Source organism: Erythrolamprus reginae, chromosome Z (genome assembly GCF_031021105.1).
Source record: "Erythrolamprus reginae isolate rEryReg1 chromosome Z, rEryReg1.hap1, whole genome shotgun sequence".
Lineage (NCBI taxonomy): Eukaryota > Metazoa > Chordata > Lepidosauria > Squamata > Dipsadidae > Erythrolamprus > Erythrolamprus reginae.
Window position 1 is genome coordinate 141,237,132 of NC_091963.1, and position 144,179 is coordinate 141,381,310.

Genomic DNA, 144,179 nt, shown 5'->3' on the forward strand with positions numbered 1-144,179 from the left:
AAAAAATTAAGGTAATGTTCACAAGTCATTTTGAGAAAAGAGTCACCGTATGCCTGTAATTCCAAAAGAACTTTCTGAGCATTGAAATAGTAAATAAAAATAAAATTAAAAAAATCACTATGGTTTGATATTTGTACCAAAACTACCTGGTTAAACATGGCAGGCCATATTATCTTCTCTGTAGAAATAGTAAGAAGATTTTTGGGGAAAGTCACAGGAGCTATATTTCCAATTTTGATTCGGTGAAATGATTGGTTGGGGAAGGTGACCCAGTTGATAACATCAAATCCAGTTGCTAACTCTCCTCTTTCATCAAAGGAAATCATTTTTCCAGCACTGTTGTTAAATGAAACAGTTTTCAGATACCAATGGAACTAAATGGAAATCATTAAAAGAAATTTATGACAATTGCAAGTAATGAGCAAGTATGAATGAAGGATCTTTCATAAATTAAGTGTTATCCTTGTAATGCAGACCAATAAGATATATAAAGTGAGGAATATTTTTGTTATGGGATATGATAACAGAAACTTGAATACATGTAGGAATTTTCTTCTAAGGCAGAATTAGTCTCTCTCCCACTCACTCTTTCTTTCTGGGACTAAATTATCATTTATTTTGTGTTAACTGTCCTTCTAATGGCTTTTGCATCCTTTCTAAAAAACATTTAGGTATTTTGAATTCCTTTAGTATTCCCATGCATATTGGAAGCAAAATTATAATCTATGTCAGTTGGTCCAATCCTGGCATCCTGGTTATTTGCTGTTGCTCACAAGCTTTGGTGTCCTTAAAACATTATGAGTATTTGAACTATGAAAAACCAAATAAAAATTGTAGTGATCTGCCTATTAATCTGTTCAATGCCTTTCTTTCTTTCTTTCTTTCTTTCTTTCTTTCTTTCTTTCTTTCTTTCTTTCTTTCTTTCTCTTTCTCTCTCTCTCTCTTTCTTTCTTTCTTTCTTTCTCCCACAATGCTGTAGTACAATCCACGAGCAGGAACTTCAGATCAGGAACAAATGACAAACCACCCAGATAATCAGCCACAGTTTGCCTTGGCCCCGTTCCCTTTTTATGCTGTTTAGCTCTCATTAAGGGAACCACACCCAGCCCAGGTGTGTTTATCCTACTTCTTAAAGCGACCCCTTCTTTGTAAGGCCCTACGGCTGCGTAAATTGATGTATTGTCCTGCAGACGAGCTGAGAGAAGATAAATTGTCTGACGAATTGCCAGCCCCTTCCCCTGAACTGTCTGCCAATTTGTCCTGGCTCTCTGCCCCATCTTCCTGACTGCTGGCTACATCTTCCTGGCTGTCAGCTGCATCATCCTGGCTGTCAGCCAGGCTTTCACAGTCACTGTGTGCCACGTCTCCCCCATCTGTGGGGGCAACAGCTGGCCCAGGCCCAAACACAACATGTATAAAGGGGTATTTTGATTCATGTCATTTTTACCTGCCAGGACTGTTGACTGAGTGTCTGGATTTCCCAAGCATTTCTTCTTTTTCTGCTCTTTGATGAAAGGATGGCTTGCAGAGAATGGGCCACTGCATAGACAGCATTATAAATGCTATAACTCTGTCCAGTTATACTAGATTCAATGACAGATTCAGGAAGGGTCTCTAGTGACTCCTCACCAGTGCATTGATTATCACTGTCTACATCTAACCCAGCATTTGGGAAAGAGCATTCAAATGCATATTCCCAAAACACTCTTGTCAAACTGTCCTCTTCTGAAGAAGAAGGCTTTCTCATCTGAATATATTTCTTGAACCCTAATATCTCCTTTGAGGAAACTGCCAATGATAGTGCACCATGGATGAAATCCAGGCCCCTGTCTCTTTGAAATGGGACTGATGTGAATTCCATTTGTGCTGGCATTACCCAAACTTTGTCTTTCCTCTTCATTGGCATGTCTTCGTATTCTGAGATAAATGGTAACATTCTGAAAATTGTCATGTCTTCATTCTCACAATATATGATCACAACATTGGCAGTACTTCTCATAATAGCCTTATACAGCAAAACATAACCATTAAGTTGAACTTCAACATCATTGCTAACAGATTCCTTTGGCATTTCTTCCATGAAGTCAAAACAGATGCCTTTCTCAGAAAATATATCAAGCCTATTCTGTATAAACCTCTTTCCTTTTTCAGGGTTTTGGACAATAAGACCAATCCATCTCCACTGGAAGTGAAGCAACAATTGGACTATCCCCATAATTTGAAGATCTTCATTTGGAAATAATTGATTGAAGAAAGCAGCTTGAACATTGTCATCTATCTCTGCAGTTGAACCATATATCAGCTTTAAAAAGGAATTAGATTATTTATTTTATTTATTTATTTATTTATTTATTTATTTATTAGATTTGTATGCCGCCCCTTTCCGTGGACTCGGGGTGGCTCACAACACAATAAAACAATTCATAACAAATCTAATAATATACAATTTAAAATTTAAAATAGTTTAAAAAAACCCATTTTTAAGCAGACATACCTACAAACATACCATACATAAATTATATAGGCCCGGGGGAGATGTTTCAATTCCCCCACACCTGACAACAAAGGTGGGTCTTGAGAAGTCTACAAAAGGCAAGGAGGGTAGGGGCAGTTCTAATCTCTGGGGGGAGCTGGTTCCAGAGAGTTGGGGCCACCACAGAGAAGGCTCTTCCCCTGGGGCCTGCCAACCAACATTGTTTAGTTGACAGGACCCGGAGAAGGCCGACTCTGTGGGACCTAATCGGTCACTGGGATTCGTGCAGCAGAAGGCGGTCTCGGAGATATTCTGGTCTGATGCCATGAAGGGCTTTATAGGTCATAACCAACACTTTGAATTGTGCCCGGAAATTGATCGGCAACCAATGCAGACTGCGGAGTGGTGGTGTGACATGGGCATATTTGGGAAAGCCCATGATTGCTCTCGCAGCTGCATTCTGCACGATCTGAAGTTTCCAAACATTTTTCAAAGGTAGCCCCATGTAGAGAGCGTTACAGTACTCGAGCCTCGAGGTGATGAGGGCATGAATGACTGTGAGCAGTGAGTCCCGGTCCAAATAGGGTTGCAACTGGTGCACCAGGCGAACCTGGGCAAACGCGTCCCCCCCCTTATATACTTCCAAAAGACTTATGTCTATTTCAAGGATCTTATTTAAATGTTAATGTTTTCAAAACAAGGGCAGAGATGATTACTATTTGGGTATTCAATGACATAAATTACATGTACATTAGATATAAGCCACCCTGAGACTATGGAGAGGGGCGGCATACGAATCGAATCGAATCGAATCGAATCAAATCAAATCAAATCAAATCAAATCAAATCATTCTACCATTTTGAATAATTCCCTTCTGTTCCATCCTGGATGAAATAAATTTTTGATTTTGTAATTTTAACTATATGAGGCAATGTTGGATATCCCTTTGTTTTGAATGTTTCTGACACTAATAGATTCATAAAGATAAAATTTGGAATAAAAATTAAACTAAATGAAGAAATGCTGTATTTACAGTTGATTTCTTTCTTTATGGGCTCTTACCTGTGGGATCTTATATATACTCAGAATGTTTGACATGAACTGACCAATGTAAGCATTATGTCCTCCAATCACAGATATTAGATTGTCCTTAAGGTCACACTTATAGTTTGGGATGAATCTTCCCTTTGTAGAGAGAAGCTCCAAGGTAGCCAGATAGATCCATCTTGCCAGGACATAGCTATTGGATATATGGATACCGAGGGTAATGTTTGGCAAGATCCTGGAATTCTCATTGATTTCTTTGACTGCAAATTCCAAAGCCAAGATGTGCTGGTAGTTTTGCATGTGAAAGCTGAAATGAATTTTACAACATCTGTAATATGTTGCTTATATTGTGCAGGCCACAAGTACAGCTTGTATCCACTGATATAGGTGGATGCACTAGTATCAAACAAACTATTTGTTTAAAAGATTCAAGGAGGAGGTCAATTTTGAATATTCAAGATATTTCATTGAATGGGAAAAATATGGAGTATTAACTATAAATTAACATTAAAAACCTCTTAAAAAGAAAACCAGTACAAAATGTTTTATCGGTGGCATTTGCCACCAGCACAACTTTCTAAAATCTTTCCTAGTAGGTCACCTATATGTTGGGAATGCAAAAAAACCCCAAAACCCAGAAATATATTATCATATGTGGTGGACTTGTATGCAAAAAAAAAAATTGGCAAATAATTAGAAAATAGATAGAACAAATAATCACTCAAACAAACCATCTAAAACCAGAATTATTTTTATTTTGTTTTAACAGACAGCATCTTAAAAAAGAAGATAAATACTTAATTCTTCATTTAATAACGGCAGCAAGAATTATTTATGCCCAAATCTGGAAGAAAGAAACAGTTTCTACAACTTTAAATTTTATAGTTAAAGTTTGGAATGTGCAGAAATGATAAAAATGACTATGGAACTTAATGACAAAGATGAGTCAGATTTATGATTAAGCAGTAATGCATAATCATAAAGAATTACTTGGGAAAATATATACAATGATAAAATATGCATTAAGATAAAGAAAGGTATAGCTAGTTTAGTTTTGCTTGTAGTTGTTTTAATAATGTTAATTTGTTTATTATTTTTACTTTTAAAAAATACTTCAAAGTATGTAATAAATAAAATCTAGACTTTACAATGGGGGGGGGGGACAATATAGCCTGCATGATAAATCATTGAAGCATATATGAAATTAATTTGTTAATGAAAAAAGCGTGTACTAATTTATATACTTGAGACAAATATAGTCTGGTGTATAATTAATATAAATATAGTTACTTTAATGCTAATATAATGCTAATATATGTATATACTACTATTAATTTAATTTTCTTTGATTTTCATCTTACTATTGTTTTTTCTTTTTTAAAAGTGGAAAATTAATAAAAAATATTTAAAAAGATAAGAAAAGAAAGAGGTCAATGCAATATAACAATCTATATGCATCCAGGGAGCCTAATTGCAAAATGCAATAAACCTCAATAATTAATTGGGTTGGGGTTTTTTTCTGAATTTGAAGGTCTAGATTTTATTTTACGTCCTACCCTAATATCTACTTTACTTATTCAATACAGTGGAAATTTCTGAGGAATATTTGATACAATATTTGCATGTAGGACTAAATTGCTCTCAGGCACACCTTAACATATCACTGGTATGAAGCAATGCTTTGCAGGCATTTATTTGATTCAGCAAGTTATAGTCGTATGAACAAATGTATTAAAATTAAACTGATACCCACTAAGATGGTAGCAAAAAGGGTATTGGAAGCCACAGAAATAAAAGAGCAAAAGAAAATAAATTAAGTAACATAGAAATTGAAGCAATATTTTTAAGAAGAAAATGATAGTGTAGGATAGGCAATTTAACTTTCATCCTCCATCCTAATTCAATCATGTCACAGACTTTAACTGTTTTCTATATTTGCATTACTTGAAAACAGGAATTACATACAAGAAATCATCAACCAGTTCATTTGATGGATTTCTTCTGAATGTTATTTTTTCAGACATCATGTAAATTTGAGATGAAATGCCCGCAATGACCAAATCTTCTGAATGATATAGCTTGTGTTTAATAAAAGGCTGTTTTCCTCTAGAACATTTAGAAAGGGTTGTAATAGCTTCTACATAGAAGAACAATATTGCTACATGTGCAAATAATAATAGCATTTTGCAGGCCAATTTATCTCTCAGCCGTCTGTTCACTCCATTAGAATTAGGTACTTGAAATAGGACAACCTGAGAGACAGTATTCCATGAGTCTGCTTTAAAGTAGAGATTCATTTCTTTAAAAATCAAAATGACAGGACTTTGTCCTCTAGCTCTACTCTTAGAGAAAAAAGAATATTACAATTTTGCTTCTGTTGAAATACATTACTTTTAATATTTTCTGTAACTCCTTAGAGATTGAAAATAAGAATGCGTAATTGATATTGTCATATTGTCATTGTACAAATGTAGACATGCTCAGGTGCACAGACTAACTTGTGATATACAGAGTATTGTAACCTGGAATTAAGGACAAAATAATTGTGGTGGGAGACAGAAAGAACTAAATGAGAAATGTGAAAAGTTTTGTTCTCCAGTATCTATAATTGACTTTCAACTGAGAAAATAGTTGAATTCAAATGGAAATGTCAGTCATAATTAACAGCAATGTAAATTAAATGAAATTGCATTAAAAGAAATTTTGAGTTCACTGTTAGGAAGCATCTTTCTCTTCAGATATTTAAAAACAATACAATTAATAAAAGTACTGGTATTGTTGTCCACAAAACTGTGCTCTTGCTTGGTGTCAAAGTCGATTAGTCACCAGGCATACAATGTGGTACAGAATTATACTTTTATTTTGGTACAAGCAATAAGGAGCCTGCTTCGAAAGATAACCAAGGGCACATATTAGAACCTTACAGCAATTTTTATATTCAAGGGATGGTCGCATTCAAACCTTTGTCCTTTCACTAATTATGCATGCATAACAGATAATATTGATTGGTTATTTGGATTTCAGCCCCCTAAACCTTTACGCTTGTTATGATAAATAGCTAATGTCATGCCCAATGTTCCCTCTAATTTTTTTTCAGTGTGGGCGGAAAAGTATAGTATCTGAGCAGCAGTCCCTTTGGGACTGGGCGGCATAGAAAAACAAACAAACAAACAAACAAACAAATAAATAAGAAAAAATCCCTTCTTTTTTATTAAAAGAAATTAATAATAAAACAAAATCAAAATCTATTATTATTAAAACTAAAACAACCAACAAAAACAAAAACATAACTATTAATAAAAACAGGCGAGGGCTGGGTTTTTTTCTCTCTGTTATTTTTTAAGTGCTTTTACCATATGCTTTAAATCAAGTGTCTTCCTCTCTCTCACTCTCTTCCTTCCTCTCTCCTTTCTTGTTCTCTCTCACTTTATCTCCTGTCCTCTCTTCTCTCTCTCTTGCTTTCTTTCTCTCTCTTTCTCTCTCTCCCCCTCTTGCTCTCTCTCTCTCTTTCTCACTTTCTCTCTCCCTCTCTCCTTTCTATCTCACTTTGTTGCTCTCTCTCTCTCTCTTGTTCTCTTTCTCTCTCTTTTCCTTCTCTCTTTCTTTCTCTCTCACACTCTTTCTCTCTTGTTTTCTTTCTCTCTCTTGTTTTTTTTTCTCTCTCTTGCTTTCTCTCTCTCACTCTTTCTCTCTTGTTTTTTTCTCTCTCTCTCTCTTGTTTTCTTTCTCATTGTCAGGTCCATTCCATCCACACTTGGATCCTATCTCCACATGTGACTGTTCCTCTGATTCTCAGGGCCTCATCTGTACCTACATTCCATCATCTGATATTTCAGTATTGTCTGTCAGGCATATTTGTTTGATATGCCTGGTCACCAATGTTTTTATTTGTGTCACCAATGTTTTTATTTGTATCGCCCTTATAATGTTATTAGCATTACCACTGCATGCATAATTCTTCAATGCAAGTTTTCCCTTTTGGGGAAATCAGTAACAGAAGTAGAATGAGTTCTACTTTTTCACACATTTTGGGCATTTTCCCCCTCTTTTTCATGATTGAAGCCCAATTTCCTCTTCTTTTAGGTCCTTCTTTTTTTTCCTTCCTTCCTCTCTCCCTCCCTTCCTCCCTCCCCTCCTTCTTTTCCTCCCTCCTTCCTCTTTTTTCTTTCTTTCTTTCTTCCTTCCTTTCTTTTGTCCTTCCTTCACACACCCATACCCACACTCACAGGCCCATACAGATTATGTGTATATACATACACATCAGTATCAATATAAATGTGCTATACATACACAGATCTTTTCCAGACCTTTCTGTTTCAATAAAAGAGAATATTTGTAGCTAAGAGTTGAGTTATTGAGACCTTAGCGCTCTCTGAACCTGATTGTTTTCTTGCAGATTTTTCATTGCATTAGTAGTTGTGTATGACCTCTTTGACAACTTGCTAGCTAATATACAAATCTCAAGACATAACAGCATTAATCAAAACTACAAAGGAGTGAAGTTTCTCTCATTGTATATAATAGTGACTGGCCTTTCAGAGTCATCTTCTTGGTTCGCTGATTAGGCTGTTGTTAGCTTGTTGTTAGTAGTTTCTTGATTGGACTTATTTACTTGATTGTTGGTCTAGTATTAATCTTTCTGTTGATTACTGGTGTGGAGGTATTTTGAACTTTTTTTCTTTTTGGCTTTTTGGTTGTCTCTTTTGAATGATATTGTTGTTACTTCTGTATGCATTTTTGGACTTGCTTGGTTTCTGATTCTCAGTTGAAACTATGATTTCCCAGTTAAAAATATGGTTCAGTCATTCCATGTGTTCTGATATAGAAATTAGCATGGAAATTAATCTTGTCTTCTGATGATTATTGCTAATTAGTGTTCATTGTTGTGTTCCAGTAGTGGACATGAAATCTACCAGGTTCTGAGTAGTTCAGAGTACCAGTCAATACAACTTTTGTCTGGCCCCAGAATGGGGTGGGAATAGATTTTTTTCAGTATCCTTCCCCTGGAGTGGAGTAGGAAAGCATGGTGCTTCTTGCACATCCAGAGAACCTTCTACAGATCTGTGAAGATGTCCATGCAGGTGGGCATAGCCTCCCACTTCTGCTGCTACTGAGCCATATCAGTAGCAACCCACCACTGCTTTACACTATTTGTTGTATACACTATATGTGGTACTTCTACTCCAGGATTGCTGGGTCTTTTGATTTACTTTGGATGCTCTGGAGGACTTTAATTGTCTTATATACTACAGTAAATCCATGTGGTTTATACCTTGCTGTATATTATTTACTCTTGTAAGTAATTGTAATTTGTGTTCATTATTTGTGTTATGAAATTTGCATTGACCAGCAGATAATGTTATGGAGATGCCAAGACTGCTGAAAGATTTCAATCCCTAATCCAAGAAGTACTTACACATATATCATCTTTTTAATTTTACAATTTTGTTTTATAAGTTTACCTATTGCCAAAGGATGTATCATCATTTAAATGAGTTATATCTTTTTTCTCTTTTCTTCTGTTTTTGGATTAACAGTATTTAATGGTAATTGTCCTTTCCCTTCATTTTTTCATTAGATTTTATCTTCTGGTTTTTCCTATGGGTCTCTCGTTTCTATGACAAACTTAAACAATTCTTAAGCAGCTACATTACATTTGTCCATTTCTCAGAAAAGCCCCCAATCTGATGTGTAAGGACTATATTCTATACTGCACATTTGTTTCCAATCAATTATACAAGATGGATACCAATTTTGTAATGAGACAATTGAGATTTTTATCACAATTTGGAGACTTTATAACATGCTGGATCAAAAGAGTCAGTTTTATTTCTTTACCAACTGTTCCTTTTTGTTCAGATTAGGCTTCAGAATAATAATGTAGCATTTTGGGGCAAAAATGCAACCCAGTAAACCAGCTGCAGAAGCCAAAATAGAGAAGATCTCCACAGCCACCATGTATTTCCCCTTGGTGCTGAGATAGGTGGGAACAAATGATATCCAGACACTGCAAAAGACCAACATGCTGAAGGTGATAAATTTGGCTTCATTGAAACTATCAGGTAGCTTCCTAGCAAAGAAAGCCATTGTAAAGCTGATAGTCGTCAAGAAACCCATAAAACCAAGGACAGTATAAAACATGAAATTAGATCCTTCATTGCATTCTAGGACAATTTCTTCAGCCATAGAATGCATGTCTGAATCTGGAAATGGAGGAGAAATTGCCAGCCATATACTACTGATGGTGACTTGCACTAGGGAGCAAGAAAGAATGATAACATTGGCCAGCCTTTTCCCTACCCATTTCCTCATTTTGGAGCCTGGCTTAGTGGCCATGAAAGCAAGAACCACTATGATTGTTTTAGCCAATATGCAAGAAAGAGCTACAGAAAAGATTATGCCAAAAGTAGTCTGTCGCATGAGACATTTTACTTGATCAGGTTGCCCAATGAAAAGCAAAGTGCAAAGGAAGGAGAATAGGAGAGCAATGAGAAGAATGTAGGTGAGGTTCCTATTGTTGGCTTTGACAATGGGAGTTTCTCTGTGTTTAATGAAGATATGCAGCACCAAAACTGAGATGAAAGAAAAGAAGACAACAGCAGTTGTCAGGCTAACTCCCAGAGTTTCTTCATAAGACAAAAATATGATGCGTTTTGGAATGCAAAAATTGTAAGCTTTGTTTGGATATTGATCTTCTGAACATGGGAAGCAGTCATCTGCATCTGAAAAAGAAATTATACACTCATATTTATAGATTTTTGATAATATGGGAGAAAAGATAATTAATCAAACTTGCCTGTCATCAGCATTTGTATGATAAAAAAAAGAGAAGGGCAACAAAGATTATAATGCTAAAACATGTAAAAAACAATTGCTGGAATCAGGTCTGTCTAGTTTAGGGAAAAGAAGGACTAAGGGCAATATGTTAACATGCCCAAAAATCTAAGGTGCTTCCACAAAAAAGAGGGAGTCAACCTATTGTCCAAAGCTCCCAAAGGTAGGACAAGAAGCTAGCTAATCAAGGAGAGACGCAACCTAGAACTAAGAATAAATTTCCCGACAGAATAATTAATCAATGGAACAACTTGCCTCCAGAAGTTGTGAATGGTCCAACTTTTTTAGAAGAGATTGGACAACCATTTGTCTAAAATAGAATAGGGTTGTCAACCTCAAGGCCCACTGGCTAAATCTGGCCTGTGAGGTATTTAAATTTGCCCTGCAGGGCTGGTCTGCAAATATTAAATGGCCAGTCCACAATGCCTCTACCAGCCAAAACACACAGTGTGAGGGGCAGCCTCCATGCACCCCATTTTTGCCCTCCCTGGCCTCTATCAACACTTTGCCAGCCAAACATGGGCTGCATGGATTCCCCATGGATTCATTTTGACTGGCAGAGTGCTGCAGGAGGCCAGGGAAGCCAAAAATGGGCTGGGGGGGCATACATGGCATCTGAGGGGCCCATTTTGGATTGCAGAGAGCTACAGGAGAACTGGATTGGACTGGATTATAATTATGTGGCCTCAAGTAATTGCCTGATGTGGATAAAAAATAAGCAATGTTTAATGCTGGATTTAACATAATGTAAATCCATTTAATCTACAATCAACAATCTATAATTGACAGCCATTTCTCTTTATTATCCTGGAAATTTACTTCTGTTGTTAAATTTTGTATTATCATGTTATTTATGCTATTTTATTTTTATTATTATCTGCCTGGAAAAGCAATTTACTATTAATCAATAAGATATAAATTTAGAAATAAAAAGTTTAGTGGAGTATGAAGAATAAATAATAAATGTTTGTCAGTAATATCTGGTAGAAGAGAAAGGAATTATGGAATGAAAGAAGAGACGGGGGAAAATACTGTACATCTTGTGTCAAACACCCAACATGGCCACCCTGACCATTCCCACTCTGACCACCCTCACCCTCCAGCCACCCATAGAGAGAAAGAGAGAGAGAGAGAGAGAGAGAGAGAGAAATCATGGGTGGGTTCCAGATTCTGTTACTGCTGGTTCACTCAGGGACATGCTGCACAAGCACATGCACAGTATTAAAAAAAAACCAAGATGGCCTATTGCGCTACTGAGAGAACCGGCTTGGGGGTAGTCAGGCCATTAAGTTACTAATGGTTCTATAGAACCAATCAGAACTGATGGGAATCCCCTCTCTCTTTCTCCCTCTCCCTCTCCCTCACTCTCTCTCTCTCCCACACACACATAGAGGTTCTCTGAGATAACACACAACCCTGATGTGGCCCTCGATGAAATTGACTTTGACATCCTGGTATAGGACTTCCTGCCTGAGCAGGGGGTTTGACTAGAATACTTCCAATTCTGTTATTCTGTTATGGCAATGTATAAAGCAAAAAACAAAAAAGAAATTCCAATTGCTTTAATGTAGAAAATGTCTATTGGCCTGTATGCTAGAGAATTCTAGAACAAAAGATTTCTGCTCTATAAAGAAGAGGAACATATATGCTACCCATTCTGATACCTATTCCAAGAAACCACACAGCACCACTTACAATCAACATATAGATTTTTTAAAAATCTATATTACATAACTGAATTAGAATTTTTTTGTCCATTTTATTTATTTATTTATTTATTTATTTGTTTGTTTGTTTGTTTATTTATTGGTTTATTTATTTATTTATTTATTGGTTTATTGGTTTATTTATTTATGTATTTATGTATTTGTTTATTGGTTTATTTGTTTATTTGTTTATTTGTTTATTGGTTTATTAGCTTTCTATCATTAGAAAACCACTACTTAATATCTTCTAATGATCCTTTAAGAATTCTCTTTCCTTAGAGTAAACATGTAATAAAAACTGTCTTGAGACATATCAATGTTTGAATTCCTCTGGGCTTCCAAGAATATATTGTGAGAAGAGGAAATTTGGAATTTGCATAATAGGTCTCAGAAGAATAATAGGCCTTAAATGTTATATGAACAAAGTTTTAGTTAGAAAGATTGAAAAGTGTATCAGAACTATTTAAATTTTTTCTGTGTTGTGAAATGTGATTTTGACAACTATGTAGGGATCTGAAAGTAGACAATAGATAGAGATTTGAGATGTACATGTGTATATGCGGAGACTGTCACTAAGACAGAACAAAGAAATAAGTTGTGAAATGCATGAAGAAAAGTATAAAAAGAATATTTTGGCGTGAGTTCAGGGAGTCTGGCCATAGCTAATCCTTGCTGGATTCAGCTACATCAGTGGGCTTCATTGTAATGGGTTGTTAATGGAAGTTGTTAATGTAATGTATGATGGATTTTTCTCATGTTCTCAATTGCTCATGAATTTCAAAGTAAGATCTATTTTTTGTGTTTTGTCTGTGTTTCTTTTTTTAGTGGAATATTTTTTATAACAGATGGTTAAGGGCATAACTGGTTCTACAAAGACCCTCCTGACTATGACTGCCACCTGTTCTTCAAGAGGAGTCAAAAATCCAAGAAAAAAATCCCAGATTATGCACAGGATCTGTTTGGGATACCGCCATCCCATCTAAGACAAAACGTGGTAATTCTCCCTGAAGCCACTTGGTTTTGCCAGGATTTAGTTTCAGACTGTTGCTCCCGAATCAGCCCTTAAGAGCCTCCATGCACTGTCAGAAGGAGGGTACACTTTAACTCTCCATGGGCTTTTTTGCTTCCCAAAATCCACTGTCAATAAATTATGCTTGCTGAACTAACTCAGGCCTCACCTTTACCATTTATTTCAAATCTTTCTGAAAATCATAGCAGGTTCATTCCACCAACTCTTGAAATCTCTTTACCTTCATAGAAACCATAAATGAAAAGATTTATTTTTATGGCCTGGTTTATATTTCCCCTAAAAAAGATAACATGATATTTGAGTAGATGTCTAATCAATATTTTTTTTGTATTATGGACAAATGAATTATGATGAATTATGGACAAATGTGTAAAGAGATGGTAAACTACTATTTATAATTAGTCATATAAGGCATTGCACAGAATACATAGCAATGAAATCTCTGCTTTTGATCTCTTACCTGTCTTGTTTGAAATTTTTCCTTCAGGACATTTAAGGCAATCAAAGCAGCAAAAGGGTTTGCCTTCTATTTTTATTTTGCTGTAGCCTGATAAGCATGGAGGATTGCACAGAGAAAATGGCTGGACCTTTCGGACATTAAGAAGGAAAATTGACAAATTATTACTTAACAGTTCAAAAATTCTTGCATTAAATATTTGACTAGTATTTAAGGCATATGCAGTGGTACTTTTGGACCCATCTGCTTTGAAACTCATTGAATTCATCATTTGTTTGATACAATGAAGAAACTAACATATACTCAATGAAGAAGCTAACATATATTGTTGATGTCAGCTACCTTGTTGATATTAGCTACCTTGTGACTCCTACCTTTATTCCTTATGAGAACAATTTGTTTGGTTCACATCCTTTTTGGTACTCATCATGCCTCCCAGAACCAATTGACAATGACTATCGAGGTACCACTGTACTAAATAAATATTGTCAACAGGACAGAAACACACATTGGGAGAAGCAAGCAGCCTTACTCATCTTACAAACAAAGCTCAAAATATGGGAAATATCTGCAGTCCTATCTAAGCATAGTACACAAAAATTCCTGTTGCAACATCTAGAGCAACACTGGAGAGCCAGTAAATCTGAGTCTGACCGAACATTGTTAAGAGCCTTCATTAGGACTTATCTAGTGGTGATACAGACTGCAAAATGTTTGCATTTTTCTGCTCTTATTGTATCCGTGGATTCTCACACTGCCCCTTTTAGGGTGATCCAGTCTCTTCTCAAAGTAGAAGCGGAGGAATTCGTTCAGTTTCTGACAGATAAAGTCATTCAGATTCAATACCAATGAAGAAGAAAAATAATAGGTCACAAAAGAAACCAGCATGGCTGCATAAAGAGCTCTCTGACAAATTGAAAGACAAAAAGGATAACTTGGGTGTCCTAGGTCCCTGAGAGCCAGGAGCTCATTGCACCAATAATGTACCCAAGACTTCTGTCCAGCAGACAGATAGTCATAAATGTGACACTCAATGCAAAACACTGGGAAGCTCTCCTCCCCCTGCCGCTATCTACCTCCATTTCTTATTAATATGTGTTTACTGTTATTAGTATTCAAATTACTATTTTTTTAAAAAAAAGATATTTGATTTCATTTTCTAAATATTGATACTTTTTATGTTTTTCATAAGGTTAATAATTTTATTCCCTTACTCACTTCCATTGAGTAGCTTTGTAGGCTTTGGTTTGTAGGCTTTGGTTCCTAACAGTGACCCTTTTTCTGCTCTGCTAGAGAGTCGTGGGGGCCCTGGGATTACCCTGGGATTACCCAGGAACCTGGCTGCGGTTGGTGCAGGGAAGGGGGCCCAGACATTGTGTGCCATTGGGTGGTTTGGGCCAAGACCTGTATGTTATTTTTTACTCTTGTTACAAGCCTTTGTTCATTGTGAGCTTTAGCTTTCCTCACTTCATCTTTACAGGCTCAGGCTATTTGCTGGTATTTGCCTTAGTTTGTTCCCCTTCTTTCCACATTTTATACTTGTCCTGGTGGGAGGGAGGCTTCTTGTAATGGTTGATTAGATTGTTAGAAACATCGAGAGATGGGTTTGTAATGGAAGTGTTGACCACAAAGGTTATGGACATCATGAGGCATCTAGAGAGGCTGATAGATAGTGCTGGGGTGGAGCCAGCTGTCATGGTACATGGCAGTACTAATGACATTGGGAAGGCTAAGCAAAAAGTTCTAGAAGCCAAATTTAGGTTGCTAGGTAGAAGATTAAAGCCCAGGACCTCCAAGATTGCATTCTTAGAAATGCTGCCTGTTTCATGTACAGGGCCAGCTAGACAGGCAGAACTCAGGAGCTTCAATGGGTGGATGAGGCAGTGATGTTGAGAGGAAGGGTTTAGATTCATTAGGAACTGGGAAACATTTTAGGACAAGTCACACTTGTTCAAAAGGGACAGTTTACACTTGAACCATAATGGAACCAGACTGCTGGTGATTAATATTTAAATAGTTAATATTAAAAAAGCTTTTAAACTGATCCCTAGGGGCAAGTTGACAGGAGCTGGGCAGCTTCCAGTTTGAGAAGGTGCACTGCCAAATACAGAGGGTGGAAGTTATGCACACATTGATGAGTCAACAAGAAAACTACACTGTAATAGTCAAGCAGAAGGACATGGTAGGCCATCTACAAATTCTACAGTCAATTTCTACAGTCAAAGTAGAAACTGCACCAGAATATTACATATAAATGTTTGTACACAAATGCTAGAAGCCTTTGAGCAAAAAGAGGGGAATTGGAATGCTTGGCAAAAGAAAATAATATTGATATTATTGGCATAACAGAAACCTGATTGATGGATGAAAACCAATGGGACACAATGATTCCAGGTTACAAACTTTACAGAATGGACAGGAGAATGAGAAATAGTGGCAGAAATTTCAAACTCACCCACAGAAACATTGTGGATAAAAATCCCAAGACAGAAAACTAATCTGACATTAGGGATCTGCTATCGCCCTCCCAACCAAACTCCAGAAGCAGATTGCTATTTGAAAAATGCATTTAAGGAGGCCTCAAAAAGAAATACAGTAGTCATAATGAGGGACTTCAACTTTCCCCAAACAGATTGGGTAAATTCATGTTTTACACCTGAAAGAGAGACAACATTCCTCGACACGTGTAGCTGATTATTCCCTTGAGCAGATGGTCATGGAACCAACCAGGCAAAAGGGGATCCTGGACTTGATTCTAACTAATACACATGATCTGGTTCGTGATGTCTTTGTAACCAAGTCCATAGAAACCAGCAATTACAACATAGTAACCTTCAACTTAAGCATGGATAGCAAATTGTCAGTGAAATAAACTAGAACAGGAAGAGGAGCATTTGCAAACTCAGACATGAGCCAGACATGTGCCAAACATTTTATTTATTTATTTATTATTTGGTATTGTATGCCGCCCCTCTCCGAAGACTCGGGGCGGCTCACAACAAGTGAAAACAAATCATAAATAATCCAATTAATTAAAATATTTAAAGATTTAAAAAACCCCATATCCTAACAGACACACACACAAGCATACCATGTATAAATTAAACGTGCCAGGGGGAGATGTTTAATTCCCCCATGCCTGACGGCAAAGGTGGGTTTTGAGGAGTTTACGGAAGGCAGGAAGAGTAGGGGCAGTTCTGATCTCCGGGGGGAGTTGGTTCCAGAGAGCCGGTGCCGCCACAGAGAAGGCTCTTCCTCTGGGGCCCGCCAACCGACATAGTTTAGTTGACGGGACCCGGAGGAGGCCCACTCTGTGGGACCTAATCGGTCGCTGGGATTCATGGGGCAGAAGGCGGTCTTGGAGATATTCTGGTCCGATGCCATGAAGGGCTTTAAAGGTCATAACCAACACTTTGAATTGTGACCGGAAACTGATCGTCAGCCAATGCAGACTGCGGAGTGATGGTGAAACATGGGCATACCTAGGTAAGCCCATGACTGCTCTCGCAGCTGCATTCTGCACGATCTGAAGTTTCCGAACACTTTTCAAAGGTAGCCCCATGTAGAGAGTGTTACAGTAGTCGAACCTCGAGGTGATGATGGCATGAGTGACTGTGAGCAATGAGTCACGGTCCAGATAGGGCCGCAACTGGTGCACCAGGCAAACCTGGGCAAACGCCCCCCTTGCCACAGCTGAGAGATGGTTTTCTAATGTGAGCTGTGGATTGAGGAGGACGCCCAAGTTGCGGACCCTCTCTGAGGGGGTCAGTAATTCCCCCCCCCAGGGTAATGGACGGACAGATGGAATTGTCCTTGGGAGGCAAAACCCACAGCCACTCCATCTTATCCTCCAACCGGTGCAGAAGGATACCATGGTCGATGGTATCAAAAGCCGCTGAGAGATCGAGGAGCACCAGGACAGAGGATAAACCCCTGTCATGGGCCCGCCAGAGATCATCCATCAACGCGACCAAAGCGGTTTCCATGCTGTAACCGGGCCTGAAACCTGACTGCTGGGGACCTAGATAATCGGCTTCTTCCAAGGACCGCTGGAGCTGGAGTGCCACCACTTTCTCGACAACCTTCCCCATAAAGGGAAGGTTGGAGACTGGACGATAGTTGTTAAGTACGGCTGGGTCCAGGGAGGGCTTCTTGAGGAGGGGGCACACGAGCGCTTCTTGATAGAGTGTTGGAAAAACTCCCCTCCCCAAGGAAGCATTGGTAATCTCCTGGGCCCAGCTCCGTGTCACCTCCCTGCTGGCCGAGACCAACCAGGAGGGACACGGATCCAGTAGACAGGTGGCGGAACTCACAGCTCCAATGGCCTTGTCCACTTCATCAGGTGTCACCAGATCAAACTCCTCCCAGGCAGGTGGACAAGTATGTGCCCCAGTCATCTCAACTGACTCATTGTCAGTCGACTCTGACAATTGGAGTCGAGGTCGGCCCGGATCTGAGTGACTTTATCAGTGAAAAATGTGTTAAACTCCTCGGCGCTACTCTGCAAGGGCTCCCCAACTCCCCCCTGGTTAAGAAGGGAGTGGGTCACCCTAAACAGAGCGGCCGGGCGGGATTCCGCTGATGCAATCAAGGTGGCATGGTACGCGCATCTTGCCGCCTTGAGCGCCACTTTGTAAGTCTTAATAAAAGCTCTTACAAGTGTTCGATCAGATTCAGACCTACTCTTCCTCCATCGCTTCTCTAGATGTCTCTTTTGGCATTTCAACTCCTGGAGCTCCTCGTTGAACCATGGGGCTGTACGGGGTCTAGCGCCACGGAGAGGTCGCAAAGGCGCAATCCGGTCGAGAGCCTCCGCAGCAGCCGTATTCCAGGCCTCCGCAAGAGACTCCGCCGAACTGTGGATGAGTGCCTCTGGAATAACCCCAAGCGCCGTCTGAAAGCCCTCTGGGTCCATCAGGCATCTGGGGCGGAACATCTTCATTGGTTCCGCCTCCCTGCGGGGAAGGATTGGAGCCAGGAAGTCAAGCCGTAGTAGAAAATTGTCTGACCATGACAAAGGCAATGCTTCTAAGCCCCTTAGTCTCAGACCATTTCTCAATTGCTCAGAAAGGAATACCATGTCAGGTGCGTGCCCTCCCTTGTGAGTCGGACCCTGTACTACTTGAGTCAGGTCCATGGCTGTCATGGTGGCCATGAACTCCTGTGCCAACCCAGAGGTTTCGCTGAGTGATGGCAGGTTGAAGTCCCCCAGGACAATCAGTCCGGGGAACTCCACCGCCAACCCGGCTACCTCCTCGAGTAGCACAGGCAGGGCTTTTGACATGCAGCTGGGAGGCAGGTACGTGAGAAATAAGCCCACCTGGACCCCTAAGTCCAACCCCTAAGTCCAACTTCAACAAGAGAGACTCGCAACCCGCAATTTCCGGAGCAATGAGTCTATGCAGGTAAAGGCTCTCCCTGGCTATAATAGCCACTCCTCCCCCCCTTCCCTGGGGTCGAGGTTGATGCCATATCTGAAACCCGGCTGGGCAAATTTCAGAGAGAGGAACACCTCCCTCCGGGCCCAGCCAGGTTTCAGTAATACACGCCAGGTCGGCCTCCTCATCCAGGATCAGATCCCGGATGAGGAGAGCTTTATTTACCACCGACCTGGCGTTAAGCAGCAGCAACCTGAGTCCAGGGCCAGAGTTACACTCATCACCAGTACCCAAGATTGGGCTTACAGAGCCAGAACAAGGGACCGTTATTAAGCAACGGTCCCTTGTTCCCCTGGAATGGCTAGCTCTGTGGCCCCTGCCATATCTGCCTCTCCCCAGCAACACAGGGATATTCCGACCCTCTGCCACCCCAGAGATCGGTGCCCCTTCCTCTCCTGTCTCCCTCTCCTATCTCCCGAGCAACTGAACCGAAGCCTCAAAGTCAGGAGCTCAAGCTATCCACACCAGTCTCAGCCTCCACACGCTGGATTACAGGCCCATGCTACCCAAGTCTGGCTTCGATGTTCAATTACTGCAACACTCTCTACATGGGGCTACTCATGTAGAAACTTCAGATCATGCAGAATGCGGCCGCGGGAGCTATCATGGGCCTCCATATGTACGCCCATGTCTTGTCAAAACTCGGTGGCTTGCATTGGCTGCCAATCAGTGTCTGGTCACAATTCAAAGTGTTGGTAATGACATATAAAGCCCTACATGGCATCGGACCAGAATACCTATGGGACCACCTTCCGCTACACGAATCCCAGTGGCCGATTAGGTCCCACAGAGTTGGCTTTCTCTGCGTCCCATCGACTAAACAATGTCATCTGGCAGGACCTAGGGGAAGAGCCTTCTCTGTGGCAGCCCCAGCCCTCTGGAATCAACTGCCCCCTGAGATTCGAATTGCCCCCACCCTCCTTGCCTTCCATAAGATGTTGAAGACCCATCTATACTGCCAAGCATGGGGGGATTAATTTCTTCCCTTACCTTTCCTGACTCAACATATGAGATTGGTATGATTGTTTAGAATTGTTAGTTTTTTATAATAATAGGGTTTTTAATATAGTTTATATTGGATTTGTATTTTATTGTATCTATTGTTGTTGTGAGCCACTCCGAGTCCTTGGAGAGGGGCAGCATACAAATCTAATTAATAATCCTAATCACAATCACAATCACAATCACAATCATAATCATAATAAACACACAGACCTTAAACTTTCACAGAGGGAATTTCACCAATATGAGGAAAATAGTAAAGAAGAAACTAAAAAGAATAGTAAAAAAAGTCAAATCCCTATAAATGCTTGGAAATTGTTTAAAATATGTTACAATAGGCTCAACTAAAATGCATTCCAAAAAGAAGAAAGAGGACTGGAAAGTCCAAGAGTTTCTGCTACACCAGTCTAGCATACCAACAAGGTAAAGGAGGTTATTGGAAAGAAGAAAAGCTCATTTAAGAAGTGGAAGACTTTTCCTACTGAAGAGAATAGGAAGGATCACAAACTCTGGCAGACTAAATGTAAGGCAATAGTCAGGAATGCCGAGAGATTTTGAGTAGCATATACCAAAAAAATATTTAAAATAATAACAAAAACTTTTTAAAGGAAATTTGAGAGCAGCACAAAGACCCAGCCAGTTTTCTGTCATTTCCCCTTTAATCCTGGCCATTTCGGGCTTTTCTGGGTTGCCAGAGGAGCCTTTCGGTGGTGCTTAAGGAGGCTTTGGCAATCCAGAGCGAACAAAGTATTTTCCTTTCTCTGGGTGCTTGGAGTGGGAATAAACCACTGCCAGCACCCAGAGAAAAGAAATGCTCCCTTCGCTCTGGGCAGCCCAGAGCAAACGGAGCATTTTCCTTTTTCTGGGCGCTTGGAGAGGGAATAAATCACCTCACTGTGGTAATTCCCTCACGCTGCCTCCCATACACCCGACGTGAGTAAGGCAAAAGGGGACGCTTCACCCCAGCCAAATCTACTCAGCTTCAGCCAACCACAGTGAAGGAAAGGTGCCAGTTACAAAGTGAGTGAGTGAGAGGAGATGGGAGCCTTTCAGCATGTGAAGGAAGAGGAAACAGGTAGCAGCCGCCGCCTTTCAGTCAAAGGAGTGGGAGGTTCCTCCCTCTTGCTCACCTGAGGTTCTTTTTCTGATGCAGGGTATGGGAGGCAGCCTCGTGCCGGATGTATGGGAGGTGCGTACTCCTCCTCGCCACCTCAGAGTCCATCCTTTTATTTTAAGCCTTAAAAGTTTGGATTTTTTTTATTCCCCTCACCTCACCTTCTTCCTTCGGCAGTGACTGTCCTCCTCCTCTTCTTCCTCTTTCTCCTCCCACCAAAATTCTGAGCTTTTATTTCTTTCCTATTGGGTTTTCATGCATTATTTGCTTTTACATTGATTTCTATGGGAAAAATTGCTTCTACTTTTCTACTCCTTAACCTGGTCACGGAACAAAGTTCTTAAGTAGAGGTACCAATGTATATCTTTATTCCCTGTTTCTCTAATTCTTGGGTAGATTTCAATTCTCCTTTATCTGTTAAAATATCTTTATATTGGGCAATATTCCCTCAATTAAATCTAATCAGTTACATTGGTGCTTCTATTGTTAATAACCCACATAATTTTTTCATACAGCATTTTTCTTTTTTCTTTTCCCACACTCTATACAAAGTGTTCCTTATATAAGGTATCAGGAAATAGCTGTGTATTTTACTTCTTCCATACCATAAAATTTGTACCATCTTATCTTTAAGTCATATCCCTCCCAAACCAAAAATCCTCTGCTTCTTAGTAAAATATATTCTCTCATCCATATCAATACTGCAGCACATCATAATATAACTCCCAATTTGGAAGTCCAAATCCACCTTTTAATCTTACATCTTGTAACCTTTTTGTATTATATTATATTTATATTTTTACATGTATACCTTTTTTCCTGTTGCCATACATGATTATATTTACTTCTTTAAAAAAGTTTTTCTCTAATCTTATTGGTGTTCAAAAAATTCTTCAATTATCACTGATGTGAAGAATCTCACTACTTAAGATAAACATATTGCCACAATTCCTGGGTAGGAAAATTGTTAATGTACTTATATCTGTTACACAGGGGATGTCCCAGATTGCAAGTTGTAGGAAGCTGTGTGTTACTAAAGTGTGCCACTTTACATAGTGTTGCTATTTGAGGTTGTGATTCTAAAACCCGAATGTTCCCAGAAATCATGTAAATTCTGGTACAGAGTTTTCCCTTATATTTTGTAAATTCCCCTTTATAGAAATCTCCCTTCTAATCATTGTAAATTTTTTGTGTTGGTTTCCATCATGTTCACAAGTCACTTTGAGAAAAGAGTCACTAAACATTGAAGTAGGAAATAAAAATAAAATTGGTGCCAAAATTACCTGGTTAAATAGAGTAGGCCAGATTATTTCCTCTGCAGAAATAATAAGAAGATTTTTTTGGGAAGTCACTGGAGCTATATTTCCAATTTTGATTCGATGAAATGATTGGTTGGGGAAGGTGACCCAGTTGATAACATCAAATCCAGTTGCTAGCTCTCCTTTTTCATCAAAGAAAACCATTTCTCCAGCATTGTTGTTAAATGAAACAGCTTTCAGATAACAATAAAACTAAATAGAAATAATTAAAATGATGTTTTACCAATTAAAAGTAATGAGCAAGTATGAATGAAAGATCTTTTATAAGCTATATGTTATACTTTAAAGGAAATCCAATCAACAAATATAATATGAGGAATGTTTATTGTTATAACAGAAACTTTAAAACCTGCTAGAGTTTTTTCTAAAAAAACATTTAGGTATTTAGAATTTTTTTAGTATTCCCATGCATGTTGGAAGTAATATTATAATCCATATTAGTTGGACCAATATTGTTGACCTTTAATGGCATCCTGGTTATTTGCTGTTGCTCACAAGCTATGGTGTCCTTAGAACATTTTGAACATTTGATCTATGAAAAACTAAATAAAAATCATTTGTGGTCTGCCTATTGGTCTCTGTTCAATGCTTCCTTCTTTCCTTAAATAATTACATAATTACATAATTGCTCTCAATCCAGCTCTTCTGTTATTTAAAAGGAACAATGATTTTAGTTAGAAGAAACATTTGTTTCATAAGACTAAGTGATTTCTAGGCAATGAAGGGCTACCAAAATTTTTAGTACCACAGTGCGGGCATGGCTTGTGCATTTTATTTCAACATCTTTCAGTGCAAATTGGGTGCTCTGGGGTGGACCTCCATTTTTGCTACCACACTGCACTCCCCTATCCGTCCAGGCAGTAGCCCACCCCTGTTTCTAGGGTAATGTTTTGATAGAGCAATCACAAACTTCTGTGGCCTACAAGGACACATTCCTTATATTCTAACAATCCCATTCATTTGGAAACTGATTTATTTCACACCGCCCTTATGTTCCTTCTAAAACTGAATTAACATTTGACATTGCCTCCTTCCCAGTATTGTTGCAACCTACAGTATGTATAGAATAGAATAGAATAGAATAGAATAGAATAGAATAGAATTCTTTATTTGCCAAGTGTGATTGGACAGAAAAGGAATTTGTCTTTGGTGTATATGCTTCATAAAGAAAAAAGACTAAATATATTTGTCAAGAATCATAAGGTACAATATTTAATGATAGTCATAGGGTACATAGGTTTAACGTTATCCTGACCTATTAAGGCAAAAGCTATGTACCTTTGAAGTTATGACCTAGGAGGTAGTTTAGTTTCAGAATTCTCTTATTAGCTATAGATATTGCAAGGCAGCCATGCGGGCTGTCATGGTATATCCATATAACACCTATGCTCTGGCTACTGATTAGTCTCTGGTCACAATTCAAGGTGTTGGTTATTACCTATAAAGCCCTACATGGCTTAGGGTCAGATTATTTACGGGACCATCTCCTACCATATACCTCCCAGATCACAGAGGGTTGGCCTTCTCCTGGTACTGCCAACTTAGCAATGCAGATTGGCGGAGCTCTGAGGGAAGGCCTTCTCTGTGTCCACCCCATCTCTATGGAACCAACTCCACCCAAATGTCTGTACTTCTTCCATACTGTTAATCTTCTGAAAGGCTATGAAGACCTGGCTTTGCATGCAGGCCAGGGGGCCACGAATTTACACCTTTCATGCCCAAATTGTATTGAATGTTATGTTGTGTTGATTGGGGTAGATTCCACTTACCTTCGCCACTGGTTCGAATCATAATGTTTTGCACATATGTGATCATTACGCTCATATGCATGCATGCATCCCTTCATGCAATTCTCCTTCTGCACATGCTCAGAGGCAAAAGGCCCTTTTTCAAGCAGCAGCAGAGGAAAAAATTTCCAACCAATAAAAATATTCAGGAATCCCCCCCCCCAAAAAAAAAAGATGGTGGCACGCAAAGACTGGCACCAACTGAACCAGATCTGTGACACTATCGAGATGCCAACCCACCACTGTTTATTAGTTATAGGGTGATGGTTTTCCCAGTTGCAATCTATGGCTGTGAAACTTGACCATAAGGATGGCTGAGCACCAAAGAATTGAGGCCTTTGAACTATGGTGATGGAGAATCCTTGGGGAGGGTCAACATCAATGTTACCTCTAAGCTGCGTGAGTGTGCGCCCGCACAACCATCAGGACACCCCCATGCACTAACTTTTGAAGTGGCGCAAAGCCACGCCATCCCAGATCTCTCACTTGCTCGCCTCTAAGATCTGCCGCTAAGATCTGCCAAAGAAGATCCAGATTGAGAGCGAGGGGAGAAGTGATGGAGGGGAGAGGGGGAGGGGATCCCAGGCTAGGGATGGCACGCAGGGGGAGGGTTGTTGGGTTTAAAAGGCTGCTTGGTTAAAAACCTGGGCTCCCCCCCACATGGCTGGAAGTCCCCCGGGGTGGAGCCCAGCCAGAGAGAGATTTCGCAGAAACAAAAGTCTTCTCTCTGGCCAGGCTCCATCCCTGCGGGACTCCCAAGATGTGCCGAGGGGACACCTTGCCCCCAGGATCCCTGGTTGCAACCCCAAGTGCCTTGGACTCCCTTTGCAAGCCAGCCCTCAGCAAAGCCCAGGCTGCACAGGGTGAGGAGACGGGGGAGGGGAGCTCATCCCTGACTAGGTGACGGCGAGGTCTTCCCATTGCTCACCTGCCGCCGGCTCACTGCATTCCTCCCGCTGTTTGCCCGTCGCCTAGGCCCTGCCGCCAGCTCGCTGCATTCCTCCTGCTTCTCGCTTGCCACCCAAGTTCTGCTTCTCGCTTGCCACCCAGGTTCTGCTGCCAGCTCGCCACGTTCCTCCCGCTGCTCGCCCATCACCCAGCCACTTGCTGCTTCCCCCCCACCTCTGCCATAGGGAGAGAAGGGGAGGTAAAGAAAGAGGGAGAGAGAAAGAAAGAGAGGGAGAGAAAAAGAGAGGGGTGGGACAGAAAGGAAAGAGAGAGAAAGAGGGAGGGAGAGAAAGAGAGAGAAGAGAGAAAGAAAGGCAGAGAGGGAGAGAGAAAGAGGGGGAGAGATAGAAAGAGAAAGAGGGAGAGGGGAAAAGATAGGGGGAGAGATAGAAAGGAAAGAGAGAAGGAGGGAGAAAGGCAGAGAAAGAGAGAAGAGAGAGAAAGGAAAGAGAGAGAAAGAGGGGGACATGGAGAAAGAGAGGATGAGAGAAAGAGGGAGAGAGAGAAAGGAAAGAGAGAAAGAGGGAGGGAGGGAGAGAAAGAGAGATGGAGGAATAGAAAGAGAGATGGAGAGATAGAGAGGGACAGCGAGAGATATTCATTCATTCATTCATTTATTTATTTATTTATTTATTTATTTATTTATTTATTTGACTTCTATGCCTCCCAGTCCCAAAGGGACTGCCGCTCAGACACTATACTTTTCTGCCCACACTGAAAAAAAATTAGAGGGAACATTGGTCAATATATAACTCCAATTAAATAAATAAAATAAATAATACTCCTGCGAGTCAATCAGTCAAGGCAATCATACTGGTCAGTGCTAGAGGAGATCAATCTTGACTGTTCTTTAGAAGGCTAGATCCTTAAGATGAAACTCAAATACTTTGGCCACCTAATGAGAAAGAAGGACCCAACAGAGTAGAGCCTAATACTGGGAAAGATTGAGGGCAAAAGAAGAAGGGGACAGCAGAGAATGAGGTGGCTGGATGGAATCACTGAAGTAGTAGGTGTCAGCTTAAATGGACAACAGAGGATGGTAGGGAATAGGAAGGCCGGGATTGAACATGACTTCCCTATTAACAACAACAAGAAGCTATAAAACTTCTTGTTGTTAGCTAGCTGAACTGGCCATTATTTAAAGGGGTATTTCAATTCATATCATTTTTACCTGCCAGGACTGTTGACTGAGTGTCCGGAGTTCCCAAGCATTTCCTCGTTTTCTGCTCCTAGATGAAAACATGGCTTGCAGAGCATGGGCCATTACATAGACAGCATTGTAAATGCTATAACTTTGCCCAGTTATACTAGATTCAATCACAGATTCAGGAAGAGTCTCCAGTGACTCCTCACCAGTGCATTGATTATCACTGTCCACATCTAACCCAGCATTTGGGAAAGAACATTCAAATGCATGTTCCCAAAACACTCTTGTCAAACTGTCCTCTTCTGAAGAAGAAGGCTTTCTCATCTGAATAAATTTCCTGAACCCTAATATCTCCTTTGAGGAAACCCCCAATGATATTGCACCATGGATAAAATCTAGGCACCTGTATCTTTGAAAGGCAACTGATGTGAATTCCATTTGTGCTGGCATTATCCAAACTTTGTCTTTCATCTTCATTGGCATGTTTTCATATTCTGAAATATATGGAAACATTCTAAAAATAGGCATGTCCTCATTTTTACAATATATAATCACAACATTGACAGTACTTCTCATAACAGCCTTATACACCAAAACATAACCATTAAGTTGAACTTCGATATCATTGGTAACAGATTCCTTTGGCATTTCTTCCATGAAGTCAAAACAAATGCCTTTCTTAGAAAATAAATCAAGCCTATTCTGTATAAAGCTCTTTCCCTTTTCAGGGTTTTGGACAATGAGACCAATCCATCTCCACTGGAAGTGAAGCAACAATTGGACTATCCCCATAATTTGAAGATCTTCATTTGGAAATAATTGATGGAAGAAAGCAGCTTGTGTGTTGTCATCTGTCTCTGCAGTTGAACCATATATGAGCTAAGGAAAAAAGAAATTAGATGTACTTCCAAATCACTTATGTCTAGTTTAAAGATCTTATTTAAATGTTAATATTCTCAAAGCAAGGACAAAGTTGATTACTCTTTGAATATTCTTGTTTCTAATACATTTTTTATTTTATTTTGTAATAAAAATTCAATTTTCAATTTAAACAGTGTGTTTAAAGAGTGTTTATACATACATACATACATCAATATTATACTCTCAAATTAAATATATTAATTTAATAATATTTTCAATCTTTTTAACATCTTCCACTGTGAAAACCTTCAAGGAGTTATTGCTTTGAACTATAGAATTTGGTCTTGACTTTAGCATTAATGGAAGATAATAATTCTTCAACTTGGAAAGGAACAGCCTAAAACTGTGGTTTTGGATACTAGAAAATGAAAATTTAAAGATATTATATGGACATTAAGCTCAAATCAAGAAAGTTGTAATAGTAAAACCCTAAAGACAGTACTGTAGATGGGTAAAATGGAACTGTGGATATATGAAGAATTGATGGAGATCTTCACATCTATATGTGAAGTTTTAAACCTTGTAATGGGTTATGAGGAACTAGAAACATAGAAACATAGAAACATAGAAGACTGACGGCAGAAAAAGACCCCATGGTCCATCTAGTCTGCCCTTTTACTATTTCCTGTATTTTATCTTACAATGGATATATGTTTATCCTAGGCATGTTTAAATTCGGTTACTGTGGATTTACCAACCACGTCTGCTGGAAGTTTGTTCCAAGGATCTACTACTCTTTCAGTAAAATAATACTTTCTCATGTTGCCTTTGATCTTTCCCCCAACTAACTTCAGATTGTGTCCCCTTGTTCTTGTGTTCACTTTCCTGTTAAAAACACTTCCCTCCTGAACCCTATTTAACCCTTTAACATATTTAAATGTTTCGATCATGTCCCCCCTTTTCCTTCTGTCTTCCAGACTATACAGATTGAGTTCATTAAGTCTTTCCTGATACGTTTTATACTTCAGACCTTCCACCATTCTTGTAGCCCGTCTTTGGACCCGTTCAATTTTGTCAATATCTTTTTGTAGGTGAGGTCTCCAGAACTGAACACAGTACTCCAAATGTGGTCTCACCAGCGCTCTATATAAGGGGATCACAATCTCCCTCTTCCTGCTTGTTATACCTCTAGCTATGCAGCCAAGCATCCTACTTGCCTTTCCTACTGCCCGACCACACTGCTCACCCATTTTGAGACTGTCAGAAATCACTACCCCTAAAATATGTAGACAATATAGTGTTGGAGAACCAAGAAAAAAACATAGAAAGACAAAATTTGAAAGCAAAAATATATGATTTCATCAGAATTTACAGTCGTATAGAAAGAGTAGACAGGGGAAAATACATATTGCAAACAATTCAAGTAAAAAGTAAAAGGTGGAAGAGTGGGAGGAATCTATGAGGTTGGAAGAAACTTAATCAAATAATATACTGAAAAGGTAACAAAAGAATTAAAAAGGAAAGAAAGTATAGATTCAGAAATAATTATTTTCATATTCCAGTACAATTACTATGATAATTATTTCCTTTTGTTGTATTATTATTATTATTATTATTATTATTATTATTATTATTATTATTATTATTAATTAGATTTGTATGCCGCCCCTCTCCAAAGACTCGGGGCGGCTCACAACAGTAATAAAAACAATATAGTAGTGGAACAAATCTAATATTAAAAAAACATATAAAACTCTATCATTATTTTTTTTTATTAAACCAAACAGCACATTCATACCAAACATAAAACAAAGTACAGTATAAAAAAGCCTGGGGGAAAGGTGTCTCAACTCCCCCATGCCTGGCGGTATAAGTGAGTCTTGAGTACTTTACGAAAGACAGGGAGGGTGGGTGGCAGTTCTAATCTCTGGGGGGAGTTGATTCCAGAGGGCCGGGGCCACCACAGAGAAGGCTCTTCCCCTGGGGCCCGCCAACCGACATTGTTTAGTCAACGGGACCCGGAGAAGACCAACTCTGTGGGACCTTATCAGTCGCTGGGATTCGTGCGGTAGCAGGCAGTTCCGGAGGTACTCTGGTCCAATGCCATGTTAATAAACAAAGCTCCAGAAATATATGAACTGCAAGAATGAATAGAAGCCTCTGGATTATGCTATGTTTACATATGTTTCAATTACATAATTTAGCATGTAGATTAGATATCAGAACTTTCTAACATTTTGAATAATTCCTTTCTGTCCCACCCTTGATGACATTTATTTTGATTTTTAGTTTGATTGTGATTTTAACTATATGAGACAATGTTGATTATCCCTTTGCTTTGAATGTTTCTAACACTAATAGCATTCAGAAAGGTAAAATTTGGAATAGAAATTAAACTAAATCAAGCAAAAAAAATGTATTTAGATTTGATTCCATTTTTTTATGGGATGATTCTTACCTGTGGGATCTTATATATACTTAAAATGTTTGACATGTACTGACCAATGTAAGCATTATGTCCTGCAATTATAGATATTACATTGTCCTTGAAGTCACACTTGTAGTTTGGGATGAATCTTCCCTTTGTAGAGAGAAGCTCTAAGGTAGCCAGATAGATCCATCTTGCCAGGATATAGCTATTGGACATATGGATACCAAGCGTGATGTTTGGCAAGAGCCTGGAATTCTCATTGATTTCTTTGATTGCAAATTCCAAAGCCAAGATGTGCTGGTAGTTTTGCATATAAAAGCTGAAATGAATTTTACAACATGTACTGCCAAATCTGGAATTGGCTGAATTCTAATTATATCACACAAATTTAGATTGTGCAGGCCACAAGTACTGATACAGGGGGATGCACTAGCACCAAACACACAATTTCTTCAAAATATTCAAGAAAGAGGTAAAAGCAATATAACAAAATATATGCATTCAGGGATCCCAATTTCAAAATGCAATAATTAGGGGGGGGGGGGGGTGTTTCCTTATTTTTTATTTTTATTTCTTACCCTAATGCCCTACTTTACTCATTCAATACAGTGGAAATTTCTGAGGAATATTTGATATAATACCTCTACATTTTATAAATGACTAAAAATGACTTATGAAATCCAAAAACGGAGATAAAATTGTCTTCTACAGCGCATGGGATCAATGGTAGAAATGGGTAAAACAATTCAAATACAGTGAAAAGTAAAGGAAATGAAATAAACAAATCCAAAAACACAAAGAACTCACCCCAAATAGGAAAAATATTATATTTCAGATAAGAGATATAGCAAAAAAGAAAAAAAAATATTGATGGATGGTTATCTGATAAATTGTGAAATGTAAAAATTATTAAGATATACAAATATATACAACAAATTTTGAAAGGTCGCAGTTTTAGCAGTCAACAGTACAGTTGAAAACCCATTTTGTTTATGTGTGTACAATGTTTTGTTAGTTTCTTATTCGTTTTTGTTGTTTGTTTTTTCTTTAATGCATTAAACTAATAAAGATTATTTTATATTAAAAAAAACCTGCATGTAGGACTAACTGCAATTATGCATACCTTATCATATCACTGGTATGAAGCAATGCTTTGCAGACCTTTATTTCATTGAAACTTCATCGAGTTATAGCCATATCAAAAAATTTAAAACAAATTTATACCTGGTAAAATGGTACAACAAAAAATAACTTGCGTAACAGATAGAAATTGAAGCAATATTATTGAGAGAGAAATAATAGTGCAGATAGGCAATTTAACATTCATTCTCGATCTTAATTCAGTCATGTCACAGTCTTTAACTATTTTCTCTATTTGCATTACCGATACTTAAAAACAGGAATTACATACAAGAATTCATCAATCAGTTCATTTGATGGATTTCTTCTGAATGTTACATTTTCAGACATCATATAAATTTGAGACGAAATGCCTGCAATGACCAAATCTTCTGAATGATATTGTTTGTGCTTAATAAAAGGTTGGTTTCTTATAGAACATTTAGAAAGGCTTGTAATAGTTTCTATATAGAAGGACAATATTGCTGCATAGGCAAAGAATAATAGCATTTTGCAGACCAAATTTATCACTCAGCCATTTGCTCACTCCATTAGGATTAGGCATGTGAAATGGGACAGCCTAAAATACAGTGTTTCACGAGTCTGCTTTAAACTAGAGGTTTACTTTTTTAAAAAATCGTGACAGGATTTTGTCCTCTAACTGTACCATTAAAGAGAAAATAATATTACATTTTTGTTCCTGTTGAAATATATTACTTTTAATATTTTCTGTAACTCCTTAGAGATTGAAAATAAGAATGCATAATTGATCATGATTGCATAGATCCAGACGTGCTCATGTACACAAACTAACTTGTGATATACAGGGTATTGTAACCTGGAATTAAAGACAAAATCATTGTGGTGAGAGACAGAAAGAACTAAATGAGAACTGCAAAAGGATTTGTTCCCCAATGTCTGTAATTGGTTTCCAACTGAGAAAACAACTGAATTCAAATGGAAATTTCAGTCACGATTAAATCAAATGAAGCATTTTTCTCTTTAGATATTGTAAAAATAATACAATTAATCAAAGTACTGGTATTGTTGTCCCCAAAACTGGGCTCTTGCTTTTCCTACCAGTTATCCACTCAGGTTAAGGTTCATCCCTTGCCCCCACAGTCACAAGTTCATCACATGAACCTCTCCAGTTTCAGCTGGTGCTGAAAAAAGATGATCTTGAATCTCTGGAAATAATTTGTTGTGGTTGTATTTTCCCTCTCATACAACCACCCTCCCCAATTCCCACAGTATTATTCTACTTGTGGCAGTACAAGACTCCCCCTCCCCACCCTCAAGACAAAAGTGTGTCCTACAAAAGGATAGAAGAAAAGAACACAGGCGGTTAATATCATATTTAAATCACATTTAACTGCCTCTTCCTGCCCAGGGGGACCCTTTGGTTTGTTTTAGTATGTTTGTTTGTTTGTTTGTTTGTTTACATACTAATTTACTTACTTACCTACTTACTTACTTACCTACCTACCTACCTACTTACTTACTTACTTAATTCGACATCGCCCAATCCCAAAGGACTCAGAACAGCTTGCAACAATATAAAAAAGATACAAATACAATAAAATATAAATATCTAAAACTATAAACCCCAGTTAAAAACCCACAACTCAAACAATCCAATCAACACACACACATGCATACCATTCAGTACAATTCAGCCATGACAGATGTCAAATTCATGGCCTCCAGGCCTGCCAATAAAGCCAGATCTTCACAGCCTTTCGGAAGGCCAGTAAAGTGGGAGCAGTATGGAGGGGGGGAGTTGGTTCCATGGAGCTGGGGCGGCCACAGAGAAGGCCCTCCTCCACGGCCCCACCACCCTGCATTGCTTAGTTGACAGGATCTGGAGAAGGCCAACCCTATGTGATCTTATTGGTCTCTAGGAGGTATATGACAGGAGACGGTCCTGTAGATAATCTGATCCTAAGCCATTTAGGGCTTTATAGGTAATAACCAACACCTTAAATTGTGACCGGAGATTAATCAGTAGCCAGTGCATCTCGCAGAACGTAATGGTAATATAGGTACTGAGGTACACCTATGACAGCTCGTGTGGCTGCATTCTGGACTATCTGCAGTCACCGAACACTTTTCAAGGTTAGCCCCATGGAGAGTGCATTGCAATAAGCAAGATGGGAGGTGATGAGGGCCTGAGTGATTGTGTGTAAAGCCTCCTGGTCCAAATAGGGCCGCAACTGGTATACCAGGCGAACCTGGTTAAAGGTCCCCCTAGCCACACAAAGGGATGGTGACAAAAGGCTTAGCTGTGGACCCAGGAGGACGCCCAAGTTTAATTTGTCAGCTTTCACATTCCAACTTTTAACCCAAGTAGCCTCAGACAAAGACTATCCCTTCCAATGGATTAAATATTGTAATTGACTTCTAAATATATGGGATTCTAATTTTTTTCCACTTCATAGTTTGTCTCCCCCTGTATTATTACTGGGGGAGATGGTGGCTGGGTATGAGGTATTACATTGGTCGGTCAGTCGCAGTTGGTGATAGCAGGAGGCAACAGGTCAATTTCTAGGTCTCTTTTTGTGGGGTCTTCTCCCCCCTCTGTTTAATATCTACATGAAATCACTGGGTGAGATCATCCAATGGCATGGGGTGAGTTATCATTAGTATGCTGATGATACTCAGCTTTACATGTTCACTCCGTGTCAATTAAGTGAAGCAGTGGAATTAATGTATCAGTTTCTGGAGGGTTTGAATGGGTGTTAGAAGACTTAGACAAGGAATCTTTTCTCACAGTCATTCATGCCCTCAATAACTACAATGTCCTCTACATGAGGCTACCTTTAAAGAACATTCAGAGACTGCAGTTAGTACTGCAGCTGCACGAGTCATCATGGGACTTTCAAGGTATACCCATACCTTGAATCTAATCTAATCTAATCTAATACAAATCTAATAAATTATTATTATTATTATTATTATTATTATTATTATTATTATTATACCTCAACACCACTCAATGAGCTGAACTACTGACCCTCTCAGAAAGGGTCCGCAACATGGGCATCCTCCTTGATCCACAACTGACTTTAGAACATCACCTTTTGACTGTGGCCAGGAAGGCATTTGCCCAGTTTCGTCTGGTGCACCAGTTGTGGCCCTATTTGGACAGGGACTCTCTGCTCACAGTCACTCATGCCCTTGTCACCTCGAGGTTCGACTACTACAGATCATGCAGAAAAACCACCTGCAAGAGCAATCATGGGCTTTCCCAGATACGCCCATGTCACACCAACACTCCGCAGTCTGCATTGGTTGCCAATCAGTTTCTGGTCACAATTCAAAGTGTTGGTTATGACCTATAAAGCCCTTCATGGCATTGGACCAGAATATCTCCGGGACCGCCTTCTGCCGCACAAATCCCAGCAATGGGTTAAGTCCCACAGAGTTAGCCTTCTCCAGGTCCCGTTGATGAAACAATGTCGTCTGGCAGGGCCCAGGGGAAGAGCCTTATCTGTGGTGGCCTTGGCCCTCTGGAACCAACTCCCCTCAGAGATCAGAACTGCACCCTACCTGCCTTACCTTTCGAGTCTTCGGAGAGGGGCGGCATACAAATCTAAATAATAATAATAATAAAACTCCTAAAAACCCACCTCTGCTGTCATGCATGGGGAAATTGATTCCCCCGGGCCATTTCATTTTATGTATGGTTTGTTTGGGATGCATGACTGTTTTTTATAATAAGGGTTTTCAACTGTTTTTTAACCATTAGATTTGTACTGTGTATTGTTGTTGTAAGCCGCTCCAAGTCTTTGGAGAGGGGTGGCATACAAATCTAATAAATAATAATAAATCTAATAAATATTGCAACGCTCTCTACATGGGACCACCTCTGAAGAGTGCTCAGAAACTTCAGATCATGCAGAACGCAACCGTGCGAGCAGTCATACCCATGTTTTGCCAACACTCCGCAGCCTGCATTGATTGCTGATTGGTTTCTGGACACAATTCAAAGTGTTGGTGATGACCTATAAAGCCCTACATGGCATCAGACCAGACTACTTACGGGACCACCTTCTGCCACATAAATCCCAGTGGCCAATCAGGTCCCACAGAGTTGGCCTTCTCCAGGTCCCGTTGACCAGACAATGTTGTCTGGTGGAGGCTAGGGGAAGAGCCTTCTCTATGGCAGCCCCTATGAATCTCCCTCTGGAGATTTGGACTGCCCCCACCCTCCCCGCCTTTCGCATGAGCCTTAAGACCTATCTATGTCACCAGGCATGGGACAACTAGTATATGCCCCCCCTTCTGATCATAAAAAGTTATGTGTGAGTATGATTGTAATATTGAGTGTTGATTGTGTATTACTGCTTGTTTTTTTAAGATAATGGGTTTTTAGCCATAGCATATCATAGTTTTTATTTCTATTTCATATATCACTATGCACAAGTCACAATTGCTCATATAACTTGGTTGCTGAATGGACTTGACTCTTTTCTTTCTGTGGGATCTTGTAAATGCTTAGAATATTTGACATGAATTGCCTTATGTAAGCATTATGTCCTGCAATCACAGATATTACATTGTCCTGGAAATCACACTTGTAATTCGGAATGAATCTTCTCTTTGTAGAGAGAAACTCCATGGAAGCCAGGTAGATCCACCTTGCCAGGACATTGCTATGGACATATGAATACCGAGGGTGATGTTAGGCAAGATCCTGGAATTTCCATTGATTTATTTGATTGCAAATTCCAAAGCCAAGATGCTGGTAATTTTGCATATAAAACCTGAAATGAGTATGAGAACATACGTTCATAAAGTTGGAATCCGGTGCATCCTAATTTATGTTTTCGATTTTTGCATTTTGCATTGTATATCTGACTGTTTCAGACAACTCGTCTCCAGACAAAGAGTAAAGTTAAATAATAATAGATGCAAATATCTTCCTGATATAACTGGGCTGTAACATTTGACTTCTTTCTATCCATTTGAAATATCCCTAAGTAAGATTGAATTGCAAAAATAATTGTTAATTATTATTTCCTACCCTAATATTCTATTCTATTTTTTCTTTAAAAAAACAGAATTATAAGGATTGCTTTTTATGTATATTAATTGGATTATTTTATTATTGTTCTTGTACATGTTGTGAGCTGCCCCGAGTCCTCGGAGAGGGGTGGCATACAAATCCAATTAAACTATACTCCACTACTCCTGCTACTTTTCTTCTTTCTTTTTATTCAAATCGAAACAAACAAACAAACAAATGAGATGCCATTGCTGACTTTCTTTTGTACATTGTCTAGTTATTGCCACATGGAATGGAACGTTCTGAAATTAAATTATTATCTGCCCAATAAATAAAAATCCAACAATAATTTGGTAATAATATCATTATTAAGAAGAGAGAGAAATAATCAAGCAGCAAAGGCAAACCAAATTTCATTCTAATTCAATCATGCTACAAATTTTAACTATTTCTGTATTGAATTGCTTAAAACTAAGAATTACATACATGAAATCATCAAGTAGTTCCTTTGATGGATTTCTTGTGAATGTTACTTTTTCAGACATCATGTAAATTAGACAGGAAATGCCCGACCAAATTTTCTGAATGATACTGCTTGTACTTAATAAGAGGCTGGTTTCCTACAGAACACTTACCAAGCAAACTATTAAATTCTGCACACAAGGACAGCATTGCTACAGATACAAAGAATAATATCATCTTGCAGACCATTTTATCTCCCAGCCATCTGTTTATTCCATTAGTCATTTAAAGTAGGACAATTTGATATTCATTATTTCATGAGTTGGAGGTGTAAGTGTCAGAATCAAAGGCCTTTGTTCTCCAGCTGTGTCCTTGAGGGGGAGAATATTATATTTTTATTGCATGATTGAAAATAACAATGCACGATTAATAATAATTGTACAGATCAAGAAATGCTCAGGTGCATAAACTGATTTGCAACATGAAGTGAATTGTACTGTAGGGAATTAAGGACAAAATAACAGTGGCGGGAGGATAGAATAGAATAGAATTTTTATTGGCCAAGTGTGATTGGACACACAAGGAATTTGTCTTGGTGCATATGCTCTCAACGTACATACAATAAAATATACATTTGTCAAGAATCATGTGGGACAACACTTAATGATTGTCATAGGGGTCAAATAAGCAATGAAGAAGCAATATTAATAAAAATCTTAGGATATACGCAACAAGTTACAGTCATACAGTCAACATGGGAGGAAATGGGTGATAGGAATGATGAGAAAAACTAGTAGAATAGAAGTGCAAATTTAGTAGAAAGTCTGACAGTGTTGAGGGAATTATTTGTTTAGTAGAGTGATGGCGTTCGGGAAAAAACTGTTCTTGTGTCTAGTTGTCTTGGTGTGCAGTGCTCTGTAGCGACGTTTTGAGGGTAGGAGTTGAAACAATTTGTGTCCATGATGTGAGGGGTCAGTAAATATTTTACCCGCCCTCTTTTTGACTTGTGCAGTATACAGGTCCTCAATGGAAGGCAGATTGGCAGCAATTGTTTTTTCTGCAATTCTGATTATCCTCTGAAGTCTGTGTCGGTCCTGTTGGGTTGCAGCACCAAACCAGACAGCTATAGAGGTGCAGATGACAGACTCAATGATTACTCTGTAGAACTGAATCAGCAGCTCCTTGGCCAGCTTCCTGAGCTGGCGCAGAAAGAACATTCTTTGTTGCGCTTTTTTGATGATGTAAATAAGTAAAAAAAGAAGTAAATAATATAAATCAAAAGTTCTCCATGGTAGGAGGAGTTACAACATGTTTTCCAGTGTCCGTATGGAGATGGACATTGTGAATGGGCCTGCCATTTTATGTGTAACATATTATTTTTTAAAAAAAGATAAAAGAGGATGGGAAATAAAATAAAATAATGCAAAAATAAGGAAAAATTAGGAAAAAACTGGGAAGTGTTAAAGCCTTGGACTATGAATAGCTTTACTATGCACTGCAAAGAACTGTCTCCAAAAGCCATACACCTATATTTAATTATGACTATTGTTAATGTGATTCAATGCAACACAGTGCAATACAACTCTGTGCAGATCTGCAATGCAGGACAAGGCAATACAATTCAATATAGCAAGTCATATGTTGCAATACACCCTACTGCTGTGCAATGCAATGTATGAGCTGCAATGCAATCAATGCCCTCATGCAAACTCTGAAATGAACTTAAATGCATTGCAATGTGATGTATCGCTGTGCAACATGATGCAATACAATGCACTGTAGGGTTATGGAGTGCAATGCTATGCAGGGTACTGCTACTAGTACATGGAATCAATTATAAATCAATCAATTACTCTTCACTTAGAATCTAATAACCTACTGTCTAACAAACAATTTGGATTCAGAAGGAAATTATCCTGCAACCTACAACTACTTCACTGCAAAAACATATGGATTACCCACCTAGATCAAGGAAAATCTATTGATGCAATTTATATCGACTTCTGCAAAGCCTTTGATTCAGTGGTCCATGACAAACTACTCCTAAAACTCAAATCCTATGGCATCTCAGGATTCCTCCACAGCTGGATTAAAGCATTCATGTCAAACAGACAACAAGTTGTCAAAATTGGAAGCACCATTTCCACCCCCGTCCCTGTTAAAAGTGATGTTCCCCAAGGCAGCGTACTAGGACCTACTCTTTTCATTCTCTATATCAACGACCTCTGTGATCATATCATAAGCAACTGTGTTCTTTTTGCCGACGATGTAAAACTTTTCAATACCACGGACAACACAACTATTCTCCAAAAAGACCTTGACTTCATCTCAGATTGGTCTAACACTTGGCAACTTCAAATATCATCTAGCAAATGCTCTGTTCTCCACATCGGCAAAAAGAATCCGAACCTCGTATACAAACTAAATAAACAAAATCTGACAAACAACCCCCACGCATTAAAAGACCTTGGAATACTAATATCAAATGACCTAAGTGCCAAAGCCCACTGCAACAATATCGCCAAAAAGGCTTCTAAAATTTTCAACCTGATCCTACATAGCTTCTGCTCCGGCAATCTCACACTACTCACCAGAGCTTACAAAACTTTTGCCAGACCCATCCTCGAATACAGCTCACCTGTCTGGAACCCACACCGAATTTCGGACATTAACACCCTAGAAAATGTCCAACGATACTTCACCAGAAGAGCCCTTCACTCCACCACTTGAAACAGAATACCCTATGAAACTAGACTTACAATCCTGGGTCTAGAAAGCTTAGAACTACGACGCCTTAAACATGATCTAAGTATTGCCCACAAGATTATATGCTGCAACATCCTGCCTGTCAACAACTACTTCAGGTTCAACTGCAATAACACAAGAGCAGGCAACAGGTTCAAACTTAATATCAACCGCTCCAAACTTGACTGTAAAAAATATGACTTTAACAATCGAGTTGTTGAAGTGTGGAACTCATTACCAGACTCCTTGGTGTCAACCCCCAACACCAGTGTGCCTTCCGTCCCCTGTCCAATTGTCTCTCCTATATTTTATATATCTTTTCTCCCATTCATATATCCTTTCCTCCACTCTTCATTGATGTATTCTATTCTCATATCTCTTCTTCTATCCCTTCCCTGATATTTACTACTACATGTTTTTATTCTCTTTAACTTTCCATTTGTATTAGACAAAATAAATAAATAAAATAAAATAAAAATAGTACAAGACATTTCACTGAAACCATCCAATACGGTATGAATTGCAGAACAATGTAATGCTATGCACTGCAATGCATTGAAATGCAATAGAATGCAACTCTAGGCAATGCTATGCACAGTAAGAACAAACATGAACTTTAAAAAAATGAAATGAAAGATGATAATTCTTCCCTTGACAGCTCTTTTGCAACTGGCTAAGGCTGATAAGATTGACAAGTCTGAGGCTACCTCCAACAAGCCCCTTGGCAATTTGCCGCCCACCAGTCACCCCTCCTGTGATTGTTCAACTATTGGGTTACAACTGAAGTTTGTCAGCCTAAGTGTTAGACGGGCCAGTAGCTGGTCTGATCCATTCCAGCTATGAGGGCAGGACAGTGCATGTGCAAGTGCTATCATAGGTGCACAAGTACCCATACCCATAATTTAATGCCTGGGAAGATGAAAACGCCCCCCCCCCTGCAAAGAGGCTCTATGGAGACTGAAAATGCCCTGTTTCCCAACTTCTGGTGGCCCTGGTAGGCCTATATTTTGCTCTCAAGGCTTCACTGGAGATTGGGAGGGCAAAATGCCCTCACTCCCAGAATCTCTATGACCAGCATGCACATATGTATTGGAGCTAGGTTGCAACCCAATCACCAAATCTCAACCTTCCATCATCATTGCAGCCCCCCCCCCCCGGGTGAGCTTTCTTCCTGGGCTGGGGTGGGCACAATGCCAGTGGATGCCAGAACCCCCAACACACCCAGAGGTGATCCTGAATACCATATCAGGTCATATCATCCCTGTCGCAAGCACCAGCACTCTTGTCTCCATTTGGGAGCATGCCAGGTGACGGTCTGCAATGGCAGCTGGCTCCAATCATGACTGTTCTGCCAAGGACTCACCCACTTCCAGGGCCCCAAAGAAGGCCAGTGAAGTCACTGGAACTGGATCTGCAACTGTCCAAATCTCCTTCCCCCTCCGTGGATGCTGAGGAATCATCAACAGAAAGATCGACTCCAAGATGGGATAAGTTTGTGCCAGGAGCCACACTGCCAAAACCAAATATGTATTCCATGTCCCTGAAGGAACTGGGGGAGCTGAGGAGGTACATTGATGCCAACTGGGAGAGGGGGGTTATCTAGCCAGTAAAATCAAGGATCACAGCCCCCAGGCTATTCAAGAAGAAGACGAGGAAGTCAGATTGTGTGTTGAGTTCCATGGGATCAATACTGTATGTGTGCAAAACACATACACACCCTCATGAAGGACCTGCTGAACCACTTCTCCATATTCACCAAGCTAGACTTAAGGAAAGCCTATTATCGCATCCAAATCAGGGAGGAGAATGAATAGAAAACTGCCTTAAACTGTCCACTGGGAAGCTTTCAGTTTAAGGTGAGGACCTTTGGACAACAGGATGTCCTCATGGTCTTCATGTAATACTTCAATAATGTATTCCATACCCACCTGTTCAAGGGGATGCTCATTTATTTAGATGACATTCTTATCTTTAGTAAGATATTGGAAGAGCACATGAAGCTAGTGGGACAAGTTTTGGAAAAACTCTTAGCTGCCAACTATATGCAAAGCTTTCCAAATGTGAATTCCACAAAATTTCACTAGACTATTTAGAATACTGTATCTCCAGCAATGGGATAGAGATGGATCCAGGGAAGCAGTGCTCAATTGGCAATGCCCACACACCCAAACACAACTGCAAAGCTTCCCAAATTTTTCAAACTTCTACAGCTATGGGTGGAGGGAAAACTCAGGAGAAATGGAAGAGAAAGTGTTAACCATAAAGTCTGCTGTGGAAGGGCTCAGAGTTTTCAACCCCCCTTTGCTGGTGGGATCAACAAGAATTGAAAGCACGGGGGACGGTGAAAACACCCAGCTTATGAGACTACTCCCCCTTGGGATGTGTCTCTCCTTGGAACTTTGGGAGACCATGAGTATCTGGCCAGAGAAAGTGAGGCTCAAATGGGGGCAATCTGGTCACTCCACTCTGATTGGAGATCTCTGAGAATTTTTCTTGCTGTGGGAACTTGGGGGGTTGGCTGCATGCCATGACATATTCCTTTTATGTTCTCAAAATCAGACTTTGTTCAGCATCTGTCTAGAAGCTGCTAGGAGTTTATTTATTTATTAGATTTGTATGTTACCCCTCTCCGTAGACTCGGTTGCAGTATACACTGGCAGATGTATGTTTCATATGATGGGCTTATGGGAGGAGATGCAAGGAAATTAATTCTAACCTGGGTGGAGTTAACTTTATTATTTTGCAAGAGTACAGACCCCACTGCTACATCACTTGTGTCTGCCTGTACTACAAAAGGTAAGACCTGATCAAGGTGTTTCAGTAGAGGTTTCCTGGGCAAAGAGTGTCTTCATCTCTTCAAATGCATGCTGACATTTTATCATCCAGTTTAGAGCTTGGCCTGGTCGTGGTTTGGTTGTCATGGGTTTCGTATGCAACAAATCAGTTAGGTACAAAGCCACCTGAGCAAAGGATGGAACAAATTACATACAGAAATTTGCAAATCCAAGGAAATTCCACAGTTTTTATTTTATTTTATTTATTTATTTTGTCAAAACATGTACAAAATGGCAGGTATTGCTATAAACATCAACAAAACAAAGTAGGTATAGGTAACTTTGGACAATAGGACAGTAAGACAGGGATGGTAGTCATAACAGTGCACTTATGCCTGTGCCTTACAGACTACTTAGGAATGAGGTGAGGTGAACTGTAGATAGTCTAAGGTTAAGATTTTTGGTGTTTGGGGAAGAAACAACAGAGTCACGAACAGTTTGGCATCTGGTACATTTTTTGACACTTGCCTTACTAACAGGTGTGTTTGTGTCAGGCAATGTGGTATCATTCACCAAATGCCAGGTGTCTGAACTGCTGATAAGACATGCCATCACCACCTGCCTGTTCCCCACAGTCCATTGTGTTTGCAAATGTCACAGCCCTCTTTCAGTGTCTCCCACACCACTCAGATACATATGTAGAACCCTGGTGTGACAGCTCCTGCCAGTGATCACCAAAAAGCGCAACCAATGCAATTTCCATCCCAAATCCAGGACTAAACCCTAACTGGGAAGGATCTAAATGATCCATCTGAGCTACCTTTCAACAACTTTCTCCAGACATGACAAAATTTATGCAATAGGCTGGAGTCTGGTGATGGTCTGGTATGGATCACAGCTTCCTAAAAATGCTGGGACATCATTCTCCCCCACTTTCTCATAAGGGTGAGAAATGGACAAACAGCCTATTAGTCTACCAGAACTCATATGTCTCAGAAAGATAGCAGGCTCTTAAAACACTACATGGACCAAAGTTTTAGATAGAAAGATTTCAAAGTGCATCAGAATTATTTGTAATCATGCTGAGCTGTTGCTGTGAAATGTGATTTTGCAAAGTATGTAGTTTGAAATATTTTTGCAATCAAAATGTTGAAACTGTGAGAAGTAGGGAACTGAAAGTAGCTAATGGATAGTGGTTTGAGATGTACATCGGTATATGTGAAGACTGTCAGTAAAAAAGAACAAGGAAGTAAGTTGTGAAATGTGTGCAGAGAAGTATAAAACAAATGCCTTGGAATGAGTTTAGGATCACTGGCCATAGCTACTTTTTGCTGGACTCAGCTATGTCAGTGGACTTCATTGCAATGGGTTATACATGTAAATTGTGTTATGATGGCTGTTTATGTTCTAATTACTCATGAAATAAATCTCTGAATCTTAAAAGGAAATCTGAGTGAGAGAGTTAGGAGAAAGGTAGAAGAAAACCTTACTTCATTACAGTTTAAACAGAAGCTGCGAGTAGAGTTACTGGCTGTAAGTTGGAAGTCTACTGGTGTAAAAGGAAAGTCTTTGATTTCATTACTCATGATGTCTGCAGCTGGTCCAATGAAAAACCGTACAAAAGGGATGGTTTGCGTCCATCAAAGAAAGAGCCTACGCTACATGGTATTAAATTCAAGAGATTTCCTGAATAAACATTTCAAATGAACAGTTGAGACAGAGATTCCATTGATACATACTGCTTTCATATCATCCCTAGTCCTTCTTTTCTCTAGACCAGCCATATCCTGTTCCTACAACTGTTCTTCATATGTTTTCCCACATCAACATATTAGCTGAAATCTAAAACCTAAGGCAGCAGTAGAACTCATGATTTCCCAGTTCTAATCAAGGATCTTTCCTGCAATAACAAAATGGTTGTCAAATTTTCAGGATTGCGCAGGGGATATTTATCTGGATTTTCTTCCACATTTAAAAATATGGTACAGGATAATATTTGGAGGAATTTTCTTTTTGGGGAAGAAGGGGTATTATGAAACTCAAAATCTGCAAGATGTGAAACCTTTCATTTTGAGATTAGTGTGCATTAAATGATTACAAATTGATTTTCACACACCATTGTCTTAAACATTCTATTAACTCTGAATAAAACCAAGAAAAATTATCTAACATATGAAAGAAAAGATAAAGGGGTGCTATCTACGTTTTGGGAAAAAAAAGGTGAAAGTAAGTAATTTGGCTACATTCAAGAGGCATGGTATATACAGTATATAAAAAACCTTTTATTTCTTTATTAGTTGCCTCTTCATATTTAGATCAGGTCTCAGAATAATGATATAGCATTTGGGGAAAAAGATGCAAACCAGTAATCCAGCTGCCGAAGCTAAAATGGAGAAGATCTCTACGGCCACTGTGTATTTTCCTTTGGTACTCAGATAGGTGGGAACAAATGATACCCAAACACTGCAAAAGACCAACATGCTGAAGGTGATAAACTTGGCTTCGTTAAAGCTGTCAGGTAAATTCCTAGCTAGGAAGGCCACTGTAAAGCTGACAGCAGTCAAGAATCCCATAAAGCCAAGAACAGCATAAAACATTGTGGTTGAACCTTCATTACATTGCAGGACAATTTCTTCAGTCATGGAATACATGTCAGAATCAGGAAAAGGGGGAAAATTTACTAACCACACTGCACACATGGTGAATTGTACCATGGAGCAAGGTAGGACAATAGAAATAGCCATTCTTTTCCCCACCCATTTCCTCATTTTGGAACCAGGCTTGGTGGCCATAAAAGCCACAACCACTATGGTTGTTTTCCCTAATATGCAAGAAAGAGCTATAGAGAATATTATGCCAAAAGCAGTTTGTCGGATGAGACATTTCACTTGGTCTGGTTGCCCAATGAAAAGAAAAGTGCAAAAGAAGGAGAGGAGGAGAGCAATGAGAAGAATGTAGGTGAGGTTCCTGTTGTTGGCTTTGACAATGGGAGTGTCCTGGTGTTTAATAAAGATCCCAAGTACTAAAACCAAGATGAAAGAAAAGAAGACAGCTAAGCTTACCAAAGAAATGCCCAAAGGCTCTTGATAACCCAAGTAAGTTATGCTTTTTCGAATACAACTATACCGATCTTTGTTAGGGTGTTGATCTTCTGGACATGGGAAACAATCATCTAAGTCTAAAAGAAACAAAAAAGAAAAACTTTCTTTTTCAGCACCAACTATCAATAACGTACAAAATACACTAAGATACTATTATTTACATACCAATTCTGTTTTGTTTTTTCCTTGTTAAGATACTACACAATACAATTAACAATGTGCTACAGTGGTATCCCATTTACATTCTGAGCTTAATTCTTTGTTATATACACATTTTCTCAACATTAAAGAAGGGTAATAAGAAAAAATAGACAGAGACATAATAATTATTCATAGACATAATTTAAAAAACAAAACAAATCACAAAGAATATGACCGAAAAGCATAAATTTCAACTTAAAAGATGTATGGTCCAACTCACGAGGAGGGACACACACCCGACATGGTATTCCTCTCAGGGCAATTGAGCAATGGTCTGAGACTAAGAGGCTTAGAAGCATTGCCTTTGTCATGGTCAGACCATTTCCTACTGCGGCTTGATTTCCTGGCTCCAATCCTCCCCCGCAGGGAGGCGGAACTGATTAGGAGGTTCCACCCCAGATGCCTGATGGATCCAGAGGGCTTTCAGAGGGCGCTTGGGGTTTAACCAGATTCACTCATCCACAGCTCGGTGGAGTCTCTTGCTGAGGCCTGGAACAAGGCTTCAGCAGAGGCTCTTGACCGAATTGCGCCATTGCGACTTCTCTTTGGCACTAGATATTTTAAGATATAAGGATATACTGACACTATCATTGAAGTTAAAACCTCTTCAAGAATTAGAAAAACAAAGCATAAAGCTGGATTGGTTTATGTATTTACAATTACAATCAAGATTTGAGAAAAACATTAAAACAGAAGGTATTAACTTCCAAAAAAAAGAATTAGATCAAATCTTATTGGGTCAGGATGCTAACTTGATCAAAAAATTTTACAAATACTTTTTAACAATTGAATTATAATTCGAGCAGGTTAAGGACACAATGATAAAATGGATGAGAAATATAGGATATACAATAGACAGAGATTGTTGGCAGCAATTATGGGAGAGAAATTATAAAATGACAATGTCAACTGCATTCAAGGAAAATATGTATAAGATGTTTTATCGAAGGCATATATCACCACAAAAGCTAGCGAAAATGTTTCAGAAATTTATCGATGAACTGTTGGAAATGCAGCGAGTTACCTGACTCATTCTATCACATGTGGTGGATTTGTCCGGAAGCATGTAAATTTTGGACACGAATTCAACATTGGATTCAGAAGATTTTAAGAAAGACTATTGATTTTAGACCCGAGATATACCTTCTGGATATTTTACCAGATAATTTTGATAAAGAAGAGACATATTTAATTATACATATAATTACTGCAGCTAAGATTGTATATGCACAATGTTGGAAATTAAATAGGACACCAACGGAAAGGGAAGTTTTGAGAAAAATTATGGATTGTGCAGAGATGAGTGGTGAATAGGGCACGAGTGACCATGAGTAAGGATTGTTGTCCCAGGAAAGAGTTTAAATGGTGCACAACCCACAGGTGCAAAGACCCTTAAATTTCAATTGTGGGAAATTTGCCTTGAAATTTAAGGGTCTTTGCACAACTTTAATTATATGCTTTAATTAGCTTTAATTATGTGCCAATCTGATTGCTGGAATGCCCTCGTATAGGGCTTCCACTGACTACTTGAAAACAGTAACTGTTCCTCAATGAAGCAATATATGTAGGTTTGAATGCCTCATAGCTTAGCTGAGTTAAATCTTGCTTTGCGGCTCCAGGTACAATTGCAAATCACAATTTGTGAATCAGTCTCTCTGTCTCTCCCCCCATCCCCAACTTTTCATCTTTTACAATCTTTAGCTGGATTGGAAAATGCTGTCATTTGATAGGAATTTGAAGGTTTACCTTCTCAATAGAAGGTAATTCTATTGAGAAGGTAAACCTTCAAATTCCCATCAATCTGAATCCATCTGAATTTTGAGGCATCCCTGCTCTTTTATTCTTGTAGTAGACTAGAAAGATTTGGCTCTCCTTGAAAATGTTGGTCGAGTGTGGAGGAGACAATTGGCTCATTCATCTGATACTGGAAAGGGTATTTTTGTTTTTGTAATTTACCTGGAAATTTTTGTTCCCTGAAAAATATTTAGAACACATTCAAAGAAACCTAATGAGGGAAAATTCAAATCTAAAAAAATCTAATTTAGCAAGTTAGCGTGAACTTATATACCATCAAATATGTGGCTGAGGTATTAAAATTCATTTCAAATATTTCATTGCTGAACTGTACAATATGATGTGTTTTCAGTCACTATAATACTGAATAAAAATTAGATCATTGATAAAGTCAATATATTCCTTGGCTTACCCATTTGATCAGCTATCTTCCCTTCTGGGCACAGTTTACATTCATAACAGCAAGATAATTTCCCTTCCAATTTTATCTTGCTATGGCCAAGAGGACATTTCTTGTTACAGATGGAAAGAGGTAAAGTCTATTCAGAAATAAAATTAGATTTCTTTCAACTGAAAAATCATATTTCAGAATTGTTCTTTTCATCAGTTAAAAATACACAAACTTGCTCTTTGTATGCAATCCAAACCTTGGCCTTCTATTCCCCAGCTTTCTTTCTGGCATAAATTCCTACACCTCAATTGCTTCTTATCACACATCTATCTACTAATAGGCTTACCATTCTCAAGATTACTATTCCAGAGATCTGTTCTGAAGAAATCAGAATTAGAAGCTGATGTAGAATTACTTTTAATAGACTTTGGAATAAGCTTTTTTGTGAGGTTCCATACTTAGGGATGGGGTCCCAACATTAGCTTGAATGTCCACTGATACTGTAAACCATCTTTTAGTGAGATTTGTGATCTTTCCATAATAGAAATCTGATTTTCAAAATTCAACTTTTAAAGAAGAGATTTTTGGGATTTTCTTTGTTTAATTGTTTGAAATGTGGAGCAGATTGAAGCAAATGGAATTTGATCTTCCCTTTAATGATTTCAGATAATACTGAACCTTACTTGTTCCCAAAAATGTTTAGTTTGATACAAATCCACAAAAGATATGTGTCAAAGATGTGCATTATCTCATACTAAAGAAATTCAGGAGGTTATATTTCTGACATTATCAAACTAAACTGAGATATAGTCAGTAATGGGTTGCTGTCTCCACAGGGAGAGGGGGCAGAATGGAGTGGGGGTAGTAGGTTTATGCATAATGTTTTATTGGCCTACTTTCTCTAGTATCTTAGTATCATCCTTAATTACTTTTAAAATAGGAAAGAATTAAATAGCATGTTTTTACCCATAAACACTTTAATCATTTTAATGATTATCTCGAAATGAACTTTTATAGGAATTAAAGAAAATTGAGCTACTTGCCTAATCTGTTATCATACTGAACCTTGTGGGTTCAGTACAAAAACTTAAAATGTTACTATGCTCTCAAGAAATAATGCTGTCTATTATTTGTCCTTTTGGCGGCTATTCAAATAATGTGACTTACTCAATTGAAAAAGAGTCCAAGCACTTATTTGAAAACGTATCTTGGTCGGTAAACCACTCCCACTCAGTCACATGACTTTTAAGCTACTCCTGATCACATGATTGTCAAGCCACTCCCACCTGGTCACTTGGACAGCAAGCCACACCCACAAAATAAGCCATGCCCACTGCGTGGCAGTAAAATTTTTGGCACCCTATCATTGGATATAGTTTTGTTTCTAGATCAGCTTTGGAATTTTGCTTTACACACATAGAAAGTTGTACAAAAGAACTATCTATATCTCTCTGCATCTATCTACATTATCTATCTATCTATCTATCTATCTATCTATCTATCTATCTATCATCATCTATCTATTACATTTGTTAACTACATATATTACTGCAAGGTGATTTTGGGGTGTTTGTGTATCATAATACTTCCCTCGTTGATTAGTTTAATTGAATGAATTTTATAGCTACTATGCAGTCAATATATGTAATTAGTACTACACTTTGGAGAGATAGATAACATGTGTGCATCAGATATGGAATTCTACAGGTTCTGACCAGTTCTGGAGCACTGATATCAGAAATTTTCAGTAATTTGAATCACTTATAGTTAAAATGATGGAGACTCTACTCAAAAAGAGGATAAGTCAGCACCTAAAAACCAATAACTTATTGGACTCAATAAGTCCAATAGGCAAATCATGTCAGACTAATCTCATTGGCTTCTGTGACTATTTCACAAAGGTGTTGGATGAAGGTGGTGCCATGGGTATTGCCTATCTGGACTTCAGCAAAGCCTTTGATACTGTTCCACATAAAGAGCTGATAGATAAATTAGTGAAGATTGGACTTAATCCCTGGATAGTTCAGTTGATTTGCAGCTGGCTGAAGCATAGATATCAGAGGGTTGTTGTTAATGGCGAGTATTCTGAGTAGAGCCTGGTTACAAGTGGTGTGCTATAAGGGTCTGTTCTGGGTCCTATTCTTTTTAATATGTTTGTGAGTGACATAGGGGAAGGTTTGGTAGGGAAGGTTTACTTATTTGGAGATGACTCTAAAGTGTACAATAGGGTTGATATTCCCGGAGGTGTCTGTAATATGGCAAATGATTTAGCTTTACTAGATAAATTTATTTATTTATTTATTTATTTATTACTTAGATTTGTATGCCGCCCCTCTCCGAAGACAAGGCAAGTAGCTCAATTAGGCAAGTAGCTCAATTTTCTTTAATTCCTATAAAAGTTCATTTCGAGATAATCATTAAATGGTCAAAGCAGTGGAAACTGCAGCTTACATTTGTTTCCAAATGTAAAATAATGTACTTGCGGAAAAGGAATCCTCAATCTGAGTATTGTATTGGCAGTTCTGTCTTAGCAAAAACTTCAGAAGAGAAGGATTTAGGGGTAGAGATTTCTGACAGTCTCAAAACGGGTGAACAGTGCAGTCAGGTGGTAGGGAAAGGAAGTAGAATGCTTGGCTGCATAGCTAGAGGTATAACAAGCAATAAGAAGGAGATTGTGATCCTGCTGTGTAGAGTGCTGGTGAGACCACATTTGGAATACTGTGTTCAGCTCTGGACACCTCACCTAAAAAAGATATTGTTTAAATTGAATGGCTACAAAAATGGTGGAAGGTCTTAAGCATAAAACTTATCAGGAACGAATTAATGAACTCAATCTGTATAGTCTGGAGGACAGAAGGGAAAGTGGGGGACATTATCAAAATATTTAACCTTGCTGCGCTGTTCAAAATCACTATATACGTGTACTGTTTTCGAGTCTGTGTGACTCGAACCAAAAATTCTTTATTTTAAGTGCTTATATTTGGTCAATTTGAAAACTTCTTTCCCTTGGAAACTAGGCTGAACATTTCAGCACATAATGAAATGAAAATTGAAATAAAAAAATAATGCCTATTGGTTTATTTTGCTCATAAAATAACCCACCTCCTTTTTGTCAATTTTTTTTCAATTTTGCCAGCAAACAACATACAATTTTACTAAATTTGGTGTGGAATTATTAGTTTGAACATTTCTGAACACAATGACATGAAAATTGAACTGAAAAAAATAATGCTTATTTGTTTATTTTGCTCATAAAAGGGCCGCCTCCCCCATTTTTTCAAACATGTCACTTTATAAATTTTTCTAGGCCCCTAATTCCAAATATTTTCAATACCTTTGGCATTAAATTACCAGTTTGAACATTTCTGAACATAATGAAATTAAAATTGAACTGAAAACATTGATGCTTATTTGTTTATTTTTTCACATAAAAGTCCCCCCCCCACTGTGTTCAATTATTTCAATTTATATATAATATATAATTATGCTGTTAATTTCAAAATTACATACTTGTTTTTAGTAAAATGGATTTCTTTCATAAAATTAGTTGTCTGGCTATCATGGGTTTGCTTTACAAAAGCATATTCCCAATATTTCTAACCAAATCTATATAAAATGTGAAAATAATGGCACACAGCAAGGCCGAAGGGGGTGGACCTTTTGTGAGCAAAATAAACAAATAAGCATCATTTTTTCCATTCATTTCTATTTTTCTTATGATCAGGAATGTTCAATTTAGTATATCAAAACTTTTGGGGGAAATTTCCTTAGAGATTTGAAGCATAAAAAAATATAAACTCACACGAAATGTGCAAAAAAATTGGATCAAAATAAAAATATAAGCATCAATTTGTTCAGTTCAATTTTCCTATCATTATGTTTCCCAGTGAAAAAAGTTTTCAAAAAGACCAAATTTAAGTACCTAAAAAAATCTTTTTGCTCCAGGTCGTATACGAGCTGAAACAGACTCAATGTGAGGTTTTTTGCCCAGAAAAATGTTAGCCCTCACCCTCCCAAAAATATTTTTATGATGATCAGCAATATTAAATTTGATAAATCAATGCTTAAGATATTAAAAACATTTCAGATTTAGAGCCTAAAAATTTTTTAAAGTGAAAATGGTTGCAAGAAGCTGGGGGGAAGGTCTTATTTCTGATTTAAATAAACCAATAGGCATAATTTTTTTCAGTTCATTTATATTTTTCTTATGTTCAGGAATGTTCAAAGTAATAATTTCAATTTTCATTTCATTGTGTATAGAAATGTTCAACCTAGTTTCCAAGGGAAAGAAGTTTTCAAATTGACCAAATATAAGCACTTAAAATAAAGAATTTTTGGTTCGAGTCACACAGACTTGAAAACAGTACAAGTGTGACTTTTTTTGCCCAGCAAAAACTAAGCCCCCCACCCCCAAAAAATTTCTCATAGATAGAACTCCTGAAATGATGAAAAGTCATGAAATTTCAGGGAAACATGGAGAGGGTCTCAAACTTTGGTTTCGGGTCTCACAGACTCGAAACATAACAGCGGGGTTAAATATGTTAAAGGGTTAAATAAGGTTCAGGAGGGAAGTGTTTTTAATAGGAAAGTGAACACAAGAACAAGGGGCACAATCTGAGATTAGTTGGGGGAAAGATTAGAAACAAAGTGAGAAAATATTATTTTACTGAAAGAGTAGAAGATGCTTGGAACAAACTTCCGCCAGACGTGGTTGGTGACTGAATTTAAACATGCTTGGGATAAACATATATCCATCCTAAGATAAAATACAGGAAATAGTATAAGGGCAGACTAGATGGACCATGAGGTCTTTTTCTGCCATCAATCTTCCATGTTTCTATGTTTCTAGCTCAGAGAACCAGTAAATTACCATCTCTTACTGGTCCTGCACCCATCTATTCTCTTCCTCCCAAGTCCTAACTGATTGGGAGGAAATGGGGTATTTTGCAATAACTTTCACCTGGAGTGGGGAGGGAATGAAGATTTTTCAGTATCCTTCCTCTACCATGTCTATCAAGCCATGGCTACTAAGCCACACCACATTCACCAAGCTATACCTACAGAATTGGTAGTAATTTTTTTAAATCCCACCACTGGTGTGTTTGTGTGTGAGAGAGAGAGACTGGGGGGAAGATGAGATATGAATTTTTTTGGCTTTGAATCATATATTTCAATACTTTTCATTTTGATACATATTCAGCATAATTGAAATACATCTCTAAAGCAGTTTCTTTAGTCAGTTTCATCTATTGGAGACTGCTAAATAGTTCAGTCCATGTTTTTTTTAAAATATATAATTTATGTCTCTGGATCAGAGACATTAATGGTTTCCTAAAAATTGAAAAATGTGACATACCTGGTTAAAAATGAGAGGCCAAACAGCATCCTTGGCAGAAATGGTGAGGAATTTGTCTGGGGTAGCCATGGGGTCGATCTTTCCAACCTTGACTTTCAGAAAGGACTTGTTTGGGAATGTGACCCAATTAAAAATATCAAATCCAGTTACTAATTCCCCATTGGGACCAAAGGAAATCTCTTCTCTGGCACTGTTATTAAAGGAGATTTTTTGCAAAAAATCATGGAGCTACATGAAGAAGAGAAGATGCCAGTAAGTTAACATGTCCTTAAAGATATGATCAAATCTCAGTTTTGTGCTTTCCATTTTAACCAGTAAGCTGTTAATTTACGTTGTTCAATACTGGAAGGGAAGCACATTTCTATAGTATGCATTTTCTTTTTTATTGCCTAATATTTTTTGTCAGATGAAAAGTTTTCAGATGAAAATGTCATCACAAAATCAAGTAAGGGAGAAATCCAACAAATCACTTTGCTCTAGTCAATAAAGCGATCCAAGAATTGTGAATTCACATTGCTCCCATAAAAGGTAAAGAATAGAAAATCCTCCAACACAAAAAATGTAGGACAAGGAAAGTACTAATACTAGTCTATAAAGTCTTAGTTACACCACACCTAGAATATTGCATCCAGTTTTGGTTGCCACACTACAAAAAAGACTTTGGGACTTTAGAGAAAGTGCAGAAGAGGGCAATCACAATGATTAGGGGGTTGGAAATCAAAACATACAAAGAATGGTTACAAGAACTGGACATGGCTAGTCTAACAAAGAGAAGGACTAGAGAAGACATGATAGCAGTGTTGCAACACCTGAGGGTCTGCCACAGAGTGGAGGGAATCAGGCTATTTCTAGGTACCTGAAAGTTAGACAAGGAATAACGGATGAAAACTGACCATGGAGAGATTCAACCTGGAAATAAGGAGAACATTTCTGACAATGAGAGCAATCGACTAACGGAGTAGCTTGTCTTCAGAAGTTGTGAGAACTCCAACAATTGAGACTTTCAAGAGGAAATTGATCATTTGTCAGAAACATAACAATACACCAGAATTCTTTTTACTTGGTATTATGAGAAGGTCCAATACCAAAAATGTTAAATATTTATGGTAATCCTGCATATAACAGCGGCAAGGATCATATTTGCACAGAATTGGGAAAATCTGCAACTACTTGAGGACAAAGTGATTATCAAGAAAATATATGACTGCACGGAGATGGACAGACCGACCATGGAACTAAATAATCAAAAAGATTCGGACTACTATGCAATCTGGACAAAATGGACTAAAAAAAGAAACTCAAAACAAACACTGGAATAAAACATCAAGATATACAAGGACAATTAAAAGACAATATAGATAAAAATGTACATACAAGACACTGATTCAGCTGTAAATAAGATTATGTATTGTTTTAAAAACTGAAAAAATTCAATAAATATATATTTTTTAAAAGAAATGGTGTAGGGATTCTGCTTGAGTGGAGGTTCGACTAGATGACCTACAATGTCCCTTCCAACTCTCTTACTCTGTTACCATTACTGTGTTATTGTGTTACTGTGTTGCTGTGTTACTCTGTTATTCTTTACTCTGTTACTTTATAGGCAGTGCTCTCCATGTTACCCTGACAAGCACTGCTTCTTTCAATTGTTGGCTGTTCAGCTTTTTATCAGGTTTGATGTTATCAAGCCAGAGTATTCTTTCCTTGTCCCTTCTTCTTTTCCGTTAACCATTCCCAACATCATTGCCTTTTTCAATGAATTTGCACGTATGAAAGAGCCAAAGTGAATCAGACATAGTCTTATGATTTTCGCTTCTAGTGATGTATCTGCTTGTTATATGATACATAATAATTTATGCCAGCACCAAAGGCATCAATTCTTAGTGAACATAAACATAGATCATTGAACAATATAGGCATGGTGATTGAAGCAACAGCTTCCACCTCCTCTCAACAAAAAGAAACAGGGAAGTTAATAAGATTCCTTGAAGGGCACAGACAAACCTTTCTTTCTTTCATTTGCTTAATGAAAGGTAATGAGTTAAATTTCTCAGCAGCCTATACTATTTAAAACTGACAGAGGATTATGTTCCTCATCACATGCCTTTTCTCCCTGAGTGCCTAACTAAACTAATGCAGTTGAATTTTTTTTCAGATGAGAATTTCATAAAAATATTGCCAAAAGAAATAAATCCAACATATGACTTTGTTTTTACACCACCTTCTTTAAATTTGCATTAGTCAACATTACCAGCCAAGGTGAATGGAGGAAGAGCTTCCATCTCCTTTCATCAATTATTTGATCTTCTTTGAGTTTGGAGGAGCGCAAGGCCTTCAAAGTGTGTGCCACAGCATAGACTGCATTGTAGATACTGTAACTTTGTCCACCCATGGTGGTTTCAAACACAGTTTGAGAAAGAATCTCTAGCTTCTCTTTTCCAGTGCAGGTTCTTTCAGCATTCTCATCAGTAATATTACTGGAGAATGAGCATTCAAATGCATCTTTCCAGAAATCCCTAATGAACCCATCTTCTTTTTCTAAATTTGGGTTTCTCTTCTGCATAAATTGTTGGAAACCAGTCAGATCCTTTGAATGAATTGCAAAAGAAAGAGCACCATGGAGAAAATCAATGGGCAACTGTCTTTGGAACAAAATGGAGGTGAATTCCATTTGGGCTGCCATGATCCAAACTTTAGCTTTTCTTTCCTTTGCAATGTCACCAGAATCAAAACCATAGATCATGATTCTCAAAGTTACAATGCCTGTACTTTCAGCATTTAAGATCACTGCAGTAACTGTACTCTTCATAATGACTTTGTATAAATTCCTTGCTTCCTCCACCATCTCAACAGCTAAATTGCCATACATCATTTGGGGGATACTTTCTATAAAGTCAAAGCAGATTCCTCTCTCTGTAAAAATGGAAAGACTGTTTTGAATGAACCTCTCTCTATCTTCCTCATATAGAGAAATTAACCCAACCCATGTCCATCCAAAATGCAACAGTAAGTGAAGCATCCCTTTAAGTTGGTACTTCTCATCTGGGAACATCCATTTAACAAAATGTGCTGCTGTTTCCTGATTCATCAGTGGAGCTGATCCATATGTGATCTAAATGGGAAAAGAATAAGAATAAAAAAAGATTTTCAAATATTGTGGAATTAAGATGTTTCTTAATTGCCACCCTTGTTTAATTGTTACCTTATTTAATTTTTGAAGATAAAAATGCAACTTAGCATAAACCAAACTTTTGGCTTGGCTAAGAAGGATGTCAGTGCCTTCCTTATCAGTTTAACAATATCAGTTTCTTTTCAGAAAGATTCATAATGTGTTTAAGAACAGCAAGGATGGTGATTTTGATTTCAGATTATGAATTGATTGCCTTCTTGTCTGATGTTTTGGGATACCTCTTACAAGAGTTATCATGAGAACTCAACATCTGAAAGAAAGAAATTCTGAACTTTCCATTGTGCACCATTTTTAAAAATCTCACCTGAGGAAATTTGTAGTTGCATAGAGTGATTGCCATATTGAGACAGGTTTTGGAACGGGGTCCTCCAATGATAGCTACTGTGTTAGTCTGGTCATCACATTTGTAGTTAGGGATAAATTTATCTTTTGTAGATAGAAATTCCATTGCTAAGTGGTAAGTTGTAATGTCATCAAAATAGTCAGAAGCAATGTGGAAACCCAGGGTAATGTTGGGTAGAATCTCAGAGCGTTCATTAATCTCCTTTACAGCAAATGCCAGAGCCAAGGTGTGTTGGTAATTATGGGTGAGGAACCTTTAGTGAAAATTATAAACTATGTCAATATAATTCTGCTTCAGAATAAGGTAGCTAATATTTTAATTGTTACATATATTCATAAAAAGATAAAATGGGGTATTTATTCTTTATTCTAGACATCTGTAATATAAACTATTGTATGCATTGGGAAGCACTGATATGGGAGAGGGGGAGACTAATATTATACTGAGAAAGCTTATTCTTTATTCTGGACAACTGGACTATAGTCTTTACTCAATTATACATTGGGAAGCAGTGATGTGGGGAAAGAATAGGCTAATATTATACTAAGAAAGCAAATGTAGCCTGTTTTTCTCTACTCTACTCTTTCTGGAAAATTTTCAAATTCACTATGAGATGTCTCTTCCCAGATCAATTTGACTGTTTGTGATGGCATTCCAATTCAGAATTAATGATTCAGAATTCAGAATTAATGATTAATCATTTCAAGCTCATGCTGATAACATTCTTACAAATAACAATTGTTTCAGAAGGCAACTGGACTATTGTTTGAGGAAGAAGATGATCCAAACCTCTTGGATGAGAAGTAAAACTTCTTCCTCAAAAATAACCTAGTTGCCTTTTGAAAAAGCACATTTGAAACATAAAGACATGGTGCCTAAAGACATGGTGCATGGTACATAAGTGCACTAGCATGCCTTCTGTCTCCTGTCCGAATGTTTCTCTCTTAGTAGTATCACATATATAAATATTGTTATATTTTGTATAGCACCAATATGTACTTTACAAAACAAAACAAGCAAACAAAGAAATAAATATGGTCTGGATGACTGATAATCTTGATAGACAAGTAACATTTGGGCTTTGTTTTCTCTAAAAATTGTAATCCAAATCCCATTGGCACACCATAGACTCTTTCATTCCCTGGGTGAGATACAAAGGAGGAAAATTCAGGCAATACAAGATATGACTATTTTCAGGCTTACCTTGTAGCCTAATTAGTTTTGCTTTTCTCCTCATTTTTAAAAATGGGAAATAACATTTTTAATGGGAAATAACCCATATAGTATTAAAATTAAAAGCAATTGTATTGGCCTCATTGGAGATTTCAATATTTGGGGAGCTCATGTCTCTGAGTACAGATTTTAGACCCAGATATGGGCCAGTGTAGTCAGCAATATGGTAACCATTTTATGGATGGAGGGAGGGAGGGAAGGACGGAGGGAAGGAGGGAGGGACTTGCTTGGGTGGTGATGAGAATGAGTTTAGGGATGAGGATACTTACATGTACTGATCAAACACATCACGAGAAGGAACACTTTGGAAAGTGATCTCATTTGAAAGAAATAATACCTGATATAGAATACCAGCAATTATTATGTCTCCTGATTGATAATACTTGTGAACAATTGGAAGAGGACTTGTGAGGTTACAACTTAAGTCAGGAGAAATGCACATTGTTTAGGGGAAAAGAAGAAAATTCACTGATGCGAATAGAACCAACTTAGTATGCAATATGGTTGGTGTATATAGAAATATGTAGCTTCAGGGTTACCATTGAATAGAGAAGCTGAAGTGGAAATAATAAGTCTATGATAATGTGATGACAATGAGGTATCATACCTAAAAACCCCATTCTTCTTGTTCTCCCTACATGCAGTTCTATAATTATATTAATATAATGTAATTTAATGTTTTAACCTGCAGTCATCAGGTTTTTCAGTGTCTGTTGGGATTCTCATGAGACAGAGAGAAGACAGAACCATGCTGATACTTAATTTGATAATTACTTTGGAGATAATGGCTTACTTTCAATAGTACTTTCTTTGCAGAATGTCAAAAGGAAACATACAATTTATTTCACCAGAACAGCTGCATTCCAGTGAATTTTTATAGCTTAGATATTAAATTGGTGGGGAACACCATAGTAGAGATGGGCTTCAAAATTTTTAGCAAGGGGTCTCTGCTCAGTTGCTGGGTGGCCATGGCAATGGTGGTTATAGTCTAGTTAACCTCCTGCACCACAGCAGGAGAGTGTCCACCTTTGCCAGACAAAGTTGGACAAAGGATAAATGAAATTGCCTATTAATACTGAATCGTGCCATAAAGTGTTTTGTTACCTGGGCTGTAAAATGCCTACCCCTATCATCATCAATAGGTTTTGCCAACCTATCTCCAGGAACTATCTGCCAATTAAATGATCCAATGTTCTCACAGGTGGCATCCAGTTGTAATCCACTTGGATTGGTTGGAATGGCCAAACAGCCAATTCTCTTTCCCAAGCCACTTGTTTCCACATGTTTTATTGTTAATGTATCCTAATGCGAGTTTTACAGTTTCATAATGTAGCATACATGCATACATTCTTTTACAAACATATTTGCTTTTCACAAAATCAAGCAATGCTTGCGACCCATAATGCATATATCTGAAAATGCTTCTCATAATGGATTTATCCACTCTTTGCCATTCTTCATCATTCAGTCCTTATCATCCATTTCCCATCCATGTCTTCTTCCTCCCAGATAGATTTAGGACTAACATCCTATTCAAGAATGGGAATTATTATCATTATCTGGACCCCTCCCCCCATGCAACTTCTCTTTCAGCTTCATCCAACAGCCTACTTATAGCCAGCTGCTCTGGATTTTCAGCTGCCTTTAGTAAGATCTATTTGTTTTAGTTTCTTTCCTTACTTGTTAATAAAACTCGTTCCATCGAAATCTTCCCAAAAATATGTAAAATTCCATAAATATATTTAGAATCTGTATAGATATTATCCACTTCAATTGCCAACAGTTTCAAAGCTTGCAACAAAGCAAACACATATTTAGGTTGACTACTCCAACACTGCTATCCATGTCTTTGTCTATCACTTGAAATGATCTATTAATAAACAAATTCATGCTTCCTTTTGAAGATCTATTTCTTCAATACAGTCCTTCCCATCCTTCCCATCCTTCTCTTCCCCTGAATTCCCATCAGTGGAAAGCACTAAAATATCCTACGACACCATTTCATTTCCGGTCCCTTTGTTCCTTCCCTTTTGAGTTTTAAGTTACTTTAAAAGTAATTTCCATCAGCAAAAATCACCAACCCTGTAATCATTCCTCCACCTCCATCTCTTCTGCACAGTGCTTAAGTCTTCTCTCTCCAGATGACAGCCATCAATAAACAATCAATTCTTTTGATGTGGCCATCGCAGCTAAAATGACTGGAATGGCTTGTCTTGAGCCAACTTTCACCACCGCCGGTTGAGAGCTCTTTGTCAGGTTCTTCTGGAGTGTGTCAACCCCAAACAAGTCCTGATGGTGTCCCTCCTCTTCCCTGCCCCTTCAGAGCAGTTCTGGAGTTGGTTCCATAAGAACTGAACCTCCCCGGGTGTCAGGAATTTGGGGTTCTTGAAGAGTGTGGGATGTTGCATCTTCCGCATGTTGTATTCCCCGCCCAGCTTTCGCCATGCCTCCGTGCTGCCAGCAACTCCTGAAGCTGCTGCCATTGGGGCTGTGACAGGTGAGCATGCAGGCTGTATTTTCAGGCAGGGTGAAGGGGGGAAATAGCCTCAGCCCCATTCAACCACACCAGCAAAGCATGGAAGTTCCAGCCCATCCACTCCACATGAAGCACATGGCATGAAGGAGACCACTTGATGGCAGGTTGTGTGGGGGACCCCTGCACTCCCCTCACCTGCCCTAGGTATAGCTTCTCACAGGAAAAGGAGCTCTAGCAGGGTATTCCTCCAGGAAGAAGGGACATCCCCACCAACAGGACAGGGTTGCAGACTTATCATAGGGGTAAAATAAGCAATGAAGAAACAATCAATATTAATAAAAATTAAGCATACTAGAAGCAATTCTGAATGATCAGAATGAAGCTTCCCAAGGAATTTCACATAGTAGCATGGAGCATTGTCTTTCCCCAAAGTGTTTGAATTAGTTGTAATGAGGTACTGTTGCAGTGCTCTTTTGGTAGTTGGTTGGAACTCCAAACAAAGGGCATAGTCAGGTAGGACCATTACCAAGCTTTGCTGCCTAATGTAGTTTAAAGTTCTGGCAATTGTGTAATAATCCTCTTGTCTGCTTGTAATTGCTGCCAATCTCCAGATGTCACTTTTGTTTCCCTGTCTGTAGATTTGTTAAAACCTTTCCTCTTCTCCTCTATCTATCTTAGCTTTTGTAAGCAAAGGGTGTGGTTTGGCTGCCTCTGGATGTCAGCACAACTTTAAAATAGCAGAGCATGGCTTATTTATCACAGGAAGATGAACTGCCTGCTTGGATACCTGGGAGTGAAGTTATGTGGAGTGTTTGAATGTCTGAGGTAAATAGACCGCACGAATCCCAGCGGCCGATAAGGTCCCACAGAGTTGGCCTTCTCCGGGTCCCGTCGACTAAACAATGTCATCTGGCAGGCCCCAGGGGAAGAGCCTTCTCTGTGGTGGCCCTGGCCCTCTGGAATCAACTCCCCCCAGAGATTAGAACTGCTCCCACCCTCCTTGTCTTCTGTAAACTACTTAAGACCCACCTATACCGCCAGGCATGGGGGATTTGAGACACTTTTCCCCCCAGGCTTATTAAAATTTATGTTTGGTATGTATGTGCTGTTTGGTTTTTAATTATGATAGTGTTTTTAGTTTTTTTTTTAAATATTAGATTTGTGCCAGTATAATATTGTTTTTATCGTTGTGAGCCGCCCCGAGTCTTCGGAAAGGGGCGGCATACAAATCTAAATTATTATTATTATTATTATTATTATTATTATTATTATTATTATTATTATTATTATTATTATTAGATGTGGGAAGCCTTTTTTCAAGTTACAACTGAATGCAAATAGAAACTCCAGATTCCCTCCCTCTTAGATGTATAAAGTTCATGTGTTAGAGGATACCAATATTGCTTTCATATTATAAAACTATGCAGAAATTTTAATCCCCCCTTGATTTTTCTTTATTCATATGAGTGTTCAGCTCTTTTGAAAGAGTAGATTCAGAGCAGATATCTAGATTTATGAGATTACCCATCGTTTATATTAATATGACACAGTACAGAAGACCCAAATACCACAAAAAATGGAAAAGATGGAGGTCACAAACTGGACTTCATTCAAGTTATTAGGGAAAATTCAATTTTATTTCTTTGTTAGTTGCTCCTTCTTATTCAAATCAGGCCTCAGAATAATGATATAGCACTTGGGGGAAAATATGCAGACCAATAATCCAATGGCTGAAGCCAAAATGGAGAAGATCTCTACAGCCACCATGTATTTCCCTTTGGTGCTCAGATAGGTGGGAACAAATGATATCCAGACACTGCAAAAGACCAACATGCTGAAAGTGATAAATTTGGCTTCATTGAAGCTGTCAGGTAAATTCCTAGCTAGGAAGGCCACTGTGAAGCTGACTGAAGTCAAGAAGCCCATAAAGCCTAGGACAGTATAAAACATAGCAGTTGAGCCTTCATTACACTGCAGGACAATTTCTTCAGTCATGGAGTGCATGTCAGAATCGGGAAAGGGGGGAGAAATTGTGAGCCACATCACACAAATGGAGAATTGTGCCAAGGCGCAAGATAGGACAATAGAGCTAGCAAGCCCTTTTCCCACCCATTTCCTTATTTTGGAGCCTGGCCTGGTGGCCATAAAAGCAAGAACAACAATGGTCGTTTTTCCCAATATACAAGAAAGAGCTATAGAGAACATCATGGCAAATGCAATTTGTCGCATGAGACATTTCACTTGATCAGGTTGCCCAATGAAGAGCAGAGTGCAAAGGAAGGAGAGCAGGAGAGCAATGAGAAGAATATAAGTGAGGTTTCTGTTGTTGGCTTTGACAATAGGAGTTTCCTGGTGTTTAATGAAGATCCCTAGAACCAAAGCTGACATCACAGAAAATAAGACTGCAATACTTGCCAAAGAACTGCCCAAAGGCTCTTGGTAGGTCAAGTATATTACAATTTTTTGATGGCAACTATCCTGATCTTTGTTTGGATATTGATTTTCGGGACATGCAGAGCAGTCATCTAAGTCTAAGAAAAAAAGAAAGAAAAACAAAATAGGTCATAAAACATTGTTGTTTTTAAGCACGAATATTACAGACTGGTTACACCAAGGTATAATGACCGACATGGGAATTTGGATATTTTTTTCTTAAAGTACTTTATTGTCTAATCTAATCTATTGCAATGTTCATTTTCAATAAGCCCCGAGTTTCACATCTACCTCTGCTCTTAACATGTCATGTAACAGACAGAAGGGTTGACCTTGAGGGGCAGAAGTAAAAACCACTGCCAAATAAAAGAATGCTGAATCTGAGTTTATAGCAGGGGTGAAATTTATCATGTTCTGACTGGTTCTGGAGAACCAATAGTGGATATTTTGAGCAGTTCAGAGAATCAGCAAATACCACCACTTGCTAGTCCCAGAGTGGGGTGGGAATGGAGATTATGCAATATCTTTCCCCCAGAAGTGGGGAGGGAATGGGGAGTATCCTTCCCCTGCCACACCCTCCAAGCCATACCACACCCAGGTAGTAAAAAACATTGGATTTCACCACTTTATAGTATAAACCAGTGGGGAAATCTAAACATTTTCCCTATCAGTTGGTTCTGTGGGTGTGCTTTATTTTGTGGGCATGGCTTGGAGGGTCACATGGCTTCAGGTGGGCATGGCTTGGTGGTAAGGTGACTGGGTGGGTGTGCTTGGGGATCAGGTGACCAGGTAGGCATGGTCAACTTGTAAAAGTGGTGAAACTCACTTAACAATACTCTTGCTTAGCAACCAAAATTTTGGGCTCAATTGTGGTCATACATTTTCTTTCATAGAAACATAGAAGTCTGACGGCAGAAAAAGACCCCATGGTCCATCTAGTCTGCCCTTATACTATTTTCTGTATTTTATCTTAGGATGGATATATGTTTATCCCAGGCATGTTTAAATTCAGTTACTGTGGATTTATCTACCACGTCTGCTGGAAGTTTGTTCCAAGGATCTACTACTCTTTCAGTAAAATAATATTTTCTCATGTTGCTTTTGATCTTTCCCCCAACTAACCTCAGATTGTGTCCCCTTGTTCTTGTGTTCACTTTCCTATTAAAAACACTTCCCTCCTGGACCTTATTTAACCCTTTAATATATTTAAATGTTTCGATCATGTCCCCCCTTTTCCTTCTGTCCTCCAGACTATACAGATTGAGTTCATTAAGTCTTTCCTGATACGTTTTATACTTAAGACCTTCCACCATTCTTGTAGCCCGTCTTTGGACCCGTTCAATTTTGTCAATATCTTTTTGTAGGTGAGGTCTCCAGAACTGAACACAGTATTCCAAATGTGGTCTCACCAGCATTCTATATAGCGGGATCATAATCTCCCTCTTCCTGCTTGTTATACCTCTAGCTATGCATCCAAGCATCCTACTTGCTTTCCCTACTGCCTGACTGCACTGTTCACCCATTTTGAGACTGTCAGAAATCACTACGCCTAAATCCTATTCTTTTGAAGTATTTGCTAACACAGAACTGCCAATACAATAGTCAGATTGAGGATTCCTTTTCCCCAAGTGCATTATTTTACATTTGGAAACATTAAACAGCAGTTTCCATTGCTTTGACCATTTATCTAGTAAAGCTAAATCATTTACCATATTGCCGACGCCTCCAGGAATATCAACCCTATTGCACACTTTAGAGTCATCGGCAAATAGGCAAACCTTCCCTGCCAGACCTTCCCCTATGTCACTCACAAACATATTAAAAAGAATAGGACCCAGAACAGACCCTTGTGGCACACCGCTTGTAACCTGACTCTGCTCAGAATACTCGCCATTCACAACAACCCTCTGGTGTCTATGCTTCAGCCAGCTGCAAATCCATTGAACTATCCAGGGATTAAGTCCAATCTTCACTAATTTATCTATCAGCTCTTTATGTGGAACCGTATCAAAGGCTTTGCTGAAGTCCAGGTAGGCAATATCCACGGCACCACCTTCATCCAACACCTTTGTGACATAGTCAAAGAAATCAATGAGATTTCTTTCTTTCTTTCTTTCTTTCTTTCTTTCTTTCTTTCTTTCTCTTTCTTTCATTCTTTCTTTCTTTCTTTCTCTTTCTTTCTATCTTTCTCTCTTCCTTCTTTCCATCCTTCCTCCTCCCTCATCCCTCCCTTCCTTTCTTCTCATCCCTTTTCTCTTTCCTTTCCTTCTTTCCTCCTTTATTTATTTATTTTTATTTATTTATTTTTATGCTGCCCTTCTCCTTAGACTCAGAGAGGCTTACAACATGTTAGCAATAGCACTTTTTATCAGAGCCAGAATATTGCCCCCACAATCCGGGTCCTCATTTTACCCACTTTGGAAGGATGGAAGGCTGAGTCAATCTTGAGCCGGTGATGAGATTTGAACTGCTGACCTACAGATCTACAGTTAACTTCAGTGGCTTGCAGTACAGCAATCTACCTGCTGCGCCACCCTGGCTCTTTCATTTCCTACTATACTTTCCTTTCCTCCTTTCCTTTCCTTCCCTTCTTCTTTCCTTCTTTTTTCTTCTCTTCCTTCCTCCCTCCCCCTCTCTCCTCTCTCTCTCTCTCTCTCCTCTCTCTTTCTCACACACACACCTGGTCTGGGCACATAGACATAGCCCTTCCCAGGGAATGCAACAGCTGTGGGGGCTGCAGCAGTGAGGGCAAAGTTTGCCTGGGCTCTCCACTATCCCAAAACTGTGCCACACAAGGGGGAGCTTTCCAGTGCAGCACAGTTTTGGGATGGCAGATATTGCTTGAAAGAGCCAATGGCAGGGACAAAGATTGCTTGGGAGAAGCCAATAAAGCTCTCCACAATCCTAGAACCACACTATGATGCATTGGTAGCTTACCTGTTGAGGGTCCTGGCCTCAGCCTGCCGAGCTAGAAGGGAGGCAGCCAAACAGGTGGGCAGGAAGGGCTGCAGCCCTGAGCCCCAACAGGTAATCCATCACTGCCATGGCAACTTCCAGGAACTTCTTCCTCAGTTAGCCTGTCACACCAAGCTTTGTCCGGTAGCAGGAAGCAGTCTGATAGCCATGGCAACACCCCACATACTCAGTGGTTGATCTGAGCCCTGTGTCCTCTCCTTTCCCGACCTCACCTAACTCCTCCTTCTGCTAGGCAGGGAGGGAGAGCAGCAATGGGGCAGCAGCAGTGCCTGCCAAGTGCAACTCACAGAGGCAGCAGGCAAGGCGTCCCCAGCATATCTATTAATCCAGTTGACACATGACTACAAGTGCAGCACAGGAGCTGCTGGTGTCCAGGCAGGCAGAAGCCCCTTGGGTGGGGAGAGGGTCAGGCCTGTACTTGGAAGGGACCACTGTTCTCACTCTCCTCCCTCCCTCCCTCCCTCTCTGGCTGCAGATGTCTGTCTTCCATCCCAAAGAAGCACTGCCACCATTCACTTTTATTTCACAGCAGATGAAGGAAGAAAGTGGGCAGCAAGAGCAGCAGCTGCTTCCAAGTACAGGATTGGCCCTTTCCCCACATGGAGAGCTGGTGCCTGCCCACCCAGAGGTGGCTTTAACTATAAAGGCAATACGTGGCTGTGAAGGAGCCTCACCACCCACCTTCCTGGAGAACCACACCCATGGCTTTCTTTCTTTCTTCTCCTGCTGCTGTCTCTCTTAGCCCTAACACAGTACTTGTATCTCCCCCAAGAGCCACCCACCCACCTACTAGCCAGGGTGGGCCAGAATTAGTGTGTCTCTTGAAAGGGATGGGACACTCACTTTGGAAGGCAAGCAGGCATGGAGGTCTGATGGGAAGGCTGCATGGAAGGCTGTCAAGCATTGCAAGGCTGCAGGGGAGTAGGATGCTACCTCTTTTCCTTACTGCCCTGACATGATTTCCTGCCTTCCACATGGCCTTCTACTTGCCTGCCTTCCCAGGTTGATAATGGAGATACCAGGAAGGCTGCACAGAAGGCAGGAAAACATGTCAAGGCTATGTGGAAAGAAGTAGGTTGCTACCTCCCTTTCCCACTGCCCCAAAATGCTTGCCTGCCTTCCATGTGGCCTTCTGCTTAACTGTCTTTGTAAGCTGGCCACAGAGACACTGGAAAGGCCACATGGAGTGTAGGAAAGCATCTTGGGGCTGTGGGTTACAGGGAATGAAGTAAGGAAGGCAGGCTGGGATGGTGGAGGGCAGGGGCAGCAAGATAGGTCATGACTTCGCAGGCTTATCTGACAGGCAGATCAGAGGGGCAGCACTTCAGGCAGGCAAGCTGCAGAGCAGAGACTGGGTGGGACAGGGTGAGCATGCAACAAGCGGCAGACCAGTTCAGGAGCATGGCCGATCAGCCATCACTACTGGTTCTTTGAACCATGGGCAGTCTGCAAGAAGCAATCACTACTGGTTCTTTGAACCATGGGCAGTCTGCAAGAAGCAATCTGCAAGAACCAGTCTGAACTGGGAGCATTTCAACTTTGGTATAAGTCCTCCCTAGTTCTCCTTAGTGGGTGGAGCTAGCCTCCAAGTATGGGAAGACCCTGCCCTTTAGCCAATCAGGTCTGAGTCAAAAGTATAAAAGCATCTCTATACCATCACCCCTCCTCTTTTGACTCAGTCCTAGCCATAAAGGACTTGTGTTCTCCTATTCTTGAAAGATATTCACTCTTCTATCTAACTTCTAAATTCATCTTTTCCATTAGTTTTTCCATCAGTGACACCTGTCATAGTGAGGAAAGAGGGATAGTTCGGGACTTGCCCAGGCACCAGGTGCGTGCAGCCGAAAGCCTGCCTGATCTTGAAATGCAATTACTGACTTTTGAGGCAGCGAGTGCAGGCCTGTCATCAACACCAAATTGGGTTGCAGGCCTGCACTTCGTGGACAAAGACAAGACTGTTTGTGACTCTGGCCTGAAGGAGAAGATTCAGAAGCCTTGTGCTTGAGCAGCCACCATGCTTGTCCTCTGGCTGGTTTTTGTGCTCCCATAGCCGGCTTAGCACTTCTCTCTAGTGTTGGGCAAACTGAACTTGCACAATTTGGGTCTGTATCAAATCAAATTCTGCACCGTTCCTGATGCCGAACCTGAACCAATTTTTTTAAAAAAATCCGTGCAAAAAGTTCGGAGTTCAGCGCGAGTTCCCCAACGGACTCTGCGACGGACCAATGGACAGCCTTCTTCTTACCTGAAGCCATGCGGTCTCTGGACATAAAACTAAAGAAAAGCCTGCGATTGGCCATGTGTCCTGCTGGCCACTGATTGACCAGCCGGATGCATGGCTTAGATTGGTCTCCAGGGACACCTGACATGCCTCTATAAAAGGCAGCACCATGCGATCCATCCCCATTGCAATAGATAGGAGCTAGGTAGGGAAAGTCCTGTTAGTGTTATTGAGAGGGAGAGATAGGTAACTTAGGGAGATTTCAAAGAGCAACTTGGCTGCATCTGCTTTGCTGAAGGGAAATATTGTCTTCAACCAAGGTAAAGAGAGAAGAAAACTTGGCTGGGCATACCAGCCTAGACAGCCATACAGCCAAATTGTAATCCAGTAGGACAAATGGTTTTGGAATAGATTGGCATACCTTAAATAAACTATAGAAAGCTTGTTTTTTATGTATCTGTTCTAAAACAGAGTGACAGGCTACTTGCATGCTGAAGTTAATTTTAGAGTCATTTTTCTGAATTGATTTTCCTAAACTGAATGTTAATTCATCAAATGGTTTTATAGAGATATATTTGTCTATAAGATGGAAAGAAAATCTGAAAAACATCCTAACCCCCTGTGTTATAGCAGTTCACTGCTACTTTGCCTGGATTTATAAATTAATAAACCAACTGTCACCTTTTGAAAAGCTGAGATATCCAGGTGTATTTTCATATAAAAATCTCTGTGCGTCCCGAGTTCTAATCCAGTCAATCGTTGTACTATGCACCTGGCCAGGCAAAAAGATTATTTTTTGCAGAGTTGGTTCCATGGAGCCTAAATGCATGTTCCCTCCCAAACTGTCACCTTTTGAAAAGCTAAGATATCCAGGTGTATTTTCATAGAAAAATGTTTTTTTGTTTTTTAACGTAAATGGATGTTGCAGCGGTGCTGCAAGCAAAAGGAGGTGGGGAATCCCACGCTGAGACTCCAGGGGCAGGGCTTTGAAGTCATGGAGACTCCTTCCTTGCATGTGGCTTTATTTCCAGAAGAGTTCAGAGTTCAGAGTTTGGGTTCGGCAAATTCACCCGGACTTCACACAAAGTTTGACCGAACTTGCCGAACCCGATCTTTGTTGGGTTCGCCCATCACTACTTCTCTCATAAAATCTACTTAGGTCTCATAAAATCTACTTAGGTGGGGCCTGAGCCTTGGCTCTCTATTCGGCTCTGCCTGAAATGAGTTTGCTTGTTCAGAGTCTTGACGGGCCTAACTTTCTCACTCTGGGCATCAATGGTCACTTCAACTGTCATTACCTATCTAATGTCATCTATCCCCATTGCTTGCCGGATCTGGCCTTCACTGTTGCAGAGCGCTCTCCACAGCCACCCACACTACCTAGTGACAGCTGACAGTCAGGACCATGGGGAGCTCTACCCACTGATGTCACCACTGCCTTCCTGACTCATTGATCCTGCATACAGGCAGATCGAACACCTGATGTCACCGCTGCCTGATCTGACACCTCAAGCCTGTGCACATGCAGATTAGGAACCTGATGTTGCCTGCGCCCTCCTTGCCATCTGAGGCTCTAGCAGGCAAGTCAAATTACAGACTTTTTCTCACAGCTGCAGTTAGCCAAGGCAAAATCTTGACAGGCCGACAGAGGGGAGTGCTCGGGGAATGAGGTTGCCTCTCCCTCCCCTGTCCCGGTCATCCAGGGACTGATCTCCCCAGGACCATCAAGTTCCTCCTCCTGCTGTCAAGGCTAAAATGTCAGCTGCCTTAGCAGAAAGGTCTAGCTCCCAGGGGAACAATGCGCCAAGGCCACTTCAAGTCCATTCACAGCCCTAGACTCCAAGGGGGAAGCATTTCTAGGCTGATACATTAACCACTATACAAAATTGATTCTATTTATAAACAGTAAGGAATTCCCTCAGAAAGAGAAAGAATTGCTTCAAGAAGGGCGGCATAGAAGTCTAATTAATAAATAAATCCCTAGACACCAGAAGGACTTTGGCCATAGAGAGAACCCCCCACTGCAGTTACACAATGGGGTTCTTCTACAAGCAAGGGCATGACCATGCATACTGATAAGCATCACAAGCACCCATCAAACAGTTCCAGTGATACATTATCACTTGACAATGTCAATCTCTGTCTCCCAGATATGGATGTATGGGGCTCCTCATTCCCTATATGTGATGCAGAGGTATGACAAGATTTGCCCCCTCCCATATTCCCAGGACCCCCTGGCATCCAGAGAGGTCCAAGATAGAATTAACTCAGCCATTCGTATGGTCATTGAAGCAATTATGAGAGCCATGATGGGTTGTACTCAAGTTCCCACTCCCTTAAAACTGGGCATGTACGAGCCGCCACTATAAAAGGGCTATGCTTTGTAGCCATGTTCTTCCAGGGTTCCCTGGACACTCTGGACCAAGGGGAGGACCATCTGATAGAGAAAAAATCTGACCCTGATCTAGGGGAGCTCCAAATGTCAGATGATGACTACCTAGGCCCAGAACCACTGAATCAAGCCACTGCAGAAGTTGGTGATAAATTAACGACTTGCCACACTATATATACAAGACCTGATCTTTGTGGGAATGCCAACTGATTCTCAACTGGTAGCCCCTTTAAGGGAGGCCACTGTTCCAGGTTTCCAGAAGGTGTTGGGGGAATATCAAGACTCACCTCCTTGACCATGCAGAGGGATCTTTGCTTGTCCCCCTGGGATGGTGGTGGAACATGTAAAGATAGAACCTCTTTTGGCTTGACCCCACCTTTGTTTCAAAGGTAAATTCCTATTCCATAGGCCTCAGGAAATTGTGTTGCACAATTTCTACCCATCTTCTTGAGAAATGGAAGAACGCTGGCACCTTTTGGATGGGCGCAGGGCCCTTGATAGTTATGTGCAGCATACATCTTCCTTCCGTAAATCTGAGGCTCTTTTCATCTCCTTTCAGTCGGCCTCTCTGAGTTGCAAGACCTCATCTGCCACAGTGGGTCATTGGCGCCAGCTCTCTTACGATTGTCTCTCTTTTCCAAGGCCATCTGTCGTGACAGCCTATTACACCTGCAGCACAGCAACCTCGGCTGCCTGGTCTTCACGTCCTTCCATTGAAGAGATTTGCCATGCATCCACCTGGTCTTCACTGCCACCATTCATCTGCCACTATAAACTAGACACATTTGCCTCAGAAGATGCTCATTTGGACAGCAGGTACTGAGACAGGAGGTCCTGGTTGAGGGAGTCCCAGCTGGTATTGACTGACCCTCCCAAGGGACACTAGACTTTGGGATGTCCCATTATTGGAGGCTAGCTTCACCCACAATGGAGAATGGGAATGGGAACTCATCCTTTTCACCTGACATGACAATTATATGAGGGTTAATTGTGGAGTTTTGGGAGAATGCAGTTGCTCTATATGTCATCCCTCATCAAAAGGGGAGGTGATGGTATAGAGATGTTATTTTATACTTCTGACTTAGTCCTGATTGGCTAAAGGGCAGTGTTTTCCCATTCTTGGAGGTTAGCTCCACCCTACAAGAAAGGGTGTATCAGGTAAATACCAACACCCATTCTCATGAAATTAAATGGAGGGAAGAGATAAGTGCATTTAGATTTGCAGTGTTCCATTGCTATAACCTCTAACTGAAATAATAATAATAATAATAATAATAATAATAATAACAACAACAACAACAACAACAACAACAACAACAATAATTTATTAGATTTGTATTCCACCCCTCTCCGAAGACTCGGGCTCTTACACTATGGGTATTACACCCTATATGAGTTTGGTTTCCTAATATGCTCTACCTTGAAGGACTGACCAAAATGTAACAGTCTATCTTAGACACTATTTTCTTTGATCCGATCATTACCCTCACTCCCTCAAGATCAACCCATCTTTTCATCACACTTCCTAAAGAGAATTATTGCAATGAAGCTGCTCTTGAAGACTATCTGGTATATGCAACAGTCCAGAATGCATCATCAAAGCATTTCTGGATACCACATCATTCACCAGAGTTATCTTATTGCTGTATGAGCTGCTCTGTCCCCAGTTGCTTTAAAGTCCTGTTTTGTAGCCAAGAGAGCCAAGTTCTAGAAGTAATGGAAGCTCACTCCATTACATGGCACTAGCAATGCGAACCCCAAACTGGTGACTTTCTGATTGACAAACTCAGTGTCTTCGCCACTAAACCACTGTGTCCCTACTTCGCTGGTATAACAGAGCATCAAACCTTTTGTAGACCACTGTTTTGTGGTCTCCTCAGCAGAGGCAACTTTCTGGAGACCTTCTGTGGGAGATCTCAAAAGGAATTGTCTAAAGAGGAATTATTAAAGAGTCCATCTGCTTGATGGCTTTTATTCTACCACAGTCATTTCTGTTTTTATGGAGCCATCTTCAGTTCACAATTTCTCTCCTGGAAATCCCAACAATTAGTTCAAAATTGTCATTGCTAAACTATACAACCTGCAGTAAAGTTCAAGACTTTCAGGCACTACTAATATTATTAAACATGTTCTTCCATTTGTTCCTAGTTGTGAAATCATATCCGACCCATCTTAGCCCCATGGACAATGTTCCTCCATGCCTTCCTGTCCACTACCATCCCCAAGAGTCTATTTAATTCCCCCCATTTACATTTATTAAATCATTGATAAATTTAATGTTTTCCTTTGCTTACCCATTTGGTCAGCTATCTTCCCTTCTGCACATCGTCTACAGTCATAGCAGCAAGATAATTTCCCTTCAACTTTTATTTTGCTATGGCCAAGGGGACATTTCTCATTACAGATGGAAAGAGGTAATGTCTGTTGATAAATAAAATCAGAATTCTTTCACATTAAGAAGTTTATGAACTGAAGAAGCTTCTTGGATGAGAAGTGAAACATCTCCAAAAAGAAACCAGAAAGTCCAGTTGCCTCTTGAAAAAAAAAGTCAGGGGGGAGCATACATACATTTATCTGAATATAAATATATATTTATCTGAATATAAATATATATTTAGCTGAAGGGATCAGATCTGGTGGCCTAGAGGTTAATTCTCTGCCTTATAAGGCAGAAGCCCTGGGATCAAATCCCAGTAAGGGTATGGCTAGCTGATGAGGCCAGAACAAGGCAGAAATAGCGCTATCCTAGTCTCCCTTAATTTTAAATATTCAGCAAAAATATTTTATATATATATATATATATATATATATATATATATATATATATATGATTTATAACTTTTTTAAATAAATCATAACTTTTGATCAATTATAAATACTCAAAATCTTCATATCAAATCTGAAATCTAGTGACTCATTTTTCAGAATTGTCGCTAGTTTAAATCCTTCAACTTCTCTTGCTAATGATATTCCCAGCTCTTCTTACTGGCTTAGGAACTCTTTCATTGTTACTCTCTCTGAATAAGGTTTTTTTTAAGCTCTAACCAGGGGGAAAAATAATGTGGTGAAGCTGATCAGGCTAAGGATACTAGCCAGAGGAATACCCAATAAGCAGATTCTTTTCTCTATTTTCCTCCCCAAAAACTAAGGTATGTCTTATACTCCGGTGTATCTTATACTCCAAAAATATGTTATTTTATATGGATCTGCAAGATTATTAATATAGATTTTAATTCTGTCATTGCCACCATTAAAAACCTGCTTGAACTGTAGGTTCCAATCAGTTTCATAAGCATTGAAATTGATTATTTTTAAAGAATTTGAAGCCCTAGTATTAAAATTCATTTTCCCCCCAAATATTTTTCTTTCCTTAACTTATTTTAATTGAATAAATATTTAAAAGGGATCAATATCAACAATAATTTAAAACAATGTAATGCTTTATCAGCAAATTAATTATATTGTTTATGTTATATTAAATAAATTATAAAAATATTACTAAATTAATAATATTATATTGTTGAATTATTTAATAATTTTGTAAGTCTTATTTAAGACTTACAAAGTGGCGCTCAAGGTGGCAAGATGTGCGTATCATGCTACCTTGATTGCCTCAGTGGAATCTCTGTTTAGGGTGACCCGCTCCCTTCTTAACCAGGGGGGAATTGGGGAGCCCTTGCAGAGTAGTGCTGAGGATTTTAACACATTTTACGCTGATAAAGTTGCTCAGATCACAGCGGACCTCAACTCCGATTGGATAACAGAGTCGATTGACAATGAATCAGTCGAGGTGACTGGGGCCCGTACTTGTCTGGGAATATTTTGATCTGGTGACACCTGATGAAGTGGACAAGGCCATTGGAGCTGTGAGTTCCACCACCTGTTTACTGGATCCATGTCCCTCCTGTCTGGTTTTGGCCAGCAGGGAGGTGACACAGAGCTGGGTCCAGGAGACTGTCAACGCTTCTTTGGGGAGGGGGTCCTTCCTGGCTCCCTACAAGGAGACACTTGTGTGCCCCCTCCTCAAGAAGCTTTCCCTGGACCCAGCCATTCTTAACAACTATCGTCCAGTCCCCAACCTTCCCTTTATGGGGAAGGTTGTTGAGAAGGTGGTGGCGCTCTAGGCTTATCCCTTGTGGGGTGCCTCAGGGATCGGTCCTCTCCCCCCCTGCTATTTTATATCTACATGAAACTGCTGGGTGAGATCATCCAAGGGCATGGGGTGAGATATCATCAGTATGCTGATGATACCCAGCTGTACATCTCCATCCCATGTCCAGTCAACGAAGCAGTGGAAGTGATGTGCCGGTGCCTGGAAGCTATTCGGGTCTGGATGGGTGTCAACAGACTCAAACTCATCCCTGATAAGACGGAGTGGCTGTGAGATTTGCCTCCCAAGGATAATTCCATCTGTCTGCCCATTACCCTGGGGGGGGGATTATTGCATACAGTTATATATATGTATGTCAGTAGAAGACTGACTTCATAATAGTAAAAATTGAGCAAACCTGATTAAACTTGTGAGGCCAAATAATATCCTTGATAGAAATGGCAAGAAGACTGCCTGGAGAAGTCATAGGCTCAACTTTTCCAACTTTAACCCTTAGAAATGACTTATTTGGGAATGTCAGCCAATTGAATATATCAAATCCAGTTATTAATTCCCCATTGGAGCCAAAGGAAATATGTTCCCCAGCAGTGTTATTAAAAGAGAGCTGTTGTAGAAAACAGTGGAGCTGAGTGAGAAAGAAAAAAAGAAAGAAAAGGAGAGGGGGAAATTACTAAAATTCTTTGAAGAGTTAAACAAATCTCAGTTTCTTCTTTATTATTTCACTTACCATGAAACCTCCATGGAGAGAGAGGGAGAAAGGGAGGGAGAGAGGGAGAGAAGGAAGGAAGGAAGGAGAATTTTTTGAAGGGGATTGGCAGTTTCTTCCTTTCAATTTGGCCTAGACTGAATGGAAAATTGAATTATCAGTACTCTACATCACTTTTAAAACTGGAAGAGAAATGTATTTCTCTATGTTCTTTCTCAAATATTTTTACTACCTTATTCCATATTTTTTGTTTTCATTCAAAAAATTTCAGATAAAAATTTCATCACAAAAAAAAATCAAGAAAGTGGAATTTCATAGATCACTTTGCATTGATCAATCAAACAATCCAAGAATTACAAGTCACATTGTTTCATAAAATGTACATAAAATAATCTCTACCATAGAAAATTGTAAGCCTTTTCTTCCAAATAAGAATGGCTTTTAAACATTTGAAAATACAATATTTTTTTTAAATGAATTTTATACAATTGATTGACAAATATGCTATCACTATAATTAATATAATTCTCATTACTACAAGATTTGTCTTTTGTTTTCATTATGCCTTAAGATGAGAATGTTATGATGGAGGTAGGGAATAGTATTTAATGGTCATGGATACCTGGGAAATCATAGTAGTTAAGAGATTGTGCTGTACTAAAAATTAGGAAAGCCATCCAATGGATCCAGACATGTAATTTACATTTCTCTAGGAATAACCCATCTATTACTGGTTAGAAAAGTTTTTCTTACTTTTACCAAAATTAAGATGACATACTACCCAAGTAGCTGACAAGGTTTAACACATCAATTCATCAAATGTGCATTAAATACACATACATACACAATACATTCCTACATTTAAGATTGCCTCAACTTTCCATCCTTCCAAGTTGAGTAAAATGAGAATCCAGATTTTTAAAGGCAATAGACTGATTCTGTAAACCACTTAGAGAGGGCAATAAAGCACTGTGAAGTAATATATAAATCTAAATACTATTGCTATGGGCACACAAACGCACACCAGTATTAATTAAGGTAGACAAGACTTTAGGTATTTTAAGAAAGCAAAATCTGCACTATTCTCCCTGTAATATTAAACATTATTTGGTAATTTTCCTGAATTTTGTATTTGCCAAAATTACCTGCCATGGTGATTGAAGAAAAAGCTTCCATCTCCTCTCATTACCTCTTCGCCTATATTTGAATTGGGAGGAATGCAATTGCCTTAGGGCGTGTGCCACAGCATAGACTGCATTGTAGATGCTGTAGCTGTGGCCAGTCATGCTCATTTCAAATATAGATTGAGAAAGAGTCTCCAACTTTTCTTCCCCAGTGCAGGTCCTATCAGCATTCCCATCTCGAATACCAGTGGAGAATGAGCATTCAAATGCATCTTTCCAAAAATCTCTAATAAAACCATCTTCTTTTTCTAAGTTTGGATTTCTCTTCCGTATAAATTCTTGAAATCCTGTCAGTTCTTTTGACTGGATTGCAAATGAAAGAGCACCATGGAGAAAATCAATGGGCAGTTCTCTTTGCACAAGAAGGGAGGTGAATTCCATCTGGGCTGTCATGATCCAGATTTTGGTACTTCTCTCCTTTGGAACAGTGTCAGAATCTAAAGCATAGATCATTAGTCTCAAAGCCACCAGGCCAGTAATTTCAGCATTTAAGATCACTGCAATGACTGTACTCTTCATGATAACTTTATACAATTTATCTGCCTGTTCTACCATCTCACCTACTTCATTACCATACATTATTTGAGGGATACTTTCTATAAAGTCAAAGCAGATACCTCTCTCTGTAAATATGGAAAGACTATTCTGAATGAATCTTTCTTTATCTTCCTCAACAAAGCAAACTTTTCCAACCCATGTCCATCCAAAATGCAACAGTAAATGTAGTATTCCATTAAACTGGTGCACCTCAGCGGGGAACATCCATTTGACAAACAGTGCTGCTATATCATCATTCATCAATGGAGCTGATCCATATGTGATCTAAATGGGGGTAAGAAAGCAATAAAAGCAAAAGGGGATTGTTCTAAAAAACATTGTGCAGTGTTCATATGTTTATTTAATCAAAAATTTTGTTCTTGAGTGCAATATTAAAAAAAAACCCACCTAATGCTACAGTTTTAGCACAATTTTAGAACTCAACATAGAGCTGTTCATAAAATAGTAAATAGTGTAACCATTTTGATGATTTCTGTTTCATAATTTTGACTCCTTCTTGTCTCAAAATTTTCTGTCTTCTGGAATCTTTGTAAAGAGAGTTATCTAATACCTAAGATCATGAGCAAGTGAACTTACCAACTTATTCCATATTTATGTCTCACCTGGGGAAACTTGTAGTTGCACAAACTGGTTGCCATGTTGAGACAGGTCCTAGAACGGGATCCTCCAATGACAGCTACCGTGTTGTTCTGGTCATTACATTTGTAGTTGGGGATAAATTTATCTTTTGTAGATAGAAATTCCATTGCTAATTGATACGTTGTAGTTTCCTCATGATTGTCAGTAGCAATGTGGAAACCAAGGGTGATGTTGGGTAAAATTCCAGCATATTCATTGATCTCTTTTACAGCAAATGCCAGAGCCAGAGTGTGCTGGTAATTATGAGTGAGATACCTTCAATAAGAGTTATAAATTATGTTATTTTTTCTTATTCAAATTCAGGCAGGTGCTATACACACACAAACACAAACAAACATGCCTAATATCCCCTAAAATGCAATGTTTATTGTTTGCTCTTGACATATAGAATGTGTTTTTAACAAGCTGAAGCTCTAGATGTTATGGGTTGGGATACATTGATGTGGGTGATGGATATCTAACATCGAGCTGAGACATTTGTAGATTAGCTCCTGATGTTCTTAAGCTTCCTCTTCTTAAAAAAATCTGTCAAAGTCATGGAGCATTCTGCGGTATTAGTGAAGGATAGGTTTCTCTGAGCTCTGGAATATAGAGTTCATGGGGACTATTGCAATAAAGCAACCATTTTTATATTTGAGCAGGAAAGTGAAAAAAGAAAAAGTGGAAAAGACAACATTTAGTTGATGATGTGGCTGAGATTGAGGATGAGGGAAACATATTTCTCATTTATTTCTTGAATACTTACAAGTACTGATCAAGCACATCATGAGAAGGAATACTTTGAAAAATGATCTTATTTGAAAGAAAGAAGACCTGATATATAATAGCAGCAATGATTAAGTCTCCAGATTGATAATACTTGTGAACAATTGGAACAGCACCTCTGAGATTGCAGTTGTGGATAGGAGAGTTCCACATTGTCTTAAGAAACAAGAATAAAAGCAGTAACCTGTATAGAAACAATTTAGTATGAAATACAGTCATTGTAAGTGTCCAAGTGTTACTTCAAATTTCACTATTTAATGGATAGGCTTTGTCATAATACACCAGCCTCTTAGGATCCTTGTCTAAAATGAATTATTATAGATTAAATATGCATCTTTCATATTCTCCCTACTTGTAATTATGTATTTATGACCTGATATTAATGTAATGCATTTTTTTAAACCTGTACTTCTAGGTGGGTTTTTTTCGTATTTACTGGGATTCCCTTGAGACATGGAGGGGAGGGAAAACCCTATAATGATACTTAATTTGGTAATTGCTTAGAACATAACAGCTTACTTCCATAATACAAAAAGACAAAAGAAAAAATGCGATTTTACATCTTCAAGACTGCTATAATGTTTTGAACTTTGCAAAGTTAATCATGAAGCATGAGACATTCTTTGCCCATTTTTTTCCTTTAATACAAGTCCACCACAGAAGGTAATATGTGAAAGAAATTATAAATTAACAACTGCAACTTTGTATAAAGAAAACATATATAAGTCCACCACAGAAGGTAATATGTGAAAGAAATTATAAATTAACAACTGCAACTTTGTATAAAGAAAACATATATAAAATGTTAGGTTAGCCAAAACGTTCAAAAAATACGTCTTGTAAATGTTGGAAATGTAAATAAAAATCTGAGACTTTTTTTTTTAAAGGACACTACCATGTTGGGCAGATACATAACTATAGCCAGATTCCAAATATAGATTGACTGAAAGAACAGGATTTCATTTTCTGCAAGAATTTAGTCACTCCTCTGCTTAACGTAGTTTCTGCTTTGAAGAATGGCAGTATTTATTTATTTAATTTATTTAATTCAATTTGTATGTCGCCTAACTCCCTAAGGACTCTGGGTGAATCACAATGAAAATGTACAAAACATAAATTATTAATATTAAAACATCTAGAAAGAAAAATTATTTTAAAACCATTTAAAACCCACAATAAGACCATATGTATCATTTATGGCTGGATCTCGATGGTGCATCCTTTAAAGGTAATGACCAACACCATAAATTGTGCCTGGAGACTGATTGGGAGCAGTTCAGCTCACATAGAGTTGGTATAATGTGGGTGTACCCAGCTGACACAGCTGTGTTCTGGACCAGCTTGTAGTCTCTAAACACTCTTCAGGGATAGCTCCACGTAGAGCATGTTGCAACAATCTAACCAATCTGGCCAGTTGATTTTTGGCTCGCACAGAAGAGGCTCTGGGAGGGTGTTTTTGGCTTCCAGAGAGCCTATGGGGACATGAGGAAGGGCATTTTTACTCTCTCCCAGCTCCAGTAAAGCCTTTGGAGTCTAGGAAGAGTGAAACACGAGCCTACTAGGTCCACCAGAAGTTGGGAAACAGGACGTTTCCAACCTCTAGAGGGCCTCCAGGGGTGCGGGGAAAGTTGTTTTCACCCTCCTCAGGCATTGAATTCTGAATGTGGGCACTTGTGCATGTGTGCACGTTGTTTTGGCACCTGAGGGGGAAAAAAGGTTTGCCATCATTTGTCTAGGAGGACACCGAGTATGAGTACTTGAGATCACATAAGTAGTTTGAAAGAGGAAAATAATGCTAAATGCAGACTATGAATCAATGAGAGAAGATGTACATACCACATAAAAAAACATCAATCATGGTCATATAAAATGCATCAATAGATAGGTTTTGTAAAACCCACAATAAATTTAATCAGCAACAAAGCCACCAAAAGACATCACTAATTGCCAGAGACATCTAGTTATGATGACATTATCAGGTTTTGAGGGACCTCTGGAAAATAAGGAGGGATGGAACAGACCTCACTTTAGAAGGGGGAGGTTTTTATAAGGCAGATACCATGGCAAAGAAGACTGAATATGCCACATGTAGTTACCAGAGAGACAGAACATTTTAGTATGCTTTTCTAGTAGGGTTTGATGGATAGAGTAGAGTAGAAAAGGGTGGGTCAGGTGATGAGTGGAGAGGAGAGGAGAGGAGAAGAGAAGAGCTGGAAGAGACCATGTAGGTCTTCTATTCCAACCAACTGCTCAAGCAGGAGATTATCTACCAGGGTTGTTAAACTCAATTTCATTGAGGGCTGCATCAAAGTTGTGTTTGACTTGTGGGGACATGGTGGGTGTGGCCAGGGTGGACACGGCCACCTTGATATCATTCATGTTATATTAAAAACCCTGCTGTTCTGTTTAAGAAAAGTAACAAATCTTATGTTCCCGGGTCACCCTGACCCGGACCGAAAACTCTTCATTTGCAGTGCTTATGTTTGGTCTTTTTGAAAGCTTTTTTCACTTGGAAAGTAGTCTGAACATTTCTGCACACAATGATTTGAAAATTGAAATGAAAAAAGTAAATCTTATTGGTTTATTTTGCGGATATAATGCACGCCCCCCCTGTTTTTGTGAAATTTTTTTCAATTTATGGATAGTTTTGCTTGCAAAATGCATTCTATTTTACTAAAGTTGGTATGGGATTGGTAGCTTGAACATTTCTGAACATAATGATATGAAAATTGAACTGGAAAAATTGATGCATATTGGTTTATTTTGTTGATGAAATGCACGCCCCCCGTTTTTTTTAAATAGTCTTCACTTTATGGATAGTTTTGCTAGCAAAATACATTCTATTTTACTAAAGTTGGTGTGGGATTGGTAGCTTGAACATTTCTGAACATAATGATATGAAAATTGAACTGGAAAAATTGATGCATATTGGTTTATTTTGCACATAAAGTATGCCTCAATTATTTCAATTTATATAAAAATTATGCTGTTCATTTCAAACTTACATACTTTTTTTTAGTAAAATGGATTTGTTTCATAAAATTAGTTCTCTGGCTACAATGTGGTTGATTTTCAAAAGGATATTCCAAATATTTCTAGACAACTATGTATAAACAGTGACAATAATGGCAAAGAGCAAGGCCGAGGGGGGGTGGCCCTTTTGTGGCAAAAATAAACCAATAAGAACCATTTTTTTCAGTTCATTTATATTTTTCTTATATTCAGAAATGTTCAATTTAGTATATCAAACCTTTTGGGGGAAAATTCCTTAGGGATTTGTAGCCTTAAAAAATAGAAATTGACACGAAATTAAAAAAGGATGGGGGGAGGGGCTTTTTGATCAAAATAAAAATATAAGTCTCAATTTTTCCAGTTCAATTTTCATATCATTATGTTCATAAATGTTCAAACTAGTTTTCCAGTTGAAAAAGTTTTCAAAAAGATCAAATTCAAGTACCTAAAAAAAATATTTTTGGTCCGGTCACATACGAACAGAAACAGATTCAAAGTTATGATTTTTTTTTGCCCAGAAAACAATTAGCCACCACCCCAAAAATATTTTTTGATGATCAGCATTGTTAAATTGAGTAAATGAATGCCTAAGATTTTAAAGAATATTTCGGATTTGGAGCATAAAAAAATAAAAAGTGAAAATGGTTGCAAGCAGCTGAGGGGGGGGAGGCCTTATTTCTGATGTTAAAAAACCAATAAGAATCATTTTTTTCAGTTCCTTTATATTTTTCTTATATTCAGAAATGTTCAAGCTACCAATCCCACACCAACTTTAGTAAAATAGAATGCATTTTGCAAGCAAAACTATCCATAAATTGAAAATTTTTTCACAAAAACGGGGGGGGGCGTGCATTATATCCGCAAAATAAACCAATAAAATTTACTTTTTTCATTTCAATTTTCATATCATTGTGTGCAGAAATGTTCAGACTACTTTCCAAGTGAAAAAAGCTTTCAAAAAGACCAAACATAAGCACTGCAAATGAAGAGTTTTCGGTCCGGGTCAGGGTGACCCAGGAACATAAGATTTGTAACTTTTTTTGCCCAGCAAAAACTAAGCCCCCCACCCCCCAAAAAAAATTCTCATAGAGAGAACCCCTGAAATGATGAACCAGCATGAAATTTCAAGTTTCAGATATGCAGGGAAAATTTTTTACAGGGACTCAAACTTGGCTTCGGGTCACATACGACCCGAACAGAACAGCAGGGTTAGGAGGCCTTGTGGTGGCCAAAGCACTCTACCAGGAAAAATGGGCTCCCGAGATCCATTTTCAGCTGTGACAGCTTCCTGCAACAAGCTCAATTTTTGCTGGAAGAAGCACTGTGGGCTGGTCCTATGCTGTTTTCAGTTTGCTGTTTGTTGTTTTTAAGCACCCAAGGGCTGGATCCACCCCACACTGACCTTGAGTTTGACACCCCTGCTCTATATCATTTCAGACAGGTGGCTGTCCAGTCTCTTCTTGATGAAGTGATGAAGCACCCATAATTTCTGAAGGCAAGCTTAACTGCTGCTTCTCCCTCATTCATACCCTTGGTTAGCTTGTCAATTAGCTGCCTGTCTAGTAGCGGTCCTTGTATTCATCGATATAGGTCCACACTCAATGGAGGAAATAGGACAGCTTCTTTGGGTCACCCTAGAACATGGTGTGGAACTGAGGTGTTGCCTGAGCTTGAGGGGTGGTGGCTGGCCTGAGTGTGGCTGGTGGGGTGACAGCCTGCTGGGGGGGCCCCTCCAACTTTACTCCCTCCCTGCTGCCTTATGTTGCTCCATCCACAGGGAGGGGCTCAACCATTGGTGGAGGGATGGGTTCACCAAGACCTGACATCGCAGGGGTCTGCTATGCTGCCCCCATCCATGGTGCAATGTTCAGTTGCACAATTTATTGCTGAAGCCATCCTGGCACTGACACTGGGAAACCTGAATCTGAGTTTCCCACCCAGTTGAAAGTTCACATCCTTTGTCCCCCACCCGCAAACTTCTCATGTTGCCCACTCAGATTGTGCCAGCATATTTATTTATTTATTTATTTATTCATTCATTCATTTATTAGAGTTGAAAGGGACCTTGCAGGTCATCAAATCCAAGCCCCTGCTTAAGCAGGAAATCCTGCAGCTCCGCAGCCAAATGACAGTCCAATCTCCTCTTGAAAATGTCCAAAGGTGGGGAGCTCACAACCTCCACTGCCAGGCTGTTCCACTGTTTGAACGTTCTGACTGTCGGGAATTTCTTCCTTATTTCTAGATTGAATCTTTCCTTGGTCAGCTCCCAACCGTCATTCCTCCTCTCTGTGGCAACCCCTGAAGTACCTGTAGACTGCCCTTCTTTTCTCTAGGCTATCCATGCCAGGTTCTAGCAATCCCTCTTCATAAGTCTTGGTTTCTAGTCCCCTAATCATTTTGGTTGCTCTTTTCTGCACCTTCTACAGAGTTTCTATGTCTCTTTTGAAGTGTGGTGACCAGAACTGAATGCAGTACTCCAGATGTGGTCTGACCAGGGCATTATAGAGTGCTATTAATACCTCTCTAGTCTTGGAGTGTATCCCCCTGTTGATGCAGCTTAGGATTGTATTGGCTTTTTAAAGCTGCTGCTGCACATTGTTGGCTCATGTTTAGTTGATTATCCACCAAGACTCTGAGATCTCTTTCGCAGCCGCTACTGCTAAGAGGGGTTTCTCTCAGGCTGTATGTGTGTCCAGGTTTCTTTTTACCTAGGTGAATGACTTTGCTCTTGTCAATGTAGAAAATCATTTTGTTGGTGTGGGCCCACTGTGTTAGTCTGTCCAGGTCTTTCTGTAATTTGAGCCAGTCTTCAAGGGTATTGGCTACCCCCGCCAGCTTGGTGTTGTCTGCGAATTTGATTAGTTGCCCTTCTATTCCCTCATCCAGGTCATTGATGAAAATGTTGAAGAGCATAGGGCCCAGGACAGAACCCTGTGGTACCCCACTGCCTACCTTCTTCCATGTGCATTTGGAGCCGTTGAGGACAATTCGTTGGGTGCAGTTGGTCAGCTAGCTGTTTATCCATATGCATGTGTTGTAATCTACCCTGTTTTTTCTAATTTGTGGATTAGAAGATTATGATCTACTTTATCAAAAGCTTTGCTAAAATCCAGGTATATGAGGTCAACCAGGTTGCGTTGGTTTACTGATTTGGTTATGTTGTTGAAAAATGATATGAGATTGGTTTGACATGATTTGATTCTGACAAACCCATGTTGGCTGTTGAATATTATCTTCTTTGTTTCCAGGTAGTGGCAAAGTTGTTTTTTGATTATTTTCTCCAGTATTTTTCCAGGTATAGAAGTCAGACTGATTGGTCTGTAGTTACCTGGGTCAGTCTTTTTACCTTTTTTGTGGATGGGGACTACATCAGCTCATTTCCAATCTTCTGGTAGATCTCCTGTGGTCCAGGATTTTTGGTAGATGAGAACAAGAAAAAACAAGTCAAGATTAAAAAGTAATGGACAAAATTATTAAACTGGGCTACATGAGATAAGATTGATTTTAATTGCTCAACAGGTGGATCATATTGTTTTTGATCCCCCAATTAGACCAGTGATTTTCAACCTTTTTTGAGCTGCGGCACATTTTTTACATATACAAAATCATGGGGCACATTGAGCGGGGGGGGAGTGGGGGGGGATAAAAAAAGTTTGGACAAAAAAATTCTCTCTCTCTCTCTTCCTCCCTTTCGCTCTATTTCTCTCCCTCTTTCTCTCTCTTCCTTCCTTCCTCTCTCTCTCCATCCCTCTTCCTTTCTCTTCCTTCCTTCCTCTCTTTTTTGCTCTTTCTATCTCTCCCTCCTTCCCTGCCTCTCTTTCTCTCTCTCTCTCTCTTGCTTTCTTTCTCTCTCTTTCTCTTTCTCTCTTGCTTGCTTTCTCTCTCTCTTTCTCTCTCTCTCTTGCTTTCTTTCTCTCTCTCTCTCTCTTGCTGAGCTTCGCGGCACACCTGACCATGTCTTGCGGCACACTAGTGTGCCACGGCACACTGGTTGAAAAACACTGAATTAGACAATGGACTGAGGAAGAAAGGGAATCAAATATTTGTGCAACTCTCCTTATTCTTATGTCTTTGGACTCAGATTTATCAGTCAGATTCTGTAATTCATCTACTAAATCTGACAGAGTGAGGATCATCTACAAGGTCAAAATTAATATAATTAGGGCTAAGTTTCAGTTTCTCTGCTTCCAAATTCCTGAAAAAAATGGGAACAATGTAAGAAAATTGGCATGAAAACCCATAGATTTTGGATTTCTTTTCAGTGTAAATATTTGTTCCAATTTTCAGGTCCTCTCTTATCTAATTATGAACTTTCTCTTTCTCTCTTTTAATGTCTATGAGTCTATGGAGAGGGGCGGCATACAAAACTAATGAATAATAATAATAATAATAATAATAATAATAATAATAATAATAATAATAATAATGTTAGCTGGTATTGAGATTGTTGAGAGAATCAGAGACAAATTGCATGAGAGTCACTCAGAAGCTTACCCTACAATTATGAATAATGACTTAGGTGGCAGTTTCTTTGGCAAGCTGTTGATGATGCTACAGATAAAAGGAAAAAGAAATTAAATATCCCAGTTCAGAAATACAGATGTACTGGGAAAGACTATGTTACCAGGATAGTGAGACATGACTTAGAATTTGAAAAAGGCTGCCTCTATGTTAATGGACCAGATGGAGAAATGTTCTTTTATGGGGAGATTTTCATTCATGATCATAGTATTCAGATTATTGGTATTGGTGCCCCTTCCTAAGAGTGTCTGCAGAGTGCCCATGTTAAAATGCCCCAAGACCCATCCTATTACTAACCTTTTAAAATATTATCAGCCAGGAGACCAGATCATAGGTGGCATTTTCTCACAGTCTTTCATTCTTATGAACATGTTACAGTTCAGAATAAACCCATTCCAGGACATGCTTTCCGATCATGTGTAAGTAGTTGTGTACTTTAAAATTAGGAGCAAATTTTCTGCTATTTTATGCTTTAAAGCTATGTTTCAACCTTTCACTGTTATTATATGTTTTGTATGTTAGCAACATGTTAGAGAAGAACTCTCTTTCTTAAGGATTCCGAAATGCCAATGGCAATACAGTAATTTTCTATGTATTTATTTTGCAGATTACTGACTCAGAGCTATCAACACATTTTAGCTTTGGTTTTTGCTGTGAAGGAGATTAATCAAAGTCCTTGCACCTTACCTAACATCACTTTAGGCTTCAACATCTGTAATGACTATTTTAATCCAAAACATACTTACAAAGCTTCAATGGAGCTCCTCTTTGCTTCAGATGCATTCACCCCTAATTATAAATGTCATCTCCAAAATAATCTGATAGCCATCATTGGGGGACCAAGTCCTGTTACTTTTCTTGATATGGCTAACATCATGACTCCTTATAAGTTTGTACAAGTGAGCTGGGTTTTTTTTTTGTGAAAACGAATGTTTAGTTTTTAAACCTATTACTTTTCAAATATTTCATGAAGTATCTTACCTCTAATAACATTTTATTACTTTTGTTTTATATATGCACACATAAAATACAATGGCTGAATGAATATCATTTAAATATGTAAATGATTGCGATTTATCATTTATATATTATGTACACTGAGAACTTGTGCACCAAAGACAAATTCCTTGTGTGTCCGATCATACTTGATCAATAAAGAATTCTCTTCTCTTCTCTTCCCTTCCCTTCCCTTCCACTCCACTCCACGCCACTCTACTCCATTCCATTCCATTCTATTTTTTTTTCTATTTTCTATTCTACTTTCTATTCTATTCCATTCTATTCTATTCTATTCTATTCTATTCTAGTCTAGCCTAGCCTAGCCTAGCCTAGCCTAGCCTAGCCTAGCCTAGCCTAGCCTAGCCTAGCCTAGCCTAGCCTAGCCTAGCCTAGCCTAGCCTAGTCTAGTCTAGTCTAGTCACAAACAATATTAAATAAAATAATGAATATTAATTTTAAAAATTCCAGGTCCCAATGGACCTAACTGCTTTGGTGGTACAATGGTTAGAGCGCAGTAATTCAAGCTACTATAACCGGCTGCCAGCAATTTGGCAGATCAAATCTAGGTAGGCTCAAAGTTGATTCAGCCTTCCATCCTTCCAAAGTCAGTAAAATGAGAACCCAGTTTGTTGGGGGCAAAATGCTTACTCTCTTTAAACCACTGGGAAAGGGCTGTAAAGCACTGTGAAGCAATATATAAATCTAAATGCTAATGCTTAAACCTTTCCTGTTTGCTTGTTTCATTTAGGTTGCATATAGCTCTGCTCTAGAAATCAATACCCAAACTCCATCACGTTTCTTTTACTGGATGTTCCCAAATGCAATTAATCAGTACAAAGGACTTCTCCAGATTATTCTGCATTTTGGATGGAAATGGATCGGGCTATTTTTCCTCAACATTGGCAACATAGCAGATATTTTATGGAGAAATATTCTTCCTATGTTTTCTCAAGAAGGTGTCTGTTTTGAATTTATAGAAAAAATACCAGCTGGCTTTCTCAGCGAGGATGAAAAAACTGTTCAGAGATCACATGCAATTTTAAAAATGGTTTTCAACAGCACAACTAACATTGTGTTGCTTCATGGAGAATTTCAGAGTATATTAAATGTAAGGTTTTTACTCAACATCTTGGAGTTTAGTAATGTAGATTATGGTACAAAAATCTGGGTGATGACAGCAGATGTTGACTTCTCATCAGTTCTCTTTCAAAGGAGTCAGGACATTAATTTCATACATGGAACTCTATCTCTTTCAGTCCAATCAGTGGAGATGTCAGGGTTCCAAAATTTTGTTCAGATGAGAAACCCAGTTTTGGATAAAGAAGACAGCTTTTTAAAAGAATTCTGGCAACAGATGTTTAATTGTATGTTTCCAATGGCTTCTATAGAACAAGAGGATGAGACCCTCTGCACTGGAGAGGAAAAACTTGAGAGTCTCCCCATGACTGTGTTTGAAACCAGCATGACTACCCACAGCTACAGTGTCTATACAGCTGTGTATGCAATTGCACATGCTTTGCATATTATGTACTCTTTCCAAAGCCAGCAAAGGCCATGGAAGAGACAGAAATTCCTCAATCAAAAGTCATGGAAGGTGAGCAGACTACTTAGAACATTTCAGCAGACACAGTACATTGATTCAGTTGCAAAATTGTCTATCAGCCTTTTTTCCCCCATCATTTTCACCTTTTATTAAATTCCAATATATGTGATTGATCTACCTGCATGTTTTGCAAGTGATGGTCACAAAATGTTGGATAAGCACCAGCTGTGTGTGCTTTCTATGTGATAATGTAATTTTTATTTTGCTTTATATAGGTTTACCATAATTTGAAGTTCATACTGTTTAGAATATTTGATTGTGTTGCGTCAAAGTCAGATTTTCATTCTCAAGCCAATCACAAATGCAGTTTTTAGTTAATTCCAATATTTATGACTGATTTAGGTGTATATTTTTCAAGTGATGGTCACAATGTGTTTGGTGAGTACCAGTTATACATTATACTTTACTTTTAACACAATAAGATGATTTTATTTTGCTTTCAAGCCTTACAGTTAACTTATAATTTGTACTGTTTAGAAAATTTGACTGCATTTCTTAAATGCCTCATTGTTCTCCAAATTCTAGCATCAATTCTGTTGGAGCTGAAATGTTATTAACTATAAATATACTGTAGTTCTTCTATTTGTTGGGCTCATCCTCAAATTATCCATTTAGTGTGAATGACCAGAAATAATGAAAAGTACAGCCTTACTTTGCATTGAAAAATAGATAAAATGCAATTTTGCGCCGGAAGCAGAGTGAGAACATGAAACAAAGCTGGATTTAAAACTGGGTCACTTTATTAAATTAAATATAGCTTTAATTAATTAATTAATTAATTAATTAATTAATTAATTAATTAATTAATTAATTAAAGCTATATTTAATTATAAAGCTATAATTAATTAATTAATTAATTAATTAAACAAATAACTGGGACCTGCAGAGGTCACTAAAACTTGTCATAAATCCTTCCTTGGCAACTATGGGTTTAGTTCCTTGCTGATCCAGGTGAAGGGGACCATGCCCTCCCCTGGATCCTAGCCATGCTATGCATGTGGTGAGGCTTGCTGTCCAATCCCTGACTGGTAATTGGATGGGGTGAGACCCAGGGGCACCCCCTCCCCAATTGCTCAGGCCGGTGATGCTGCCATGAGCTCTTGGAGAAAGTCTGTCTATAATCTCCAAAGAGGCCAAATGAGGCTCTGTTTAAAAAGTGCTATTGCTAACATGTTGTAAGCCGCCCTGAGTCTAAGGAGAAGGGCGGCATAAAAATTGAATAAATAAATAAATAGTAGCTGGCTGAACATATTGAGGGTCAATTAATTACAATATGGATGGTGATTTAATGAAATGCATTCTTATCTTTGTACCTTTTTATCCTCTATTTTTAAAGCTCCATCATTTTCTGCAGAGTATATCATTTAATAGCAGTACTGGAGAGATTTCCTTTGATAAAAATGGGGAGATCATTACAGGATTTGATATTATAAATTGGATCACATTTCCAAATCAGACATTTCTTAGAGTCAAAGTTGGAAGAATAGATCCGGGAACACTCTCTGGGAAACCACTGACTATTTCTGAAGAGATCATTTGGCCCAAACGGTTTAATCAGGTGAGATTCATCTTATATCAGAATAGTGTAACTATCTTGAGACAACTCAGGAGCACAATACAGTAAATAGATGTTTATCTTTCAAATAATGGTTTATATACAAGGACTGTATACATCTATCTATCTATCTATCTATCTATCTATCTATCTATCTATCTATCTATCTATCTATCTATCTATCTATTTATTAGATTTCTATACTACCCTTCTCAGATGACTCAGGCAATCAATCTATGCCACCATTCTCAGACAACGTATTAGACAAAGTCAGGCAATCAACCATCAACTGCAGCACAGAAGCACATAGGGAGAGAGAGTTACACCCTCACGGGTCCTCTCATATATCATACCCTCTTAAAGTGGTAGCAGTCAAATAACTCTGCTGACTCATTGCTATCATTGCTTCATTGTTACAGTGTTACAGTATTACAAGATTACAGCAGCTGGCCAGCTATTATCATCTTGCAAAAACAATCACATTTGAATCTAATTCCTTAATTTAGTAAATGTTTGTGCTCTAGATAGTTTGTCAAGAACTATTACTGTTTTCTATTCATCATCCTGGGGGAATTTGTTTTAGTATTATGATTTAGTATTATGATTTAATATTATGAATTAAGGGATTTTAAAGAAATCCGATCTCTTCAATCGTTCTTACCAATTTACGTTCACTTGCCAACAAGATGGATGAAAATCAGCCATTCTAATTTTCACGAAGCATCTGCCCTATCTTTATTGAAACCTGGCTAAACAAAGAAATTGATGGTAATAGTGTGCACATACCAGGGTTTAGATACTTTGAGCAGACAGGATTGCAGAATTATCATGGGAAAGAAGGGAGGAGGCTTATGTATATATATCAACACTAGCTGGTCTCAGGACATAGCTCTAAAGCAAAATTCTGTGATGAAATTCACGCGCACACACATACATACACACACACACACACACACACATACATACATACAGTGGTACCTCTGCTTAAGGCCGCCTCTACTTAACCCTGGTATTCTCCTCGTGTCTAAAAGGACCCGAAATGAAGTTTGATACCCTATAAAAAAATTTCCCTGCATATCTGAAACTTGAAATTCCATGACTTTTTTCTCATTTGAGGGGTTCTTTCTAAGAGTGGTGGGGGTTTTTTGGGGGGGTGGTATATAGTTTTCATCTAGATTAGGCTGCAAAATCTTACTTTTTTGACCATCTTTGGCATTGAAATACTAATTTGAACATTTCTGAACACAATGACATGAAAATTGAAATGAAAAAAATGATGCTAAATAAATTATGTTTTGAACACTTGGAGTCCTCCGGGTCATATGTGACCTGGAGTAAAAAAGGTTGGTTAAAAAAACCATTCCAGTAGCTAGAACCAACCTTTTTTACTCCAGGTCACATATGACTCGGAGGACTCCAAGTGTTCAAAACATAATTTATTTTTTTCATTTCATTATGTTCAGAAATGTTCAAATTAGTATGCCAATGCCAAAGATGGTCAAAAAATTCTGATTTGGCAGGTTATTCTATCTATAAATTGAAAAAAAGTGCACACAGCTGTGGGGGAGGCCCTTTCTGAGCAAAATAAACAAATAAGCATCAATTTTTTCATTTCAATTTTCATTTCATTGTGTTCAGAAATGTTCAAATTAGTATACTATCAAAAAAAGTATTCAAAAAAAACATTCCAGTAGCTAGAACCAACCTTTTTTACTCTGGGTCACATATGACCCGGAGGACTACAAGCATCATGTTTTCATTTCAGTTTTTTTTCATTATGTTCAGAAATGTTCAAATTAGTTTCCCAATACCAAAGATGGTCAAAAAAGTCAGATTTTGCAGCCTAATCTAGATGAAAATTAACAAAATTTCACAAACACCACCTTACAAGGCAAAGGTTGGGGTTTGATGAGCAAAATAAACAAATAAGCATTATTTTTTCCACGTCAGTTTTCATTTTATTGTGTTCAAAAATGTTGAAATTAGTATACTAGTGAAAAAAGTATTCAAAAAGACCATTCCAGTAGCTAGAACCAACCTTTTTATACTCCGGGTCTAACAGGACCCGGAGGGTAACTAATGTATAGTAAATGCGAGGAGAGTACCAGGGTTAAGAACTTTTCTAGATACAAACTGGGTGTTCAAGATTTTTTTTTTGCCTCTTCTTAAGAACCATTTTTCACTTAAGAACCTGAGCCTGGAAAAATTTCCCAGAAAATTTGAGAGCAGCATGAAGGCATGGCCAGTTTCCTGCCATTCCCCCTTTAATCCCGGTCCTCTTGGGCTTTTCTGGGCTGCCAGAGGAGCCTTTCAGTGTACTTAAGGAGGCTTTGGCAGTCCAGAGCGAACAAAGTATTTTCCTTTCTCTGGATGCATGGAGAGGGAATAAACATCTGCCAGCGCTCAGAGAAAATAAACGCTCCCTTCGTTCTGGGCAGCGACTGGCCTCCTCTTCTTCCTCCTCCTCCTCCCACCCAAATTCTGAGCTTTTATTTCTTTCCTAATGGGTTTGCACACATTATTTGCTTTTACATTGATTCCTATGGGAAAAATTGCTTCTACTTACACACTTTTCTACTTAAGAACCTGGTCACTGAACGAATTAAGTTCTTAAGTAGAGGTACCACTTCACATATATATCAAATACCATTCACACATCTCCAGAACAGTAAAGTCTTCAAATTTGAAACTTGACATATAAGTTCCTCTTGGCTTTTAGGTGGTTGATAAGAAAGGGTTTTTTGGTATGAACAGCAAACCATTAGTATTTCTTATAGTATTCTTAACACTCTCTGATGCTACACCTTCACTAAACAGGGCCTGAGCATGGCCTGCTTACTCATCCAGCCTACTCCCCCTTCTTCACCTGAAAAAACTCTGTTCCAACTGCCAGTGGCTTTATATTAACATGCTCTGATGCTAAGCAGTTATACATTCTACATATATTTTCAAGCTTTAACTGTCAATTTATCAAGCCCAATCACATAGTTTCTTAGTGCAGCATGGGTATCTAGCTATTAGTAAACAAATAAAAGAACAATGCAATGGAAATCCACATAACTATTAAAGTCCACAAAGAATGAGATCGGTTCATTTATTTGTCAGCAATTCTGCTGGTTAAAAGGGGAAATTTCATAACATGATATCTTCAGCCTTGTTTCATCTGGACCAGTAATGTCAAACTCATGTTGTTACATCATTTTCATATGGTATATCAGGACATTCCCCCCTTCACTAAACCAGGTGGGTCCAACACATAACACATCTGGCCCATGGGCCATGAGTTTGACACCCCTGATCTAGACTTATCTGAGTGTTTCGGGAAACAGTTTACTTCTAGGTTTGATAATAGCTGTCTTTTTTTAATTTTCAGGGTTTTAAGAAATTATTTGCACACCCTAGCTTTTCTTTCTACCTTTTTTGCTTGCAAATGTCACAAATCTGACTAGCTTAATTAATAGGAAGGATATTCTTCTTTCAAATTTCCCAGGATTTTACATTATTTTATATTTTGTTTCAGCCATATCAGAGAGAAAGGATATTTATATGTTTACAGATATAGCATTTGAAAGCTTTTCTATATTGCAAAGTATCTTTATGATTATGATTACGATTACGATTATTACTTTGAACAGGAAAAACCCATTTCTCTCTGTAATAAGAAGTGCCATTCAGGTTACAGAAAAACCAAAATAGAAGGAAAATTGTTTTGCTGCTATGGTTGCACTCCGTGTCCAAAGGGGAAGATCTCCGATCAGACAGGTAAAAAAGAGAGAGAGGGGGGGGGGGAGGAACATTTAATAGAGAGATACCTAAGCTAGAGGAGGCTAGGAGTTTTCTCAGTTCAACAAGAAAAAGAATTGTGAAATAATGGACTACGGAAATATGACCTCATAAGTGGACCATTTTTAGTTACAGAATAGAGTTAGATGGTTCTTCTAACTCTGTTATTCTGAATGCTGTTCTCCTCAGCAGTTTCAGAAAAGAAATATAGGAATATCCATTATGAAATTTGAAACTGCCCCTGTGATATATTGTAGGTTCCCCAGAACCACGGTCCATGCACTGTGAGTTCTACAGGGATAATTCACCACACACTGATTATCCATTTGACCTAAATTTACAGGGCATCCTAATAATTTGCATTCCTTTATTTCTTAGATAAAAAGGATAATCTATCTGTCTAAAAGTAGCAAAATGTTACTACATTAAAAATAACCTTCACTCACAAATGGTTAATGGAATCCATTGATATTAAGGGTTGATTTTGCTTTGTTTCTTTTACTGGCTGTCTTTTTAGTGGTCAATGAACAAATAAAGTTTCTGTAGTAGTAGTAGTATTAGTTGCAGTAGCAGCAGCAGCTGTATGAGTTGTGATATTGTGATACGAACTGTAGCATATAAATCTCATTTGCTCTGTGTTACTGTTTTTTTGTGAATAAAATAATAATAATAATAATAATAATAATAATAATAATAATAATATCAACAGTAGTAGTAGTAGTAGTAGTAGTAGTAGTAGTAGCAGCCATAGTAATTTGTTCTTTAGTGTAAAATCTTTACCAAGAAAAATGTTATTCCACTGGAGCTCAGTCATAACAATTGCATCCTTTGTATCAATGGGGCACTATAATATCGTGGAATATACTAAGGACTTTCTGGTAGTGTTCTGAATTGATATATACTTTTGGATTTCCAGATATGGATGATTGCTTCCAATGCCCAGAAGATCAATATCCAAATAATGAACAGGATTTATGTATGCCAAAGCATGTAAGTTATCTATCTTATGGAGACCAGTTGGCAACAGGCTTAGCCATATCAGCTCTTCTGCTTTCTTTTATCACAATTTTTGTGCTAGGAATCTTCTTGAAGTATCACAATACTCCCATTGTCAAAGCCAACAACCGTAGCCTCTCCTACACCCTTCTTATCTCCCTCCTCCTCTCCTTCCTTTGTTCTCTGCTTTTCATCGGTCGGCCCATGACGGTGACCTGTCTCCTTCGACAGACTGCTTTTGGGATCATCTTTTCAGTGGCTGTTTCCTGCATGTTGGCCAAAACCATCACTGTGGTTCTTGCTTTCATGGCCACCAAGCCAGGATCGAAGATGAGGACTTGGGTTGGGAAAAGACTGGCCCTCTCCATCGTTCTTTCCTGTTCTCTTATTCAAAGTACTTTTTGTATGGCATGGCTTCTAATTTCTCCCCCGTTCCCAGACTTTGACATGTGGTCCATAAATAGTGAAATTATTATAGAATGTAATGAAGGTTCGGTGGCAATGTTTTATTCTGTTTTAGGTTTTATGGGCTTCCTTGCCTTTGTTAGTTTTATTGCAGCTTTTTTAGCAAGGGAGTTACCAGACACATTCCAGGAAACAAAGTCAATTACTTTCAGCATGCTGGTGTTTTGCAGTGTCTGGTTGTCTTTTGTTCCTGCCTACATAAGCACCAAAGGAAAATACACAATAGCTGTGGAGATCTTTGCCATCTTGGCATCTAGTGCTGGGCTCCTGGCTTTTATCTTTTCCCCCAAATGTTACATCATTATAATTAGGCCAGATCTTAACAAACGGGAGCAATTAATAAAAAAGTAAATTAAACTATTTTGTCAACATTGTTTCTTCTTTCTCCAGTTGTGAAAACACAGTGGCACCTGGTATTTTAATTAACCTTGCTAAAGCAGGCCATTCTATGCATTATTGCTATTAAAGTGGCAACATTGTCATTCTTTATTGATTTGTCAATGTTATTGACATTATCTGAAATTTCAACATGCAGAGCATTTCTGGTAATTAGTTCAATCAGTTTTCTTTCAGTAAATTTTTTTTTTAATCTGTTAGTTTAATTGTTGCTTCTATATTTAGATGCCAATAATGCAGATAATAGAATTGCAAAAGTCAAGTAGAACTGAAAGGAAAATTATATTCTTGTTCTACATATATCTTATAGGCATAAATCTGTGTGCATACATGCAGCCCCACCAACCATCTAATACCAAATAAACTCTTCTTACTTAAGTCTCTAGCTTTCCATTTTGCAGTCATTCTCCAGTAACAAATAATGAAGAGGCATATAGTTAATGATGAGTGTCAAGAAAAAATATTTTTAAAAGCTAGTCCCTTTATTTGAATGCATGCCTGGGAATCAGTCCATAGTCTCTGTATCAGTGAGATGAGATGGGATGGGATGGAAGGGAAGGGAAGAGAGGAGAGGAGAAGAGAAGAGAAGAGAAGAGAAGAGAAGAGAAGAGAAGAGAAGAGAAGAGAAGAGAATTTTATTGGCCAAGTGTGATTGGACACATGAGGAATTTGTATTGGTGCATATGCTCTCAGCATACATAAAAGAAAGCGTAGAGTAGACCAGACCAGAGCAGAATTGAATTAAATTACTGGTCAAGTGATGGGACACACAAGAACTGGTACAAGGAGTAAGTGATATAGCATGATCATAGTCATAATATACAGCAATGCATACATACTAAATAGCAATCATGGTAAATCATAATAGGAGTCAACCTATTCTCCAAAGCACCTGAGGTTAGAACAAGAAGCAATGGGTGGAAATTAAACATGGAGAGAAGTAACTTAGAACTAAGGAAAAATTTCCTGACAGAACAATTAACCAGTGGAACAGCTTGCCTCCAGAAGTTGTGAATATTCCAACACTCAAAGTTTTTAAGAAGATGTTGGATAGCTATTTGCTTGAAGCAGCATAGGGTTTCCTGCCTAAGCAGGGGGGTTGGACTCCAAGGTCCCTTCCAACTTTGTTGTTGTTGTTATGAAATAGAAACAATCAACATAATGGGACTGTCTTCTGCTGCACAAATCCCAGCAACACAGTTACTCATGCCCTTATCACCTTGAGATTCAACTACTGTAATGGTCTCTACATGGGGCTACCTTTTAAGAGTGTTCGGAAACTTCAGATCGTGCAGAATGCAGCTGCGAGAGCAATCATGGGCTTTACCAGATATGCCCATGTCACGCCAACACTCCACAGTCTGCATTGGTTGCCAATCAGTTTCCCATCACAATTCAAAGTGTTGGTTATGACCTATAAAGCCCTTCATGGCATCGGACCAGAATATCTCTGGGACCGCCTTCTGCCACATGAATCCCAGTGACCGGTTAGATCCCACAGAGTTGGCTTTCTCCAGCAATGCCGTCCGGTGGGACCCAAGGGGAAGAGCCTTCTCTGTGGAAAAGCATATTTTAGTTTGTCTTTGTTGTATCTAGATTGGATCTGTAGATAGTATAACCATGTTTGTACCTCTTTCTTGTAATATTTCTTTTGAAATTAATTGATCTTTTCTGCCCAAAAATGAGTCATATGTTATAATTTTGCTTAAATCTCAAGCATTTGAATGAATTACATCTTCTCTTGGGGCAAACCAACTGGACATTAGCATATAATGGTGCTTTCTTATTTGTGTCCGTACATCTAGTAAACTATTTCTAAAATAATGTTGTCTAAAATGAGAATGATTTTTTTTATCTTTAAACCCAGGAAGAAAGCATGCCAGCCCATTTGTAAAGTCAAAATCTTCCAGGGTTAGGATTCTTCTATCTCTAAGAAGAATCCATTCCTTCAACCAGTTTAAAGCTGCCACTTTGTGTTCTACTCTCAGGTCTCCGGTAATTTTTCACATCCTGAAAAATCACTTCTTTGAAATAAAGCTCACTCTTTATTTTTTCAAACAAACAGGATATCTATAATTTGCAAGGCAGAGTCAAGTAGCATGAAGTAAAACACAGTTCTATCTCATTAAGAAACCAGCCTTGGCTTGGAATCTGAGAAGTGCACCAAAATCTAATCTTTCTAAATTTCTAGATAACACACACTGTTATAAATCAAAGCATAATCAGAAGCTCACTGCCAACTTTTGCAAGCACAGGGAGAACAGCTCAGAATCGTGATTTTTAGCATTTCTTTTCAGGCACATCACACATTCTCAGCTCTTCCATGTAACAAACATTGTGAGTCCACACACCCTTTTCCCAGACACCCTTCTTTATATAGACTGGAAGTGACATCACACCTCAAAGAGTTAAGGCTATGGATTAATACCTTTTACTCTGGATCTCCTCTCACCTTTTAGCCATTCTTCAATAGTGTGGGTTAATCCATGTATCCTCCCCTAATATGTCTTCCTGACTATCTGACAGAGACCAATCTCCCCTTGTCAAATTAGCCTGTTCTGGCTCTCCCAAGTCACTGTCTGCCTCACTTTCTCCCTCAGCTTCCTCTGACAGCCCCCCTGGCCCAGGATATCCTGAGGGGCCTGGTTCATCCTCTTCAGAATCAGGAATGACCTGAGGTGGACAAGGATCACATACAACACCCCCCCAAGGCCCCTTCTCCAGAGACTTTACACCACTAGTTGGCTAGAAGCGCAGGGTTGCTGCTGTCTTAGTTGGAATCCTGTGACCCAACTGCTTTCTGGCCAGCCAATCAATGCGGGTTTTCTTTCACTTTTTAACCACCCAGTCTAGAGTGCTAGTGGTGGAATACCAATCTTGGACTTGGTGTGGTATTCCCCTGATCTTGCATGGCTCTTTCAATTCTGGATCCAATGCATCTCGGAATGTGTGCACCAAGCGCCATTTGGGACAATCCTTCACCTTCCCAGTCACTCTTCTAAACTTCCATATCAGTTCCTTCACTGCACACCCAGCTTGCCTCAATTTTTGGATCTGTTCGTCAGGATCTATCTGTTGGACCTCATCTTGGAATCTGTTCCTCATCAACTGGATGAAGTAGTCCCATGTCATCTAGCTTGGGGCCCACTTCAATATGTTGCTTCTCCCTCATTCATACCCTTGGTTATTTATTTTTTTGTTTATTTGTTTGTTTGTTTGTCTGTCTGTCTGTCTGTCTGTCTGTCTGTCTATCTATCTATCTATCTATCTATCTATCTATCTATCTATCTATCTATCTATTTATTTATTTGATTTTTTAATGCCGCCCTTCTTAGACTCAGGGTGGCTTACAACATGTTAGCAATAGCACTTTTTAACAGAGCCAGCATATTGCCCCCATAATCCAGATCCTCATTTTACCCACCTTGGAAGGTGGCTAGCTTGTCAATTAGCTGCCTGTCTAGTAGTGATCCTTGTATTCATCAATATAGGCCCACACTCAATGGAAGAAATAGGACAGCTTCTTTGGGTCACCCTAGAACATGGTGTGGAACTGAAGTGGTGCCTGAGCTTAAGGGGTGGCAGCTGGCCTGGGTGTGGTTTGTGGGGTGACAGCCTGCTGCCCCCCCTCCAACTTTATCCCCTCCCTGCTGCCTTTGTTGGCCTAGGCCTTATGTGGCTCTATTCACAGGGAGGGGCTCAACCACTGGTGGAGGAGTGGGTGTACCAAGACCTGACATCGCAGGGGTCTGCTGTGCTGCACCCATCCATGGTGCAATGTTCATTTGCACCATTTATTACTGGAGCCATCCTGGCACCGACACTGGGAAACCTGAATCGGAGTTTCCCACCCAGTTGAAAGTTCACATCCTTTGTCCCCCACCCGCACACCTCTCATGTTGCCCACTCAGATTGTTGCAGCCTAGCCAATCTTCCTTCTGCTTCTGCCCAGGGGTGTGGGTATAGGATGGCCTTGATCCACTGGAAATAATGTTTTGTGGTTGCATCTGTTCCCTCATGAAAATCACCCCTCCCAAGTTCCCATAAACATCATACCTTCTATAGAAAGTGTGGCAAGCCCTTAATTAATCACCAACTTATGCACCAGCTTGACACCAGGTGTATCCAACAGTGATGGATTCATTTATACAGTTTGGCCAAAGGAAGTTTTTTGCTCCCTTCCATTTTTAATTAATACATTTTATTTTAATGAACTATATTATATATTAATAATATAACGAGGATGGGAAGAGTAAGAAAGAAACAGCAATTCAGTCAATTTACTCTAAAGTCCGGCATATGACCATGATTCACCACCTTTGTTTTCCTTTGAATTTTAGAGGAAAAGTTGGAGGGGGAAAAGTAAATACTGGAAATGAGAGTTTTGGGGTCTGGTGGAGCAGTATCAGTAAGACAATCAGAATATATGCATTCCAAAATGAGAAGCGGCTTGAAGGTTATGAAGCTTGGGCTGTCTCTGCTCTTTTTCTTTGCTGCATTATAGTTTATTTCTTTTAAATTAAAGGGGTTTGTTCTAACTTTCAAAAATTGAGGCTGTCACAAAGCTCTGGATCATGACAGCAGATGCAAATTTTTCTTCAAGGAAATTAGAATGTTAAGCTTGTGCTCCCATTTTAAAGAGAATAGGGGAAGGATGAGGAGGAAAAGGAGGAAGAGGAGGATGAGGAGAAAAGGGAGGGAGGGATGAAGGAAGGAAGGAACAAAAAAAGAAAAGAAAAAAGAAAAGAATTGTTTAACTACAGCCATTTTCCCTTCACATGGGAGAAAGGTGTCAGATTCAGACAGACAGACAAGTTTTTTTCCCTAACTCTGGATAGTTTTGGATAGAGATCCTTAAAAAAATAAAACCTAAAAGATTTTTTATATGTTTATTTGTGTTTTTTGTTTTTGTCAAGCATATATATGATTACTGAAAGAAGTATAAACATGATTGTGAATACATAAAATCTATAAATATGGTTATGAAATAGTTACAAATACATGGGAATATTAGGACAGGGATGGTAAGTATGTTAGTGTGCTTATGCATTCCCCTTACAGTTGTCTTAGGAATGGGGTGAGGTCAACAGTACACAGTCTAAGGTTAAGGTTTTGGCGCTTTGGGGAAGAAACTACAGAGTCAAGTTATATATTCCAGGCATTGACCATTCTGTTCCTGAAATCATATTTTTTGCAATCAAGTTTGGACCAGTTTACTTTAGGTTTGTATCTATTGTGTCCTCATGTATTTTTGAAACTGAAATAGTCATTGACAGGTAGGACATTGTAGCAGATAATTTTTACACTTAGGTCTGATCGAAGGTGGTGTAGTTCTAAATTATCTAAGGCCAAAATTTTGAGTCTGTTGGCATAAGGTATTCTGTTGAGAACAGCGAAATGGAGGACTCTTCTTGGGAAATATCTCTAGAAATTCTCAATTCTATTAATGTCCAATATTCAGTGTTGATTCCAGAAAGATGAGCTGTATTCTCGAAACGGTCTAGCAAATGTTTTGTATGCTCTAGTTAGCAGTACAATATTACCAGAGAAGAAGCTACATAAGATTAGGTCAACCACTCTTAATGCCTTTTGGACAATGCTTTTGCAATGAGTTCTGGCACTTAGTGCATTAGAGATGTGTACTCCAGGTCCTTGACAGAGTGAGGATCATCTACAAGGTCAAAACTAATATAATAAGGGCTACATTTCAGTTTCTCTGCTTCCAAATTCCTGAAAGAAATGGGAACAAGGTAAGAAAATTGGCATGAAAAAACATAGAGAGACACAACTAGATTTTGGATTTCTTTTCAGTTTAAATATTTGTTCCACTTTTCAGGTCCTCTTTTATCTAATTATGAACTTTCTTTCTCTCTCTTAATGATAGCTGGCATTGAGATTGTTGAGAGAATCAGAGAGAAATTGCATGGGAATCATCCAGAAGCTTACCCTATAATTATGAATAATGACTTGGATGGCAGTTTCTTTGGCAAGCTGTTGATGATGCTACAGATAAAAGGAAAAAGAAGTTAAATATCCCTGGTCAGAAATACAGATGTACTGGGAAAGACTGTGTTACCGGGCTAGTAAGACATGACTTAGAATTTGAAAAAGGCTGCCTCAATTTTAATGAACCAGATGGAGAAATGTTCTTTTATGGGGAGATTTTCATTCATGATCATAGTATTCAGATTATTGGTATTGGTGCCCCTTCCTAAAAGTGTCTGCAGAGTGCCAGTGTTAAAATGCCCCAAGACCCATCCCATTACTAACCTTTTAAAATATTATCAGCCAGGAGACCAGATCATCGGTGGCATTTTCTCACAGTCTCTCATTCTTACGAACATATTACAGTTCAGAATAAACCCATTCCAGGACATGCTTTCCGATCATGCGTAAGTAGTTGTGTACTTTAAAATTAGGAGCAAATTTTCTGCTATTTTCTGCTTTAAAGCTATATTTCAACCTTTCACTGTTATTATATGTTTTGTATGTTAGCAACATGTTAGAGAAGAACTCTCTTTCTTAAAGATTTTGAAATGCCAATGGCAATACAGTAATTTTCTATGTATTTATTTTGCAGATTACTGACTCAGAGCTATCAACACATTTTAGCTTTGGTTTTTGCTGTGAAGGAGATTAATCAAAGTCCTTGCACCTTACCTAACATCACTTTAGGCTTCACCATCTGTAATGACTATTTTAATCCAAAATATACTTACAAAGCTTCAATGGAGCTCCTCTTTGCTTCAGATGCATTCATCCCTAATTATAAATGTCATCTCCAAAATAATCTGATAGCCGTCATTGGGGGACCAAGTCCTGTTGCTTTTCTTGATATGGCTAACATCATGACTCCTTATAAGTTTGTACAAGTGAGCTGGGTTTTTTGGGTGAAAAAAATATCCAGTTTTTAAGCCTATTGCTTTTCAAATATTTCATGAAGTATCTTACCTCTATTAATATTTTATTACTTTGGTTATATATTTAGCAGACATAAAATACAATGGCTGAATGAATATCATTATATGTAAATGATTGTGACTTATCACTTATATCCTTTATGTAGACTTAGAACTTATGCACCAAAGGCCAATTCCTTGTGTGTCCAATCATACTTGATCAATAAAGAATTCTCTTCTCTTCTCTTCTTTCTCTTCCCTTCCCTTCCCCTCCATTCAATTCCATTTTTTATTCTATGTTCTATTCTATTTTCTATTCTACATTCTGTTCTGTTCTATTCTATTCTATTCACAAATAATGTTAAATAAAATAATGAATATTAATTTTTAAAATTCCAGGTCCCAATGGACCTAAATGCTTTGGTGGCGCAATGGTTAGAGTGCAGTACTACAAGCTGCTATAACCGGCTGCCAGCAATTTGACAGAAAAAATCTAGGTAGGCTCAAGGTTGATTCAGCCTTTCATCCTTCCAAAGTCAGTAAAATAAGGACCCAGATTGTTGGGGACAAAATGCTTACTCTCTGTAAACCACTTGGAGAGGGCTGTAAAGCACCGTGAAGCAATATATAAATCTAAATGCTAATGCTTAAACCTTTCCTGTTTCCTTGTTTCATTTAGATTGCATATACCTCTACTCTAGAAATCAATACCCAAACTCCATCACATTTCTTTTACTGGATGTTCCCAAATGCAATTAATCAGTACAAAGGACTTCTCCAGATTATTCTGCATTTTGGATGGAAATGGATCGGAATATTTTTCCTCAACATTGGCAACATAGCAGATATTTTATGGAGAAATATTCTTCCTATGTTTTCTCAAGAAGGTGTCTGCTTTGAATTTATAGAAAAAATACCAGCTGGCTTTCTCAGCGAGGATGAAAAAACTGTTCAGAGATCACATGCAATTTTAAAAACGGTTTTCAATAGCACAACTAATGTTGTGTTGCTTCATGGAGAATTTCAGAGTATATTAACTATAAGGTTTTTACTCAACATGTTGGACTTTAGTAATGTAGACTATGGTACAAAAATCTGGGTGATGACAGCAGATGTTGACTTCTCATCAGTTCTCTTTCAAAGGAGTCAGGACATTAATTTCATGCATGGAATTCTGTCTCTTTCAGTCCAATCAGTGGAGGTGTCAGGGTTCCAAAATTTTGTTCAGATGAGAAACCCAGTTTTGGATAAAGAAGACAGCTTTTTAAAAGAATTCTGGCAACAAACATTTAATTGTATGTTTCCAATGACTTCTATAGAACAAGAGGATGAGACCCTCTGCACTGGGGAGGAAAAACTTGAGAGTCTCCCCATGACTGTGTTTGAAACCAGCATGACTGCCCATAGTTACAGTATCTATACAGCTGTGTATGCAATTGCACATGTTTTGCATATTATGTACTCTTTCCAAAGCCAGCAAAGGTCATGGAAGAGACAGATATTCCTCAGTCAAAAGTCATGGAAGGTGAGCAGACTACTTAGAACATCGCAGCAGCCACAGCACGTTGATTCAGTTGTAAAATTGTTTATCAGCCTTTATTTTTTCATCATTCTTGAAGCCTATCAGATATATTTTCAGCTTTTATTAAATTCCAATATTTGTGAATATTGTTTTGTTTTGCAAGTGATGGTAACAATATGTTGGATGAGCACCAGCTATGTGTGTACATTGCTTTCTATGTGATAATGTAATTTTCATTTTGCTTTATCTTGAGTTACAACAACAACAACAATTTATTTATTTATTTTAATTATTGGATTTGTATGCCGCCCCTCTCCGTGGACTCGGGGTGGCTAACAACAATGACAAAAAACAGAATGTAAAAATCCAATACTACAACAGCTAAAAACCTTTGTTATTATAATAATAATAATAATAATAATAATAATAATAATAATAATGCGGCACAAGAACAAATTAGAACAAATGCTGTCAAGGCCAGAATTGAAAAGTCAACAGATGATCCAAAGTGCAGACTCTGTAAAGAAACAGATGAAACAATTGATCACATACTCACCTGTTGCAAAAAGATCACAAACACTGACTACAAACATAGACATGATGCTGTGTCACAGATGATCCCCTGGAACTTGTGCCGGAACTACCATTTACCAGTGGCAAAGAACTGATAGGATCATAAGCCCGAAAAAGTGATCGAAAATGAACAAGCAAAACTACTGTGGGATCTCTGACTTCAGACTGACTGAATTCTGAAGCATAACATACCAGACATCCTGATTGTGGAGAAAAAGAAAGTATGGATCATCGACATCGCAATCCCAGGGGATAGCAGAATTGAGAAGAAGCAGCTAGACAAATTAATGAAATACGAAGATCTAAAAATCGAGCTGCAAAAACTCTGGCATAAGCCAGTGAAAGTGGTCCCAGTGGTACTTGGCACACTGGGCGCAGTACCAAAGGATCTCAGCGGACATTTGAAAACCATCGGAATTGACAAAATCTCCATCTGTCAGTTGCAAAAGGCCACTTTACTGGGATCGGCAAACATAATTCGCCGCTACATCACGCAGTCCTAGGCGCTTGGGACGCGCCCGACTGGTGATGAAATATGAAATCCAGCATAGTGATCTTGTTTGCTGTGTTGTATTGAGATAATAATAATAATAATAATAATAATAATAATAATAATAATAATAATAATAATAATAATAAAAAATTAGATTTTGTATGCTGCCCCTCTCTGCAGACTCGTATTTCATACTATTTAGTATATAACTTGTAGTACATACTATTTAGAACATTTGACTGTTGCTTCAAAGTCAGATTTTTCATTCTCAAGCCAATCACAAATGCAGCTTTTAGTTAATTCTAATATTTATGACTGACCTAGGTGTATATTTTTCAACTGATGGTCACAATGTGTTTGGTGAGTTATACATTATGCTTTACTTTTAATACAATAAGATGATTTTTATTTTGCTTTCAAGCTTTACAGTTAACTTATAATTTGTACTGTTTAGAAATTTGACTGCATGGCTTACATGTCTCATGGTTCTCCAAATTCTAGCATCAGTTCTGTTGTAGCTGAAATGCCAGTGGAACCCCGACATAAGAGCTGCTCTACTTAAGAGCAACTCGAGATAAGAGCTGGGAGGGGAGAGATATTTTTGTTCTACTTACAAGCCCAAATTCGAGATACAAGCGCCAAGGAGCTGTCTCCTGAAGCCAAACGCTAACTTCTGCGTTCGGCTTCAGGAGACAGCTGCGAAGCGGCGCGCGTGTTTTAAAAGGTTGCAGCCGGCCTGGGGGGCTCGGGGGGGGGGGTGCTTGCAGCTTTCTTTCTTGCTCTTTTTCTTTCTCTCTTTTACCTTCCCTTCCTCTATTTCTTCTTTTCTTTCTCCTTCCCACCTTCTTCCCTCCCTCCCTCCCTTCACTCATTCCTCTCTTACTCTCCCCTTTCATAAGTTTCCTTGCTTCCTTCCTCTGTTCCTGTCCCTTCCCCCTTTCTTTCTTTTTTTTCTTTCTTTCTTTCTTGCTTTCTTTCTTGCTCTTTTTCTTTCTCTCTTTTACCTTCCCTTCCTCTATTTCTTCTTTTCTTTCTTCTTCCCACCTTCTTCCCTCCCTCCCTCCACTCATTCCTCTCTTACTCTCCCCTTTCATAAGTTTCCTTGCTTCCTTCCTCTGTTCCTGTCCCTTCCCCCTTTCTTTCTTTCTTTCTTTCTTTCTTGCTCTTTTTCTTTCTCTCTTTTACCTTCCCTTCCTCTATTTCTTCTTTTCTTTCTCCTTCCCACCTTCTTCCCTCCCTCCCTCCCTCCCTTCACTCATTCCTCTCTTACTCTCCCCTTTCATAAGTTTCCTTGCTTCCTTCCTCTGTTCCTGTCCCTTCCCTCTTTCCTTCCTTCCTTCCCACCCTCCGTCCATTCATTCACCCATTCCTCTCTTGATCGCTTAAAGCCGGTCCCTGGTGCAAAAAGGGTTGGGGACCTCTGTCCTACAGGATTGGGTGGCAGAGAAGTTGAACATATGTAAATTTAAAAGTTTAAGAAAGTTTACAAGTTAAGTGAAAGAAACTTCATTATTCATTTATATGTACATGTACATTTCTTCATTAAAAACATGTCTTTCTGCATAATTTAGACTAACTTTGTGAGTTTTTTGAGGGCTGGAACCAATTAAAATTATTTACATTAATTCCTATGGGGAAAAGTCATTCGAGATAAGAGCTGCTCGACTTAAGAGCCCAGGTCCGGAACGAATTAAACTCGTATCTCGAGGTACCACTGTACTGTAGTTATTCCATTTGTTGGGCTCATCCCCAAATTATCCATTTTGTGTGAATGACCACAAATAATTAAAAGTATAGACTTACTTTGCATTGAAAAATTGATAAAGTGCAAAATGCAATTTTATCCTAGCAAATACAAACTTGGCAATTTCTATGAACGAGAGACCATGATTTATCTTTTTGGTTTTTCTGTATGGTAGGGCATTCATTAACAATAAGATATATAGTTATCTAGTTTACAGGCCTTTGTAATAATATATAGAAGCTTTCACTGGAATCATATAGAAAATTTCTAAACATGTTACTAGTAATGTATAAAATGTTTTATTTGCTGAATTTAGCTTTATTTACATTATAGTAGCTGGCTGAATATGTTGAGGGTCAATTAATTACAGTATAGATGCTGATTTAATGAAATGCATTCTAATCTTTGCACCTTTTTTATCCCTTATTTTTAAAGCTCCATCATTTTCTGCAGTGTATATCATTTAATAGCAGTACTGGAGAGATTTCCTTTGATAACAATGGGGAGATCATTACAGGATTTGATATTATTAATTGGATCACATTTCCAAATCAGAGATTTCTTAGAGTCAAAGTTGGAAGTATAGATCTGGGAGCACTCTCTCGGAAACCACTTTTACAATATTGGCCCATCTTTAACTCTATGGGCTTGGTGAAGAGAATGGCTGAGATTCCCCCAATTAGCAATCCGTCCAGCTGTTGGAAATGGATGGGGCTCGCTAGGGCCCAGATATGTATCCCCAACTTTTCCACACTTTACTGTTTACTCACCACAAGCAACCCATATCAATTATGACATCTACCAGTGAAGGGCTACCAAATTCTTTACTACCACACTGTGGGCATGGTTTATGCAAGCTGCCCTGCATTTTCTTTCAACATCTTTCAGTGCAAATTGGGTGCTCTGGGGTGGAGCTCCATTTTTGCTACCTCACTCCATTCCACCCCATCCGGGCAGCAGCCCACCCCTGCATCTTCCTCTCCCTCCTTTTCTCTTTTGGGCATTTTAATCTTTGTTCTTATGAGGAATGGGCGAACTCCTTCACTCACCATTGGGTCATCTCCATTGCTGCTCCCTCCATTCCAACAGGTTGCCTCTTCTTCTGAGGTGAGGTCTAATCATCATCTAGAGGAGAAGGGTGCTCTTCCAACTGCAGCTCCAGCTGTCCCAATTCCAGCGGTGTTGGGCCACTCTTCCTAGAATTTGGAGGTGGCCTGGCCTTCAGCTGAAGAATGGGAGCTAATGCCAGGCACTCAGTGGCCTGGTGCCTGTCCTGACTCCTGACTACACTAATAGCACTTTACACCCCTTGTTGGCTAGAAGTGCAGGGTTGCTGCTATCTTAGTTGGAACCCTATGACCCAACTGCTTTCTGGCAAACTGATCGATGCAGGTTTCCTTTCATTTTTTAACCACTCAGTCTAGAGTGCTAGTGGTGGAATATCAATTTTGGACTTGGTGTGCTACTCCCCTGATCTCGCATGGCTCTTTCAATTCTGGACCCAACGCATCTCGGAATGTGTGCAACAAGAGCCATTTGGAAAATCCTTCACCTTCCCGGTCACTCTTCTAAACTCCCATATAAGTTGCTACACTGGTTGTCCAGCTTGCCTCAATTTTTGGATCTGTTTCTCAGGATCTATCTGTTGGACTTCATCTTGGAATCTGTTCCTCATCAACTGGATTAAGTAGTCCCATGTCATCTAACTTGGGGCCCACTTCAATATGGAATTTGGCGACTTATTCTGTTGCTTCTCCCAAATTCATTCATTCATTCATTCATTCATTCATTCATTCATTCATTTATGCTGCCCTTCTCCTTAGACTCAGGGCGGCTTACAACATGTTAGCAATAGCAGTTTTTAACAGAGCCAGCATATTGCCCCCACAATCTGGGTCCTCATTTTACCCACCTCGGAAGGTGGTTAACTTGTCAATACGCTGCCTGTATAGTAGCGGTCCTTGTATTCATCAATATAGGCCCACACTCAATGGAGGAAAAGGACAGTTTCTTTGGGTCACCCTAGAACATGGTGTGGAACTGAAGTGTTGCCTGAGCTTGAGGGGTGGCAGCTAGCCCAGGTGTGGCTGGTGGGGTGACAGCCTGCTGCCCCCCTCTCCAACTCCAACTATTAATATACTGTAGTTATTCTATTTGTTGGGATCATCATCATATTGTCCATTTAGAGTGAATGACCAGAAAAAATTAAAAGTACAGCCTTACTTTGCATGGAAAAATAGATAAATGCAATTTTATCCTAGCAAATACAAACTTGGCAATTTCTATGATCGAGAAAATATAATTTATCTTTTTGGTTTTTATGTATGGTAGGGCATTCATTAACAATAAGATACATAGTTATCTAGTTTACAGGCCTTTGTAATAATATATGGAAGCTTTCAGTGGAATCATTTTGAAAATTTCTAAACATTTTACTAGAAATTTATAAAATGTTTTATTTGCTGAATTTAGCTTTATTTACGTTATAGTAGCTGGATGAACATGTTGAGGGTCAATTAACTACAGTATGGATGATGATTTAATGAAATGCCTTCTTATCTTTCTACCTTTTTTATCCCCTATTTCTAAAGCTCCATCGTTTTCTGCAGTGTATATCATTTAATAGCAGTACTGGAGAGATTTCCTTCGATAACAATGGGGAAATCATTACAAGATTTGATATTATTAATTGGATCACATTTCCAAATCAGACATTTCTTAGAGTCAAAGTTGGAAGAATAGATCCGGGAACACTCTCTGGGAAACCACTGACTATTTCTGAAGAGATCATTTGGCCCAACCGGTTTAATCAGGTGAGATTCATGTTATGTCAGAATGTGTACAGTGTAATTATTTTGAAACAGCCCAGGAGCAAAATACAGTAAACAGATGTTTATCTTTCAAATAGTGGTTTATATACAAGGGTAGCCCCATGTAGAGAGCATTGCAGTAGTTGAACCTCGAGGTGATGAGGGCATGAGCGACTGTGAGCAATGACTCCCTATCCAAATAGGGCCACAACTGGTGTACCAGGTGATTGAATATCTGGGATGCAAAACGACCAAAGAAGAAAAAGTCAAACATTGTATCACCAAAATGGAAGATCGTACTGGAAAATCAGATCAGATGCAAGCAAGTCAGAGGTTTATTTTTTGGAACCCCAAAATATGGTATTGGCCTTATTATCGGGGGGAGCTTATTATTTTGGAGGTGCAAGAAATGGGCTGGGCCACATGATGCATCCTATCTGATAGTTGTACCTCCATTACATTCCTCAGCATTGTGTCCAGGGCAGCCCATTCTAAAAGAAAACTCATGGGACATTTTCTTTTAGAACGGGCTGCCCTGGACACAATGCTAAGGAATGAGACAGAGGTACTGGTCAGGCAGGACGCACATCTTGCAATGGAATTGAATTTTGGGGTGGCAAGTCAGGTGGAGCAGGGTGGGGTGGGGCAGGGCATGGTGGGGCAGGCTGAAAGACATGTGTCCTGCATGAGACTTGAAGCTCCATTGTGTTTCTGGTGCTGTGTCCACTGACGTACCTCCGGTTCTCAAGCAAAGCAATAGGGGGAAGAAACCCTTGTGGGATCTCTCTTGAACCCCCCTTCTCTTAGCAGTGAGGAAGGGGGAAGAGTGCATGTAAGACAAAGCACCAGAAGGACCTTTTTGGCTGAATCTTTTCCCTTTTGTTCCAAGAGCAACCATTTCTGGTGAAGTTTTGAAGAGAGAAAGATTTCATGCATTCAGCATGTTTGGAAAAGACAAGGAAGCATGGCTCAGCCCGACTAGAAGTTTTGCTCTTCCTAAGGCAGCCTGCAAGAGTTTTTTCCCCTTACTGCTTTGCTCAAGAGCCAGAGGGGAGTCAGTGGGCACAACACCAGGAACCCGACAGAGCTACAAGTCCCATGTAGGACGTGCATCTCAGAGGACTAGCTTCCTCCTCTGGGCTGGCTCCGGCAGTGTTTTGAAATGTGCTATGCTTCCCTCCTGTTATTTGCAGGCAGGAGCACATTTAAAACGGATGTAGGCAGAGCCCAGATGAGCCAAGCTGGTCCCATGGTGTGTGTGCACACCCACCTGTTGGTTGCTCTCATTCTCCTGGCCAAAAGATTGCCCATTGGAGAAAGAGCAGCTCCCAGAATGTCTCCCCTTTCCCTAGAAAGAATTTTGGGGGAGGGATATTCCTGAAAAGGTCTGTGGGGCTTATTATCAGGACATGTCTTATTTTTGGGGAAACATGGTAGTTGTGCTCTACATTATTGGTTTGTTTATTCTAATAAGCTGGTATTTATATTTGATATTTATTTATATTTCATGTTTCTAAACGACCCATTTACCAGAGTAATTATAGTACTGACTCTTTTAATCGATCATTGCTTATTACTATTATTAATAATTACTATTAATTATTACTATTTCACAATAGTAATATTAATATAAATGTTATTTATATAATTTTATTTATATAATTTATATAATATATTATATAAATTAATACACACAGGGAGAGAGAGAGAGAGAGAGAGAGAGAGAGAGAGGTACCTCTACTTAAGAACTTAATTCGTTCCATGACCAGGTTTTAAGTAGAAACGTTCTTAAGAAGAAGCAATTTTTCCCATAGGAATCAATGTAAAAGCAAATAATGCGTGCAAATCCATTAGGAAAAAAAATAAAAGCTCGGAAATTGGGTGGGAGGATGAGGAGGAAGAAGGGGAGGAGGAGAGTCACGGCCGAAGGAAGAAGGGGAGGGGAATCAAAAAAACCCAAAACTTCAAGGCTTTTTTTAAAAAAGAGGGGCTCTGAGGCAGTGAGGAGGAGCATGTGTCTCCAATACCCCTGGCGCAAGGCTGCCTCCCATACACTGCCTCCCATACACTGGTTGCTGCTGCTGCTACCTGCTGCCTCTTCCTTCCCATGCTGAAGGGCTCCCCTCTCCTCTCGCTCACTCAATTTGTAGCTGGCGCCTTTCCTTCGCTGTGGTGACTCCTTGGCTGCCCAGAGCAAAGGGAGCATTTCTTTTTTCTGGACACTGGCAGAGGTTTATTCCCTATCCACGATCCCAGAGAAAAGAAAATGCTTCGTTCACTCTGGACTGGCAAAGCCTCCTTAAGAGCCACCGAAGGGCTCCTCTGGCAGCCTAGAAAAGCCGAGATGGCCGGGATTAAAGGGGGAATGGCAGGAAACTGGCCGGGCCTTAATGCTGCTCATAAATTTCCTGGGAAAATTTTCAGGGCTCAGGTTGTTAAGTAGTAAATAGTTCTTAAGAAGAGGGAAAAAATCTTGAACACCTGGTTCTTATCTAGAAAAGTTCTTAAGTAGAGACGTTCTTAAATAGAGGTACCACTGCATGTATACACACATACACACATACATACACACTTACACACCTACACATATACATACATACATATATACTATACACACACACACATATACATACCAAATACCATTCGCACATCACAAAATCTCCAGAACAGTAAAGCCTACAAACTCGAAACCTGGCATGTATGTTCCTCTTAGCTTTTAGGTAGTTGATAAGAAAGAGTTTTTGGGAATGAACATTAAACCATTAGCAATTCTTATAGTATTCTTAACACACTCTGATGCTGCACCTTCACTAAACAGGGCATGGGCATGGCCTGCTTACTCATCCAGCCTACTCCCCCTTCTTCACCTGAAAAGAACTCTGTTCCAACTGCCAGTTGCCTTGTATTAACATGCTCTGATGCTAAGCAGTTATACATTCTACATATATTTTCAAGCTTTAACTGTCAATTTATCAAACCCAATCATATAGTTTCTTACTGCAACATGGGTATCCAGCTATTAGTAAACAAATAAAAGATAAATGCAATGGAAAACCACATCACTAGTCCACAAAGAATGAGATTGGTCCATTTATTTGTCAGCTATTCTGCTGGTTAAAAGGAGAAATTTCATAACATGATATCTTCAGCCTTGTTTCATCTGGACCAGTAATGTCAAACTCATGTTGTTACATCATTTTCATATGGTATATCAGGACATTCCCCCCTTCACTAAACCAGGTGGGTCCAATACATGACACATTTGGCCCATGAGCCATGAGTTTGACACCCCTGATCTAGACTTACCTGAGTGTTTCAGGAAACAGTTTACTTCTAGGTTTGATGATAGCTGTCTTTTTTAAATTTTCAGGGTTTTACAAAAATTATTGAAACACCTTAGCTTTTCTTTCTACCTTTTTGCTTGCAAATGTCACAAATTTGACTCTAGCTTAATTAATAGGAAGGATTTTCTTCTCTCAAATTTCCCAGGATTTTTCCTTTTGTTTCAGCCATATCAGAGAGAAAGGATATTAATACATTTACAGATATAGCATTTGAAAGTTTTTCTATATTGCAAAGTATCTTTATGATTATGGTTATGGTTATGGTTTGGTTATGGTTATAGTTACAATTATGATTATGATTATCATTATTACTTTGAACAGGAAAAACCCATTTCTCTCTGTAATAAGAAGTGCCATTCAGGTTACAGAAAGACCAAAATTGAAGGAAAATTGTTTTGCTGCTATGGTTGCACTCCGTGTCCAAAGGGGAAGATTTCCGATCAGACAGGTAAAAAAAGGAGAGGGAGAGAGGGGGGAACATTTAAGAGAGAGATACTTACGCTAGAATAACTTTTCTCAGTTCAACAAGAAAAAGAATTGTGAAATAAGGGACTGGGGAAATATGACCTCATAAGTGGACCATTTTAGTTACAGAATGGTCCTTCTGAATGCTGTTGTCCTCAGCTGTTTTAGAAGAGAAATATAGGAATATCCATTATGAAATTTGAAACTGCCCCTGTGATATACCGTAGATGCCCCAGAACCACTGTTCATACACTGTGAGTTCTACAGGGATAATTCACCACACATTGATTATCCATTTGACCTAAATTTACAGGGCATCCTAATAATTTGCATTCCTTTATTTATTAGATAAAAATGATAATCTATCTATCTAAAAGTAGCAAAATGTTACTACATTAAAAATAACCTTCTCTCACAAATAGTTAATGGAATCCATTGATATTAAGAGTTGATTTGTTTCTTTTACTGATGTCTTTTTTGTGGTCAATGAACAAATACAGTTTGTGTAGTAGTAGTAGTAGTAGTAGTAGTAGTAGTAGTAGTAGTAGTAGTAGCAGCAGCAGCAGTAGCAGCAGCAGCAGCAGCAGCAGCAGCTATTTGACTTGTGATATTGTGATATGAAATGCAGAATATAAATCTCATTTGCTGTGTGTTTTTTGTGAATAAAATAATAACAACAACAACAGTAGTAGTAGTAGTAGTAGTAGTAGTAGTAGTAGTAGTAGTAATGTGTTCTTTAGTATAAAATCTTTACCAAGAAAAATGTTATTCCACTGGAGCTCAGTCATAACAATTGTACCATTTGTATCAATGGGGCACTACAATATCATGGAATATACTAAGCACTTTCTGGAAGTGTTTTGAATTAATATATACATTTGGATTTCCAGATATGGATGATTGCTTCCAATGCCCAGAAGATCAATATCCAAACAATGAACAGGATTTATGCCTGCCAAAGCATGTAAGTTATCTATCTTATGGAGACCAGTTGGCAACAGGCTTAGCCATATCAGCTCTTCTGCTTTCTTTTACCACAATTTTTGTGCTAGGAATCTTCTTGAAGTATCACAATACTCCCATCATCAAAGCCAACAACCGGAGCCTCTCCTACACCCTTCTCATTTCCCTCCTCCTTTCCTTCCTTTGTTCTCTGCTTTTCATTGGTCGACCCATGAAGGTGACCTGTCTCCTTCGACAGACTGCTTTTGGGATCATCTTCTCAGTGGCTGTTTCTTGCATGTTGGCCAAAACCATCACTGTGGTTCTTGCTTTCATGGCCACCAAGCCAGGATTGAAGATGAGGACTTGGGTTGGGAGAAGACTGGCCCTTTCCATCGTTCTTTCCTGTTCTCTTATTCAAAGTACTTTTTGTATGGCATGGCTTTTAATTTCTCCCCCCTTTCCAAACTTTGACATGTGGTCCATAAATACTGAAATTATTATAGAATGTAATGAAGGTTCAGTGGCAATGTTTTATTCTGTTTTAGGTTTTATGGGCTTTTTGGCCTTTGTTAGTTTTATTGCAGCTTTTTTAGCTAGGAAGTTACCAGACACATTCCAGGAAACCAAGTCAATTACTTTCAGCATGCTGGTGTTTTGCAGTGTCTGGTTGTCTTTTGTTCCTGCCTACATAAGCACCAAAGGAAAATACACAATAGCTGTGGAGATCTTTGCCATCTTGGCATCTAGTGCTGGGCTCCTGGCTTTTATCTTTTTCCCCAAATGTTACATCATTATAATTAGGCCAGATCTTAACAAACGGGAGCAATTAATAAAAAAGTAAATTAAACTATTTTGTCAACATTGTTTCCTTTTTCTCCAGTTGTGAAAACACAATGGTACCTGATATTTAAATTAAATTAACCTTGCTAAAGCAGGCCATTCTATGCATTATTGCTATTAAAGTGGCAACATCACAGGCAATTGTATATGTTCTTTCTATTCTTGCTATCTCTGAGATGGACCTTGAAGCCAAAGAGTCTCACACAGTCCATATTCAGTTTCGTTCTCATGGTATAATTAAATGATATCTGTTTGTCCGTTATTGGACATGGTTCAGTAAGCTTAGGAATCATCTAGGTGACATTCTATTTGATTGAGGAAACGTTGATTTGACTTCCTTTACCTTTAGAAAATAGGTATAATTTTGTTACCTATTGTCAGGATCTACTTTCAAGCTAAATGTTCTTAATCAAACTGATATGCTTCATTTCATTTTATGTGATCTAATTACTGTGACCAAAGTTCAAATACTACTTTTGGTGGTCATTTAAAAAAAAAATAGCCTTTTTATCACCCAATTCACTCTAAGTACAGTACGTAGATCCTTTTTCAAGAATTCATTTCTGTCTGCAATTAAACAAGGTTTCCTGTTAAATTTTACTATATACCTTATTGATTTGTTATTCTTTATTGATTTGCCAATGTTATTGACATTATCTGAAATTTCAACATGCAAAGCATTTCTGGTTTACTTCATTTACTTCATCTGGGTTTGTCATTGTGGGCACATAGGCACTGATCAGTGTGGCTTGCTTTCCTCTCAGCAGTGGGAGATGCAGTTTCAGTCATTCACTCACTTGGGAAGACTGGCAAGTTTTCAGACAAGATTATTTTTAACCGCAAAGCCAACTTCAGATTCATGGCATTCATTATTGCTGTGTCTGCACCAAAAGAATGTGGCTTTCCTGTTTCTGAGAGCTGGCATTCATTGGCTAGATGAGTATCACAAAGGGCCACAATACTGATGCTAAATCTTGCAAACTCTCTGGAGACCAGAGCTGTTCTTCTTTCTGGTTGATTTGTTAAGGGGTTGTCTTAAAGTGTATGTATGTTCCATATGCCAATGGTGAGTAGTGTCACCTTACATTTTTTTTGAGATTTTGTTACTCAACTACATGAAATGGGATCCCCTCCTACCACAACACGCTGGACAGGGTTCAGTAAAGCAACAATGTTTAGAACACATTTTTCTAGCTCCTTCCTCTTACGATGGAGGTGAGTAGTGTGGTCTTAGAGAGGCCTGCTCAGTCATTCAGGTAGGTGCTGAATTCAACTGTTGCTTGTCAGCAGAAAGATGATCATTAGACCTGAGTCACCTGTGTGCAGATCTGCAGCTACAGTTCCCAGTGTATCCACACCTTGTCACTTGCCCATCATCACAGGATTTTTCACAGGAATTGGGTGGGATATCAAGACTTGGCATGAATTGGATTAAAGTGAGAGACTCAGTCTTTCTTTCCAGATTCAATCTTGCTCCAATAGCAGTACAAGAGTTGAGACAGTTAAACTGTCAGGCCGAAGCCAGAATGCTTGCAGGTTTTGGCCTGAAACTGTCACCCAAACAGGTGTGATGGGCACAATACTTTAGGTGGTTCAAGTTTGCACTGGAGCACATTCCAACAGGGAAAAACCTGCTGGCTGATGTGCCACAATATGACAGCCAAAGGGAAGAAGAATCCCACTTTATCATCCCTTCCTCACCAAAACAAGTGGTCAAAAAAGGAAGCACCATATCCACCCCTGTCCCAGTTAAAAGCGGTGTTCCCCAAGGTAGTGTACTGGGACCAATGCTCTTCATTCTCTACATCAATGACCTTTGCGATTACATCACAAGCAACCGTGTCCTCTTTGCTGATGATGTAAAACTCTTCAACACCACCGATAACACAACTACTATCCAAAAAGACTTGGACTCTGTTTCTGAGTGGTCTAACACATGACAACTCCAAATCTCAACTAGCAAATGCTCTGTCCTACACATTGAGAAAAAGAATCTGAACTCCAAATATGAACTGAATAATCAAATTACCACAGATAACCCCCACTCGATTAAAGAACTTGGTATACTAATAACAAAAGATTTAAGTGCCAAAGCCCACTGCAACAACATAGCCAAGAAGGCTTCAAGAGTTGTAAACCTAATCCCATGTAGCTTCTGCTCTGGCAATCTCTCACTACTTATCAGAGCTTACAAAACTTTCACTAGACCCATCCTTGAATACGACTCATCTGTTTGGAACCCATATCGCACCTCAGACATTAACACCCTTGAAAATGTCCAAAGATACTTCACCAGAAGAGCCCTTCACTCCTCCATTCGAAACAGAATATGCTACGAGACTAGACTTTCAATCCTGGGCCTAGAAAGTTTAGAACTAAGATGCCTTAAACATGATCATATGCTGCAACATCCTGCCTCTCGGCAACTACTTCAGCTTCAACCACAACAACACAAGAGCACACAACATATTTAAACTTAATATTAACCACTCCAAACTCCATAGTATCATCCCCAAACACCCAACACTTTACCCTTAGATTATCCACGGTTGATAAACACGACATCGTCTGCAAAAGCCTATAGTTTGTATTTTTCTGTTTTAATGGTGATACCCTGAATTTGATCATTATTTCTTATGTTATTCAAAAGTGTTTCTATCACTAAAATGAAATGAGGGGGCTAGTGGTCATCCTTGGTGTATGCCTTTCGTTATTATTGTCCAAGATCCAATAGAAACCGCACCCATCCTATTAAATGAAATATATAAATTTGGAGAAGTATCTGATTTGAAAATGAATAAGAGAAAGACCAGGATTTTAATCAAAAACATGACCCCAAAACAAACTACACTCTTGGAAGATTTGATTAATATAAAAACAGTTTAAAAAATTAAATATTTGGGTGTATGGATGACTTCAAATCATAGCACCATAAAAAAAGACAATTATGATCAATTACTCAAAGATGTTCAAAAAGACCTAACAAGATGGTCCAAACTGAAAATATCCTTGATGGGTAAAATATTTGCTATCAAATCCATCATTTTACCAAGATTTTTATATCTCTTTCAAAACCTTTTTTGAAACTCTCCACAAGGAAATTCGGAATTTTATATGGTCAAAGAAAAAGGCCGGAATTAAATTAAAAAACCTTCAAGACCACAGATCTAGAGGTGGCCTTGGTCTTCCAAATTTCCACTTATATTACCAAGCAGCGATCCTAACCATGTCAAGAGATTGGGTGACCCTTAAAAAGAGAAGACTGCTAACCATTGAGGGCTTTGACCTTCAATCGGGATGGCATTGATTTCTAATGATGGACCCCCACAAAATACCTAACTACTTTAAGCACCATTACTTACGATAAACCCTAATAACAATTTGGCATCTTATCAAATAAACCACTACAATTCAGTACCGAAATGGTTATCCCCGAATGAACTAATAATTTATCCCAATCTTTTTTTCCCTTCTAAATTACTAACATATCAACACTTACTAGATGACAACAATATTCTCCTAACAAGACAACAATTACAAAATGAAGTTGGGCTTTATACCAACCAATCAATAGCCATTGCAGTCTGCAGAACCTTGGAGAATCATGGGCATGCCTAGGAAGGCCCATAACTGCTCACACAGCTGCATTTTGCATTATTTGCACGATTTGCAGTTTCCAAACACTCTTCAAAGGTAGCCCCATGTAGAAAGCATTGCAGTAGTTGAATCTTGAGTTGATAAGGGCATGACCGACTGTGAGTAGAGATTACCTGTCCAAATAGGGCCACAACTGTTACACCAGGTGCATTTGGGTAAACGCCTCCCTCGCCACAACTGAAATATGATGTCAGCTGTGGATCGAGGAGGATGCCCAAATTGTGGACCTCCTCTGAGGGGGTCAAAAGTTCTCCCCTGAGTAATGGATTGAGAGTTGGACATGTCCTTGGGAGGCAGAACCCACAGCCACTTGGTATTCCATTGCAGCTTACTAAAGCCAGTGAGCGAGTCTAAATTGAGATTTCAAATTCAGTCACTGCCTCCCCCTGTGGTCATACAAGGGGAGACACATTATGAAGTGAAAAACAATTTAGACTCCAGAATTTTTGGGGATCAGTTGCAGTATCTAATCCATTGGAAAGGTTACCATTTGGCAGAATCCACCTGGGTGAATAGTTGGAAAATTCAAACTGACAGATTGATTAAGCAATTCCATGACAAGGCAAAGAGTTCCCCTTGGGGGGGAGGTGATTGATAATGCAAAAAAACTAACTCCCTGCTAAATATTTTCTTCTCTTTGCAGGACACACTTTTTTCTTGAGGGAGGCCGCTTGTTAGGCCGAAGCCAGAATGTTTGGAAGTTTTGCTATGTTCTTTTGGGGTGTTTCTTGCTGTGGTAACATTGGGGGTATGCTTGGCTGCATGCCATGACACATTCCTTTTAGGTTCTCAAGGTCATCTCTTTTTCTCTCTGATTTTGGATAGAAATCAGAAATCTTAAATCTCAGCGTTGTTTTAGGATTTTCCTACTATCTCACTCTAAAAAAAACAAGAAACAGAAAATATTAGAGGAGAGGAGATAAGTTTTTGTCTGAGGAGAAACTTTTTTCTGTTCCTGGAAATCTACCCTCCTAATTCCAGAGGCAAGAAGAGGCTGCTGGTAGATAAATATAAAATATTTATAGAGTGAGGTAAATGCTACAAAATACATCCATCCAATAGACTAAATTTGGTTATCATTAACCTGTCTAGTTTTGTATGAGTAGATGGATTAGTCTGTTTTATAAGTCGAGCCCATTTTGGTTCCATGCTCTCTGCGCATATAGAAACATTTAATAAAATTCGATAAGTATCTTATTAAGCGGAAAATGTGAAAGGAACCAATGAAAATGCAAAGTATATTTTGGGCTTCTTCCTCTTGTACAAACACTGAAAACAAAAAGAGGGAGACTAATTGTCACTCACTTCCCTAGGACTGCTAGTATCCATCAATAACTAACTAATTGTTCTATTCTGGTGCTGGCTCCAATAATAATAATTATATGTACACAAATTGTCAAATTCATAACAGGATTTATAAATATGAAAGTTCCAATATAGTTGTTCTGTCTGGGTTCCCCCAGACCTCAACACCAACTGGAAAAAACAGCCAGACACTCTGGTAAAAGCCAAAAGTATTTTATAACTGGAAAAAATAAGCACAGAGGAAAACCTGTTCTTCCCAACAGACAGGATATAATACGGTACAGCAGGGTCCTGATGTCCAGACAATACAGCAAGCTTCTTGCTGGCACCCCCCCCCCCAAGGTTTCAATAGTCAAAGGCACAAACCAGGATTCCAAGACACCAAAGTTCACAGTCAGGTCCCACGACTCTCAAAGATAAAACTCCACAAGCCAGGAAGGGTGGGTCTGCCTTTTAGCCTTTCCCAAGAGCACCACACCCAAACCCAGCTGTTGCCACTTTAATGCTGAAAGTATTTAGCCAATTGACTCCGTCTCTGAGTGGCTCTTCGTTGTCGCAGATCAATTATGGCTTGTGCACTTTCCTCTAAGGAATCCAGGCTGCTTGCTGGGGAGAGCTCCCCCTGGTGGGACTCTGGCTGTCCTCCCTCTTCTTCAGCCTGGGATTCCTCCTCGTCTGTCTGCACCTCCTGTTCCTCAGCCTCTCCCGCTGAGCTGGAAACCGACAGAAGGTCAGCCGTTCCCGGAGGGGCCTCAGACGGAACCACAACAATAGTAAAAGCCTTTAGAGAGTCTTTTCAGCAAGAGAAACAACAATTTATCCTTTGGCTAAAATCCCAGAGTAAAGTTAACACTGCAACAGTTACCAGTTGTAGACAGAGTTCTTAGATAATTTCCTCAATAAATAAACCAGAGGAGCCAAAAACATTAGCAAACCCAAGAAAGTAAGTGTTTAAATCCAAAACTGAAAAACAAGAGACAAGACAAACTGATTACACAATGAATGGCATTATTTCTCTGCAACAAAGTGGGGCATGCCTCACCCTTAAATAGTGTGAGGGTATGACCCAATGACTCAACAGCATTACCTATGAGTAGACCTTCTCCTCCACAATCAGGTGTCTCTCTTCCTTGACCTTTGCACTCTGACACCCAGAAGAGGTTCCATCTGTGCCTCTGATTTGCTGAGCCCTAGACCTGCTTTGTCATTCCCTGATTGGCTGAGCCATGAACATGCTATTTACTTCCCTGATTTGCTGAGTCCTGGATATGCTGTGTCATTCCTGACAGGAAATGCTGAAGGCCTTGGCCCCTCATTATTGTCATTGTCACTGTTGTCAGGTGCTGCAACCATCACACTAATCCTCTCCCACACCACCAATTCTTTCTTTTCCCAAGCTTAAAAACCCCCCTCTTCCTAACAGGAAAAGATTCCTGAAAAAAAGAAGAAGAAAGAAATGTAATTCACCTGTAACATTTCTCAACATTGGTAAATACAGCATTTCTAGAACCCCGCCATCTTTCATACTAGAACTATACTACAGTATTCAGTCGAACACACCATGGGCAAGAGGAGTTGGTAAGTATACAAAACAGGACTTTATTAAATGCAACTGACAGAACTCTATTGTCCTAAACTGACAGCTCCTTATATAGTAACCAAATGGCACAGAACCTGAGGTAACAACCCATCAGAACCCTGGAACTCTCCCACTTGAGCTCCAGCCAATAAGTGATCTGTAGGGATATAACACCCCTCCCTCCTTAAATTTGCACATGCGTAGTCTGCCAGTTATGCAGGTGTTCAATGCACTCTGGTAGACCGTCTCAAGGCTATGCCCTTGGAAGCTTTCTCCTCCCTTGGTGGACTGGATGAGTCTTCCAGGCCACACCCAGCCCAGATCAGTGAATGAGTCACAGCTGAATCAGCATCAGGTAAGTTGGGGACTTGAATGGCCCCTGAGTGGCAGGGTAGCTTCATGGTTGGGTTTTGCTTATAAGAACATAAAAACATAAGAAGAGCCATGCTGAATCAAGCCAAAGCCCATCGAGTCCAGCATTCTGTGTCACACAGTGGCCCACCAATTGTACATGGGGGTCTTGAGCAGAAAGAGAAGACAAACTCTCCCTTTCCCTTGACACTCAACAAATGGTACTCAAGAGAATCCTGCCTGCCTCAACCAACATAGAGGCAGCACTTGGACATCCGTTTCAATAACTACTGATACACTTGGCATCCATGAATCTGTCTAATCAAGGCTGACAGCTGTCATGACCTCTTATGAAAGTGAATTCCATAAACCAATGACCATCTTGGTGAAGAAATATTTCCCTTTATTTGTCCTCGCTTTCTTACCTATGAGCTTTATGGAGTGCCCCCTCGTCCTAGAGAATTTTTCTCTATCCACCTTTTCTATCCCATGCATAATTTTATAAACTTTGATCAAGTCACCCCTTAAACGCTGTCTTTCAAGGCTGAAGAGACCAAGGCTTTGCAATCTGGTTTCATAAGGGAGGTACTCCATTTCCTTGATCATACTTGTTGCCCTTTTTTTGCACCTTTTCCAGTTCCATTATATCATTCTTGAGGTGAGGTGACCAGAACTCTGGATAGTACTCCAAGTGTGGTCTCACCATCTATTTGTATTGACTTATTGACTTAATTTCGATTCCCTTCCTAATCATTCTAAGCATGGAATTTGCTTTTTATAAAAACTGCTGCTGCACTGACATCTTCATTGAGCTGTCCACCAAAATCCCAAGATCCTTTTATTTGGTTGTCTCAGAAAGCTTGGTCCCCATCAGTTGGTAGGCATAATTGGGGTTCTTTGCCCTGATATGCATAACTTTGCACTTGTATAGGTTAAAATGCATTTGCCACTTTGTTGCCCACTCACTCAATTTTGAGAGATCCTTCTGGGGCTCCCGACAATCAGTTTCATTTTTCACTACCCGGAACAATTTAGTGTCGTCAGCAAACTTTGCTTCCTCACCATTTACTTCTACATCCAGATCATTAATGAATAAGTTAAAAAGTAAAGGTCCCAAAACTGAACCTTGGGGTGCACCACTTCTTACTTCTTTCCATCCAGAGAATTTTTCATTTATTGTCACCCTTTGCTTCCTACAATTTAGCCAGTTACCAATCCAGGACAAGACCTGTCCTCTAATTCCATTGCTGAAGAGCTTTTTTAGGAGCCTTTGGTGAGGGACTTTGTCAAAAGTCTTTTGAAAGTCAAGATATACAATACCAGCTGGGTCCACTTTATGTGTTTATTTAAACCCTCAAAAAATTCTAACAAGTTAGTAAGGCATGATTTGCCTTTGCAGAAACCATGTTGATTTTCTTTCAGCAATGCCTATTTTTCTATGTGCCCAGTAATTTTATCTTTAATAATGGTTTCCATCACTTTGCCTAGAACTGAGGTTAAACTGACTGGTCTATAATTTGCTGGATCATCTATGGATCCTTTCCTGAAGATCGGGGTTACATTTGCCTCCCTCCAATTATCTGGTAAAGTGCCTGATCTTAGAGGAACATTATATATTTTAGCTAGAAGTTCAGCAATTTCACACTTGAGTTCCTTGAGAACTCTAGGGTGGATGTCATCTGGATCCGGCGATTTGTTGACATTTAGTTTAGAAAGGCATGCAAGAACATCTTCCTTGTTTATCTCTATCTGGTTTAATTCTTCTAATTCCCTCCCTGAGAAAACTAATTCAGTGGTAGGCAAATGTTCTCTATCTTCCTCAGTGAAAATGGAGGCAAATAAGTCATTTAGCCTCTCAGCAATCTCTTTGTCTTCTCTGATTATCCCCTTCTGACCATTGTCATCGAGTGCCCAACCTCTTTTCTATTTGGGTTCCAGCTTCTGATGTACTTTAAAAAGTTTTTTTTTTAAATATTCTTTGCTATATGCTCCAAAATCTCTCTTGGCTTTCCTGACTATTGCCTTGCATTTGATCTGCCAGAGTTTGTGATCCTTCCTGTCCTATCCTCAGAAGCTGATGAAGAGCACCCAGTAGACATTTTTTAATCATTGTTGGATGACCTGTAATGGAGCTGGTCCATGTGCCAATGCCACTCTTGGCCATTGGCCAAGATGACCAAGTATGAGTGCGGTCCCTTGACCCTTGATATGGTTCCTGGTTCCCACTGGCACCTGCCACTAAATGAACAGGTGAACACCCTGTCCCCTACATGAAAATCCCTGCCATGGTACTTGCACCAAACTGCATCTTTAGAGTAGATGAGGTGTAATTTAAGATGATGCGGAGCTCACAGCCCATTTACATCTCCTCAGGGGTTTTTCTGAAGGGGGAAACGGGGTAGAATGCTAGCTCAGCAGCAACTCCGCTATCCGGTGTTGCCAGCTGTTGTGGGTTATTCTATGGAGGGTGTCTTAGCCATTTGGACCATCTGTTCTACTTGACCATTGCTGGCTGGCTACCATGGGGTTATTAGCCCATGGCAAATGCCTAACTGAGCCAGGAATCTCTCAAATTTTGCAGAGGAAAAATGTAGCCTGCTATTGGTAATGATCAAATCTGGGTACCCATGGGTTGCAAAATGGGTGGTTAAGGCTTGGATTGCTGCGGCCAACATGGAGGGATGCAATAACCCAACCTCCAACCACTTAGAACTGATATCAACAGAAACAAGGAACATTTGAACATTTATGGGGTGTGAAAAGTCCAGGTGTAAGCAAGACCATGGCTTGGCAGGGATTTCCCACTCAAGAGGTTGCCCCTTGCAGGGGGGGCACCGGGACTATTGACATGGCAGATATTTGGCTACTCATTTTTCTATGTCTGAATCTAATCCGGACCACCAAACATAACCTCGGGATATGCACTATCCCTGGATGACTCTTGTGTAGGTTGTTTAAGATGTGGTTGTGGTATTTATGTGGAATAATTACTCAGCTTCCCCAGAGTAGGCACCCCCTCAGATAAGTAAGTTCTGTGTGGCAAGTAAAATATGGAAAAAACTCTGATGAGGGGCAGTGAATTGGCCAGCCCTAAAGGACCAAGGATTCCACAAACCCTAGTAGTGGGTCACACTTGGTTGCATCAGAGATGTCTGTAGCAGCCAAAGTGAGGGGGAAATCATCAATTGCCAATACCAAGGAGGCAGGGTCAGTGAGTGGAATGGGCAATGGATACCTGCTGAGGGCATTGGCATGGGCTATGTGGCACCTTTGTTGGTAAGAATAGTTGATGAGGAAAAATAGCCAGCAAGACATCTATGGCAACGAAACCTGAAGGTTTGGTCAATCCCCAGCCAAGAGCCCCAGGAGGGGCTGGTGATTGGTTACTATATCAAAGTTTGTTCCATACCCATAGTGGTGAAAGCTAAAGACACTGGCAATCAATTTCAATGCCTCATGGTTGATCTGACCATAGTTCCTCTCGGGTCCAACTAGGGTACAGAGAAAAAGGAAATTGTAACTTTATGCCCATTTGGTAAATGGTGACTTAAAATGGTGACTTAAAAATGCAAACAGTGTGTATCATTTGTACTGTTTTCTGTTTGCTGGAAGGCAAATTGGTGGAAGATAGAGGCAGATCCCGCCCCCTTGTTTTCCTTCTCCCAAACTAAGGTGTGTCTTATACTACGGTGTGTCTTATACTGTTAGTACAAGGTACATGGTTGTTAGGGTTTGCCATTGTAAACTACCTATTGTAGTCTCTTGTACTATCACTTTAAATATTTTGGGCTCGTTCGCCATAAGAGGCCGCCAGTATTCCTTCCCTCAATGATGCTTTAATGCTCATTCACTTTTGCTTTGCCTTGAAGGGGGGGAGTGTATTTGCTTAGTGTTTATTATATTGTATGGTTTAGTGCTTGTTATGGATTGTTTCTATTTTGTATATATGTAAATAGTACTTATTAAGCATAACTAAGTCTGTGTCTTTTTCTTTGGCTTTACCACACATCCACACTCTGTTAAAATTCTCTGCTCAGTGTATGTCAAAGGTCTCATAGCCTAGCTATACCGAGTCATACCAACATATACTCTGAAAAATACAGTAATTACTATTTCTTTGATGCTGTATACATTCTGATGCACTCACATTTTTGGCTCTGGGTGAACCAGTTGTTACAGTATGTGACACCTACCTCTGAAACAAAAATGTGATCAATAAATACTGGATCACCAAAGTAAGCAAGCTGACAAAAATAGATAAATTTTCATCATGAATAATGTGAATTATACTAGGGTAGCTGAGAAACTGACAACACTACTTTTTTCCAAGATCTCTCTTCAAGCCCAACAAAAATGGTATGATATCAAAGTACAAGAAATGGTAAAAATAATCTAATCTGATTCATAAAAGACATAAAAATTAGTTTATTTCTTTATTAGTTGCTTTTTCTTATTAAGATCCGGTCTCAGTATAATGATATAGCATTTTGGGGAAAAGATGCAGCCCAGTAATCCAGCCGCTGAAGCTAAGATAGAGAAGATCTCTACAGCCACCAGGTATTTTCCTTTGGTGCTCAAATAGGTAGGAACAAATGATACCCAGACACTGCAAAAGACCAACATGCTGAAAGTGATAAATTTGGATTCATTGAAACTGTCAGGTAAATTCCTAGCTTGGAAGGCCACCATGAAGCTGACCGCTGTTAAGAACCCCATGAAGCCAAGGACAGCATAAAACATTGTGGTTGAACCCTCATTACATTGCAGCAGAATTTCTTTAGCCATGGAATGTATGTCAGAATCAGAGAAAGGGGGAAAATTTGCTAACCACACAGTGCAAATGATGAATTGTATCAGGGAGCAAGGTAGAACAATAGAAAGAGCCATCCTTTTCCCAAACCATTTTCTCATTTTGGAGCCTGGCTTAGTGGCCATGAAAGCAAGAACAACAATGGTTGTTTTTCCCAATATACAAGACAGAGCCACAGAGAAAATTATGCCAAAAGCAGTTTGTCGCAAGAGACATTTCACTCGGTCAGGTTGCCCAAGGAAGAGCAATGTGCAAAGGAAGGAGAGGAGGAGAGCGATGAGAAGAGTATAGGTAAGGTTCCGGTTGTTGGCTCTGACAATGGGGGTGTCCCGGTGTTTAATAAATATCCCCAGTACTAAAGCTGAGATGAAAGATAAGGAGATTGCTATGGCTACCAAAGATATCCCCAAAGGTTCTTGATAAGCCAAGTAAGTTATGCTTTTCCAAATACAACTATTCCCATCTTTGTTTGGGTATTGATCTTCTGGACATGGAAAGCAATCATCTAAGTCTAGGGATGGGGAAAAGAAACAAAAAAAGAAAACAATTCATTGAAACACTAGCTTTTAAAAAAATACCAATTAGCAATTACACTCTAGATTCAGTAAGGTTTTGTGACCCAGAAGTTTTGCTTTATTTTTTTCTTAAAATAATTCATAATATAATTTACAATGTGCTGCAATAGGATCAGCCAACACCCAGATAAGCATGGATTTTAAAAAGACAAATGATTAGGCAGCAAAATGTGCTCATCAAAGAACCATCATACCCACCAAAAAGTAGTAGGAAAAGTATGTAGACACAGGAGATTTATACTGAATATTTTATCAATTCAGTAATGAAACATCTGCAAATAAAACAACCAAACTAAGAGAATAGCAAAGATTCACAGATGAAATCTGAGACACTTCTATTTTGTTACAGCACTTAAAATTTACGACATCTTGATGTTTCAGACATATCTAACTTTCAAGAAATCCTATTTGCATTGCAAAAATATCCTCTACCTGATGATCTTTTAGAAACAGCAACTGGTCCACAATGCAGTGGTACTTGTAGGTCTGGTTGTGTCAGGTCCCCATAGAATCTTATCGTGATACTGCCATTATAGTTGGCAGGGCCAGTATGCTCCTTTATAACCTTTTCCTGTTTCTGATTTTTCCATCACTTGTATTTTCTTGGGAAGGGGAGAGGGAGGGATAGCCATCTGTTTTGTCTCAGCTCCAAAAGAACGGGCAAATTGATGCTTGAGAAGATCTTATCATGTTCTCACCGTGAGTGGGAATTTCAGATCAGATCCCACCTTATTCTTCTTGCTATCACTGTCTCCCAATAAAAGTTTGGTTTTGAAATGTTGCCTGTTTCAAGAGTTTTGCTTTCCTGAGCAGAGAGGAGAGAGAAGTCCTTACAGGCTGTCTCATGACACACCTGAGTCATTATACTGCTGCATGAACTGAACCAACTCCTAGGTGCTCTCTAGGTGCATTTTAACTTTCTAGTTTTCCCTTTTAAAGGCCTGCATATCATAGAGACAAGTTAAAGGTGGATTATCTGTTATCAGAGAAGTGGGCACCCCCAGATCGTCTCTGTTAAATGTTGTTATCTAATGAATTTGAAGGCACACCTTCTGTTTAGTTGCCCCAGTGTTTTGTGTGACTCTCATTTGAGTTTTGAGGAATTCCTGCACTTTTAGCTTTGCAGTAAGGTACTGTCATGTCCCTGTCAGAGTCTGACTTTGCTGTGGAAGATGAGCTGGAACAAGAACTAACAGCAAGTGAGAGGGCAGCTTTGTTGGCCTTGGAGGAAACTGTGGAAGGGCAGAGTCAGTCCAGGCAAGTCTATTCAGAATTAGCAAGGCCTGCACACAGGGAAGAACGGAGCTCAACTGAGGAACATGAACCACCGTCTTCTGATACAAAGACTTAGAGAGTACACAGGAGGCATAATCAACTCAGATGGAGGAGGCCACTCATAAGGAGAGTGCCCCACCCAGCTTCACCAGCCACACCTGGGGAATGAAGCTTAGAGATGCCATGGGGAGGGATATTTGTCAGGAACAAATGCTGAATTTCTGTGTGCTGATGTTTGAACTTGCCAAGGACCCTTGCATTCCTGTTTGATGTTCTGGATTGATCTGTATCTTTTACTCCCTGAACTACTTGCTTTGTTCTTGTTTTGTTAGATAAATTTGAGATTTATTGCCATGCAGCCTTGGTGCAGATAGTACTGGGCTGGACTAATTGTGACCAGAGGCTGTTTGAGGGGGAGATTTGCGGGAGATTTGGAGCACTAAAAGGGTCGGTTTGAACTGACAGCTCTTTGTGTTATCTCTGTGCTGGGCCCTGGGTCATAACAGTTAGGAAGATAGCTTTTCCTCAAAATGTAAACCTAGGATGGCAGTTTAGTCAGAAGGTTGATTTGTCTGGCACTTGTAGCAAGGATGGTTTTGTTTTTATAACTGTTTTTTAATGGTTTGTTTCAAGCCACCTAGGCAGCCACATGTACTGTATTGCATGAGAATATATTCTGTATGGACTCAAAAGTAAAAATAAGTATAAATCTAGAGAAAGATATAACTGTTGTATTAAATGCAAATGCTATTAGAGCCTTGGTGGCACATTGGTTAGTATGCAGTACTGCAGGCTAATTCTGCTGATTGCCAGCCGACATCAACTTGGCAGTTCAAATCTCACTAGGCTCAAGGTTGACTCAGGTCAGATTGTTTGGAGCAATAGGCTGACTCTGTACACTGCTTAGAGAGGGTTGCATAGCACTGTGAACTGGTATATAAGTCTAAGTGCTATTTCTATTGTTAACATTTCAGATAGTCTAACAATAAATTTTGATTTCCTGTAAAAATAATTAAAATATATTCAAGAAATCTGAAGAAGAGACAACTCAAATCTAGGAAACCCATTGATCCAGCTTGTTAGAATGTACTGATTAGTGTCAGCATCAAATAACCTGTTGAACTATGAAAATGTAATTCAATTATTCCATTGCTGAATCATATAATGACAATGTGAAGCTCAAGATTTTCAGTCACCATAATGTTAAAAATTCAAAACCCATTTGTATTTATAAAGTCACTGATATATTCAATACATTTCTTTACTTACCCATTTGGTTAGCTATCTTCCCTTCTGGACACTGTTGACAATCATAGCAGCAAGATAATTTCCCTTCCACTTTTATCTTGCTGTAGCCAAGAGGACACTTCTCATTACAGAGAGAAAGAGGCAATGTCTGTTAATCAACAAAATGAGATGTCTTTCAACTGAAGAATGTATATTTCAGGATTGTTCTTTTTATCAGTTAACCTTGCTGTTCTGTTTGCAAAGACTATACACTTGTTGTGTTTCCGGGTCTATGTGATCTGAACTAAAAAAGGTTGATTTTAGCTACTTATTTTTTTGAAAACTTTTTGCATTGGTTTACTAATTTGAACATTCCTGATCACAACCAAATGAAAAATGAAATGAAAAAATTAATGTTCATTTGTTTATTTTGCTCAGAAAACCCCCTCCCCCATCTGTGTGCAATAATGTTCATTTATATATAAATTAGGCTGCAAGTTTCACATTTTTTGAATATCTTTTGCTTTGGTTTACTAATTTGAACATTCCTGATCATAAACAATTGAAAAATGAAATGAAAAAAACAATGTTTAGTTGTTTATTTTGCTCAGAAAAGCCACCCCCAGGCTGTGTGCAATAATGTTCATTTATATATAGATTAGGCTGCAAGTTCTAAATGTGTTGAATACTTTTTGCATTGGTTTACTAATTTGAACATTCCTGATCATAAACAAATGAAAAATGAAATGAAAAAAATAATGTTTAGTGGTTTATTTTGCTCAGAAAAGCTCCCCCCCCCCTTTGGCTGAGTGCAATTATGTTTACTTTATATATAGACCAGGCTGCAAGTTTATTTATTTATTTATTTATTTTTATTTTATTTATTAGATTTGTATGCCGCCCCTCTCTGAAGACTCAGGGCTAAAAACATCCTTGTTTTAGTACAATGGATTTCTTGCATAAAATTAGTTGTCTGCGTATCATTTACTTACTTTTCTGTGTATTTCATCCAAGGGTGGGCTGCAGGTGGAACAAACAGGTACGCAGTACCGGTAGCAAAACTAGGCTTATAGTTAAATGTTCACTGAAGGACTGCCCACTGTGGGCGCTAATGGTGCTGGCAGCAGGTGTGGGCGCACATGCGCTGGGTGCGTGGGTGAATTCCCATGTGAGATTCAGCTTCTGCTCACGCACGAAGCCAAATCTTGCATGAGGGCATGCACACAAGTGAGATTTTGGCAATTTTCACCAAAATTGGCAAAAATCACTGAAATCTCACTCACGGGAGCAACCTCACGTGAGATTTGGCTTTGGGCACATGCACAGAAGCTAAATGTCATGCAGGGGTACATGTATGCTCACCGGGGTCACACAGCTGCACACACATCCCTGAATTTACTAACACTCTATAGAGTGGCCTACACCAGGAGCAGCACATTACTGGTTATATTATACTTTTAGAAGAATGTCTTCCTTCATCACTTTAATGAATCTTATAACTACTGTGCAACTATCTTTTGAATGATGATACTCTTTCAAAGGAGATACAGAGATAGTACATAATCTATAGCCTAAATCCTTCATTTTTGAATAATATATTTCAATACAATGAATTCTGATATATATTCAGTATATTTGAAATATATTTCCAAAACTGATTTTCTTCAGGCTACTTCTTCTACAATATTGTGGCTGCTAAAAAATTAACCAAAATATTGTTGTTGTATCTAAATCATTTAATGATTTAAATAAAACAATTGGTTAGTGACGAACTGATTTCCCTCAAAGTAGAAAATGTTACATACCTGATTAAATAAGATTGGCCAAACAGCATCCTTGACAGAAATTATGATAAATTTGTCTGAGGGAGCCATCGGGTCAATTTTTCCAATCTGGACTCTCAGAAAGGACTTGTTTGGGAATATGACCCAATTTAGAATATCAAATTCAGTTACTAATTCCCCATTGGGACCAAAATAAATCTCTTCCTCAGCACTGTTGTTAAAGGAAACTTTCTGCAAAAAATTATGGAGCTAAAAAAAAAATCAGCAAGAAAAATGAAACCAGAACGTTAATAGTTTTCCATAAAAGGTATGTATAAATCTGTTTCTTCATTTCAATTTGACCTATGCTTAATAAAAAGTAAGCTGTTAAATTTTGCATCAGTCTTATACTTTTTAGAACTGGAATAAAATTATGTTCTCTGTCATATGCATAATCCATCATATATCAAAGTTAGATGTGATAATTGAACATTTTTTAAAAAATGAGAATTTTAACAAATAATTGAGAAAGTTAAAAATCTAACAGATAATTTGCTCTGATCAAATGAGCAATTCAGTACAGTTTACATAACCTGATGACATTTCTGAATTTTGCATGAGCTAACATTACCTGCCATGGTGATTGGAAAAAGAGATTCCATCTGTTCTCATCTATTATTCTACCATTTTTGGAGGTGTACATGGCTGTCAAAGCATGTGCCACAGCATACACTGCATTATAGATACTGTAGCTGTGGCCAGTCATGCTCATTTCAAATACAGATTGAGAAAGAGTCTCCAGTTTCTCCTCTCCAGTGCAGAACCCTTCAACATTTTCATCTGTAATATCATTGGAGAATGAACATTCAAAGGCGTCTTTCCAGAAATCCCCAATAAAGCCATCTTCATTTTCTACCATTGGACTTCTCTTCTGCATAAATTGTTGGAACCCTATGAGTTGCTTTGAGTGAATTGCAAAGGAAAGTGCACCATGGAGAAAACCAATGGGCAACTGTCTTTGCATACGAATGGAGGTGAATTCCACTTGTGCTGCCATTATCCAAACTTTGGCTTTTCTCTCTTTTGGAATATTATCAGAATCTAAACCATAGATAATAACTCTCAAAGTCACCACAGCTGTAATTTCAGCTTTTAAGATCACTGCAATGGCTGTGCTCCCCATGATGATCTTATATAATTTATCTGCCTCCTCCACCATCTCAGCAGCTTCATTACCATACATTACTCGGGGGATATTTTCTATAAAATCAAAGCAGATTCCTCTCTCTGAAAACATAGAAAGCCTCTTTTGAATGAACCTCTCTTTATCCTCCTGATACAAAGAAATTAATCCAACCCAGGTCCACCCAAAATGCAACAGTAAATATAGTATTCCTTTAAACTGGTGCATCTCATCTGGGAACATCCAGTTGACAAAATGTCCTCCTGTTTCCTTGTTCATGAGTGGAGCAGATCCATACGTGATCTAAAAGGAAGAAAACAATCCAGGCAAAAAGACATTTTCCCTCAAGATATACTATGCAATATGCATGCTTGTTCATTGGCATCCTTGCTTAATATTTTTAGGCAGCCCCCATGCCTTAGTGTAAGAATGTAAGAGACTAACTGATGACTGACTGACTGTAACAAGTTGACATAAGGAAATTACTGTATTAAAAACAATAATGAGTCTGATTTCCATTATAGGTCATGAAATGATTTATTCTTGCCTGATGCTTTAGCATATTTTTGGAAAAGCTACCATAAAGACTCAATATCTGAAAACAATAAATGATTACTGGATCTTCCAATCTTGCTCCATTTCTGATCTCACCTGAGGATACTTGTAGTTGCATAGAGTGATTGCCATATTGAGACAGGTTTTAGTACGGGGTCCTCCAATGACAGCTACTGTATTAGTCTGGTCATTACATTTGTAGTTGGGGATAAATTTATCTTTTGTTGATAGAAATTCCATTGCTAAATGATAGGTTGTAATTTCCTCAAGATAGTCTGTAGCAATGTGGAAACCAAGAGTAACATTGGGCAATATTTCTGGATGTTCATTTATCTCCTTTACAGCAAATGCCAGAGCCAAAGTGTGTTGGTAATTATGAGTGAGGAACCTTCAGTGAGAGTTATACACTATGTCAGCATATTTCCATCTCAGAATCAGACAGTGGAAATGTTTTGAGTACTAAGCATATTCTTATTTACACAATATGTAATGCTCATTATTTGCTCTAAACACTTGAAATGTCAATAGAGATTCTTAGTCATCCAGGTCATGATTGTACCAAAAGTGCTTTTTCAAGAACCAACTGGACATTCTATTTTTTTCTTTGAAGATGTTTTGCTTCTCATCTAAGAAAATTCAGCTCTGAAGAAGCTTCTTGGATGAGAAGCAAAATATCTTCAAAGAAAAGAAAACCAAAAAGTTAAGTTCCTTCTTGACAAAGCACCTTTGGCATACTTGGAATGTGGTCATTAGCCCTAGATTTTATGGCTGAGAAAGAACTGACATGGGGAAAGAATAATCAATATTCATTTTTGAATAAATTTGTAGCCTGATTTACTCTCTCTTTAAGATATGTCTTCTAGAAAACTGTCAAAATCCTGGTGAGATGTCTCTTCTAGGATTAATTTGGATACTTGCAATAACATTCCATTTTAGAGTGAAGGATGTGAGGAATGATTCATATATTTTCATATTTAGGAACATCACATTCTAGATTTAACTTGTTACTTTGGTTTTATATTCTATAAAAATAGCTATCCACTTCCATTGCCTTACAACTTTTCATTATTTGGTTGTATATTAGGAAAAATCTTTAGAAAGTATAATATATATGTAGTTTATTTTCTATGACATCTCCATAGCCTAAAATAGTCATGTTTTCCCCCTCAAGAAGCAGAGGAATGTGAACAATGTCATGTTGCGATTAAAAGCAATAATGTTTGCTTCATTTGAGACAGTCATATTAGAAGAGACTAAGTTTCTCTGAAGTGTAAAATTTTAGCATGGCTAAGGGCAAATGGATTTGAGTAACCATTTTACATTTGGAGAAAAGATTGAGAGAGAGAGAGAGAGAGGGAAGGGAAGAGAAGGGAGAAAAATAAAGAAAGAGAGAGAGGATGGAAGGAAGGAAGGAAGAGGAAAAGAAAAAAAATACAACATTTAAATGGCACTGGGGATGAGTCTGAGATTGTGGTGGAGGATACTCACATGTACTGATCAAGTACTTCACGAGAAGGAAGGCTTTCAAAAGTGATCTTATTTGAAAGAAACAACACTTGATAAATAATTGAAGCAATGATTAAGTCTCCAGACTGATAATACTTGTGAACAATTGGAAGCGGACCTCTGAGGTTGCAGACAGGAGAAATGCATATTGTCTCAGAAAAAAAGAATAATACCAGTGTCCTGAACAGAAGCAATATAGTGTATAATATACTCATTGTACAAATCAATGTGTAACTCCAATGTTACCATTCCATTGAAGAGCTGAAGCATAATCAATCAGCCTCTCATGAAATGTATGTAAAATAAAATACCAGATAAAATGTGCATCTTTCTTATTCTCTCAACTCTTAATTCTGTACTTCTGAGCTGATATTATTTAATGCAATAGGGGCTTTAAGTTGTCTCTTGTTTGTTAGGATTCCCTTGATAAATGGAAAAAAAGAACAATATATATATATATTTCTTTGGTAATTACCTGGGAGATAATAGCTTACTTGCAGTTCTCCCTTTCTTGCATCTTTGTAAATTGTCAAAGGGAAACATGTTGATTTTATTTTAGAATAACTCCATTGCTGTAAACTTTTAAAATTTAGACAAGAAGCAAAAAAATGGGGGAAGAAAATTTGGGGACATTTTGTTCTAAAGATGCTATCATGTTGGTCAGATACAGACAGTGGTGGAATTCAAATAATTTAATAACCGATTCTCTGCCCTAATGACTAGCTGAGTAGGCGTGGGCAGGTGGTCATGTCACTGTGTGGGTATGGCCAACTTGACATCAATCATCACATCCAGCCCCATCTCCCAACAACGTGCCTCAAAGACCTCAAGAAAGTCCATTTTTCATCTCCATTTATTTACTACTAATCAACACCCAAAATAAATAAAAAAAAAACTTCCAAAAGCAGCCCTAAACTGACTCCAAACTGGCCCAAAAAACACCCCCAAAATGAGCAGGCAGGCCAGCGGGTGTTAGCCAGTGATAAGATTATCTGGTTTGCTGAATTGGGCAGAATTGTAACAACTAATTTGCCTGAACAGGTCCAAACTGGCTAAATTCCACCTCTGGATAAAGATGTATAATCAGGTTCCAAATTTTCATGACTTAAAACATAATTTTAAAAAAGAACATAAATTCATTTATGACAGTTATTTTATCAATGTTCTGTTCAGTGTAGAAGCTGCTATGAAGAGTGGGGATGTAACATGATTCTTGAGGTCAAGAATGGTTTGAAAGAAGAAAATAATCCTGAACTCATGATATGAGTCAATTAAATAATATGTACTTTTTATTTATTCAATTTATATTGTTGCCAATCTCAAAATGGAATGGAACGGAACAGAACAGAATAGAATTTTTAATTGGCCAAATGTAATTGAACACACAAGAAATTTGTCATTGGTGACTATGCTGTCAAAGATACAATTATCCAGAATCATGAGGAACAACACTTAATGATTGTTATAGGACAATGATGGCACGGGTGCCACAGGTGGCATGTGGAGCCATATCTGCTTGCACACAAGCTGTTACCTTAGCTCAGCTCCAATCTGTGTGCTGGCCAGATGATTTTTGGCTCACAGAGGTGCTGGGAGGGAGTTTTGGGCTTCCAGGAGCCTCCAGGAGTCTTGGGGCAGGGGTGGGCAACTGCCCAGATGGGGGTGGGGGGATGCAGTGGGGCAGCAAAAATGGAGCTCCACCCCAGAGCACTCAATTTGCACTGAAAGACGTTGAAAGAAAATGCAGGGCATCCTACTTAAGCCACACCCACAGTGTGGTAGTAAAAATTTTGGTAGCCCTTCACTGACAGTGTGAGAGCATTTTTACGCTCACCCAACTCCAAGGAAGCCTTTGGAGCCTAGGGAAAGTGAAACGCTAGCCTACTGGGCACACCAGAAATTGGTGAGGGCCTCCAGAATTATGGGTGTGGGCACTCTTTTGGCACCCAAGGAAAAATAGGTTCACCATCACTGTTATAGGGTACAAATAAGCAATCAGGAAACAATCTATATTAATATAAATCATAAGGATATAAGCAACAAATTACAGGCATACAGTCATAAGTGGGAGGAGATGGGTGATAGGAATGATGAGAAGACTAATAGTAATGCAGCCTTAGTGAATAGTTTGACAGCAGGGAGGCAATTATTTGTTTACCAGAGTGATGGTGTTTGGGAAAAACTATCCTTGTGTTTAGTTGACCTCTATAGGATTGTTTTGAAGGTAGGAATTTAAACAATTTATGTCCCGAATGCGAGGCATCAGTAATTATTTTCATGGCCATGGTTGACCGAGCCAGCAAGCTCTTTTTGGTGTGCTTTGATACCTCCTTTATTTCTTCTTTTTGGAAATCTGGGCTGGCAGAGGAACGATCGCCAGCAGCAGCTTCCCTTTGGCTGATCATTCTCCTTCCCTTTTCCTCTTGCAACCTAGAGGGAAGCAGGAAATGCTTTTGCACCTAGAGAGGAGGCAGGAAAGGGACTGGGAATCCAGTTTGCCTCCCGCTCCTCTTCCTGCTATCCCAAGGTCTGTTAAGCCAGGGCTGAGGAGATTCCCTTGCAGGAAAAGGCTCTCAACAGGAAGCAACTTCTCTTTTGCACCAATGCTCTGGCCATTGCCTTGCCCTGTTATCCCCCACCCCCAGCAGCACTGCAAGCATGGAGGGTGAAAACTCCAGCCTAAAGTGACAGGAAGTGAAGGCTGCCTTACATGCAGCGAAGGCATGTACATGGGCACTTTACTCCTACACTCTCTGGCAACCCTTCTCCTCCTCCTCCTCTCTCTTGTTACATCCTGGCCAGGTGTACCTGAGTTGGGAGCATGCACTCATACAGGGATACCCTCCCTAAGTGAGTGGCTGTCTGCCCTACACGTGTGTTTCCTACACTTTGGCACTTACTTTAGGTGAGTCCCCCTGCGTGTACACACACTCCAAGCTCAGCCAAAGCCAGGCAAGGGGTCATGAGGGAAGGAGGGGAGAAGAGAATCTTCCGAAGGGAAATGTCTGTCACAGCTCACAAATGTTTTTTAGCCAAGATTTCCAAAAGTATCCAAAAAAATACTAAAAGCAGCAAGGGAGCCACAGCAGAAGGCCGAAAGAGCTGCATGTGGCTTGCAAGCCGCACTTTGCCGACCCTTGTTCTAGGTTCTTTCTTCAATTAGTTTTCATCCATTGCTTTCTGTCAGGTGTTTTGGAGATTACAATGACCCCCTCTTCTTTGTGGCAGCCCTGGATATTGGAAGACCTAAGTATGTCACTTCTTATCTTTGTTTTCATTAAACTAGACATACCTAATTCTCCCAACTGTAAAAAAAATATAGTAAATTTGATCAGCAATGGAATCACCTCAAGATAATATAGGTTCCTGAGATCTGCAAGCCCAATAATGAGGGATTTTGAAAAAAGAAGGAGTATTGGGGATGACCTCATTTCAGAGGCAGGAAAGCCTCTTCTTTCCTGATGCCCATCCTATAAAAATGTTTTCTCCAAAATTAAATCCCTTTCCAATCCACTTGGTGTTCTGGAAGGACATTAAAAAGTGGTTTTGATAACTCGCCTTGGGATGTCATAATAAATTGGAGCCTATTAGTTAGTTACGTCATAAATAATTATTGCATTTTAATTTTTATTCTATATGGACTGTATTATTATGTACAATGACCAGAGTCATTGTTACCTGAGATGAGGGGGGATTCTAAAAGTTTAATACTCATTAAAAAGAATGATATCATAATTAAGCAAACTGATAAAGATGGGGCACTTGTCATCATGAATAAGGTGGATCAGGGTAAATGGGAAGCAATTCTTCGAAACCATCTTCTCCCAACATATTTTCCTACAACAATATAAAAGCTGAGGTGTAAAGCTTAGAGGAGGATTAGAATCATGATTTCCCAATTCTAATCCAGAACCTTTCCTGCAACAGCAAAATAAATGTAAATTTTTCAGATTTGAGCAAGGGATAGAAATGTTAATTTTGTTCCACATTTAAAAATAGGTCTGTGAATGGACAGATATTTTAACTTGGATATCTTTGTTTGTGTGTATGTATATATGTGTGTCTTTATGATTTTGTATGTTGTGTTTTTTTGTATATTGTTTTTTAATGTATATATTTCAGTAAAATTAAATATTTTTTCCATAATTTTTTTAAAAAATAAAAATAGGACTGTGGACAATATTGGGAGGAGTTTTCTTTTTTGAGAAGAAGGAATCTCAGATTCAGAATTTATCTGGAAGGGACCTTGGAGGTCTTCTAGTCCAGCCCCTTTTACAAGCAGCAAACCCTATACCATTTCAGATAGGGAGCTGTCTCTTCCTAAAAACCTCCAGTGATGAAACATCCATAATTTCTGAAGGCAAGCTGTTCCATTGGTTAATGGTTCTCCTGAATTCCAGGCTGCTTCCCTCCTTGATTAGTTTCCATCTATTGTTTCTTTTCCTGCCTTCTGGTGCTTTGGAAAATAAATTTGGAAAATAAATCCTCTTTATGGCAGCCTCTAAAAATACTGCCCCCCCCAGTCCTTTTTTTCCTAGATTATCCAAACCCAAATTTCTCAATAGTTCTTCATGTATTTTAGTCTTTAAGCCTGTAATCACAATAATTGCTCTTTGCACTTTTCCCAAAATTTCAACATCTTCTTTATAGTGTGGGGACCAAAGTTGGATTATTAAGGAGTATTGTGAAACTCATAAACTGGAAGATGTGAACTTTCACTTTAAAATTAGTGGGCATTTAAATGATTAAAAATTGATCTCCACATACCATTCTTTTACTCTGAAAAAAGTTCAGAATAATTATTCAACATATGAAAGAAAATGTGAAGAGGTGCTATCTAGGTTTTGAAGAGGAATTGGAACAGATGATCAGAATGACTGCCTTGCATATTTGCTGGTGAAGGAAAGAATGCAGAACTACCAAATTGCAAATTAAAAAAATCTTTAAGGCAAAATTAAGCAAGAAGCATGTATAAAAAGTTTAATTTTTTTATTAGTTGCCCCTTTACATTCAGATCAGATCTCAGAATAATAATATAGCATTTTGGGGAAAAGATGCAACCCAGTAATCCAGCTGCTGAAGCCAAGATGGAGAAGATCTCCACGGCCACCATGTATTTTCCTTTGGTGCTCAGATAGGTTGGAACAAATGATATCCAAACGCTACAAAAGACCAACATGCTGAAGGTAATAAATTTTGCTTCATTAAAGCTATCAGGTAAATTCCTAGCTAGAAAGGCTACCGTGAAGCTAACTGCAGTCAAAAATCCCATAAAGCCAAGAACAGAATAAAACATGGTAGTTGAACCTTCATTACATTGCAAGACAATTTCTTCAGTCATGGAGTGTATGTCAAAATCGGAGAAAGGGGGAAAGTTTGTTAACCACACCACACAAATAGTAAATTGTACCAGGGAGCAAGGTAGGACAATAGAAAGAGCCATCCTTTTCCCCACCCATTTCCTCATTTTGGAACCAGGCTTGGTGGCCATAAAAGCAAGAACAACAATTACTGTTTTACCCAATATACAAGAAAGAGCTACAGAGAAGATTATGCCAAAAGTAGTTTGTCGCATGAGACATTTGACTTGGTCAGGTTGTCCAATGAAGAGAAAAATGGAAAGGAAGGACAGCAGGAGAGTAACGAGAAGAGTATAAGTGAGGTTCCTGTTGTTGGCTTTGACAATAGGAGTGTTCTTGTGTTTAATGAAGATTCCTAGTATTAAAGCTGAGGTGAAAGCTAAGGAGATAGCTATGGCTATCAAAGAAATCCCCAAAGGTTCTTGATAAGTCAAGTAAGTTATTGTTTTTTGAAGACAGCTATCCTGATTTTTGTTTGGATATTGATCTTCTGGACATGGAAAACAATCATCTAAATCTGTGAAAAGAAAATATACATACACCCCAAAAATCATAAAAAATATTTTTTTCACTGCCAATAATAAATAATATACCAGATCCATTCAATGTTTCTAATTGCTTTTTCTTAAAATCATTCATTATACATTTTACAGTATTACAATCACCATTACCTTTACTTCCAAAAAAGCAGGTACAAAGAACGTACAGTGATACCTCATCTTACGAATGTAATTGGTTTATAAGGTGAAAAGTTTGTAAGATGAAACAATGTTTCCCATAGGAATCAATGGAAAAGTGATTAATGCGTGCAAGCCCATAACTCACCCCTTTTGCCAGCCAAAGCGCCCATTTTTGCACTGCTGGGATTCCCCTGAGGCTCCCCTCCATGGGAAACCCCACCTCTGGACTTCTGTGTTTTTGTGATGCTGCAGGAGAATCCCAGCAGGGGAATCTCAGCAGCATAAAAATGGGTGCTTCACTGGCAATGGAAGTCTGGAGGTGGGGTTTCCAGCGAGGGGAGCCTCAGCAAAATTGCAGCATCACAAAAACACGGAAGACCAGAGGTGGTGTTTCCCATGGAGGGGAGACTCGGGGGAATCCCAGCAGTGCAAAAACAGGCGCTTCACTGGCATCCCAGTGGCGGCGGCATCCCAGTGGCGGCGGCTTGGATTTGTAAGGTGAAAGGTGGAAGAAGAGGCAAAAAAATCTTAAACCCCGGGTTTGTATCTCAAAAGTTTGTATGATGAGGGGTTTGTAAGACGAGGTATCACTGTATTTCAAATACTCTTATTACAAACATTGGTTTCCTGGAAAATATTTAGACTATAGGAAACCTAAAAAGGAACTATTCAAAATCTGTAAATTTGAACCTGCTACTTAGAGTAAAATTATTAGTCTTATCATCAAATATTTTGTTGAGTTATGAAAATTCTGTTCATTTTTGAATAATACAATGGGATGTGAAACTCAGGATTTCAATATCAATAATATTTATTAATAACTGATCCCCCAATTATAGTTAATAATATAATAAATATGTCCTATATACTCCTTTGCTTACCCATTTGGTCAGCTATCTTCCCTTCTGGACAGCGTTTGCAATCATAGCAGCAAGATAATTTCCCTTCCACTTTTATCTTGCTATGGCCAAGAGGACATTTCTTGTTACAGATGGAAAGAGGCAATGCCTGTTTATAAATAAAATCAGAATAATTTCACATAAAAAACTTATATTTTGGGATTTTTTTTCATGCATTAAACATACTCAAACTCTTCATATCTAATCCAAAACTTGTTATTCCATTCTTCAGATTTGTTTCTGACATAAATTCCACACACTCTGTCAACTGTATTTTATTTCATATCTGTCTTAGTAATCAATCCAAGAATATTAGCCTAAAGATCTGTTCTGAGGAAATCAGAATAGAATCTAGTGTGGGAGACCATTTAACTTGGAAGCCCTACAAATAGGCTTTCCTTGAAATGCCACATTTTGGGCTGGTATTCTATTTTACCATAGCTCTTTCAAAACTTGATTGACTTTTACATTGACTTTTACATCTTTTAATGACACTTTTCTGATCTGGTGTTCTGTTCGATAAAACTCCCTAATGTTATGTTCCCGGGTCTATTTGACCAGGACCGCAAATTGATCATTTTAGGTACTTGTATTTGGTCTTTTTGAAAGCTTTTTTCACTTGGAAACAAGTTTGAACATTTATGCACACATTAAAATGAAAATTGAAATGAAAAAATTAATACTTATTGGTTTATTTTGCTGATAAAATGCACACACACACATTTTTGTGAATTTTTTTTCAATTTATGGATAGTTTTGCTTGCAAAATGCATTCTATTTTACTAAACCTGGTGTGGGATTGGTAGCTTGAACATTTCTGAACATAATGATATGAAAATTGAACTGAAAAAATTGATGCTTATTGGTTTGTTTTGCTGATGAAATGCGTGCCCCCCTGTTTTTGTGAAATATTTTTCAATTTATGGATAGGTTTGCTTGCAAAATGCGTTCTATTTTACTAAAGTTGGTGTGGGATTGGTAGCTTGAACATTTCTGAACATAATGATATGAACTGGAAAAATTGATGCATATTTGTTTATTTTGCACATAAATGTTTCCCCCCCCCTCGTGTTCAATTGTTTCAATTTATTTATTGTTAATTTCAAACTAACATACTTGTTTTTAGTACAATGGATTTCTTTCATAAAAGTAGTTGTCTGGCTATCATGTGCTTGCTTTTCAAAAGAATATTCCAAATATTTCTAGCCAAATATATATAAAAAGTGAAAATAATGGCACACAGCAAGGCCGAGGGGGTGGTGGCCCTTTTGTGGCCAAAATAAACAAATAAGAATCATTTTTTTCAGTTCATTTCTATTTTTCTTATGATCAGGAATGTTCAATTTAGTATATCAAAACTTTTGGGGGGAAATTCCTTAGAGATTTGTAGCCTAAAAAAATATAAATTGTCACGAATTTCAGAAAAAATGGGGGGGGAGCATTTTGATCAAAATAAAAATATAACCCTCAATATTTTCATATCATACGTTGAGAAATGTTCAAACATGTTTCCCAGTGAAAAAGTTTTCAAAAAGACCAAATTCAAGTACCTAAAAAATATCATTTTGGTCCAGGTCGTATATGACCTGAAACAGACTCAATGTGGTTTTTTTCTTTGCCCAGATCAGCCCCCGCCCTCCACCCCCCACAAATATTTTTATGATGATCAGCAATGTTAAATTGAGTAAATGAATGCCTAAGATATTAAAAATATTTCGGATTTGGAGCCTAAAATATATATAAAGTGAAAATGGTTGCAAGCAGCCAGGGGGGAGGGAGGCCTTATTTCATATTTTTAAAAAACCAATAACATCATTTCTTTCAGTTCATTTATATTTTTCTCATGTTCATAAATGTTCAAACTACCAATCCCACACCAACTTTAGTAAAATTGAACACATTTTGCAAGCTAAACTATCTATCAATTGAAAAAAACTTCACAAATAAAGGGGGGGCTGCCTTTTATAATCAAAATTAAGCAATATGCATAATTTTTTTCAGTTCACTTTTCATATCATTGTGTGCAGAAATGTTCAGACTACTTTCCAAGTGAAAAAAGTTTTCAAATTGACCAAACATAAGCACTTCAAATGAAGAATTTTTGGTCAGGGTGACCCGGGAACAGTACAAGTGTGACTTTTTTCTTTCAGCAAGAAAGAAACCCCCCACCCCCAAAAAATTCTCATAGAGAGAACCCCTAAAATTATGAAAAGTCATAAAATTTCAAGTTTCAAATATGCAGGGAAAATTTTTTACAGGGTCTCAAACTTTGATTTCGGGTCTCACAGACCCGAACATAACACCAGGGTTAAATAATAAAAATGCAACTTTCAATATCCAGCTATTTTCTCCCTGCCTCCTTATAGTAGAATGATGTCATTTTGGGAGGCTTTCTTATTTGTTTGAAACCTGGAGGAGATTGATGGAATTCGATCTTGCCTTTAAAGATTTATAGATAATACCGATCATTTATTCATATACCCTTCCAAAAATCTTTATTTCAAAGCATATTCATTGAAATTTATCTATTTATTTTTTGTCCACAGATTTAAAAATTTGGATGGGTATGTTTATCTGAAATTATTTAACTGAACAGGGATGTAATGCAAATTCAAATCAGGTATGTACCACATTTTTCAGTGTATAAGACACACCTTTTTCCTATCTGATAATTTGGGTGATAATAAGCTGATAATTTGGGTGGGTCTTATACTCT

General features: G+C 38.8%; 8 protein-coding genes across 8 annotated transcripts in view; 2 read left to right on the top strand and 6 right to left on the bottom strand.

Moving 5' to 3' along the window:
• Positions 1–5,545, bottom strand: part of LOC139153714 (vomeronasal type-2 receptor 26-like) — a 10,588-nt gene extending 5,043 nt beyond the window's left edge. Inside the window, exons 1-4 of the mRNA XM_070728018.1 lie at positions 5,487–5,545; positions 3,537–3,828; positions 1,448–2,302; positions 147–374 (exon numbers count right to left, since the gene is read on the bottom strand). Of these exons, the coding sequence (XP_070584119.1) occupies positions 147–374; positions 1,448–2,302; positions 3,537–3,828; positions 5,487–5,545 (1,434 nt within the window). The remainder of the gene's footprint in view (positions 1–146; positions 375–1,447; positions 2,303–3,536; positions 3,829–5,486) is intronic.
• A 3,802-nt stretch (positions 5,546–9,347) lies between these two features.
• LOC139153471 (vomeronasal type-2 receptor 26-like) lies at positions 9,348–31,065 on the bottom strand. The gene is made up of 6 exons (XM_070727438.1): positions 31,007–31,065; positions 29,623–29,914; positions 26,328–27,182; positions 22,386–22,613; positions 13,552–13,678; positions 9,348–10,243 (listed from the first exon to the last, which is right to left on the bottom strand). The coding sequence occupies exons 1-6, from the start codon at positions 31,063–31,065 to the stop codon at positions 9,348–9,350; spliced, it is 2,457 nt and encodes an 818-aa protein (XP_070583539.1).
• A 12,920-nt stretch (positions 31,066–43,985) lies between these two features.
• Positions 43,986–56,328, bottom strand: LOC139153674 (vomeronasal type-2 receptor 26-like). Its single transcript, XM_070727928.1, has 5 exons — positions 56,041–56,328; positions 54,798–55,658; positions 52,547–52,774; positions 47,212–47,338; positions 43,986–44,881 (listed from the first exon to the last, which is right to left on the bottom strand). The coding sequence occupies exons 1-5, from the start codon at positions 56,182–56,184 to the stop codon at positions 43,986–43,988; spliced, it is 2,256 nt and encodes a 751-aa protein (XP_070584029.1). The 5' UTR covers positions 56,185–56,328.
• Positions 56,329–61,423: 5,095 nt separating this feature from the next.
• LOC139153683 (vomeronasal type-2 receptor 26-like) lies at positions 61,424–77,250 on the bottom strand. The gene is made up of 5 exons (XM_070727944.1): positions 76,972–77,250; positions 75,773–76,633; positions 74,319–74,546; positions 72,105–72,231; positions 61,424–62,319 (listed from the first exon to the last, which is right to left on the bottom strand). Exons 1-5 carry the CDS (start codon positions 77,113–77,115, stop codon positions 61,424–61,426), a joined length of 2,256 nt encoding a protein of 751 aa, XP_070584045.1. The 5' UTR covers positions 77,116–77,250.
• Positions 77,251–85,675: 8,425 nt separating this feature from the next.
• Positions 85,676–95,058, top strand: LOC139154208 (vomeronasal type-2 receptor 26-like). The gene is made up of 6 exons (XM_070728639.1): positions 85,676–85,725; positions 85,914–86,205; positions 87,054–87,899; positions 89,245–89,466; positions 93,099–93,225; positions 94,163–95,058. The coding sequence occupies exons 1-6, from the start codon at positions 85,676–85,678 to the stop codon at positions 95,056–95,058; spliced, it is 2,433 nt and encodes an 810-aa protein (XP_070584740.1).
• A 5,784-nt stretch (positions 95,059–100,842) lies between these two features.
• LOC139154209 (vomeronasal type-2 receptor 26-like) lies at positions 100,843–114,739 on the top strand. Its single transcript, XM_070728640.1, has 6 exons — positions 100,843–100,853; positions 101,684–101,975; positions 102,682–103,527; positions 108,926–109,147; positions 112,810–112,936; positions 113,844–114,739. The coding sequence occupies exons 1-6, from the start codon at positions 100,843–100,845 to the stop codon at positions 114,737–114,739; spliced, it is 2,394 nt and encodes a 797-aa protein (XP_070584741.1).
• Positions 114,740–126,055: 11,316 nt separating this feature from the next.
• LOC139153718 (vomeronasal type-2 receptor 26-like) lies at positions 126,056–134,559 on the bottom strand. The gene is made up of 6 exons (XM_070728025.1): positions 134,507–134,559; positions 133,115–133,406; positions 131,912–132,766; positions 131,323–131,550; positions 129,560–129,686; positions 126,056–126,951 (listed from the first exon to the last, which is right to left on the bottom strand). Coding segments are annotated over exons 1-6 (2,400 nt in total). The 5' UTR covers positions 134,509–134,559.
• A 4,919-nt stretch (positions 134,560–139,478) lies between these two features.
• LOC139154210 (vomeronasal type-2 receptor 26-like) overlaps positions 139,479–144,179 on the bottom strand; it is a 7,805-nt gene continuing 3,104 nt past the window's right edge. The window contains exons 4-5 of the mRNA XM_070728641.1: positions 141,446–141,572; positions 139,479–140,401 (exon numbers count right to left, since the gene is read on the bottom strand). Of these exons, the coding sequence (XP_070584742.1) occupies positions 139,479–140,401; positions 141,446–141,572 (1,050 nt within the window). The remainder of the gene's footprint in view (positions 140,402–141,445; positions 141,573–144,179) is intronic.

What these genes read in the sequence shown, in the direction of transcription:
- LOC139154209 (XM_070728640.1), top strand. An exon ending in CTCCTTATAAGTTTGTACAA is followed by an intron (nt 101,976 to 102,681) that starts GTGAGCTGGGTT and finishes TGTTTCATTTAG; the next exon opens with ATTGCATATACCTCTACTCT. An exon ending in TCAGTCAAAAGTCATGGAAG is followed by an intron (nt 103,528 to 108,925) that starts GTGAGCAGACTA and finishes CTATTTCTAAAG; the next exon opens with CTCCATCGTTTTCTGCAGTG.
- LOC139153718 (XM_070728025.1), bottom strand. An exon ending in GGCCAATCTTATTTAATCAG is followed by an intron (nt 129,687 to 131,322) that starts GTATGTAACATT and finishes GTTGATTAACAG; the next exon opens with ACATTGCCTCTTTCTCTCTG. An exon ending in GAAGATAGCTAACCAAATGG is followed by an intron (nt 126,952 to 129,559) that starts GTAAGTAAAGAA and finishes CCCCATCCCTAG; the next exon opens with ACTTAGATGATTGCTTTCCA.
- LOC139154208 (XM_070728639.1), top strand. Translation starts at nt 85,676, where the DNA reads ATGTTACAGTTCAGAATAAACCCATTCCAGGACATGCTTTCCGATCAT. An exon ending in GACATGCTTTCCGATCATGT is followed by an intron (nt 85,726 to 85,913) that starts GTAAGTAGTTGT and finishes TTTATTTTGCAG; the next exon opens with ATTACTGACTCAGAGCTATC. An exon ending in GAAGATCTCCGATCAGACAG is followed by an intron (nt 93,226 to 94,162) that starts GTAAAAAAGAGA and finishes TTGGATTTCCAG; the next exon opens with ATATGGATGATTGCTTCCAA.
- LOC139153674 (XM_070727928.1), bottom strand. Translation starts at nt 56,184, where the DNA reads ATGGAATTTCTATCTACAAAAGATAAATTTATCCCTAACTACAAATGT. An exon ending in TCCTCCATTCACCTTGGCTG is followed by an intron (nt 52,775 to 54,797) that starts GTAATGTTGACT and finishes TTCTTCATGTAG; the next exon opens with CTCCATGATTTTTTGCAAAA. An exon ending in GAAGATAGCTGATCAAATGG is followed by an intron (nt 44,882 to 47,211) that starts GTAAGCCAAGGA and finishes TGTTTCTTTTAG; the next exon opens with ACTTAGATGATTGTTTCCCA.
- LOC139153683 (XM_070727944.1), bottom strand. Translation starts at nt 77,115, where the DNA reads ATGGAATTTCTATCTACAAAAGATAAATTTATCCCCAACTACAAATGT. An exon ending in GCAACTACAAGTTTCCCCAG is followed by an intron (nt 76,634 to 76,971) that starts GTGAGACATAAA and finishes ACCCCCATTTAG; the next exon opens with ATCACATATGGATCAGCTCC. An exon ending in TTCTTCAATCACCATGGCAG is followed by an intron (nt 74,547 to 75,772) that starts GTAATTTTGGCA and finishes TTTCTCACTCAG; the next exon opens with CTCCACTGTTTTCTACAACA.
- LOC139153471 (XM_070727438.1), bottom strand. Translation starts at nt 31,065, where the DNA reads ATGTCTGAAAATGTAACATTCAGAAGAAATCCATCAAATGAACTGATT. An exon ending in TCAGTCAACAGTCCTGGCAG is followed by an intron (nt 22,614 to 26,327) that starts GTAAAAATGATA and finishes ATTTCTATTTAG; the next exon opens with TTTTATTGTTATCTGAAAGC. An exon ending in GGCCTACTCTATTTAACCAG is followed by an intron (nt 13,679 to 22,385) that starts GTAATTTTGGCA and finishes AATGTCCGAAAG; the next exon opens with GTCCAGCCATTTTCTCTGTG.